The following is a 144,179-nucleotide window of genomic DNA, read 5'->3' as shown; positions in this document are numbered from 1 at the left end:
GCAGGGGATGCAGACAATGGAAATGTGGAGCTGGTTTAAGGAACAGATATTGCGGGTCCTTGATAGGTATGTCCCTGTCAGGCAGGCAGGAAGTGATTAGGTAAGGGAACCGTGGTTTACAATGAAAATTGCATCTCTTGTTATGAAGAAGAAGGAGGCTTATGTGTTGATGAGGCAAGATGGTTCAGATGAGGCGATGGAGAATTACAGATTAGCTAGGAAGGATTTAAAGAGAGAGTTAAGAAGAGCAAAGAGAGGACAGGAGCAGTCTTTAGCAAATAGAATAATGGAGAACCCTAAAGCTTTCTATGGGTATGTGAGGTGTAAAAGGATGATTAGGGTAGGAATAGGGCCAATCAAAGACAGAAGTGTAGACCCTGTGGAGATTGGGGAGGTGCTAAACGAACATTTCTCATCGGTTTTCACTCAGGAAAAGGAGAATATTGTAGAGGAGAAGAATGGGTACGAGATATTAGACTAGAAAGGATCGAGGTTAGTTATGAACAGGTGTTATCAATTCTAGAAGAAATGAAAGTAGACAAGTCCCCTGGGCCAGATGGGATTTATCTGAGGATTCTCTGGGAAGCTAGGGAGGAGATAGCAGAATCTTTGGCTTTGATATTTGAGTCGTCATTGTCTACAGTTTTGGTACCAGAGGACTGGAGGATCGCACATGTTGTGCCCTTGTTCAGAAAGGGCAGTAGAGATGACCCAGGTAATTATAGACCAGTGAGCTTTACTTCTGTTGTAGGAAAGGTTTTGGAAGAGATAAGATTTATAAACATCTAGCAAGCAACAATTTGATTTCAGATAGTCAACATGGTTTCGTCAAGGGCAGGTCGTGTCTCACAAACTTCAATGAGTTTTTTGAGGAGGTGAGCAAGCATGTAGATGAGGGTAGGGCAGTTGATGTGGTGTACATAGACTTCTGTAAAGCCTTTGATAAGGTTCCACATGGTAAGCTGTTGGAGAAAATGCAGAGGCATGGAATTGAGGGTGGTTTAGCAGTTTGGATTAGAAACTGGCTTTCTGAAAGAAGGCAGCAAGTGGTGGTTGATGGAAAATATTCAGCCTGGAGTCCGGTTACTAGTGGTGTGCCACAAAGATCTGTTTTGGGACCACTGCTGTTTGTCATTCTTATAAATGACTTAGACGCAGGCATAGTTGGATGGATTAGTAAATTTGCAGACGACACTAAAGTTGGTGGAGTAGTGGACAGTGTGGAAGCATATTACAGGTTGCAGGGGAACTTGGATAAACTGCAGAATTGGGCTGAGAGGTGGCAAATGGAGTTCAATGCAGCTAAATGTGAGGTGATGCACTTTCGGAAGAATAACAGGAAGGCGGAGTACTGGGTCAATGGAAAGATTCTTGGTAGTGTGGATGTGCAGCGGGATCTTGGAGTCCATGTACATAGACCCCTAAAAGTTGCCACCCAGGTGGATAGTGCTGTTAAGAAGGCATACGGTATGTTAGGTTTCATTCATAGGGGGATTGAGTTCCGGAGCCGCAATATCATGCTGCAACTATCCAAGTGTGGCCACACTTGGAATATTGTGTACAGTTCTAGTCCTCATATTTCAGGAAGGATGTGGAAACATTGGAAAAGGTGCAAAGGAGTTTTACCAGGATGTTGCCTGGTCTGGAGGGAAGGTCTTATGAGGAAAGCCTGAGAGACTTGAACCTGTGAGGAGAGGATTTGATAGAGACGTACAAGATGATCAAAGGATTAGATAGGGTAGACAGTGAAAGTCTTTTTCCTAGGATGATGGTGTCAGTATGTATGAGGGGGCATAACTACAAATTGAGGGGTGATAGATTTAAGACAGATATCAGAGGCAGAGAGTGATAAGGGCGTGGAATGCCCTACCTGCTAATGTCGTCAACTCAGCCACATTAGGGAGATTTAAGCAATCCTTAGATAACACATGGATGATTTTGGGATAGTGTAGGGGGACAAGCTAAGAATAGTTCACAGGTCGGCGCAACATTGAAGGCCGAAGGGCCTGATCTGCACTGTATTGTTCTATGTTCTATGTTCTACTCTTGAACTGAATGGCTTGCTAGACCATTTCAGAGGAGGGTCATCAGTGAGCCACACCACAGCCATACCCAAGGGTCAGTCACATGCCATCCAACCCCATTTGGATTTAACCCTCTCCCTCTCTTTCTACCTTGCCCTCTCCTTTGTTGCTATTTCTTTGCCCTTAATGGATTCTGTAGGTAAATTAAACAATTGGAAACATGGATGATTGACTGGTCGTGGTTAATAGATGAAAAACACCATGGGTGATTTGATGATAGAGAAAACCATTTGGTATGTGAAAGCAATTCCGGATACAAAAAAAACTAAAATAAGAATTTAAAAGAAAAGAGTCAGCCACATTGCTGTGGATCTGGTGTCACATATAGGTCAGACCAGATGAGAATTATAGATCTTTCTTCCCTAAAGGACATTAGTGAACCAGATGAGTTTTTATAATTGTCAACAATTATTATTTAATCTCTATTCAACTAGCTTTTTTAATTTCAGATTTTTATTTGATTTCATGTTCATCATTTGCTAGTATGGAACACAAAACTAGATATTCAGAACTATAGTTTGGGACTCTGGGTCACTAGTCCAGTGATATTTATGCCATCACCTTCCCTCTTCCAAACCATAGAGTTTGAGCCAATCTAATCTCACTTCATAGCTACCTTCAACTACAGTTTGGATCAACAGTATTGTTCTTCCCTCTAATATGAGTTATTAGGTTGTTTGTTCATTCTGTCACCTGAGCACATAATCTTGGCTGACACTCCAGTGGAGTACCGACAGTGCATTGCATTGGCAGAAATGCTATTGTTCAGGAAAGATATTAAGCTGAGGCCCTACTTGCTCTGCCAGGTGGAAGTAAAAGAGCCAATGGCACCATTCAAAGGACAACAGTAGAGTTTTCCCAGTGTTTTTTCCAATGTCTCTCTTTCCACTGACATGACTGATGTAAATTATCTCATTTGTATCATGTGTAACCGTACACTATGCAAATTGCTGAATGAATTTTCAACATTGCAACTGAACACAGTTCAAAAAATGCTTCATTAGCTTTATAGTGCTTTGGAATGTCCTGAGTGGAATGAAAAAGTGGCATAAATGTAAACTTTCTTTAATCTTAACTTTCAACATTTTAATTCTTTTAGCAAAACAAATGTTGTGATATACTTTTGGTTCAAGTTCCAAACAAGGCATGATATTCTCGAAGTTTGGCTTGCAAAGTCAATTATTTTTCATCAATGGTATCTTTCATCAGTGTTCCACTTCACAGAAGAGAACTCAGGTGATTTTAGCATGGTGATGATACAATAATTTCGCAACGTGTATTTTGTCCAGGGTTTTTTATGAAGAAAGATTGAGACAGAGATGTGGAACAGTCTGCTCCAAAACCAATAAAGGAAACAGCTTGTGGGGCCTTGGGTTTTTTTTTTAAGTTGAAGAGAAGCAGCATTAATAGGTTGGCTCCGGCTCCCATAGAATCAGAATTTTTAGTTTTAGCTTTCTGCAGTTGCTGGAGTCTTGAAGCTGGATATGGAAATCTTATTCCGTCTCTCTCTCTCTCTCTTACAGCTAAAAGCCGTGGTTCTCATCCTGCTGCTTGAATTGCATGTGATACAATCTATTTTATTGATTTTGCCTTTGCCAAGGGTGTGTTTATGGGGTGTTGTTATATTGGAACAGTTAATTAATAGTAACTAATACATATGTTTGTTAAGTATTTTGTTGGAGTTACAGTTAAGGCTTTTTTTTTGTTTTTAATTTATCTCTATTTTAACTGTAGTGTAAAAATAAAGTGTATTTTACTTAAAGTTGACAGTTTGACCAATTGAATTACACCTGGAATGCAATGCCTTACACTTAACCTTAAAATAAGAAAAGGTTAAGGACTAGACTATATTCTTAATATAATTTGAGGGGGTCTGGTCTGCTCCATATTGAAGATCGCTACTGCAATGTTATCAAGGAGTTTAAATCCAAAAGGATTTGAAATTCATACCTTTGCCCAAAGGGGTTTCAAAGCACAACCCAAACTGTTTTCCAGGTCATTGTTGAAGCCAATATCAAACTGCAGAATTCAGATCTCATAAAACAAACCTTGAAACGGTGAAACAAATGCAAAGAAAATTCTAGATTATGATTGGAAAAAAAATGTCATAGATACCAAAATGATGCTTGAATAATTGATTACCTGCTAGCTCCAAATAAACATTAAATAAGGAGATAAGCAATAATGCTATCAACACCTTTAGTTCATTCAGCATTTGTCAAAACATGTCTGAAAACCCAAGCTTTTGTATCCACTTCAGAATAATACTTAGACCCTTCAAAGTACAAATGAACTCCATACAACATTTGATCAACAGATTAAGTCTAATCCTACAGCTTCCACAAACTACTTTGGGCTGGTAGAATCATTACAGTGAAAAGAATAGAAGTATAGGTTTAAGCATAAATGCAGAGACTGGTGTTTTATGACTGTACATTAGTGGGAATTTTTTTTCCTTAAATGACACAAGGACTCTGGACATTGTGAGCGTGAGTAGGTGGGACTGTAATAATAATTCCAGAGGCATTTGAAAATGAAAGGAATTGTAAGGTGATAAATCATGAGGGATGAAATATTCCAGAGGCAAGTTGACTAAATATAACATTATATAAATCAAGGGTAAAAATCAAAATCATGCTGGAATGATAACTCCTTGCAGTTTAAAATGTGAAACAGATTTAAATAATTAAATTGCATGTTAGATTGTTATTCTAGAGGCCTATTGAAAGTATGAATTAAACTGTAAGTAAGTGAAACCTTAAGGGCTATAATAAAGTTGATATTACCATAAGACCATAACATGGAGGAGCAATAGACCACTTAGCCCATTGAGTCTGCTCCATCATGAAAGGAGATTATGGTTAATTTGATAATGCTCAACTCCACTTTCCTGCCTTTCCTTCATAATGTTCAATATCGCAAACAAAAACAGAAAGTGCTGGAAAACCTCAGCAGATCTGGCAGTGTTTGTGGGAAGCAAAACAGAGTTAATGTTTCAAGTCCAGTGACCATTCATCAGATCTGGACTCAAAATGTAAACTATTCGAGGAGAAAGTGAGGACTGCAGATGCTGGAGATCAGAGCTGAAAATGTGTTGCTGGAAAAGCGCAGCAGGTCAGGCAGCATCCAAGGAACAGGAGAATCGACGTTTCGGGCTTAAGCCCTTCTTCAGGAATGAGGAAAGTGTGTCCAGAGATAGAAATGGAAAGGTCTAGGAAGGGGAGGGAGGAGTCTGAGACAGTCCAGGTGAATTTGAAGACAGGGTGGAAGGTGTTGGTAAAGTGGATTTCCAACGCCCCTCTCCCAAGTCCCTCCTCCCTACCTTTTATCTTAGCCTGCATCATAAAGGACTTAAAGCCCTCCACTTCTTCCTTTCCCGCCGAACCAACCAGTACCCTTCCACTGACACCCTCCTTCGACGGACTGAACAGGTCCTCACCCTGAACAACCTCTCTTTCCAATCCTCCCACTTCCTCCAAACCAAAGGAGTAGCCATGGGCACCCGCATGGGCCCCAGCTATGCCTGCCTCTTCGTAGGATATGTGGAACAGTCCACCTTCCGCAGCTACACTGGCCCCACCCCCTACCTTTCCCTCCGCTACATCGATGACTGTATCGGCACTGCCTCGTGCTCCCACGAGGAGGTTGAACAGTTCATCCACTTTACCAACACCTTCCACCCCGACCTCAAATTCACCTGGACCATCTCAGATTCCTCCTCCCCTTCCTAGACCTTTCCATTTCTATCTCTGGACACACTTTCCTCATTCCTGAAGAAGGGCTTATGCCCAAAACGTCGATTCTCCTGCTCCTTGGATGCTGCCTGACCTGCTGCGCTTTTCCAGCAACACATTTTCAGCTCTGATATCCAGCATCTGCAGTCCTCACTTTCTCTTCGAAGATTTTAACCTACTGCGAATCCTCTTACAAGGATGCCTTCCTTGAAGAAGCTCTCTTCCTCCCTCTACAAGGATTTCAGTGAGTCCCTCTCTCACTGCACACCCCAGGTCATCTCCTCTGCACAGAAGCTCTTCAGCCACGTTCTCAAACAGACTCGCTACCACAGCCACATCTCCTTCCTCAGCACCTGCCTACGGAACCGACTGATCCCGCACGGACTCCGGACTACGTTCCGACCAACAAAATTTGGACCCAACCAGGACAACCAGTACCTACAACAAATCCGAAGCCTCCAGAAACAGACCTCCCTCCGGATCCTCCGCTCCACGCTTGCAGCCATGCGCAGCTACCTACATTCCCTGCAATTAGCCCAACTCTGCCCCCACACCGATCTCCGTCCCCGCCCCCACGCCCAACCCCGCCCCCCCCACTCCCAGCTCAGGACAACACTCTCACAGACCTGCAAAGGTCCTCTACTGTTCTTCATCCACAGAATAATCCATACACTAAACAAACATTTCTTCCTAGCCATATCGGAAAATAAAGACAGTAAGTACCAAAAACTTTCATGTACTTACCCCCACACTCTGGGTTCCTCAAATATTCCAGAATCTTCCATCAGCCTCCGAAATCAGTCCGGCGCCATTAACCACACGGCCGCTCCAGCGCCCGCGGCAACAACCGCTGCCACAGACCATGACGTCACTTCCGCCCCCACCGACCTCGCAGCCTCCGCGATCGCCGTCCAGACAACCGCCTCCACGATCGCCAGGAAGACCATCGCCGAAAGATTCACGGCCTCCATGGCTATTGGGAATAACACTGTCTCTGTCGTCGCCGCAGCCACTTCCGTCCCCAGTGACGTCACTAACCTGCACGACCACAACAGCGCATGTGTCTCCACCCCCACACCGATCTCCGTTACCACACTTAACTCCACCCCCACGCCGATCTCTGTCACCATGCTTAACCCCGCCCCCACGCCGATCTCCGTCACCACGCCTAAACCCGCCCCCACGCCGATCTCCGATACCACACCCAACTCCGCCCCCACACCGATTTCCGTCCCTGCCCCCACACCCAATCCCGCCCCCACTCCCAGCTCCAGCCCCACACCAGGTCCTAGCTCCCAGCCCTGCCGTTTTTTCACCATCCCTCCAGAACTATCCCTCTCTGAGGATGAAAGATCAGTCCTCAGCAGAGGCCTCACCCTCATTCCCTTACGCTCTTGGATTAACAAGTTCAACACGCGGCGTGACACCGAACAATTCTTTCGCCGCCTTCGCCTCCGCGCCTACTTCTTCAACCAAGACTCTCGCCCACCCTATGACGACCCCTTCTCCCGCCTCCAACACACCCCATTCCACCTGGACACCCCATGCTGGCCTCTTACCTGCCCTCGATCTCTTCATAGCCAACTGCCGCCGCGACATTAACCGCCTCAACTTCTCCACCCCTCTCACCCACTCCAACCTGTCACCTTCGGAACGTGCAGCCCTCCACTCCCTCCGTTTCAACCCCAACCTCACTATCAAACCAGCAGACAAGGGAGGCGCAGTAGTAGTTTGGTGCACCGACCTTTACACCGCTAAGGCTAAACGCCAATTTGCGGACACCTCCTCCTACTGCCCCCTTTACCATGACCCCACCTCCCACCACCAAACCATCATCTCCCAGACCATCCATAACTTCATCACCTCAGGGGATCTCCCATCCACCGCCTCCAACCTCATAGTCCCACAACCCCGCACCGCCCGTTTCTACCTCTTGCCCAAAATCCACAAACCTAACTGCCCCGGCTGACCCATTGTCTCACCTGCTCCTGCCCCACCGAACTCATCTCTGCATACCTCCACACGGTCCTGTCCCCCTTCGTCCAAGAACTTCCCACCTACGTTCGGGACACCACCCAGTCCCTCCACCTCCTCCATGATTTCCGCTTCCCCGGTCCCCAACGCCTTATCTTCACCATGGATTTCCAGTCCCTGTACACCTCCATCCTCCATCACGAAGGACTCAAAGCCCTCCGCTTCTTCCTTTCCCGCTGTACCAACCAGTACCTTTCCACTGACACCGTCCTTCGACTGACTGAACTGGTCCTCACTCTGAACAACTTCTCTTTCCAATCCTCCCACTTCCTCCAAACCAAAGGAGTAGCCATGGGCACCTGCATGGGCCCCAGCTATGCCTGCCTCTTCGTAGGATATGTGGAACAGTCCATCTTCCACAGCTATACTGGCACCACCCCCCCACCTTTTCCTCTGCTACATCGATGACTGTATCGGCACTGCCTTGTGCTCCCACAAGGAGGTTGAACAGTTCATCCACTTTACCAACACCTTCCACCCTGACCTCAAATTCATCTGGACCGTCTCAGACTCCTCTCTCCCCTTCCTAGACCTTTCCATTTCTATCTCGGGCGACCGAATCAACACGGACATTTACTATAAACCGACCAACTCCCACAGCTACCTAGACTACACCTCCTCCCACCCTGCCCCCTGTAAAAACGCCATCCCATATTCCCAATTCCTTCGTCTCTGCCGCACCTGCTCCCAGGAGGACCAGTTCCAAAACCGTACCACCCAGATGGCCTCCTTCTTCAAGGACCGCAATTTCCTCCCAGACGTGGTCGACGATGCCCTCTACCGCATCTCTTCCACTTCCCGCTCCTCCGCCCTTGATCCCCGCCCCTCCAACCGCCACCAGGACAGAACCCCACTCCCACCCCACCTCCCACCCCACCAACCTCCATGTACAGCGTATCATCCGCCGTCATTTCCGCCACCTCCAAACGGACCCCACCACCAGGGATATATTTCCCTCCCCTCCCCTATCAGCATTCCGAAAAGACCACTCCCTCCGTGACTCCCTTGTCAGGTCCACACCCCCCACTACCCAACCTCCACTCCCGGCACCTTCCCCTGCAACCGCAAGAAATGCAAAACTTGAGCCCACACCTCCCCCCTTACTTCCCTCCAAGGCCCCAAGGGATACTTCCACATCCACCACAAATTCACCTGCACCTCCACGCACATCATCTGTTGCATTCACTGCACCCGATGCAGGCTCCTCTATATTGGGGAGACAGGCCGCCTACTTGCAGAACGTTTCAGAGAATACCTCTGGGACACCCGGACCAACCAACCCAACCACCCCGTGGCTCAACACTTCAACTCCCCCTCCCACTCCACCAAGGACATGCAAGTCCTTGGACTCCTCCATCGCTAGACCATAGCAACACGACGGTTGGAGGAAGAGCGCCTCATCTTCCGCCTAGGCACCCTCCAACCACAAGGGATGAACTCAGATTTCTCCAGTTTCCTCATTTCCCCTCCCCCACCTTGTCTCAGTCAAATCCCTCAAACTCAGCACTGCCTTCCTAACCTGCAATCTTCTTCCTGACCTCTCCGCCCCCACCCCACTCCGGCCTATCACCCTCACCTTGACCTCCTTCCACCTATCGCATTTCCAACGCCCCTCCCCCAAGTCCCTCCTCCCTACCTTTTATCTTAGCCTGCTGGACACACTTTCCTCATTCCTGAAGAAGGGCTTATGCCCGAAACATCGATTCTTCTACTCCTTGGATGCTGCCTGACCTGCTGCGCTTTTCCAGCAACACATTTTCAGCTCAAAATGTAAACTATGTCTTGTTCTCCACAGAAGCTACCAGATCTGCTGAGTTTCTCCAGCACTTTGTTTTTGTTTTCGATCTCTATAGTATCCACAGTTCTTTGTTTTATTATGTACCCTCAATCTCCTTACTGATAAAATAGCTGTCAATTTCAACCTTAAATATACTTGAAGACCCATCCTTTGTGGTCCTGTGCAGTAAAGAATTCCAGTGATTTGTCACCGTCTGATAGAAGAAATTCCTCCTTATCTCTGTCCTAACTGGATGACCCCCTTGCTCTGAAATTATGCACTCTGGTCTTATATTCCCCCACAAGAGGAAACAACTTCTTTGTCTCTGATGAACCTTATATGTTTCAATAAGGTCATCTCTCATTCTTCTATACTTCAATGAGTACAGGCCAAACCTACTCAACTTCTCCTCATAAGACAATCTCGCCATACCTAAGATCAATCATGAGAACTTCCTCTGTCAGCCTCCAATGGCAGTATATTTTTCCTTCGGTAAAGGGCCCAAACCTCTTCACAGTATTCCAGTTGTGGCCTGACTAGCACTTTTTATGGCTTTAGCAATGTTTTTATACTTCATACTCTTTGAAATAAAGTCTAACATTCCATTTGTCTTCCCTATTATCCGCTGAACTTGGGATGACAGCTTTTTGTGATGTATGAATGAGTTCTCCCAAAACTCTCTGTGTTGCAGTTTTCTACAATTTTTCTCCAAATCAATAATATTTAGTTCCTCTAAACTTCTGCCAAAGTCCATAACTGCAGATTTTCTGACATCATATTTTTCATTGTTATATTTTTTTGCCCTATCACTTAACCTGTCTACATCCCTTTGTAGTCTGTTCTGTCTGTATCCTTTTGCAGAGTTATCTTCTCACTTGTCGTCCCACCTAATTTTGTGTCATCCGCAGCATGGCTAGAGTACATTCACTTTCCTCACCCAAATCATGAATATTATATTGTAAATAACTGTGGCCCTCGCACTGATCCCCTTGACACTTCATTGCTTAGAGATTGCCATCCTGAAAGAGCCTCTGTTATCCAACTCTCTGTCATATCAGTTAGTCTATCCTCTATTCATGCTACCTCTAATGGGTTGTCATCCAGAATATGAACCCAGTACCTCTAACATAGCATTGTATGATACATCCCAGAGGGGACATTATAGCCCTATTACCAATGAGCCAACATATTGGGATAAATACACTGGCGAGTGAACTTTTAGAAGAGTAAATGTTAAGGCATGTGTGTAACATCATATAGAATCCAATTTGTTTCTGAGGACGTCTGCATTAATTCCTAAAAGTCAGTGTCAATTGCCTAGAGAACAACAATCCCATCACTCATGAAAACAGACATTATTAGAATAATAAAGCAACTGGAATAGTCCACTGGTGTGGTCATAAATACAGACGATCACAGAAAGCAATCTTCTTATCTGGGTCAGACCCTACAATCACCTTGTGTGCTCTCCGATATTAGAACCCCAGTTTAAAAGCTGATGCTCAAGAGCTATGAAAATAGTATAAATAGGAAGAAGAGCTAAATAATACAAAACCAGTTGAAGAAGTTATTATTTATTCAGATACGATATAATGGAAAATGCACCTAGTAGCAACCTGAAGAAAGAGAAACTCTCGCTTGCAGTTTACTTGCAATTTGTTGAAATAATTGCATATAACCCAACATGCAAACCAATGTGAAAATCTATGTTGCACTCTGTGAAAGTCAAAAAATTACCACTAAAATTTCATAACTGAAGGAGCAGAACTTAGACAAAATCAGTGCTTGAAAATAGGACGGTGTAGGGGATTGCTTGATCATGTGGCCTTTTGAGAAAATGAATAGAACCAAGGTTACTATGGATGAAAAAGTAAGTTGAAAATGACCTAAGGGTTTAATAAAGTTACTTTAGAAAATGTAAGGAAGCAAAACTTAATGAGAATAGGGACTAAAACAAAAGTCAGATGCAAATTTAAGTGAACGTTAACTGTCTGGATGGTGGCTGGTGAAATGTTTTCAGTATTTGATGAATAAATATTGAAGAACTGGAGAAGAAGATGGACAGAAGTCAATCCTGTTGTTGAACGCATGGCTGTACATAACTTTGAGCTCCCTGCTGGTAAGGTCATTGAAGTCATCCCTCATGGACTGCTTGAGGAATATCCATAAAAATGTAATCAAGGTGCCAACAGGACAGAACTGGAAAATCATTGTGGAACTCCATTGTGCAAATGTGGGGAGCCAGAAGCCCTTAAAAGAAACAAAACCAGATATTGGATAATAGTGATAATAGTATTTATAGGAATGATATGAAATAAAATTTGGCACAAACCCACATAAGGAGGTATTCAGGCCAATGTGGGTTTTAAAGCATGTATTAAAAGACCAAACAAGGTAGAGAAGTCCAAAACTTGACAATTGAAGACACTGCTGCCAAAGGTGAAGTGATTAAAATCAGGATTGCTCACCCAGAATTGGAGAAATACAGATATCTCCATATGACTGGAGATGAGAAATAACAAGTGTCAAAAAACTTTGGTGGGAGTGATTCATAGACACCGGATGGAGCATGAAACTAAAAATCTTTGTAACTTATAACAAATGTAATGTGACAGTTTTAGAGGTTTATTTAGACTGGAACAATCAAATTCACAAAAGTATTCTGAAAGATAAGTTTGTAGAATGCTTTTGTGACAAAATGTGGAAAAATATGTTATAGAACCAACTAGAGATAAAGCAATTTCAGATAAAACGGTGAGGTCACCATAGTCTTACCAGTGCGTAGAGCTGCACTCTCATCAGAGAGGGATAATTGGTAGTGATTTAATCTGAAGGTCACCATGCCACAGGTGAGGGGTAAGATTGAGAAGGAGAGACCTTCATTGTAATCTCAGCCAGTAAAGGAATCAAACCCACACTACTGGTATCACCCTGCATTGGGATCCAGCTGTCCAACTAACTGAGCTACATATTCAGATCCGCTATTGTACAACATGTCACTTAGTAATGCCATTCTAAGAGATCCTCGTAAAAATAGAATTTAATTCCACGTTAAGTTTGTAAATGGCATAGTTCCATCAGAGGAAAACAGTTCTATTAAAAATCAGTGGTTGCTGTTAATGAAACACCCTCCCGATGCATAACATTACTGCTGATCCCTGGCCACAGGTTAGTGTTGCTGCTGGGGCTCATGGGGGAAAATGGGAAAGGTGTTGACAACTAAGGCAGATTGCATGATATTGACCCTTCCTGATGCCGAGATCCACAATTAGCATGCGAGTACTATTGAATTAGAGAAACTCCTGCCAACCTCGCATCCATTGCCCCACCAGAATACAGTCAATCCCACCCATGTTCCCTTGTCATGCTCCCTGCATGCCAAGCCCCTGCCTGCTCCTATGTTAATACCAGTGGCAGTGGGGATGACATCCTTATCCAGGCATCAATGGCCCAATTAAGAGTCGTAATTGCCAGCAATGTAGGAAAGGCACCCAAAAGCCTCCCTGCTATGGACTTAATTGAGGAGGAGGCAGCAACGTGGCAGAGTCCTCACACATAATCCCAACCTGATTAAACATCCCGACATCATCAAACTTGCCATGAGGAGAGTATTACATTGTGCCCAATATTTGCAGTTGATTACTTAAAATACCTGAGTGCTAAAATTCCTGGAGTGGAGAAGGGCATGCAATGACTAGTTGCCTACCAAAATGTTATCTTCTCCCCTGAGCACTCTTAAATACTGTCTAGTTATGTTTGGGGTTAAGGTTAAAAACTTAAGTATACATCTGCAGGCTCCTCATTATCTACCTTTCTTGTTACTTCCTCAAAGAACTCTAATAATTTAGTGAAACACAATTTCCCTGTAATAAACCACAATGACTCAGCCTGATCCCATTATGATGTTCTAAGTATCTTGCATAACCACCTTCATATCGGTTCTTGAACTTACTCTATGATAGATGTTGGGGAACTGGTTATATAATTTCTTGCTTTCTCTCTTCTTTATTTCTTGAACAAAGGTGTTACATTTGCTATATTGGAATCTGTTGGGGTCCTTTGAGAATCTGAAAAGTTTTATTTAGGTAATAACGAATGCCTCCAATATGTCAAACATGGAAATAAAAATTGAATGAGGAACAGAAGTAAACCACACAGCCCCTCAAACCAGCTCTGCCATATACTATGAACATGGCTGAACTGAATACACCACATTCATAGAGTCATAGAGATGTACAGGATGGAAACAGACCCTTCGGTTCAACCCGTCCATGCCGACCTGATATCCCAATCCAATCTAGTCCCACCTGGCCCATATCCCTCCAAACCCTTCTTATTCATGTACCCATCCAAATGCCTCATAAATGTTGCAATTGTACCAGCCTCCACCACATCCTCTGGCAGCTCATTCCATACACGTACCACCCTCTGCGTGAAAAGGTTGCCCATAGGTCTCTTTTATATCTTTCCCCTCTCACCCTAAACCTATGCCCTCTAGTTCTGGACTCCCCAATCCCAGGGAAAAGACTTTGTCTATTTATCCTTTCCATACCCCTCATAATTTTGTAAACCTCTATAAGGTCACCCCTCAGCTTCCGACGCTCCAGGGAAAACAGCCCCAGCCTGTTCAGCCTCTCCCTGTAGCTCAGATCCTCCAACCCTGGCAACATCCTTGTACATATTTTCTGAACCCTTTCAAGTTTCACAACATCCTTCTGATAGGAAGGAGACCAGAATTGCACGCAATATTCCAATGTCCTGTACAGCCGCAACATGACCTCCCAACTCCTAAACTCAATACTCTGACCAGTTAAGGAAAGCATACCAAACGCCTTCTTCACTATCCTATCTACCTGTGACTCCACTTTCAAGGAGCTATGAACCTGCACTCCAAGGTCTCTTTGTCCTGCTTACCCTGATCACCTTTAACATTTCACGATCAAGAATATATCTTCCTCGGCCTTAAAATTATTCAAAGGGTCTACTACAGCCCATGTTTTTGAGGAAGAGACTTCCAAAGACTCTCACTGACTGATTAAAAAAAAACTTTGTATCTCATCCTTTATTAAATATCTCCTAATTTTGCACCCTAGATCAAGATTCACCAACAAGTAGAAACATCCTCTCCTCACCCACTGTCAAGGTCCCTCGGGAGTACTCATGTTTTAATCAGGTTGCCTCTTACTCTTCTAAAGCATGGTCAATACAAGCCAAGCCTGCCCAACTATTCTTCACAAGACAACCCAGCTATTCCATATATTAGTCTGGTAAACTTTCTTTGAATTGCTTTTAAAATATTAGCATCCTTCCTTAGACAAGATGACAAATACCGTGTACAACATCCCAAGTGCAGCCTCAGCAGTGCCTTATATAACTGAAGCATACCCTCACTACTTTAGATTCAATCTTCCTTACAATAAGTAACAGCATTCTATTAGCTTTCCTGATTACTTGCTGTACTGAATGCCTTTGTGATACATACATCAGTGCCACACATTGGACAGCACTGTGGCTCAATGGTTAGTATTGTTGCCTCACAGTGCCAGGGACCTGGGTTCAATTCCATCCTTGGACGACTGTCTCTGTGGAAGTAGCACACTCTGCCTGGGTTTCCTCTGGGTGCTCTATCTTCCTCCCACAGTCCAAAAATGTGCAGTTTAGGTGGATTAGACAAGCTAAATTGCCCATAGTGTGCAGGCTAGATGAATTATCAATTGGAAATGCAGGGTTATAAGGATAGGGTAGGGCGGGGGATGGTTGTCAGAGGGTTGAAGTGGACTTGATGGGCCAAATAGCCTGCTTCCACACTGTAGAAAATCTACAATTCTATGATACACAAGAACACTCGAGATCTTGGGCGGCACCAATCAACCCGACCGCCTTGTGGCCCAACATTTCAACTCCCCCTCCCACTCTGCCAAGGACATGCAGGTCCTGGGCCTCCTCCACCATCGCTCCCTTACCACCCGATGCCTGGAGGAAGAATGCCTCATCTTCCTCCTCGGAACACTTCAACCCCATGGCATCAATGTGGATTTCACCAGTTTCCTCATTTCTCCTTCCCCCACTTCACTCCAGTTCCAACCTTCCAACTCAGCACCACCCTCATGACTTGTCCTACCTGCCTATCTTCCTTTCCACCTATCCACTCCACCCTCCTCTCTGACCTATCACCTTCATCCCCACCCCATTCACCCATTTTACTCTTTGCTACCTCCCCTCACCCTCCTCTCTGACCTATCACCTCTATCCTCACCCCATTCACCTATTGTACTCTATGCTACTTTCTCCCCACACCCACCCCCCTCTCATTTATCTCTCCACTCTGCAGGCACCCTGCCTCTATTCCTGATGAAGGGCTTTTGCCCGAAACATCGATTTTCCTGCTCCTAGGATGCTGCCTGACCTGCTGTGCTTTTCCAGCACCACTCTAATCCATACATATTTATTTGTCTGTGCTAACAATCAATTGATTTTTTTTTTATAAATGCTGTGTAAATTCAGGTACAAAGAATGTAATTCTGAGTTTTTACCATTTTTGCAATCCCTGGCGTTTTCTTATTGTGCATTTCTCAGTTTACGTCTGCTGTCACTTTCTGGATATCATTACCTATTTCACTACCCTGGTCTATTGCTTGTCTGTTTACTTTAACTTTCCAAATCCCTCCTCGTGGGAACCCTTCCCCTCACAATGTAGTTTTAAAGCCCACTCTGTTGCCCTAGTTATACAACATCTGTTTCAATGCTGTTCAACAGAACTTAATCGGACAATATTGAGCCCTCAGTGATACTTTCTCTAGCTTAGCTGGTAAATCACGAAGACTGAGGGAGGGTATTGTGGACAGATGTTAATACTTCAACTCAGCAATTACAGCTTCCCAGTGTAGATTTTTTTCTTTAATCATGCATAGAGAGGAAAATCAGATAAGAATTTTATGCTTGTATTAGAACCTACCCAAGTTTCTTTCTATTCATCAAAATCTACCACCATGATTCCTCAATCATCCATGCTCACTGCTTTAATTTAAACTAGGTCCTGGAGATTACAATCTGAAACAGTTGATATAATTTAATGATTTATCAATTGAAATTTACTTGTGTAGTTGCATTGGACTTGCTCAACAGAAATTACACATTGCTTGGTTCTGTATATGCCCATGTGATGTCTAATTCCATTGCCATTTTTGAATTGCCTCCTAGGAGTAATGTAAAATGTTCAGCTGTACTTTCTCTCTCATGTTACTCTCTTGATTCCACACAAGTAACTACAGAAATGAATTGCCAGACTGCTGCAGAAAATACAAAAGAGCTAACATGATACTTGAATTTTCATATTCTGAAATTGCATAACACAATTTTATTGTTCATTCAACAACTTAATTTGTTTGTTCATTAATATTCAAAAATAATGTCCATGAAATAATGTTGAATTTGTGTGAGACAGTGATTAAGTTTGAGATATAGCAAAATGTATAGCTTTTGGTACTTTATCAGAGGACATTGTGGCATTTTGCTATTATTTTTTACTCATGTTAAAATCTATGGAAACATAGAAACTTGCTGTTTGAAAAAAAACTAAACTTCATCTTCTACCATTCTGATAGTCACATGGTACAATGACAATGGAGTAGTTGACAAACCATAACTGTTAACTTTGATCCATTAGTCCACAACAGAAGACTTGATATGAGAAACATTCTAGTTCTTGAGTACTTTGAGAACCATAGCTCTACAATTACCTGCTTCTTCAAAGCATTCTACACTTAGCACATGCCATGTCAGAAATTCCTTGTTTGCCTATGTTACTTTTGTTCATTACTTTTTTTTCTGTCTGTTCTGAAGGTGATAAGGCATACATGTGTACAGATTGATAGATGGTGGCAACAGCTATTTGACTCCTAGATTAAGTAATATTTGGTAATCAGGATATTTGACCATACTAAATGTAGGGCATTCAACCCCTCAAGCCTGCTGTGACATTTGATAAAATCATGGCTGATCTGTTTGTTTTAAATTTCATATTCCCATCTACCACAATAACCTTTGATCCCCTTGCCTAACAAGAACCTATCTACCTCTGGCTTAAAGGTATTCAATGACCCCCTTCCATTGCCTTCTGAGGCATAGAGTTCCAAAGTCACACAATCCTTTCGAGAAAAGGATGTTGAGTGCGCGTATACTATATGTCTGTCAAAGATGAATGATGAATGGTTTTATTGCACAAGATAGCACAAAGCTATCGAATACAGTGTTCACTCCCAGGGTAGTATTTGAAAATGTGTGTGAATTTTTTTGATATCCTGTTGAGCATTTATCCTTACTGCAAAAAAGATTAACTGCTTACTCATGCTGTTTTTTTCCTTCTGGGAGCTTTTGCTGCCTAACACTGACTCTTGTACTTGCCTGCATAACAACAGTAGCTACACTTCCAAAATACATCACTGGATCAGAATGATTTTGATACATCCAGAGTACATGAGAGGTAGTAAATTAATACAACTTCTTCTTGCATAACTTTTACATAATTTTGAAACCTCCACTAGAATCATCTTTTAATCTACTTGGTTATGGCATTACAATAATCTTTCATTCCTGCTATTATGTTACAGAACCTTTACAGCACAATTTCCAATATCTGGCCAACAATGATTCCTGAACTGCACCCAACTGTGGGCTAAGAGACCTAACATTGACACCAGCTTTTTATTGTGACATTAATGAACTAAAACATTCATTTATAGTATCAAAGAATACGATTTTGAAATCAAGAAAATGGATTGTTTTAAAAAATCAAAAACATTGAGAGTAGTTATTAATTTTCTAAAAATATGTGATGTTAATTGTTGAAAGGCTTTAAAAGACACTTTTCAGATTGGGTGTGGCTAGTAAATTGCTGGTTATAGATTGGCTGATTGCTGTACTCAATGTTTCTATCCATTGTCTGAACTATCCATTAATCACAGCTAAGCAGATACTAATTTCACAAAACATTATACAATTTATTTTCATATATGCTGATTCTCTAACAATTGTTCTACTTCAAGTGCTCTATAACATTAAGCAAGGTCAAAAGATGTTGAAAATATATCTTTTGATAGCTTCTATGTATATTACATATCACATAATTGAACTGAAATGTTTCTCTTGTTGTTGAAGGCTACATATCCAAATTTTATACCTCGTCTTTTCTCTTCATAGGTGAAGACTGAACTGCTGTGTATATCCAAAGCTTCTTATTTCTACATACGTATTGCATTTATCTGGTGGTTTGAAAGTTTCATTCTAATTACTCACTGATACCGCTATGAAATAATTCCAAAAAGTGTGCAAGATTGTATTAGGAGCATTTATCATTGATTTTGTACTGCATACTGCCTGGGTCCCACTAAAGATGCCCCCACATGTAGCTCCTGGTAGCTGGAACTCAGTCACGTGGATGATGGATTGCCTTTGATTGAGCCATGCTTAACTTGCTTTTCATCATCATATACTCTGATCCTGTAAACTGAGAGGATGGCACCTTGATGGAAAGTACTTACAGCTAATAGGTGGAAGTCAATAACACAGATTTTAAAAAGAAATTCTGTTCATTAACTTAACTATTCAGATTCATAACAGATGTGTAATGTGTGACACTGCTTTGATTCCAAAATATTTTGAAATATGTATTAGAGACAAGCTAGCTGAAAGGAAATCTGGGCTGTTTAAGCCTAAACAGATAAGCGTTACCATATGAGTCAACTATAAAAGGCACACAGTCCCACAGCAAAAGAAGTACAAGCAAACCTTGATTAAATTCCCACTGATGATGACAAATTGTTCAAGTAGTTTATTTTGGGTAAGAATGAAAAAAAATCCAAAAGAAAAAATTATGTGGCAGCCACATGTGCCCAAGGTAGAGCAGAACATGCAATTATGGGATGGATGATGGTTTATGCAGTGTGCCGCCCACTGGCAGCAGATTATTAGTTTCCTTAATAGCCTGAGGCAAAATGCTAGCTTCTTACGCAGTACTTAAGAGCTCTGAGGATATAAATGACAAACGTTCGATTCAGTCATTTCAAAAGCCATGCATTGTGTTATTGTGTGCTGTAGGACCATTTCAAATTTGAAAAGATTTCAAAAGATTTTAACTCTTCACTCTCTAACAGTCGAATGAGCAAAGAATTACTGAAAAGAGTCAGTAGCTATAACACGCTTGACACAAAAATCACCCAATCTGGAGACATTTTTCACACTCTGTAAAACCTCTGAATGCTGGATATCTGTAACATATATTTTTCTTCTTATATCTTTTGATCAATTATCCCAAAAGGGTAGTGAAACATTTGCTTGTGCAATGCAGACCACTGGCAAGCTTTCATCGCCTCCTTCATGATGAAATAGCGTGGCAAGACCCAAGACAACAATCCCCCATCTCCCCGCCTCAAAACACAACTCCAAAAGCATAGGACTTCCATGTACTATGTCATCTGTTCTCTAATGAGTTCTCTGTGTGAGACTGCATGGTACTTTTGCATGATGGACAGTTTGAAAACTGGAGATTCAATTGAAATGACTTTGAACTTATTTCACACAGGAATTTTAAAGAAGAACTCAGTGTGACCCCATTGTTAATCAGATTAATCTGCCCCTTCTAAATTATGCATCTCTACCACTTCTCTTCTGATTCTCTCACTGTGAAATTAGTTACAAAATTCCCAGCACATCAGCTGCTGTTTCATGACATCTCATCAACTTTACACAATGCATCTCTTGTAATTATTTTTTTCTCTCACTATTCTCTCAGTTTTCTGTTGCTCATTAGCTTCCTCACTGGCTGGGTATTGGTATCTCATTGCAATTCAATGCCCATGCTGTTATCTTCTCTGGAGTGTCACTTTTTAGATAACCAGGAGGAGACAGAATCACAAATCCAGTAGATGGTCATTGTATTCTGCTCAAAAGCAAATGGACAGCTGATGCCCTTTCACTTAAAATATTGGGAATTCTAAGATCTCGAGACAATGCAAAAATGGCGAGGGAAATATGTGTGGTATTTTCCAGGATGCTCAGTGCTTGACACCACATGGTATTTGCCATGTCTACCAGTATATGGCACCAGCAAAGGGCTGTTTGAGGTAATTTGCTCCTATGGCTTCAGGCTTTGTCTTGGTCATATTTAATGATTAGTGGTAGATGATACCTCTTTGCACAGAATCCACAGGAGAGGCAAAGTTCTGAGAGAATAAGAGGCTTATTGCATGGATCGCAATAAGCACAACCATATTTGGTACAATTACTAAGACATTAGGGAGTTAGTGCAGATGCTCCCTCTGAAAGCTATTCTAGAACTTCCTGTCCCCACCCAAAATCTTAGTAATTGTGTGAAGTCAATAAACATAAACATCAACACTCTTCAGAACAATTACCTTATACAACAGCACAAATCCAGAAGCACCAGTTCTCAACCCAGCCCCCACCATTTTTGGGGCAGGTTTGAATAAGCTCTTATTTCCTCATCTGTAAATAGCAAAGGGTTGATCTAATTTGTGCTAGTGGGATGTTCAAACTACAAATAGTAAGCTTTAACCCTGCTAGATGAAGGTCTAAATTGACCAGAGTTCTTTGGAAAGGCTTGGAAGGAGGAGAGGAATATGTAGTAAAATAAGAGGGAGTAAGGGAAAAGGGCCTGATGGCTCTTTGTTGCTTCATTTTCCAGTGTGTTGACAGGCACTTCCAGTTAGCCCACCTCCAAACCTGGCAACCTCTAAACTCCTTCTGGAGTTGCTTGCCATGACTCCCATTATTACCCATTTCTCTCACTACTGTGAGCTCCTTCCAATGTACTATGTACTTCCTTAAATAAGTAGTAATAACAGTACTCCAGATGTGGTTTCAGTTGTGCCCTGTATAACTGAACCATAAATTCACTACTTCTGTATTAATTTCTCCTTGCAGGAAATGATAACATTCGATGAGATTTCCTAATTGCTTTCTCTACCCGCATAACAATCTTTTGTGATTCATGAACTACATTACCCAGACCCCTCTACAGCTTAGAGTTTTGAAATCACTACTATTTACACAATATGCATTCAGTGCCACACATAACATAAACGGAAGGGTTTTAATGTGAAAGATGAGTGAAGCTTTGAGAAGCAGAGTTTTAGGCATTTCTTGAATAAGCCTCAATGATAAATCAACCACTGATTTCAGCTACTTTCTTTGCTGAACCTTCCTTCACCACAGTGTCACTGATTTTTTCCCATTCCTCCTGCAGCATATCTAATTCAATGTCTTTGCGGATTTTAAAGTTATACAGGACAGAATAGTCTATCACAATCACAAAAAAAAATTGAAATACACGAACCTCAGTTAGTTATGTAGCTGAATCTATTTTTCCATATTCATTCATGTGATGGGAGTTTAGCTGGCTGGGCCAACATTTATTAGAACCCCCAAATTACCCTGAAGAAGGTAATGGTGAGCTATCTTCTTGAATTGCTGCAATTACTTGGGTGACCATAGATCCAAAAACTTGGACATTCTAAATTGACCCACAGCTGGAGAAATTGAGCCTGATAGAAAATTAAATAAACTGAATTAAACAGCACCCATCAGTAAAGAGGACAGTGAAAACCAAGATCAAAGTGATTGCACAGCTTCAAGGAGAGCCACTTGTGACCAGCCTGAGTTTTGTGCATTAGAGTATCAATCAGATGTTTTTTCACCTTGATTGCCTGAGTAGCAGTACTTTATACCTCCCTGGCATGATTAAAGTGAATACTGTTAGTGTGATCCCATTGGATGATTTGAACGCAGCTCATTGTCCCATTGGCCAAGAGCCTCAGACATTCTGGAAGAGGGAGTTGAGGTAGGATAAAAAAAGCTCACACCTAAAAGCAAAGACTTGCCGCGAAGATTTGATGTGGTCCAGCACTAGAGCTCTGACCACGCAAGGGAGCAAAAATGAGAGTGAGAAAGCGAGAGAAAGAAAATCTTATCTGACCTGCCAGACCCACCTTTGTGAAAGAGAGCTAGTCTGATGTCAGAGACGAAGGAGATGCTAACAGCCCAGCTCAAACACCTGGATTGTTGTGAATAATATCCTTTCACAGACAGATGGAGCTCGATGTAGAGAAAATATTGTGGGGGGTTAGAAAATGTTCACATGGTGTTTTTAATCAGGAATATTTTGTTAATAAAAGTGAGTTGAAACACAGATCATATTGTGTCCTTTCATCCAGCTCCCAAGCAAGAACACTTGAGAAAAGTGTTTTTAATACATAAACTGGTTGGAGTGTACAAAGCATGGATAACAAGGGACACCCACAGTGATGTTAGAAAGAGAGTTCAGGATTTTGATCTAGCAACAGGGAAGAAATGACAACATAGTTCCAAGTCATGATGATCTATGGTGGTCATGGTGAGGTCAGGAGGTTGGTGCATTTCAATGTAGCTACTATCCTTGTCCTTCCAGATGTTATGGGTCACAGATTTTGAAGGTGCTGTTGGTAGAGTCTTGGTGAGTTACTGCAATGTATATTGTAAATGATACACATTGCTGCTACTGTACATCTGTGATGAATTGAGTGAATATTGAAGATGGGCTTCCAATTAAGGAGAGCTGGGTGGTGTCAAGCTTCTTATTGGAGTTGCACTCATCCAGGCAAGTGGGGAGTGTTCCATGACATTCCAGACTTGAGCCTTTTAGATGGTGGACAAGCTTTGAGGAACCAGGAGGTAATCTACGTGCTGCAAAATTCCTAACCTCTGACCCGCTCTTATAGCCACAGTATTTATAAGATTTTTCCTTTATGACTGTTATTGCGTTCTCATACAAAATCAACTGTTGTGAAGTTCTATTTGGTAGTGCCCTACTTCACACCCATATCTCAAAACTTAACTAGAAATCCATGACAGACACATTAACCAAACACATTGCATCACATCACAGACACACTTCCCTCTTCTCTCCAGGACAAGATGCCTAATAATTGGAACCAATACTATCTAATTGACAGGGGATCACACTAGGCTACATTTTCTTAATCCTATGGAGGAAACAATGCACATTATCACTGGCACAGCCAAGACTGAGACTGTGTCCAAATTAGAATGGAATAACTATATCCTCATCTCACAATCTCTTCAGTTTTACAAAGTTGCTGATATTTTAAGTAGGTTACTCTTGCTTTCCACCATCCCTGTCACAGTGAATTTCTCCTTTCTGCAATCTGGCAAGATAATGTTGAAAGACAAAGAGGGGTAAAGACTTGAAAGTAATGAAGAAGTATATTTTCACCACTTTTGCACCAGCAGCCATCAAAACAGGTACTGATAAGGGAAGTAATTTAAAGGATAGTGTAGAAGTGTGATCTGTTCTGCCAACAAACTGGGTACAAAGGTCTATGGAAAGGATAGAGCTGGTGCCAAATTGCCTGAAGGAGAGGGGGCACAGAGTTCTATTTCAGAAGAAACAGATGTAAATTCTTTTGGTTGCCTAGAAAAAGGCATAATAAAAATGCTTTGGGCATTAGGAAGCTTGCCAGTAAACCTGCATGCAATGTCCAGGAAGGAGGAATCCAATAACAGTTAGACACAGAGCTTTGAAAGGAACTTAGTGCCCCCAAACTCCAGCATTGTAACTAGACGTAAACTCCATCAACAATCTTACGAATTCAACCATGATGAGAATATCTCAACTTCTTTTGCAGCGCAAGCAGCTCCCATTAGACATCGACTGTTATACCAAAGACTTTGAAGGTCAGCCTGAAACCATCCAGACTTCTATCGTCGTGTCTATGTTCTCAGAGTCTTTCAGCATTTCACAGTGGTCAAGCAATCTTTCCTGCAACATGTTGTTAGCATTGCCCTGGGGATTGTCTGTGGCTCCACAAAACTGACACTTTTGTCCTTGTTGAGGAATACAGCATTCACCCTCTTATCCCTGTCAGTTTGTCAATGCAATTGCTCTTGCCTAACAGCCTGTCAACCCAGATTGCTGCTGCCATGTCAAAGTGGTGCAGTCTATAGCTGAGTTAAGGCTGAACACCACAAGGTTATCCTTCGAAGCCATCCACAGTCTGCTGTATTGAAAATCAACATCATTCCACTAACTACACTACAGTCACTGAGATCAACTTGGGTAGCCAAATTAAAACAGGAAAAGGCACAAAGAGGCTGGACATTAAGGGAATGGACAAGGGTGATTAACTCGTATTCTACTCAATCGTTTGGCTTCTCAATTTAGTTTAGCATGTATATTTTAGCAGACTTTTATTTTTTCATTGTGACCAAGTGAAGATTGTGCTAGGTAGAAAGCGATTCACAGATTCTTGTTAGGCAGGGGTATGAGAGTTTACTCAGAGTAGATAAACATGTGGAATTCAAAATACTAACAGATCAGTTGTGATCTTATTGAATGACATGGCAGGCTCAAGAGGCCAAATGACCTATTCCTGAACCTAATTCAAATCTTTGTATGATTTATGATGAAAATGTAATTAGAGTTGCAGTTATTGGTGCTACAGTTAGAGGTTCTTTCTCAGGAAACCCAGTCAGAAACCAGTGCCTAAGCAGCCTCTTCTCTTCATCCTCATTTTTCTCTTTTTTTAGTCCTGCTCCTGAGTTGCCCCCATAACTTTGTCATGGATCGTCATGCAAATGAACTCATCGTTCACTCTGCTGAGTACTGCAGCACTCCTCCACAACAGCCCAAGTAGTGGGCGAAATAACTTCACACAGACTGGCGTCCTGTCACAAAGTCACCCATTATTCACACATGGAAAGTCCTTGACACTGATCTGGCTTCCTCAGAGTGAACAGAATCTCCGATACTCCTGTTTATGTCTGTCAGCCAGGCCTTCCTGACTGGACCAGATTAACAGTCCCAATGAGGAAACTCATATTCTATGCAGTCCTCACTTTCTCCCCATATTCTATGAGGTCCACTTGGCTGACATTGTTACAATCACTGCAGTGGGCCCATTATTTCAGCATGTCATGTTATCATACTTTACATGACAAAATAGTTTTCATTGCACGTGTCCTGTATATGCATCAATGGATGCTGCTTTGGGACTCATAAGCAGTGTTGTCACAAAGGTAAAGGCAGCCGAACTGCTGCAGAGTCTGTCAGACTGACTGAAGGATGTCAGGGAATTAGATCCACCACTGCATGTTGCGGCTGTACAGGACATTGGTTGGGCCACTGTTGGAATATTGCGTGCAATTCTGGTCTCCTTCCTATCAGAAAGATGGTGTGAAACTTGAAAGGGTTCAGTAAAGATTTACAAGAATGTTGCCAGGATTGGAGCAGTTGAGCTATAGGGAGAGGCTGAACAGGCTGGGGCTGTTTTCCCTGGAGCATCGGAGGCTGAGGGATGACCTTACAGAGGTTTATAAAATCATGAGGGGCATGGATAGGATAAATAGACAAAGTCTATGGGGTGTGGGAGTCCAGAACTAGAGGGCATAAGTTTAGGGTGAGAGGGGAAAGATATAAAAAGAGACCTAAGGGGGATCGTTTCATGCAGAGGGTGGTATGTATGTGGAATGAGCTGCCAGAGAAAGCAGTGGAGTACAATAGCAATATTTAAAAGGCATTTGGATGGGTATGTGAATAGGAGGGGTTTGGAGGCAGATGAGCCGGGTGCTGGAAGGTGGGACTAGGTTGGATTGGGATATCTGGTTGGCATGAGTGGGTTGGACTGAAGGGTTAGGTTGAATCAGGGAAAAGGGGTGTCATACAGGTTGGGTGGGCAGTTAAGTAAGATACAGTGAGAGATCTTGCAAAGCCTCAGAGCAGGAAACTCTTCATGAAACTCAAGAAAACACTCAAAATATGTAAACTTCAGGCCTAGATATTGTAACTTTTGATTGTCACTGCCTTTTCAGATCTTTTTAGGTAACCAGTTGTCACACTAACTACAAAATACAATGCAAATAATGGGAGTTTCATTAGTAAGTCCATTTTACATTCTTCAATGAGATGTTAAATTATCCATGATCTTCACAAGGACCAAGGAGTTAAATTTCAGATGAAAAAGGCAAAGAACATCTTTTGCAAATGGGCAAGTAAAGTAATTATTACCCCAGAACTGTGCAGTGCTCTTTGAAAAAGTTGATTAGTAATTTATCACTTGGTCCCAGGTGACAAGCCTTCTTTCAACGACTTTTCTTAAAAGAGGAGAGGACATGACAAAATATCAGACATTTGAAGTTTTTCACTTCCATGTTTGCAGTTCTTATTAGTCAAAGTTCCTCCTCTTGTCTTCTTATTGTGGCCAATTTGGGACAAAGTTTACATGGAAAATTCACACCCTGTCATCCTGTCACACACAAAAAGTCCTGAAATCACTGACCCTCAAAGAGTCCAATTAAAAGCATTTTTAAAAACTTATTCATTCATGGAATGTGGGCATCGGTGACTGGCCAGCCTCTACTGACTGTCTGTATTTGCCTCTGAGAAGGTAGTGATGGTGAACTGCCTTCATGAACTGCTGTGGGTTGACCCAACATGCACTTGGGCATGAAATTCCAAGATTTTGACCAAGCGATAGTGAAGGAATAGAGAGGATATTTCTAAGACTGGATGGTGATTGGCTTGGAGGGGAACTTGAAGGTGATGGTGTTCCTGTATATCTGCTGCCCCGTCCTTCTAAGATGGAAGCGGTCGTGGGTTTGGAAAGTGCTGCCTGAGGATCTTTGGTGAATTTCTGCTGTGCATCTTGTAGATAGTACACACTGCTGCTACTGAACATCAGTGGTGGAGGGAGTGGATGCTTGTGGATGTGGTGCCAATTAAGAGGTCTGCTTTGTCCTGGATTGTGTTAAGCTTCTTGAGTGTTCATGAAGCTGCAGCTGCCCAAGCAAATGGGGGTATTCCATCATACTCTTGACTTATGCCTTGTCAAGCTTTACTGAATCAGGAAGTGAGTTACTTGTTGTAATTTTCCTAGCCTCTGGCCTGCTCTTGTAGTCTGTTTTTATGTGGTGAGTCTAGTTGAGTTTCTGCTCAATTGTAACCCCCAGAAAGTTGATAGTGGGGGATTCAGTCATAGTAATGCATTGAATGTCAAGGGACAGTGGTTAGACTGTATGTTATTGGTGTTGGTCATAGCTTGGCATTTGTGTGGCATGAATGTTAGTTGCCACTGGTCAGCCTAAGCCTGGGATATTGTCCAAATCTTATTGCATTTGAACATGGATTGTTTCAGTATCTGAGGAATCATGAATGGTGCTGAACATTGTGCAATCATTGGTGACCCCACTCCTGATCTTATGATGGAGGAAACATTATTGATGAAGCAGCTGAAGATGATTGGGCCTAGGACACTATCCTGAGGAAAGCATGGAGCTGAAATGACTGACCTCCATCAACCACAACCATCTTCCTCTGTTCCAGGTATGACTCCAACCATCAAAGAGTTTGCCCCCGATACCCATTGATTCCAGTTTTGCTAGGACTCCTTGATGCCACACTTGGTTGAATGTAACCTTGATGTCAAGGGCTATTACTCCCACCTTTTTCCCACCTGCTGCTTGATAGCATTGTCCTTGACACCTTCCATTACTTTACTGATGAGTGGCATATTTATGACTCATTTCGTAAAATAGTTCAAGTTTCTGAGAGTAATTCTCTCAGCTTTTCTATTACTGGTAGGAAATCTTGTGGTGAATTCAGTCAATTTAGGGGACATTTGCCCAGCACTTTCTCTCTCACACTTTGGTATCAAAATTCAACTTTGTGTTCAATTATATTGTATAACGTACAAAACATGTATTGTACTTAATGGGGTGAGATTTTGTATTCATAAAACAGTGACAAGTTGCAGCTAAGCAGTTACAAAATAAACCAATCAGCACATAGAAATTGAAAATGAAGAATATTCCAACAATAATTTCAAACAGTTTCCAGTCAAAAATCAGCAGTAAGTAGCTATATATAGCAAATAGCTAGAAAGGGAAAAGAATCCAATCATTCTAAATAGTTCAGAACCATTGTCTGTCTCCCAGCAAACTGAGTACAGAAATTAATGACTTTAAGACAGGCAGCACATTAAAAAAAACAAAAATCCATGTCACCAATAAATTTACTTATACAAAGCAATTTTCTGAGCTTATAATGCCAGTGGGGAGTCTTGCCTGGCAGCCATGCAAAACTGGAAACTGTAGCACACTGCTCATGGCTTCATATCCATTAATTTTAATGATGAATAATCGAGAATATTGTACTCCAAATTTCGTCATCTGTGCAGTCAGAGTGCAAGGCTTCCTACCGGTAATAGAAACACTGAGCAAATTAGTCACAAAACCTTGTAATATTTAATGAAATGTACCATAAATGCTTTTTATTTGGAAGCCTATGTCCATTTGAGAGAGTTGAAGCCTAGTTTAGTAGTATCTGCAGAATTGTCCTAGACATTTCTAAATCTGATATAGCTACTCTGCGTGCAAGGTCATTATTAGTGAATAAGTGGTCACATCATACCTTTCATATGTCCTTTCTCTTTCTCATGTAACTTTCTCATTGGTCTTTTAAGGATCATTGAAACCATTCCTGTTTTGAACTGCAGGCTGCCATTATGTGTGATACAAAATCATTCTTCGCATTTTTGAGTACTTTTTAAAGTTTTTTTTAAACAGGTTTTTAATTTTCTTTCTATTTTTAACTTTTGAAGTGGAATCTTCCCAGGACTGAAAGATGTGGGCATTGGCAGAAAAATTAGGAAAATCACATGAGATTGGTGATGAGCCATTTTTCTACATTGGGAGCAATAAGTCCTATTTTCCAACAAGTGTTGAATCGAGAGACAAGATGCTTCCTAGCGAGTGCAGCAGACCTATTTGCAGGCATTAGCATGTATTAATGTCTTACAATTAGTTAATCCCACCTCATCTACATGCAGTTTTTCATTTGCTTATAATGGCAAAAGTTCCCGTCTTGAATGTCAGAGTAGTAACCTCCAGCTTGCCACTTCCTCATTCAGCTGTCCATTTGGAAACCACTCACCAATATCTCAGGGCATAAGCTATGAGCAGTGATCATCCACAGACCTGTCCACAGATGTTGGCATTGAACTCATAGTAGCCGCACCATACACTCACATCTCTGATCCACACTCAACACAGTTCTCCCCTTTAACAAAACATTTTGGAGCACACTAGGACCTTTCGTTGCAATGCTGCTGTCAGGACACATTTTGAGCAAGGAAAAAGGATTTCTGATGAAGGGCTTTTACCTGAAACATCAACTGTCCTGCCTGATCTGCTGTGCTTTTCCAGCACCACACTCTTGACTCCACTCATAGAACTATCCTGGGTGCATCTCAGAGCTCTTCGCTTCTTCTCTTCACATTTACTCACTCTGGGCCTACCTGGATGCACACTGAATCTATTCCTTATTTTGCTTTGCCTTTTTGTGCTCTTCAACCAGAACTTCTAGGTTCACAGTACTTCTTGTATTTCAACAAAGAGACAGAGCCAGGCGGCTTGTCACCATTATCAACAGCCATCGGTCATGAGGCAGGAAGTGTTCCTTTCCAGCACTGTGCTATATCAATCTCACATCAGCACCATGTGCTAACCTTGTATGTGCCTCAAGCAAATGGCCGTGTTTCAAAGTTTAAAGACAGTACTTCTTAGTCAGCAGGACCTGGCACAGTAATTTACAGGCAGCCTCCAGTATCAGTCCAGGGCCTAGGACATGGTCAGTCAGACATTTCGTGTGGTCAGGGCCAGAATCAGAATCTTCTCCTCCTGGGGGGCAAGGAGGTGAATGTCAGGCACCCCACCACCTCTTTCTGTCCTATTGTGGGCTATTATGTCCTGGAAAGAGACAAAGGGAGGGATTTAGTGAGTTGAAAGTAGTTGGCAGAGTTGTTAGTGCTGGTTCCAGTGGGGGGAAAATGGTGAGGTGTTCTGGGTGAGGGGATAGGCAGCCCAGAGGTTGTGCAGGGAGGATTTGGTGAATGAGAATGAATGAGGGAAGACATTCTCTGAGATAGTGAGAGTGGTAGGGCCAGGACTTTGGTGGGAGATGGGTGCAGAAGACAGAGAAACCATGGGAGTGAGCAGAAAAACAATGGTATCACTTTCCTTATGGATTGGATAAGTTCATCAACCTTCTTTCTGCATTACTTGGCATTCCTCTGTTCCATGGAAACAGCAGTGAGCTGTGTGGCGACCTCAGACCAGGCTGGCAGCATCTGGTGGCATGGTCTCCTCTGCTAGTCCTTAGGAGAGAAGACGTGCCACTCACCATAATATATCATCCACCATAACTGTCAGCCAGAGTGAGTACCAATATCTCTTTGTCCAACATGGTCTGGGGAAATTGACTGTAACTAAACAGAGCAGCTCCAAAATGACTGCAGTTTATACTGTTAGTTTTTAAAGCTGGTGCCGAACCCAGGAGTCCTGGATGATGCCAGCAGTGTGGTGTAGTTCCACATGTGGAGTTTGGAGAGCTGCAATGTGCAGGGCACTGTAGGTGTGTTTTGTTCGAACATAGTGCAAGAAAACTTGCCAGACCTCACCTCCATGCACAGACAGGATGGAGAGTTTGTATTTTGGGGTTTGAATGGTCGAGATCCACAACAGGAAGGTACTGCATTCATCTTGGGAAACCATGAGCTTTGCTGGGAAGTCAGGGTTGCAGTTGCACGGTTACATGAGGTAGCAGAGAGAAGATAGTGGCCCCTTCCCTTATGGATTTCAGAATCATCTTCCAGCATTCCTGTATGTTCCTCTAGACCATGGGCACTACACTGATCTGGGTGCCTACCTGCCAGTGTTTGAGACAATACTCAGCTGAGGTTTAAATCTGGCATACCCAGTACAAACGCCAAAGGTCCCATCACTGATGAGCATTTTGTTGGTGGTGTGGTGCGTATTTAATGAAGTGAGCAGCGGACAACTGTAAGCTAACTCACTAGAGCTCACTGACAGAAAAACTTCAGCAAACTCTCTGAAATTGACCCTTATATTGATTTTTTTGGTAAAATTCAGCCCCACTGTGTCAGTATAGCAATCAACAATGCATTGCGTGTCACACGGCAGAATCATCCATTTCGTATAAAGCAGCATAACCTCTAAATCATTGGGAACAAAGCCTGAGAGATCTACTAATGTTAAATTAAAAATGTGGACTTACATCAAGGGGAAAGTTTTGATGCATTTTCCATTTTCTGTTTCTCTCTGCAGTATGAGGAGTCACAATGTGAAAACATATATGTTATTCAGTTACTTTGATAATACATCCCACCTCATTATAACATACCCTGTAGGAGTCAAACGTTGTGCATGTTGCAAAAGTTAGATGCAGTATTAGAAGTACTAAAATACACCATAACAAGAAAAAGATTGCTGGAAGCCAAGGTTTGACAGCCTTATAATAGAGATAGTGAAAGATTTATAATGGGAATGAAATACATATGAACAGCCTTCCCAGGCACACAGAATAAAATGCTAATTATAATAAACACAAAATAAATAACAATAAGAATGAAAGATGCATTATCATTACCTCTGAAAAAGTTACAACATCTTATGGTCCTCTTAAACAGATTAAAAAGTCATGAATAAAGTATACAATGAATCTTATGCATATAAATGATAAATGCAAACAATTAACCTGTAAAAATGCAAGAAAGAGTTGATAACTTTTCAAATGAGGAAAGCAGCTACAGTCAAATGTATTGAATATAATTCAAACCAAAGAATTCAGGTTGAATATTGAATATTGACCATTCATAAATCATCAAAGTAACGTCAAAATGTAAATGCCGTATAGCATCGGGTTTTGTCATTATCGGGAAAATGATTTCACGAAAAGACAAAGGAATGTCATAGCCTCTTTATTTGCTTAGCAAGACTTGGAGAATACAGTCCCATCCAACCTAAGATCTGCTGCTGGTCAGAAGAATAATGGAACACTTTAGCAGACAATGTCAAGTTCAACATTATTACAGAAATTCACTACACTAATTGATAGATATTGAATTCCCCATCCATCAGTGCACAGTAATCTGTGTACTCATTCGGAGTTTGCACCTTGGTCTCATCAGCATGCACAAATATCTGAATGCAGAAAACAACCTCAGATAAACAACCTGTGGAATAGTTCTATTTACATCAATGTTTATCCGAGTCTCAGCAAATAAAGTATTCTAAAATAACTTGGATGCAGAATGCTATTTAATTATAGCTTTTGATTAATTAGTTTTACATTTTACATTCCTTGGAGAACAACAGTCATATATTATTGTTATAACCTTTTTCATCAATTGATTAATTATAACCTTCTTCACACTTACTGTCAGTAATTAGACTGGGAAAGAAGGTTGTTCTTTTATCTCAAGAGACTTGCTGACTGAATCCTTGGAGACAGAAGGCCTTTGGCTCTGACATCATTAAGATCTTGCACATTTACAACATTTACATAGTCAGCGCTCAGCAAGGTCTGTGTGTTTCGATGTGTGAAATGCAAAGATATTACATGCACAAAGACATGCCACACCAACAATGATGTCACCTCCAGCCTGAAGTGTTGACAATGAGCTATGAAGGGCAACATTCCTTTGGGATACTATCAGGAGAAGAAATTTGTTTGCACCCTGGTTTTAAGACCATTTTTAAAAAATTGCACAATTACATTTGTCTAGACAAATCCAAAGCTATGGAAAGATATTAACTTGTGGCTAATGGGGTCTACTTCATTAACACTAACAGCTTAAATAATGCACCATATCCTTTATGCTCATTTCAATTATGAAGGAATATTGCTTCCATTAATATTTGAGTCATGAACCATTTTCCACAAACAAAATGTTCCTTAAGCATGCCTGATTTATTTACACTCTGGATCATTAAAATGCAAAATGTATTCAAATTTGATTCCAACACATTAATGTGGAAATGTACAACATTAATTTATGACTTTTTTTTCTCCTCTATGCTGCATTTGTTGTGCTGGCCCTAAGGCTGTTTATATTATGCAGGCTGAAACTGAACATCCTAACACACAGCAAAGGAAGAACAGAGATGTATTAAGATGTTGGCCTCGAAATTAGTCCAAATCCACTTTTGTGCACTTTAAATCAGTAAACTGAGAATTGAATGGAAGGAGGAAGCTGGCCTCATCAGTATGCTCAGTGAGAGTTTGCAATGGTCATACCTTCACAAGTGAAGATATCAATGGTTTGAGGGGAAAGCTTTGGAATGGGTAGACTCCATCATGACTGTTACTTCTCCTGGCTCCTTAGGATTACAGTGTAGCACAAGCATTTGTTAAATTTACCTGGAGTTGGGGCCACAGAGTGATTAAACAAGCCTGAGTGGGGCAGACATCTATCTGAGAAGTATATGAAAAGCTATGTGACCGAAACTTAATTTACTTTGAATAGTGGCCATCTCACTGCTAAGTTCAGTATACAGTGCACTTACTTTGCACTTGGAGAAACAGGCACAGCACTTACTAGTTTCTACTCCAATGTGTTCAAATCAACAGAGTCAATCATTTTCAATCCTTTTCATCATCAATCACCAGCAGCACACTCCAACTATTCTGGTTGCATCAATTAACTCTCTTGAGGCCTTTGCAATCAGGAGAAACATTAAAGAATTTCCCTGATGTGAGACGCAACAATAGATCAATTTTCCTTACAATTCTCAGCAAGAAAATGACTCTGTCGTTGGAATGTTAAATGGAGGCACTAGGCTCACAGAGTCCCATTCCAACTCTGCAGGGCAGAACAAAAACGTGGGCATCAATTTTGGTGAGCTCTCCTTTGAGAACAGGGTGCTTAACTGGGGCGGGGGGGTGGTGAATCCACTGTCAGCCCTCAAATAAGCAGCTAGGTTTTATTAGACAATCTTACAACGTGGTGTACACAGCTCCCACAGTGGATGAAATCCATGTGGCAGCAGAAAGGGAACTTTAAGGTCTCCTATCATGGGTAAAATGTCAGAAGCAGATAGGCAACAGGCCCAATGTCATCACTATGGCATTCAATTTTACAATCCAGCTCCTTATCCTTTCTGCCAGGGGTGGATTGTAAAATGTTACTCCATCTGAAAAATCTTAGAAGATTATAACTTCTAGCTGATTTCAACATACGGAAGAAAATACTCAAAATATCAGAGCAGTTTCCATGAACCTTTCCATTAAGTGATAGTAACACAAAATAACAATTGATGTGTGGAATAATTTATCCCTGGTAGGACAAGATCTTCCCAATTTAGGATCAAGTAACATTATAAGCTTTCGATCATAGCATTATCTGACCATAAATTCTGTTGCATGGTTTGTCTCCATTTTATTCAGTAATTATTTTGAGCTGTAGTAAAAATCTACTGCAATAGACTTTATTATTGTATGATAAAGCTTTTTTTATATAATTTAAAGTTATAAAACCTTATCAGACACCTTTCAAAATGTTTTTCTCAGAATGAAATTTCAGGCATTGCAAATGTTGTCTTTGCAGTCTTATATTTACAATAGATTCTATCATCACTGATTGAACTGGAGTCTGCTGGTTCAATTGTTCTATTATAAAATATGTCAGATGTTCATTTTGACTGAAATCAATTTAATCAAAGTCAGGAACCTTCCATAATGGAAGGATAATCTGCTCTGACAGATTACTAGCCCAGGGGTGAAAGCCAAAATAAAGGTTCCAACAAAGCATTTTTATGAAGAGCACATGTGAAGTTTCCAATATATATGCAATGAGTCCAGACTTCTCTAATAGTGCTTGCAATGGTCAGTTTACTTTTTGAGGAAGTGCAATTTATATGCTACTGGTGTGGTTGTTACCAAACCATTCAACAATTCTTCAACAATTTTGATTTTGCTTTAAAGTGTAATGAGAACACACTTCCCATAAAAGTATTAAATGAGCCTGAAAACTGATGAAAGCAACTTTAAGACTCTAACTTATGGTTTAGCAGTTAGTGTTGGTAGCGACCCACACTGCATCGCATTGTCTGTTACTCAGATTATGGGTATTTTATATAATGAAGAAAGCGCAGAGAAATACTTAAGATTTATATAAAACTTCCTGTAACTTTAGAACATTTTAAATTACTAATACGTCAAACTGAACCATTCAACCTTCACATGCACTATAAATTTCCTGAATAACAGCTTATGTTGTGGGTTGATTATAAGTGTATTCAGTTTTGTAAAATCTCAAGGAAGCCAATGAGAAATAAGCATCCCTTATGAAACTGCATATTTTCTCATTTACTGTAAGATATTATAGTCAATCTTGTGATTACTGAAATCTACACCAGAAGAAATACAGAACTGAAGATTGTTCACAGAAGGATACAAGTTCAGAAAAATGCAACATTTTTTTGTTCTTTTAAAGCTATAAGCCAATTTAATAACTGCCAATAAAAATAATTTATTTTCCATCAGGAATAGCTGTTTGAGATTTTTGTCTCACAGAAAAGGATTGTGAAGTGATATCAACTCCAAAGAAAGCATAAATCCTAAAGGAAAGATGTCTTCATGACACTTTCATAAACAATTCCAAAAATAATGGAAAATTGTTTCATAGTTTATGACAGATTATTTATATTGTTGTTATAAATTTGATGCACATTTCTCTATTGTCAACAATGCCATAGAAAGGTTGAGACATAAGTTCACATGATTTACTCTTAGATTAGAATTTAAGAGCAGTTGCCTTGAAAAGGTACGTTCCCTGATTGACAATGTATGCCCTGGCATTTCTTTAAACATCAGTGCTTATGTACAGGAGGCATTACAACATTTTTAACAGAAGAAACCCATTCAAAACTGGATAACATTTGTATATTTTATAGGACAAGGAATTAGAGTATCATTTCCCCAAGCTTTTATTTAGAGCTTCACTCTCATTAATACAATATGTAATTCTAGTTCGGTATCAGTATCATTGGAGGGCACTGACATCTTACTTTTAATTCAGTGATTTGCAGTGTATGTTGAAGTACATAGTCCCATATCATCTTCACTGCCTTATCAATGACATTTTCTCCACCGCAAATTCAGAAGTTAGGACGTTTGTTGATGATGGTATAGTTTTCAGTACATCATCTGATACTGAAGCAGTTCATATCCATATGCAGCAAAACAAGGACAAGATTTAGGCTTGGACTGATAACTGACAAGTAGCATTTGCAAATGCCAGGCAATAACCATCTCTAAGAACAAAGTATCTAACTGTCTTTTTTGAAGTTCAATGGGATCACCATTGACAACCAATGAAATCCTAGTATTTAACATTGATCAGAAACTTGACTAGCCAAGGGTCATTCAAGGGAACATTCAAAGTCATAACTTCTAGCACGTAAAGGACAATAAGCACTTGATTCATGGGGACCATTTGCAAGTTCCCTCCCACATCACACACTATCTGAACAAGGAAGTATTGTTGTATTCTTTCATTGTCTCTGGGTCAAAGCCTTGGAACTCCCACATAACAGCACTTTTTTTTTGTTTTTTTTAAAATGTAACCTATTTTTCTAATCAACCTGTTCAGATCGTTACGACACACTTCTGGAGTAGGTGGGACTTGAATCTGATTCTCTCAGTTCAGGGGTCTACCACACTACCACTCCTTCACAAGAGGGTCCCAAATAAAGAGCATGGCAAGAATGGAAGGAGTGCTGTGTATTGGTCAGGAATCAAACCTAATCCTTCTGCATAGCAGGCAAGAATTCGACTACTGAGCCATCAATACAAGTACAGTCAGCACCTCCATCAGATGGATTGCGGATGTTCAATAAGGAAGCTTACCACTACTTTCTCAAGGACTGTTAGGGATAGATAATAAATGTCAACCGGAAGCGGCAGAGACAGGCCACTATAAATGCCGGAGGAAACAGCACAGAAGCGCTTCACAGGAGGCTCCCAAGCACTGAGGATGTCACCTAGACAGGGGATGAAACATTTGCAAGACAAATTCCCAGCTCGGCGAACAGAACCACAACAATAAATGTCAGTCTATCATGCTTACGTTCCAAGAATGGTTTTTTTTCAGAAAAGTGGACGTTACTCTGACTCCTGAATGCTTAAATATTAGAACTATGAAATTTCACCAAAACATTATCTTGCACTGCTTTCCTAACTTTCTTCAATTCTGATGAAATTTCACTTGACCTGAAACATTAACTCTGGTTCTATCCACAGATATTGTCAGACCTGCTGCGTATTTTTAACATTCTCATTTCTTTTTTTATTATCTTATACTATTTGAATTTCATTCCACGCTATAATGGGAAGTTGGAAATTAGGTTGTTTGCTAGACCTCTCATGCCCTCATACACTTATTGTTATTCGATGTTGTGAGAAAGTAAATACTTCCTACCATCTCTGTAAACATTGTGAAACAGACACCAGGGAAGCAGAACCATTGCACATGTATGTGAGCATGTCTGTGTTGACATTTTTCCTGAAAAACAATTGTGATGTACAATCAGTACAGCCTACAACATAATTCACATGTTAATAGATGTATTTCACACTCCACAGTTAGTAATTTCAAATCAGTAACACAGTATAACTGTAACTTTAATTAATGGTAGAATGAGATTTGTTATACTCAGTGGATTCTAAAGTACAATAATTTCATATTTTATATCATTGCTATGGCACATAATCTGTTGAATTAAAGTGGTAACCTCTGAATTGATTTTTCCACATGGGACAATTGTAATTTGGAGCAAGAATTTCATTGACGTTTCATACAGCTAAAAAACCATGTTCACTTGGTAACTGAAAGTTCAATCAAGTTATTGTTGACGATTATTGATACAAATCACCTTCACTGAAGAGATTTTCCATTTGGAGCAATGGGACATTCATCTACTTTGCTATCTTTTTTATATTGAAAGATTATTTTGAAAGCACTGAAAATTCTTGTTGCAGTGGTATAAATGTGCTATTCTGAAATCTGGAACTTAAAGTACACCTCAAATATATCAGTTACATAGAACATAGAACAATACAGCACAGAACAGGCCCTTTGATCCTCGATGTTGCACCAACCTGTGAACTATTCTAAGCTCATCCCCCTACACTATCCCAGCATCATCCATGTGCATATCCAAGGATAGGTAGGGCATTCCCCTTACCCCTCTCTGAATGAAGAACCTGCCTCTGACATCTGTCTTAAATCTATTACCCTTCAATTTGCAGTTATGCCCCCTCATACAAGCTGACATCATCATCCGAGAAAAAAGACTTTCACTGTTGCATGTTTTTACCCCCTGCAGTTTGGGAATCAGAAAAAATTGTGATATAAGGTGAAGTGGGATGTGTGAAGGTGGATTAGATCGAAACATTTAGTCAACTTTGGATCTTTTCAACTCTACTTTAGGCCTACATTATGACTACATCAATCATGGTGAGCGCATCAGACGGTGAGATGTGTCAGTTTGTCCTGCAACAGAAATGAAACTACGACTGTTGTGTGATACAATGTATCACCTAATCTAAATTTCCAAAGGAATTGACTGTGAGCTAAAGCCTTAAAATGGTACACATTGTGCAAAAGTAGTTTTGTTTCTGAGATTCAAACAAATTCAAACAGGAAGGGTAATTTACCACATAACTTGTCAAACTGGAAGTTACAAAGGATTATTTTGAATATACATTCAATCCAAACAATCTGCATGCCAAAATTTATGTTCTGCTTCAGCCTCTTCTCTGTGCATCTTCAACAAACTCAAGCACCATAACTTTCTAATCTCCTTTATGCCCAGCTTCCCTTTTAATGCAAATAAATCTATTTAACTTGTTTGTTCTCTACATAAAAGAAGTGTCTTCTGCCTACCCTATTTGATTTCTTGGTAACTAACCTTGCCTTGATGGTCTCTAGTTTTGTTTTTTTTTTCTGTGGAAGTAGCAACAGTACTCAGTTAAAACCTTTTATTATTTAAAATTTGTATGAGGCTACACTTCACCGTTCACTTTCTAAGAGGAAACAGACCCAACCTATTCCTACTTCATGACAAGTATAACCTTGCAATTTAGATATCACACATTTCAATCTTTTTTGCTAATACCCATTTTATAAAATGTACGGGGTAGTCCAAGTGTGGTTTCCCTGAGGCTTGACATGGTAGCTATATTTTCTCTACTTCTTAGTTCTATTCCTCAGGAAAAAACCCTGTTTGGTCAACCTTAGTCATGTTTTAGTGATCAGAATCTTTTAGCAACTTGTGTATTTGTATTCCCAACTTCCTTGGCTACTTATCCTCACTTAGATTCTTAATTTCTAAGTAATATATGCTCTCCTTCATTTTGAATCAACAGGCAATATCTATCAAACGTAGCAACTGAAGCTCGCAGACATATTCATTTGACTTGCACATTGTAGCCATACTGCCACAAAAATGGTAGAAGTTCAGCGAGAACTCTATTCCTATACCAAAGTAAGGTTTCTGCTACATATTTGTGAAAAATACAAATGTCAAGCAGTAGTAGGCCCAAGAAATGTCCCATTGACTGTCAAAAATTTAAGAAGAGGTTTGATAGTGATGGTGGGGTTGCAGAGCTGGGGGAGGGACTGTAAGTAATGTGAAGAAATAGGAATGGAAATTGAATGGCACATTTCGTAGAGGTTGCATAAAAAATACAACATGAGTGGTTTAGACCTCAAAAATGGATCAGGTGAGTTAAATTTCAAAAGTGAATTCCAAGCTTGAAAGGTATTCGCCTCAAACCTACCTACTTTTGGGAGGTGGGCCATGGAAAGGATATCCACCTCACTTCCACGTTATCTAATTAAATATTAAAGTGAGGTGGAAAAGCTCAAATCTACCTTCATTTTACAGCACTACTTGCGAGCCAAGAGAAACAGGCACACTTCCATCTAGTTCTCCAAGCTAATGTTTTCCTGCTTTCATATCTGCCAATGTGAACTGCTGGTGCCAGTCCTATCAATAGACACCAGAGTATTGCACATTCTACAGGGGTGAAACCAACTCAGGATTTGTTAAAGAGGAAAAAGAATCTGTTATTTATTAGGAGCTTAAGAATTAGAAGTAGTTACAGTTCAGTAGCTTGCAGATAGTTATTACTATTATTTTGAGCCATTTAGAAGCTATCTTGTCAGTGCAGAATGGTAGCTAACCATTGCAGCTCTGATCCCTAACAATCCATAAACAATGTCATAGGGTTGCAATACACCACTGTGGAGGTTTGAAAGAAAGCAGAATTTGAGGGGCTTGGGAACAAATTGCTGTGATTCTCTACAGAGAAATATTCTAAATCGAACACTGTCTCATACTATCAAAACCTGATTCATCTCTCAAAACAATTCTCAGCAGTCTTCCATTCTCAATGATCATCTACTTCTCCAGTTTGCATTAATCCATTCAGCCATGAAGTTGCCATTTAGATCAGTACTCTATCAATGGTCCCAATTGATGTGCAGTAGTACAGGAAGAAGATTAATGATCTATTGAATTCTACAAGAATAAATGCCATTATCATCACATTCACTTGAACATCATACTGCGTCAACTTGCCACCAAGACTTATTGACTACCATTCTCAGAACTTTTTTTTTAAAAGAAGATCACTTAAAGGATTTAGGCATTGCTGGTGAGGTCAGCATTTATCGCCAGAGGGCAATTAAGAGTCAATCACATTTCTCTAGGTCTGGAGTCACATGTAGGCCAGACTAGGTGAGGATGGCAGTTTCCTTCCCTAAAGGCCATTAAAGAACCAGATGGGGTTTTCCAACAATCAACAACAATCTCGTGGTCATCATTAGGCTTTAAATTTCAGACTTGTTTTTATTGAAATCAAATTCCAGTCTCTAGCATGACAGGATTCCTAGAACCTTAGCTGGGTCTCTGGATTTACATGCTATCACCTCCCAAGAAGGCAGGCAGCACCCTCCTCAATGACAGTCACTCTATCTGCCACACTGCCAACACTTCCTGCTGTCTGTTTCCAACTTACTCACTTAGAGACCTCACCACCTTTCACCCAGCAGCGATAACATCTGTGACGGCCACTTTCATCAAACTCAATCCCTGCTTTTTTTTTTAGATTACTTACAGTGTGGAAACAGGCCCTTCGGCCCAACAAATCCACACCGACCTGCCGAAGTGCAACCCACCCATACCCCTACATTTACCCCTTCACTTAACACTACGGGCAATTTAGCATGGCCAATTCATCTGACCTGCACATCTTTAGACTGTGGGAGGAAACCAGAGCACCAGGAGGAAACCCACGAAGACACGGGAAGAAGGTGAAAACTCCACACAGTCAGTTGCCTGAGGAGGGAATTGAACCCCGGTCTCTGGTGCTGTGAGGCAGCAGTGCTAACCACTGTGCCACCGTGCCGCCCACTGCTTTCATCTCATTGCAGGAAAAAATGGCTCACAATTGGACTGAAAGAGCCAATATTGGTGGTGGGTGTCTGACATATGTCTTACTACCCTCACAAGGAGAGAATTATTTCATTGATGATAGAGACTGCTCATGTGATGATAGCTCCTTATCCCAGCAAACAATAAGGATTCATTGAGATGTGCTACTCACCTTGTCACTGTGAATGCATTCCTAACATCCTGAAACTACCACACCAATCACAAAACTCATTCCATCTCTTCACTTCTGCTGGGACAAACAGCCTCCAAGGAACTAGGCCCTCAGTCACAAACACATCTTCTACCTTGGATGAAAAAGCCACAGACCCCTCAAAGAAAGCATTCGCAAATATTTCTCCTACACCCTCCATCAGTTCAAATACCAACACCTCGGAAAATACTTTAAATAGGTTAAGGTCAGGAGGACATTCTGGTGAGCACATTAATGGCACAGCTCTGCAGATAGCCAGAAAGAAATTTCTCAGGTCGCAATCACTCAGGGCAGGCAGGCACTTGGCCAGGCCCAAGCAAGAAAGGACCCCATGGTGTTCAGTCTTTATGCCAATACATAACAGACAGAAGAGTAGGAGGTTGTTTCATTAGATACTTGGAAAAATGGTTGGAGGAGTCCACCAATGCTATCAGAACTGAGTTGTCTCAGTGTGAATCAGCATGCATCTGATGTGCATCTGGCTGTTTTGCTGGGCAGGTTGAAGGATGCCAAGGAGAGCCAGGACCAGCAGAATACCCAGCAGCCACCAAAGATGCATGCTCTTGTTCGAACCTCTTCCACCTCCTTGGTCACTGAGAATCTATCAACCGCTGACTTAAAAATATTTAAAGATTCTGCATCGACTGCCATTTGAGGAAGGTAATTCCAAAGACTCACAACTTTGAGAGCAAAAATGTTCTCTGCTTTAAATAGAAAATGCCTGATTTTTAAACTATGACTCCTAGTTCTAGACTTTCTGATAAGAGGATACATGCTTTCACGATCCAGCTGGCCAAGTCTCCTCAAGACCTTATGTGTTTCAATTAATTCATGTCCAAGCTTCCAAACCACAGAGGATACAGGCCTAGCTTGTCGAGCTTTTCCTTACAAGGTACAGTGCTACAATCTACTATAGTCCTCCATCGCTGTAGTCAAAGTTGCTCAGCACGAAATAAATCAAAAGGGGGAAAAGAAGGGAAAAATTGCCCTTGACTTCACTCCAGGTGACTCCTCTTCTCAAGGAGTCAAGGGTGATGCCATCAAGTACCCAGCTTAAGGAAAAAAAAACAGCTTCAAGAAGTCTCCTCTCAGGGCATTGCCTTTCCCATTCTGCCTGCAACCCACAATCCTTTGGAAGTTCAAGCCAGTAAAGGTGACCGTTGATCTGGGCAGGACACTGTCAGCATATTTGGGCCATTTGGTTGAAACAAATGTAATGTGTTTGCCACGTAGGCTTCTTGCACACGGTGTAGGGTGTGACACTGATATAGCATAGTGCCAGAAAACATTATATCCACACCTCAACTGTTCATTACTGATGATTATGAACAAGCTGCCTGGTTTCCTGCCTGGTCTAAAAGGAAATGCAAGACTGAAGTACTGTAAGGCTGTAAATTGTGAATGAAGTGGCAACGTGCAGAAAGGTAAGGCAAGGCAGAGATGCTGTGAACATCCAAATAGGCACAAGTTCAGTGAGCACACAGGAAATGAGTCAAAGCCTTCTAATGCATGAGATGGATCTATATTCCTGCATCCAAAGCATCCTTGCAGCAGCATCATGATGCAAGAGGTCAGTCAGACCTAAAGTGCAGTAATGAAGTGTTGAACTGTATTATAAGTAAATATTATAAGTGAGGTGTGCTTTGATGATCTGGTGAGACTGGTGTTTTGCTATTGATAATCTGTATCAATGGAAAATACAAGCCATTACTGCCTATGAAAAACGTCTTGAGAAGTTAAGGAATGCTGGCCAAGATGGAGGTCTGAAGAGGATACCAGTGAGCTGTAGCCATCAGGTACCTGCTCAGACTTCCACATAGAGAATTGTCACTGGCTAGTTTCTCACCACTACCTGTGAATGTAACAACCTGCATATAAATGAGGTAAGATTACCCAAATTGAAATATTAATGTATCCGAATAGGTCCCTTTCTGTTCACTGGCAAGATTCTCATCTAGCCATTATAACCTGGTGCAGAAATTGGACATTTCTGTCAAAGTTGAGAATCTAATTTTTTTCATTCTCATCATATTTTCTCACTTGTCTTGCCTTTATCCACGTCATTCAAGTTCTGCTCATCAAGTCTATGGAGCTTAACATGTTAACATGCTTAACAGAACTGCAAGAATGTATTCAAATTCAACCAAACTATGGCAGTGTTGTTCAAGTTCTGAAGTTAGTAACAGTGGTGAATATAGTGAAGCAGAAGAAAGTACATTCAATTCTTCTTTTCAGGAGAAGTTTGAGCAGAGAATTAGAAATAGTTAGATGGAGATAAGGGAAAGATGTGGTGTTGAATGGCTTTACTTGGAATAAGGGATGTTACAAAGACTCTTACCTTAGTGATCCTGATACGACCATTAAAAGTTTCCACAGCTCTACAATTAGGATATTGGAATAATGCAACTGACACTACCCTCTCCATTACTATTGATACTTTTTAATACAGCACTGGTCTTCTGTCTAAGGAAAATATCGACCTTCTATCTGGCCCTGATTTTCAGTAAGTCAGCTCCATGGTAGCACCTGAAAGACAAAGTAACTTCACCATCCACATTATGCCCCCCTCATCTGAAAAGCATTAATGGTGCAACTCTTTATCCAAAAGAACAGTTTGGTTTTAAGAAATAGACACTTTCCAATTAACCCGCTTAGAGATATTACACGCCTCTGGAGTAGGTGGAACTTGAACCTGAGCCTCCTGGATCAGAGGTAGGAGCACCACCACGGCACCACATGAGACCTTGGCTTTAAGAAATAATAGACCTCCCCAAGTTTCCTCTCTTCCAAAATCCAATAAATAACTCAACCCTTTAATTTAATTCAACTAATAATCTCACCAGCAGCCCAGTATCCCATGTGGGAGGGGTAATGTTGTCTTCTATTCTGCTGTAAGGGGAATTTATTATTGATTGGTTACTATTATGTTATATCTCATGGTCCATTTGTCAGTGTAGCTTTAAGTATCATGATCATGATATTATCCTGTAACAGGATGTGGGAAGAAAGGCCCCTGTCCTACCTCAGGTTCACTTAACGTTTGACATGTTACCAAAAGCACGCTCATCTGTTGTAACCTAATAGTTTAATGATAGCCCATACACAAATATTCCTGAAGAATGCATATAACTGGAATAATAAACATGTGTTGAACACATCAGTTTCTGTGCCTAGTTTCTTCTGTTATGAAAGAATGATCACATTTGATAAAACATCCTGCAGAAGGCAAACATACACCAGTCACTGGCATTGTATGCAGTTGCAGAGAAAGCCAAGGTTCAAACTTTTAGCCTGTCAAGGAGAACAGGAAAAAGACTGCTTAGAAATAGTCACATTGGTTACAACCAAACGCATTATGCCCTGCAGTCCTGCTGGGGTTAATTTCTTGGCTTCTTAGTGCTCTCCTGCTGTGGAGCTACTTGCCCCGCACACTGGAGCAGGCACTGCTCAAACGAACAGAACAAATTGTTAGATAATGCATCTTATTCTGTTGGAGAGGCAGGTGCGTTTTGGGATAAGTGGTGTAATGACACTGATGCGCTCTGACAGGCAAGCTGATATAAAATTACTGAGTTAGTAGGCAGTGATTGGGAGTGCATCTCAAAGGAACCTCTGCAAAACCTTCTGGTCCCCAGGGTACTAATTAAAATTTTGTGGATACTATTTGCAATACTCAATGGTCCTACTTACAGCAATTATCAGTTACTAAATGTTAGAGGCAGCAATGGCACCTAATGATTGGCTCATTTACATAGATTTTCAAGTAGCTGAATTGCCTGAATGTCTCTATTGGATTTAGCTCGAAATTACTTTGGTCGAGGTCCAATTATCTTATTGAGACCCCTTGCCAAAAAAATAGAAGTATTTATATCGCCATCCACCTGCTCTTTTTCAATGAAAGCACTGGAAGGGAACAGGCTGCCCATTCATTTGCTTTGGAATATAGATCAGCATAGTGTTTACATTCTGTTAGTGAACTAGGTTAATGTTCATGATTAGCTCTTTACAAATCACTCATTAATTTGGTTAGCAAATATGCAATTTATCAAAACATGAGCTTTGGTGCATGAAGATGTGACGTGGGCTAAGTCATGCTTAAACATTAGAGGTAAATTCTTTTAAAATCCGGCATTTTGTTCTCATGTATTATCAACTTCAATTTCATTTCAAACACTGTCAGTAAACAGACTTTGTTTTTGTACATCAATGTTGGGAGAAAAATGCAAATGCTGGAACCCAGAATTAAAAATAAACAAAACATTTGTGTTGTCTCTCTGCTTCAAGAAGTGTGTTAGGAGGTTTTCTCTATGCTAATAGCTTTATATGGATAAATCAGTCTTGTTGACATCTATGATGCCTCTGATTTTTCACTGGAATTGCATCAGCTTTTCAGACAGGAAACAGAGTAGAAGCCAATCACTGGCCCTGTCCAAACATCACCACTTACAGGGCACATCAATACAAGTGGCAAGTAAACGTGTAACAATCAAATCTATACCAGCAGCATAGAACTGACAGGTAGGTCATAACTTAGTGCACTTAATCTGAGACAGAAATATGGGAATCTGTCCCAAGTATTAAAGATTAAAGATATATCTCATCTGGGAGGATAAAGCTGAACTGTGAGGTGGATATCAGTAAAACTACGTTCAACCGATGGAGCCACAGGACAACTGAGAGCATGAACGAGTTATGGGTATGTCTTCCTTGTGGTCACAGATACCACCATGTCAAAGATACTTTGCAGGTTAATAGGTCAGCATTGGTAAAGAGACAGATTACTGACATGTCAGTGTGAACATATGAAATGTTTTTGTGTAGACTGCTAAAGCCACAGCATTGACCATGGTAGATTACAGGGCTGGATCTGAAAAGCATGTAAAATTTTGCTGACTGGGTCTTTCCTCGAAGTTGTTCCTGCCCTACCACCATTATCAATGTCAATCAGAGAGAGGTTAAGAAATTAACAGTTTCCCCAGTCCGGCCTTTAATTAACTGCAGCATGTGCCTGAGATCCCTGCGATTGGACAATGGAATGTTTATGCCAATTTATAACAGCTGGAATTGGGTAGTAGACCTTTTCCCACCTCAAATCAGTTAGTGTAACTGTGGAAAACACAGGTATACAATTCTAAAGACGAAGACAACCTATTGTAATTCATTTTACATTTGCAATAATTGGGGTTTGTGGAGACATAGGATTCTAACCTATGTTGGGCAGAAGAGAGTCAATGGCTTAAAAATCAAATTAAGAACTGAGTAAATTAAATGGAGATGCAGGGCTAGGTGATAATTGGGAATGGTATAAACACTGTTCTCTGTGCCTGGGTCAAGAGTCCGAAAGGCTGTGTTGCCTACGTGGTGCCCGGGTTCAGGATATCTCATCTGGGCTGCAGAGGAACTTGAAGTAGGAGGGCAAAGGTCCTGTTGTGGTCCACATAGGTGCCAATGAAATAGATAGAAAGAGGAAAAAGGTTCTGCTGAGGAAATATGAGCAATGAGGGGCTAAATTAAAAAGCAGAACCAAGTCTCGCGCAAACTGGCACAGGATTAACAAGACAAAAGAAGTAAATGTATGCCTCAAAGACTGATGTGGGAGAAACAGGTTTAAGTTCATGGGAGGGTTCACCAGTATTTATGCCAGTTTCCAGAGCAAGTAAGAGGACAGACAGTATGGAAAGTATCAGGAATCTCAATTCAGCCTCAGCAAATAAGAAGGGGTCAGTCAATGCAGGACTGAGGGTGTTGTACTTACATGCGTTCTGTATATGAAACAAGGTACATGAGTATGTAGTGCAGAGTGAAATTGACAAGTACAGGTGGTTCTTCGATATTGCAATGGTCGCATTCTTCTGCAATCCCATATTATAGAAAAATTGCGCTTTAGAAACAGCGCTTAAAGTATTGGTGATGTAATCGCACTACAGCCAACACACATTTTAAAAGTTCACATTTTAGAAACGATGTTCCCAATTTGTCAATCAAGTTACAGCAAATTCACTTTAATGAAATGTGCGTTATAGCAGAATGACCTGTACGATTGTTTTGGGTATTCCAGAGACGTGGCTGGAAGGGGTTCAGGGCTAGGAACTAAATATTCAAGGATGCACATTCTATCAACATGACAGGTAGATGTACAGAGGAGGTGGGGTTGCCTTGTTAGTAAGAAATGAAATGAAATGGAGTGATTTAGAGTCAGAAGGCTTAGAATCTGTGTGGGTAGAGTTGAGGAACCAGAATGGAAAAAAGACCCTGAGGGGACTTAGGTCCAGGCCTCCAAGCAGTGGTCAGAATGTGGGGAGGAAATTAATCAGGAGAGAAAAAAGGTACATAAGAAAGTTACTTTTACATTAATCATGGTGGACTTTAGTATGCAAGTGGATTGGCAAAATCAGGTTGGTAGTAGATCCCAAGAAAAGGGATTTTAGAGTGTGTACAAAATGTTTTTTTTGGAGCAGCTTGTGGTAGAGCCCATTAGGGAACAGACAATTCTAGGTTTGGTGATGTGTAATGAGGTTCACTTAATTAGGGAACTTAAAGTGAAGGAACTCCTTAGGAAGAAGTGACCACAATATGATAGAATTCAATTTGAGAGGGAGTAGCTGGAATCAGATGTAATGACATTACAATTGAGTCAACAAAGACATGAGCGGGGAGCTGACCAGAGTTGATAGGAAGGCCAGCTTAGCAGGGAAGTTGGTGGAGCAACAATGATAGGAGTTTCTGGGGGTAATTCAGAGACACAGCAGAAATTTGTCTCGAGGAAGAAGAAGTTTACTAAGAGGTGCGCAAGGCAACCATGACTGACAATAGAAGTCAGGACAACATAAAAGCAAAAGAAAAAGCATGCAACGTGGTGAAGATTAATGGGAAACTAGAGAATCGGGAAGACTTTAAAAACCAGCAGACAATAACTAAAAAAAACAGTAAGGGGAGAGAAGATGAAGTGTGAAAGTAAGCGAGCTAGTAAATAAAGGAAGATTGCAAGAGTTTTTTTGATATATAAAAGAGAGGCAAAAGTAAACATTGGACTGCTGGAAAATGAAGGCTGGAGAAGTAGTAATGAGGAACAAAGAAATGGCAGAGAAATTGAATACGTATTTTGCATCCATTTTCGCAGTGAAAAAAACCAGCAACATATCAGGACTTCAAGAGAGTCAGGGGTCAGAGGTGAGCGTAGTAGTCACCACTAAGGAGAAGGTGTTGGGAAGCTCAAAAGTCTAAAGGTGTATAAATCATCTGGACCAAATGGACTACACTCAGGAGTTCTGAAAGAGACAGCTGAGGAGATTGTAGACGCATTGGTGGTGATCTTTCAGGAATCACTGGAGTCAGGGAGGGTCCCAGAGAACTGGAAAATGGCTAATGTAACCCCTGTTTAAAAAGGAAAAGAGACAGAAGACAGGAAACTAAAGAGGTTAGCCCAATCTTAGTTGTTTCTAAAATTTTAGAGTCCATTATTAATGACGAGATTGCAGAGTAATTGGAGGTGCATGGTAAAATTGGACTGAGTCAGCAAGGCTTCATCAGGGGAGGACATGCCTGGCAAACCTGTTAAAATTCTTTGAAGAGGTACCAAGCAGGTTGGTCAAGGGAGATCCAGTGGATGTGATCTATTTGGATTTCCAGCAGGCCTTTGACGAAATGCCCGTGTAGGAGGCTATTAAATATGATTAGAGACTGTAAGGTCTAGGTACTGGCATGGGGAGAGAATTGGCTGACTGGCAGAAGGCAGAGGATAGGGATAAAAAGGTCTTTCTCAAGATGGCAGCTGGTGACTAGAGGGTTCCACAGGGGTCAGTGTCAGGACAACAACTATTCACATTATACATGAACGATCTAGATGATGGAACTGAGGACATTGTTGTGAAGTTTGCAGATGACACAAAGATAGGGAAAGGGACATGTAGTGTCAAGGAAACAGGAAAGCTGCAGAAGAATGTGAACAGGCTAGGAGAGCGAGCAATGGATTGGCAAATGGAAAATAATGTGGAAAACTGTGAAGTAATGCACTTTGTTAGGAAGAATAGAAGCATATGCTATTTTCTAAATAGGGAAAGACTGGAAATCTGAAGCATCAAGGTACTTGAGAGTAATGTTCAGAATTCTCTTCAGGTTCACATGTAGGATCAGTAGCAGTTAGGAAGGCAAATGTAAGGTTTGCCTTCATTTCAAGAGGGCTATAATTTAAGAGTAGAAATGTACTGTTGAGGCTGTGTAAGTCTCTGGTCAAACTGCATTTGGAATATTGTGAACAGTTTTGGGCACCGTATGACATGCTGTATTGGAGGGGGTCCACAGAAGGTTTATAAGAATGATTCTTGGAATAAAGGGCTTGTCAAATAAGGAGTGGCTGAGGTCTCTGGGTCTGTACCTGTAGAGCTTAGAAAGACAAGGGGGTATCTGATTGAAACTTACCGAATAGAGAGAAGCCTGAATATAGTGGACGTGGGGAAGATGTTTCCACTGGTAGGAGAGATGAGAACGAGAGGGCACAGCCTCAGAGTCTGTTTTTAATATTTCAACAGTTAATAATGATATACCTGTGTAATCTATTCTGGACAGTAGGGTCTAGACCTTTAATATTTAAATAGGTATGATTGTGCTCCCAGAAGTGGTGGAGGCTGGTACAAATACAGCATTTAAAAGGCACCTGGATGGGTATATGAGTAGGAAGGGTTTAGAGGGATGTATGCCAAGTGCTGGCAAATGGGACTAGATTAGACTAGGATATCTGATCATTATGAACAAGTTGGACTGAAGGGTCTGTTTCCGTGCTATATACCTCTATGGTTCTATAGTCTCTGAACCTGAGATTTTTCACAGAGATTTTAAATGAACACTTCTTGTACAGCTTTCCAAGATTGCAGAAAACACAATAAAATAGAGGCACGCCTGAATGGCAAAGTCTGTGCATCTGAGTATCAACTTGCATCTGCTTTACAACAGATTGACAAGAGTAAAACTAAGGCTGTTTCAGTTTGGATCTGAAGTTAGGAGCATGGTCACCAACAACATTAAGAGCAGGTGCAGTAGTTGTAAGAGATGTACACTCTTGTGGACAATCAGCAACAGGTATATGAACATAAACAGATACGGAAGATAAGCGAGGATATCCTATTTGAAGCTGTACAGGTCCAGGCTTCAGGTTCTATGTGATCTGACATCACTAAGACAGTGCTCCTTTCACTCATGCTCAGTAAGGGTTTCTCTCTTGGCATGTCTTCATGCACAAAGATTTTGGAAGGTTATACGCATCAATTGCAGGCCTGTTAATGGTTAATCAGGTCTAGCTATAACCTGCAGATTTTCCCACATTGGTTGCTTGTGAAGATGTAGTTGTTGTTTGGGATACTTGGGACTATCCTTCTCCTCCATTTCTCTTTCGTGCTGATTCTTTGGGCAGTCTGAAAAGGTGTTTGTAGTGATAGTACTATCAGTCATCCTGGTGTAGGGCCTGCACTTGCAACTGAGATATTGAATAGACAATGCTAATATTTCTCAGGTTTGGAGAATTGAGTAATGATCTCATTAAAATGATAAGAGGGACATGACAGGCGAATCTAGTACACGGTGCTCAGAAGGATGAGGGGGGATCTATTACAAGGCATTACAGTATCAGAATTAGGAAATTTAGGCCTGAGATGAAGAGAATTTTCAAAATAATGACCAGAATTTCCTATCCCAGTGCTGAAAGTACTATGCAGGAATGCTGAAGAGTTGAGATTATTCAATATGGATATAAATAGTTCATTGGCTATAAAGGGAAGCAAAAGACATTGGAATATATGAGTAGGTAGAGTAAGAATAGAAGTTTTGCTCTGATCTTATCAAACAGTGCAGCAGGCTGGAGGGGTTGTATAGAGTGCTGGAAATGCACAGGAGGTCAGGCAGCATCTGAGGAACAGGAAAATCAACGTTTCAGGCAGGAGCCCTTCATCAGGAATGAGGTGGACAGACCCTCCGAGAACCCCTTCACCTGCCTCCAACACACTCCATCCACCTGGACACTCTGTGCTGGTCTATTACCCGCCCTCTATCTCTTCATTTCAAACTGCCGCCTCAAACTGTTTGCCGCCCTCCCCCACTCCAACCTCTCACCCTCACAACATGCAGCCCTCTGCTCCAATCCCGAACTCACCATCAAACCAGAGGAAAAAGGGGGTGCAGTGGTAGTTTGGCACACCAACTTCTAGACTGCTGATGCCAAGCGCCAACTCGAAGACACCTCCTCATACTGCCCCCTCAACCATGACCTCAACCCCCATCACCAAATCATCATCTCCAAGACCATACACAACCTCATCACCTCAGGGGATTTCCCACCCAGAGCTTCCAACCTCATAATTCGGGAACCCTGCACCGCCCGATTTCACTTCCTTCCCAAGATCCACAAGACTAACTACCCCGGCCGACCCATTGTCTCAGCATGCTCCTGCCCCACCGAATTCACCTCCACCTACCTCGATACTGTCCTATTGCCCCCCCCCGGTCCAAGAACCCCACACATATGTTCGGGACATCACCAAGCCCTCCACCTCCTCCAAGACTTCCGTTTCCCCGGCCCCCAATGCTTCATCTTCACCCTGGATATCCAGTCCCTCTACACCTCCATCCATCATGACCAGGGCCTCCAAGCCCTCCGTTTCTTCCTCTCCCGACGTCCCACCAGTACCCTTCCACTGACACTCTCATTCGTTTGGCTGAACTGGTCCTCAAACTTAACAATTTCTCCTTCGAATCGTCCTACTTCCTCCAGACAAAAGGGCACCCGTATGGGCTCCAGATATGCCTGGCTCTTCGTTGGCTACGTAGAACAGTCCAGCTTCCATAGTTACACCGACACCACTCCCCATCTTTTCCTCCGCTACACTGATGACTGCATCAGCGCCACCTTGTGCTGCCACGAGGAGGTTGAGCGGTTCATCAGTTTCACCAACATATTCTACCCTGACCTTAAATTCACATGACCATCTTTGACACCTCCTTCCCCTTCCTAGACCTCTCCATCTCCATCAATGATGACTGACTCAACACCGACATTTTTTTTAACAAACCCACCTCCTCCCACAGCTATCTGGATTACACCTCCTCCCACCCTACCTCCTGTAAAAATGCTATCCCCTATTCCCAATTCCTCTGCCTCTGCCATATCTGCTCTCAATTCCACCACAGAACACACCAGATGGCCTCCTTCTTTAAAGACCATAATTTCCTTTCCCACGTGGTTGAAGATGCCCTCCAACACATCTCATCCACATCCCGCACCTCTGTCCTCAAACTCCACCCCTCCAACCGCAACAAGGACAGAACCCCCCCAAGTCCTCACCTTCCGCCCTACCAATCTCTGCATAAACCGCATCATCTGCCGACATTTTCACTACCTACAAACAGATTCCACCACCAGGGATATTTTTCCCGCCCCACTCCTGTCCGCTTTCCACAAAGACCGTTCCCTCCGTCACTACCTGGTCAGGTCCACGACCCCAACAACCCACCTTCCCCTCCTGGCACCTTTCCCTGCCATGGCAGGAATTGCAAAACCTGCGCCCACACCTCCCTGCTCACCTCCACCCAAGGCCCCAAAGGAGCCTTCCACATCCATCAAAGTTTCACCTATACTTCCACAAATGTCATTTATCACACCCGTTGTTCCCGATGCAGTCTCCTTTATACTGGGGAGACTGGACGCCTTCTCGCAGAATGCTTCAGGGAATACCTCAGTGACACTTGCACCAAACAACCCCACCGCCCCGTGGCCGAACATTTCAACTCCCCCTCCCACTCTGCCGAGGATATGCAGGTCCTGGGCGTCCTCCATCACCAGTCCCTTACCACCCGATGCCTGGAGGGAGAATGCCTCATCTTCTGCCTCAGAACCCTTCAACCCCAGGGCATCAATGTGGACTTCACCAGTTTCCTCATTTCCCCTCCCCCTACCTTACCCCAGTTCCAAAATTCCAGCTCAGCACCATCCTCATGACCTGTTCCCCCCTGTCAATCTTCCTTCCCACCTATCCGCTCCACCCTCCTTTCCGACCTATCACCTTTACCCCTTCCTCCATCCTTCTATTGCACTCCCAGCTACCTTCTCTCCAGCCCCACCCCCTCCCATTTCTCTCTCCACTCCAGAGGCTTCCAGCCTAATTTCTGATGAAGGACTCCTGCCCGAAACGTCGATTTTCTTGCTCCTCGGATGCTGTCTGACCTGCTGTGCTTTTCCAGCACCACTCTAATCTTGACTCTAATCTCCAGCATATGCAGTCCTCACTTTCACCTGGAGGAGTTGTATAGCCGACTCCACTTTTTTTTTATGTTCTTAATGCACGGACATTTTTTCAAGGTGGTTTCAACTGCTCTGGGTGTAGAAGTGGAATGAAGAAATCATCAGAATGATTGTCATTTAGCAGAGCCCTCAGTGACTGCAACAAGGAGCATCAGAGAACAATTGATCACTCAAGACGACCCTTACCACGAGTGTCTTAATGCCACCTTCTGGACCTTCTAGTGAAGAAGTAATCCTTGAATTCTTGAGGGCAGTGATATCCTAGTGAGTATCTCAATAATGTGATACAAATGCCTCATGGAGGCAGCTATAATTTGCTAAATCTCTGCAATTTGTGGTAAAACAATTTAATATTACTTTCTGTATGGCAGTGGTGACATGCTGAGGGGGAAGGCTGGAGGTCTGGTGTATTGTTAAATGTCAGCCTCAGACACGTTCACTCCAACTGTCATAATTATATTGAGCTGTTGTAATCATTATTAAACTTGTCTCTTTAAATGCAGAGCTTTAATTTCCAAGCATTCCAGCACGATGTTCTGATCCACTAAGGGATTTGGTCTGCATGATTGTTGGTGAACGTTTAAATGAGCCAACCCAATGAATTTGACAAATCAGAACTGCCTCATAAAATGCAATTCCAGACTCCACTCTGCAAATTCTGATTATCTTAGACTGGAATACTGGGGTGAGCTGCATCCAGGTCTAATAAGTTACCTATTAAGTTAATCTTCTTGGTGATACAATTGTCTTAAATGAACTGCAATTCTGACTTAATTGACAAGATTTTTGGAAAAGCTGAGTTCAATCTTCCCATACTTAAGCTGTGATATTTCATCAGGTTTCACTGAGGGTTTGTCTTCACTGGTCTAAACATGTTTTCTCATGCGATCATCCCAAATGTGCCTCATTCTTGACCTGTCCAGTGCATTGCCTTTTAGTTTCAGACCAATGCTTCACTGATTCTCCTGCTCACCATAGCTGGAAGTATTCCAACTATTGCTGCATTATCCCAAGATCCCTGGTATCAGTACCATCTTTCATCCCCACCAAACATGCACCCAGTTAATTACTGGCTGTCCAGATTTGCCTATCACCATCTTCACAGTAGTACACAAACCAATGTATGTGGCACAGCTGACACTTCCTAAGCACCAGGTAACATAGCTTTAGCTGTCCTTAGCCATAATCCCTCTTTATAATCTTGGCATCATAGAGTTTGACAGGAAATAGACATTTCGGTCCAATTCGTCCATGCCAACCAGATATCCTAAATTTGTTTTGTCCCATTTGCTAGCATTTGGCCCATATTTTTCTAAAACCTTCCTATTCATGTACCCATTCAAATACCATTTAAGTGTTGTAAATGTACCAGCCTCCAATATATCCTCTGGCAGCTCATTCCATACACATACCACGTTCTTCGTAAAAGTATTGCCCCTTAGGTCCCTTTAAATCTTTCTCCTCTCACCTTAAACCTTTGTTGTCCAGTTTTGGACTCCCCCACCCTGGGAAAAAAAACCTTGGCTATTCATCCTACCTATGCCCCACATGACTTTATAGGCCTCTAAAAGGTCACCCCTCAGCCTTCAATGCTCCAGGGAAAACAGCCCTAGCCTTTTCAGCCTTGCCCTATAGCTCAAACCCTCCAGCCCTGGCAACGTCCTTGTAAATCTTTTCCAAATCACTGCTACGTTTTCTCCCAATGTCTATTGTAGTCTAGTATCTTGTCATTATTCAATATAGTACCATTAGAAATAGGGAGACTTGAAAGAGTTCAAAACATTCACCTTTTATCAATAACACCAAAAGCAAGCACCAAAAGCAAGCAATGAATGATCAATGAGCCAAGGTCACATTTTGGGGCAGCACGGTAGCTCAGTGGTTAGCACTGCTGCCTCACAGCTCCAGGGACCCAGGTCAGTTCCAGCCTCAGGCGATTGACTGTGTGGAGTTTGCACATTCTGCCTGTGTCTGCATGGGTTTCCTATAAGTGCTCTGGTTTCCTCCCACAGTCCAAAGATGTGCCGGTTAGGTGAACTGGCTGTGCTAAATTGCCCATAGTGTTCAGGGATGTGTAGGTTAGGTGCATTAGTCAAGGGTAAATATAGGATGGGTTACTCTTTGGAGGGTCGGTGTGGACTTTGTTGGGCCGAAGGGCCTGTTTCCACACTGTAGGGATTCTATGATTCACATCTACTGGAACTGGGTGCCCTTTAAATCCTGTCTGACATGCAGCACCCGATGAAGCTGCACTTTACAATGCAGAAGATGATATTTCTCCTGCTCAGTTTCGTCTTCACCTCTTTCCTCCTGCTTGACCAATTCTACCACCTCCCCCCCACCCCTCCTTACCTGCTCCAATTGTGCAGATCCCAACATGTTAGAATTATATGACACGTCCTGTCCAGTGAGTAGTGTAAGCAGCCCCACCCCTGGACTGACCCAGATAGTGGAATTCTAATCTTATTGACTGCTTCACCATGACCCTTGTGAAAAAATGGGTGGCATTGTTCTCTCTAATCTGTGAAACAGTATGGTCACTTGAAGGGTCGGTACACACCAATTGAAGTGCAGGTGCATTGACTTTTAGTTTCAGAGCCCACTGCTGAGCATAGATCTCAGAGGTATGCACAGTGGCAGGAGAAAAGAGAGGAAATGTAACCCAGGGTTACATCCTCAGTCTGTGCTGACAGTATGCCTTGCTCATCTGGGGAGAAATGTCATTGTGGATGATTGTCTCTCACCCTCATATGCACCCTGAAGGAACCTTGAGTTAAGGCAGCTTCATGTGCAAGCTGTTTGGCATCCGCAATAGTTTTCTGTTGGTCTTGGGATTGCTGTCACATCCTTTCCTCTTCCATTTCTCTGCACAGTAACCATGATAATAATCTCTGCTGTGGCTGGATCCATTTATCATGTCTGCAATGAATCTGTGTGAGGAATATAAGAAACAGAACAGCTCCCCTAGTAATATGAGCAGTCAGCATTCACATCACTCCAGAATGATATGGATTGCCATAAATATCCATACAGTGGGACATGGAGCACTCTGACCAGGATGGTCTTAAAATTACTTCACACAAAACCTTGACATTGGACCTTATTCCAATGAAAACACCACCACTCATGTCACAAAGAGACAGTAGGCCTTTACAAGTGTTTTGTACTGAACTGCAACTTCACCCCTTTTCTATCCAGCCTCTTCATTAGCTGTTTGACCTGCAAATGCCATTTTTTAAGGTCACCTGTGTCACAAAGCTGGTCTCTTTTTTCCTAAAAGCTGTTCCTTTTCCCAAGGATACTGTTTCCTTCTTTTTTTTCAGAGGGGTCATAAAACTCTCCCAGTTCCAATTAGACTGATTTGGTACAAAGATTAAAGGGTATTGAGAGGCCTTTTTGTTTATATGTAGACAGATGAGACTTCAGGCCAAAGTGGTCATGTTTTAGAAGTGACCTGTATAATGGAAGGGGAGTAATCAGCTCTCTAGCTGAACAGTTCAGTATAGAACTAGTTAGAAGTTCAGCTGTGTGGAAACAGGGTCTCTCTCTCTCTCTCTCTTTACCCTTCTAACTTCGACCCGTAAGTATCTGTTCCATTTATACTGTTTTTTAAGAGGGTTTGTTTATTGGGAACTTTAAGTCTAGTTTGGATAGAATAATTTGGAGTTCTGTTGGGGTTCTTTATTCTGTTCTTTGTGTTTCATTGCGTAATTTTGTGAATAAATTTCTGTCTGTTTTAAAAACTAGCAGTCAACCTAGCTAACTTATTCCAGGCAAATTGTCACTGTACACTTACTGAAACAATTTGCAAAGTTATGGTCTGGGTTGCCTACTCAAGAATGTTTGGAGTGGTTGGGCCTAGTTCATAACACCTGGGATTACTCTTGCTGCACAAAGACGTATATCTTTAATCTGCAAGGACCAAGGATATGGTCAAAATTGCTGTAACCAGTATTTATATTACACAGCTATACACTGTGTATTTCACAGGTGCAGAGGTATGGTTGCAAAACATTTTAACTCGCACTCTGGAAGTGCATTATGATGAAGGGCCACCCATCATCCAAATGTGGAGTTCACATTGTGGCCCAGAGAAATAAGACCACTCTGGCTGTGTTCACTGCCATTTTCCTTTCATAGGGATCATTTAGAAATCGAGAGATCATGGAAGGCAATGTAGGTTGCAGTTGACACGTGAGTCCCACATTCAGCCCGGCCATCAGCAACTTGCCCTCTCCAAAATCTCACATCCCATATCTACTTAGGACTCCCTGGAAGGCCCATTTAATGATCCCACATACCACTTAGAGTTCCAACTGCAACCCTCATCTTTACCCCCAAACTCTATCATGACAGATTAGCTCTGCCTACCACGGTGATGCATCCTCCCACATTGAAGCTAATGTAGTAATGAGTATCGTAATACCTTTTCCACAGCATCCCATTTTCCCCCAAGGCACTATTGGCTCCCCCCTTTTAGATGTTAAGTCCCTCCTCCACCCCCCACCCTCCTTCACCATTCTTGTCCTCTTGGCATCCCAGGATGCAATGTCCAATCAGCACCATTGATGGCACTTTCCCTGTTCCTAATATTGACACCTCCCTTGACGCTCATTGAACAGACACTGAAAACTGACCATGGTCCAGTCCCCTGACAGATGTGGATGTTACCTATCCAGACCCCAACACTGAGGATCTGTGAATCCTCTGACTGCTTTCACTGGACATGCTGGACTGACTGTGGTCCATTCCCTGACGGTAGTGAAATAGAGCTCTTGCCCTTATTGCCTGAGTAGATGACTGACTGTGCCCACGCCCCTGGTCTGTTGGAGAACACTGGCCTTGACTGGCTGTTCTGGCACCTTCTGATACACAGCAGACTTCCTTGTCTCGATTACTCCCCTTCAACTTTAAGACATGGACAGTTGGTAGATACACACACAGGGTGTTTGTTGCATGGGCGGCTAGAACATGCTTTGGTGTGACATTGACTTACAGTTATCATACAACAAAATGTTCAACCCCACTGATTGATAAACTCTGAGAATCATGACAAGCTTCCTGACTCTACTTCTCTGCTAAAACACAAGTGAAGATAGAAGTACTGTGAGTCTTTAAAGGTCTGACAAAGGGGTCAAAGACAAAAAGGCAAGGAAAGGTAGGGATACTGAGAACACCCAGGGAATTGCAAAGTGAATGTGCACCAACAGAATGGATACACAGCCCTGAGATGGAGTCATAGCCAAGCTATCAGTTGGGTGCCTGCCCCTCTGTGCTAAGTGTCCTGGCAACATCATTGCATTGAGAGGTACCGATGGACTCCAAACTGCATCATTAAACTGCAGAAGAATTCTTTTAAGTGGCCTTGTGATGAGCCATGATGATGCAGTGAGACTGATACAAATCAGGTTCCAACATCCATGGGCATGAGACACAGGCAGTTATTATCCATGGCATGTGCCCTGGGATATTGGCATCCGGTATCCAAGAAGGAGGTCCAGAGGAGCAAGTGGTGCTGGCAGGTGGGACATGTTTGGGTTGGGATACCTGGTCAGCATGGATGAGTTGGACTGAAGGGTCTGTTTCTCTGCTTTACATCTCTGTGACTCTATGGTGAGCTGGAGTTGCTACACACCCGTTCTGACTTTCAAGTCAGGAAATCTAGGTGTCTAGTTTCTTTTGAGCAGGTGAGAGAATGGGAGTTTGCATCTTATTGAGACAGAACCAGGCAGTAAGGTGGGCAATAATGAGCAATAACCCTGTTGAATAGACTTCTCTCTGCTCACTGGCAAGTATCTCATCTCGGCATCAGGGACTTGGTTGAGGAAAAGGATTTGTCTTGCTCTTGACATTGAGTAAAGCCTTGCTCGCCATCTCACATGATTTTCCCAGATCTTTGCCATAATCTACATTGTTCAGAGCCTGAAAAGACTCCTCCCATTGCATTTAGTTACAAAAGGTGGAACTATGATATAAGCTTATATTTCATTGATGGGCTGACCACAAAACAATCACTAAATTTCCACCCTCGTTTGTTTAAATGAGTTTGCAAGCTACCTATTACTAATCGTAAACTTGCACCCAATATTTCCATAGTATTAACAGCCCAGTTAACTATGGTTTATTTAAGCATACCAGGTACAATTTAAATTTTTCAAAGTGGAAACATCATCACAAATTATGCATTTGAGCTTCAAATTGAATTTTTGTATAAAATCATTCACAAAATGATTTAAGACTGATGTTTCTCTGATCCTATAGCCTACAATTGAATTTTCATACCAAGCAATTTAGAACCTCTCAAAAGCTTCAGAATATGGAAACTTTATTATTTTGCTATATAGTTGGTCCATTTTATCGTACCAAAGAATAGAGTTAATGTAAGAAGGTGTCGAATGATAACACTCCATCATCATTTTCCAGCAATGATGTCATTGTGGCATATGTCTGAAATCATAGACAATATTTTGTATGGATACACAAAACAAAGTGCAAAAATTTAGATATGCAAAGAAAGGTGAGGTCTATATATATAAAAGGAACTTACTAATAACCATAAAAATTTTGTTTTTATAATTCTCTGAATATCAGGCTGCAAGGTTGCTGCTAGCATTTAAGATAAGATTAGTTGGTGTTCCACTATCATCAGCTCCACATTTTCCCTGCAGGGAATCCTTTTGACAGGCTTTAGCCAGAGGCTTGTCTGCGGATTAACACTAGATAAAAATTATACACTAAATCTTTGGAACTGGGTGACTAATAGGATTAAACAACACCAGCTGCAGGCTCCTGCACAGGTTAAAAATGAAAATTTTACATTACAAAGTCACAGGATCCCTTTGAATATGCAATGAATATGGATGATTTCAATTATCACAGTCTGCCAGGGGTATATGATATATCAAATTAATCATTTTAGAACATCCACTACAGCAAAGAAAAACACTTTTTTTTATTTTGAAATATTTAGTTCACATTTATTTTTTTTAAAACATGTAGGTGTTTGGAAACATAGTGTGAGTGTGAAGTGGGCAAAATAGCCTTTATATCAAGAAATGATTGGAAATAATCTTAAAATGCTGAGTTAAGTTAGGAGAGTGGAAAAAGGCTATTAAGATTATAAAATGTTGGAGAGACCTGCCTCTCCTCCATCACCCAAGCCACCCAGTTTGGTTAACAGTTCAAGAAAGACCAACTTTGACATAACTTGTAAATTATTTAACAAGTTTAATTGAATAACCACAATTCTTGTGCTACCTTTTTATCTTTTGTGTACATTTTGAGAAAACTTGTCCTTATGATAATAATGAAGATTGATTATAACTTAGATGGTAGCAATTCTGTAGCCAATTCCACATCACACTCAATATTTTTTCCACTGACATACACAAAGCACAGAATCAGGAGAGTGAGCGAATCTCTCTTTCCCCTTTCATCATCGTTCGTGCCTATTCCTTCAGATACCTGTAACGCAACTTTAGAACTGCCTCCAATTCTGCAGATTTCTATCCTGCTTAGAAAATTTCTTTAAGATGCTTTTATCACCCCTTCTATTAGTAGTTTGTGCACTTTTGTAAACATTTTTACGTTATGCCTCTGAAAAGTGGATCCCTAATCCTTTAAATGTGGTGTTCTTAGATTCCAAAGCATGTTTAAAAAAGGTACCACATCAAAGGTTACTACATCTGATAAGAACACACTGGTAGAGGGTTAGCATATTCTCACAGATAAAGGATTGTTTAGTTAACAGAAAACGGAAAGCAAATTGTCACAAGTGGAGTGCTTAGGAATCAGGTGCTGACTCCTTGATTATGTACCATCAATAGGAATGATTTGCATGAAGGGACCAAATTCTTGGTAGCTAAATTTGCCAATGACATCAGGATAGGCAGGAAAGTAAGAAGAGGCAGAGAATGTACAAAAAAAAAGACCTGTTAATTAATTGGGTGAATGTTTGGCTGATGGAGGCTTATATAAAAAAATGAACTTGTCTATTTTGGCAGGAAAACCAGAAAATCTGTATATTCCTTAAGTGGAGAGAGTTTGCAAAGCTAGACAAAGAATGCCACATCCCTGCCCTTGCCTCCAATAACCTTGTCTTCCAGTGACCCCCAACCCAGCAGTGCCCTGAAAGGAATCACTGACTTTTCCAAGGGTCTTCAGTGCCACTGAGCAGTCAGCAATCTTGGCCTTTGAAACAGCAATGGCTGTACATTGAGGCTACTGGCTTCTGACTGGCTGGTAGCCTCAAGCAAGGCAAGACATTGCCATATCCTGAGGTGATCCATTGAAAAGCCTGGTGAGTGACCAATTCAATTTTCGATTACGCAGGCTTGTACCCTGAAATCATTCAGATAAGAAGGCAGCACAAAGTTAATGTGTTTTCTGCCCTGACTCAATGGGCTAGGGCAAATGGCAATCCTTGTGCCTAAAAATGGGCTTCATTCATTCATGCTTGCTGTTATAGAATTAGAGATGTTGCAGCACAGAAATAACCCTTCAGTCCCATCAGCCAGATGTAAAAAAATTAATCTAGTCCCATTTGCCATTATTTGGCCCATATCCCTCTCAACCCTTCCTATTCATATAACCATCCAGATGCCTGTTAAATGTTGTATTTGGACCAGCCTCCACCACTTCCTCTGGCAGCTCATTCCATACATGCACCACCCTCTGCATGGAAAAAGTTGCTCTTAGTACTCTTTTTTATCTTTCCCCTCTCAACTTAAACCTACACCCTCTAGTTTTGGACTCCCCCACCCCAGGGAAAAGGCCTCATTTATTTATCCTATCCATACCCTGCATGATTTTATAAACCTCTATAAGGTCACCCCTCAGCCTCTGAGGCTCCAGGGAAAACAGCCCCAGCCTATTCAGCCTTTTCCAATAGCTCAAATCCTCCAACCCTGGCAACATCCTTGTAAATCTTTTCTGAACCGTTTCAAGTTTCACAACATCCTTACTATAGGAGGGAGACCAGAATTGCACACAATATTCCAAAAGTGGCTTTAACATTTGTGGGTTTCCTCCGGGTGCTCCGGTTTCCTCCCACAGTCCAAAGATGTGCAGGGTCAGGTGAATTGGCCACGCTAAATTGCCCATAGTGTTAGGTAAGGGGTAAATGTAGGGGTATGGTTGGGTTGCGCTTCGGCGGGGCGGTGTGGACTTGTTGGGCCGAAGGGCCTGTTTCCACACTGTAAATAATCTAATCTAATGTCCTGTACAGCTGCAACATGACCTTCTAACTCCCATACTCAATGCTCTGACAATAAAGGAAAGCATACCAAACACCTTCTTCACTATCCTATCTACCCTGCAACTTCACTTTCAAGGGACTGTGACCCTACACGCCAAGGTCTCTTTGCTCAGCAGCACATTAAGTGTATAAGTCCTGCTCTGATTTTTTTCCAAAATGCAACATATCACATTTATTTAAATTAAACTCTATCTACCACCCCTTGGCTGATCGGTCCTTCTGATCAAGATCCTGTTGTACGCTGAGGTAACCTTCTTTGCTGACCACTATTCCTCTAATTTTGGTGCAATCTGCAAACTTACTGTCTGTATCTCCTATGTTCACATCCAAATCATTCATATAAATGAAAATAAATGGACTCAGCATCAATCCTTGTGGCACTTCACTGGTCACAGGCCTCCAGTGTGAAAAGCAACCCTCCACCACCACCCTCTGTCTTTTACCTTTGAGCAAGTTCTATATCTAAATGGCTAGTTCTCCCTGTATTCCATGTTATCTACCCTTGTTAACCAGCCTACTATGAGGAACCTTGTCGAATGCCTTACTGAAGTTCATATAGATCATGTCTACCACTCTGCCTTCATCAATCCTGTTCATTACTTCTTCAAAAAACTTTATCAAGTTCGTGAGACATGATTTCCTACGCACAAAGCCATGTTGACTATCCCTAATCAGTCCTTGCCTTTCCAAATACATGTACATCCAGTCCCTCAGGATTCCCTCCAACAACCTGCCCACCACCGATGTTAGGCTCACTGATCTATAGTTCACTGGCTTTTCCTTACCACCCCTCTTAAATAGTGGCACCACATTAGCCAACACCCCCCCTGCCTCCCCCACTCCCCCCCCCCCCTTCCGGAGTACGCCTGATCATTTTCTGGGGATTTATCATTTATGTGTTTTAAGACAACCAACACTTCCTCCTCTGTAATATGGACATTTTTCAAGATGTCACCATCTTTTTCCCCACATTCTATATCTTCTATGTCCTTCTCCACAGTAAACACTGATGCAAAGTACTCATTTAGCATCTCCCCCATCCTGTTCTTTGTTCCTTTAACAGCTCCAGTAATTGTGAGAGTTTGAATTTATCCAAAAGTGATAACAAGATTACTCTTGTATTAATTTTCTCAGAATCAAACTAAAGATTCTGACTGGAGGAATTTCACATTTCTTTGAAACATTCTTCCTTTTTTTTATCTGACCAGTTTCCTCCATTTTTTATACCAGTTTTAGCTGATAACTGTTTAGTAATTTTATATACACTAACAGTTAATCCTTCTGTCAAGGCAAGCACATTAGGCAGTATTTGTGTAGAATAGACTGTAGGATGAAGAATTGCCTGTGCAGATTCTGGTTGTCTTCTGGTCACCATTCATATTCGAGTGAATCACTATGAATGTCACTTTTGCAAGCTTTATATTCCAATTACCGGTGCTCAGTAGTACAGAAGAATAACTGGAAATCTGATAGTAATAAGGACGTAACAATTAGGAGCAGGGGAAGGCAATTCAGCCCCTAAAGCCTGCTCCACCATTTGATATGATGGCTGATCTCATCTCGGCTATCTCCACTTTCCTGCCCACTCTCCATAACCCTTCAACCCATTACTCATTAAAAATCTGTTTATCACCTTCTTAAATTTACTTAATGTCCCTCCATCCACCGCACTTTGGGGCAATGAGTTCCACAGATTCACAACCTTTTGAGAGAAGCATTTTTTTCTCATCTCCAATTTTAAATCTGCTACCTCTTATCCTAAACTATAACCTCTCATCTAGACTGCTTTTCTACATCTGCTTTGTCTCTCCCCTTTATTATCATGTGTACCTCAATTTGATCTTCTCTCATTCTTCAAAGCTTCGGACAGAGTAGGCCTAAACTGCTAAATCTCTCCTTATAATAAAACCTCTCTTCTGTGGAATCAATTAGTCAACATCCTCTGAACTGCTCCCATGTAAGGGGATAAACTTAGTAATACTTCAGGTGTGGTCTTATTAGTACCTTGTATAGTTGCAACAATGCTTTCCTACTTTTTAATACTCTATTCCTCCAGCAATAAATACTAAGGATTTCCTATCACTTCATGGTGAAAACTGCTGCAAGCACACCACAAATTATTACTAAAGGAAAAATCATTCCTTTGAGTCCTTCAGTGCAGATATGGATGTAATCAATTCAAAGAACCTGGTAACTTGAAGTGACTACAATATAATTCCTTGGTATTAGCAGTCCCTTGATTATTGGTGATGACATGGAGGCATTGTCTTTTTCTATTGCCACAGTCAAATAAATAATAACTTTTATCATCAATTGAAGATGAGATTTCATCTGATATATCTAAATTCAACCTCCAAGAGTCACAGTGAACACCGCACCACCTAGCTTAAGCAAAAAGATTTCACTTTGTGGTCAATTTACTGGCCGTATAATACAAATTCTATCCAATCTCAAGAAAACCTTTACTTGGTTTAGTACTCTGAATGGGAGACAGTGAAGTCTGCACTTGCTGGAGATCAGAGTTGAGAGTGTGTTGCTGGAAAGGCACAGCAGGTCAGGCAATATCCGAGAAGCAGGAAAATCGACATTTTGGGGCGGAGCCCTTCATCATCAATTTTCCTGCTCCTTGGATGCTGCCTGACCTGCTGTGCTTTTCCAGCAACACACTCTCAACCCAGGACTCTGAAAGGCTTTTATTTTTCAGACTTCATTATTCTAGCCTTTAATATTGCTATCATTAACACCTCCCTCACAAAGCATATCCTTGACCCTCTGCTTGTTTTGTACAAGTTCCATTTATTCTCTCCAAGGCGCTCAATGAATCAATATTAATCAACTCAGTACTCTCTGTTTAATCACTTCAAATCCCTTCAGTGCAAATGCTACTCTTCTCTCAGTTCTAAGTGTGACATGGCCAAAGTCACCTGCTATTACCATGGTATGCCATACCTCTTTCTGTTTAAATTCTCTGCAACTTTCATCATTGTCAACTATTCCGTCTTCCTGCTTCATATAAATCTGAGGATGCTGGAACTCTGAAATAAAAAGAAAAAAATACTCAGCAATTCTGACTGCCTGTGGAGATAGAAACTGAGCTGACATTTTGAATCTGTTATGACTTTTCTTCAGACTTCTTCCTCCTTCATATTTGTGGTTTATATCTGTGTCCCTGTGCTTTCTTGGTTTGACTGATTTGGCAAAATCAACTATGCTAACTTTTTTTTTAACACTAAGGCAATGTTGAAATATTTGCCAAACCAAAATATTTTCAGTTACATTAGTTCGAGTCCAGTTGTGGAATATTTAAACCAACACATAAAATAGGGACATTTGTTCACATGCAGCTTTTATTTACATCGGTAGGAAGATAATCTCTATCAGTAAACCAGGAAACTTCTCCACCAATTCAGAATTTCAAGCAGTTTCTATACTAATTGTATTATAATCATTGTTCTCTCTGCAACAGGACTAATACTTCTCAGAATCATAGAATCTCTGCAGTGCAGAAAAAGGCCATTCAATCCATTGTGTCTGCACCAATCATCTGAAGAGCCTCCCACCTAAACCTAGATTCCTATCCTATCCCCGTAACTCTGCATTTCATGTGGCTGATTCCTCTGACCTGCATGTGTTTGGACTATGGGGGGAAACCAAAGCACCCAGCAAACAGGTGAAAATGTGTAAAGTCCACACAAACAGCCAGCCGAGTGCTGGAATCGAACCAGAGTTCCTGTGAGACAGCAGTGCTAACCACTGAGCAACCATGCTGGAGAACTGGAGAAAAAGGACTGGAATTTAGGACATTGCCACACAGGATAACTACCATCATGTAGGTAAAAACAATGACTGCAGATGCTCGAAACCAGATTCTGGATTAGTGGTGCTGGAAGAGCACAGCAGTTCAGGCAGCATCCAAGGAGCTTCGAAATCGACGTTTCGGGCAAAAGCCCTTCATCAGGATTACCATCATGTAATCTAACTGAAAAATTGAGGAGGCCATTTTCACAACCAAATGGCCCCAGACAATATCAATTTATCTCTGCCACAGAAGGAGAGAAAATAGTTTAAGATCAGCTTGGGAACCCAGGATACATCGCCTTGATGGAATGTGTTGTTTTCAGTTGTAGAAATAATATCATACCATCGAATGACTGCCCAGGACAGGCCAGCAGGGTCAAAATGGGCCCTAAGCACCAATTATTCAGCAGAATGTCCACAGGGAATGTGTTTGTGACATTGTTTACTGGTAAAAACTGTGTGACTCACATGTTTGCAATGAAGTCACTTTGTTGCTTTTGCACTTTGTGAACTTAGCATCCAAGAATCATGTTAACCACATAATAGCTGTTCAGCTCCAAAAGTCCCACTTCAGTCCTGCCTCAACAATTTAATTAAATCTGGCTTTTTTGGGCAGTCTTGGCCTCCTCTTTCACATCTACATGATGTTCATTGATGACATCTTTTGTAAGTATGGGGTCAAATTATACTACAGAGCACCATTAACAAACAAATCTCTGTTCTACCATCCCCTGTTCCATGTAGCTACTCTATATTACCCACAACAAAATAGATTACGAAGAATCTTATTCAATCTAACATTTGTGGGAATGGAAGAAAAATTGAAATTGTTGGAGAAATTCAGCAGGTCTGGCAGCATCTGTGGAGAGAAAACAGAGTAAATGTTCGGATCCTGTGACTTTTCTTCAGAATTGATGGTAGATAGGAAGAGATGGTACATATAATGAAGACCGTGGGTGGGCAGGGAGGGGGGAGGGGGAGGGAGTGAATGATAGGAGGAGATGGACCCCAGAAAGCGAGAACAGCAGTTGGGCAGACAACATAATGGATGATGGTGAGCCAGGGAGAAAGAAAAGTTGATCATGGGAATCCTCACTTGGTGAAAATAGCTTAAAAATCACATAACACCAGATTATAATCCAACAGGTTTATTTGGAAGTATTAGCTTTCTGAGCACTGTTTCTTCATTAGGTAATTAGTGGGGCAGGATCATACACGCACTCTTACATACTCACACACTCACGCAGACCCTTTCTCATACACATACAATTTCTCTCAGATACATTCACCCCCACACTCACATTCACACACACGCACTTTATCAAGCATGCACACATGCAAACTCATTCTCTCTCACATTCACTCACACACGCCCACTCACATGCACACACCCATACTTTCTCTCTCTCCCTCACACGTACACACACACATATGGGGTGAATTTGCATTTTCAGATTTGCATTTGCAAATTCTGTTTTTGCTCAAAGAGCACACAATCTGCAGGCAGCCAATGCAGACAGTCAATCGATATCAGATTTTATAAATTACTTTGGAAATAGAACCAGTCTGACTCTTGATTGGGATACAGACAGACTCTAACCTCACACGTTTAATAAATTGCCTGAGCTGAGATGTCCCTTTTTTTAATATAAAACCTTAAGTTATCTCAATAATGTGACTTAAAAGAAGTTCTGGGATTTATATATTAATGAATGAAAACCTGCAACCCATTCTAAAAGATGAAAGATGTAGCAGCAATCTAGGCTTGTTCAATATATAATTTTAGTTGAATGACTCTGTGATCTTTTGCTATAAATTCTGTGTCTTATGATCCTGCCGCACTAGTTACCTGATGAAAAAGGAGCTGTCTGAAAGCTAGTACTTCTAAATAAACCTGTTGGACTATAACCTGGTGTTGTGTGATTTTTAACTTTGTCCACCCCAGTCCGACACCAGCACCTCCATATCATGAAAATAGGAACTCATGTGATGACAGGTTCTACCTGCTCCCTAAAATCCACAAACCTAACTACCCTAGCTGACCCATCATCTCCACATGCTCCTGCCCCACCGAACTCATCTCGTCCTATCTCAACTCTATCGACTTCCCCTTAGTTCAGGCACTTCCCATCTACATCTGCGACACCAACCACACCCTCCCCCTCTTCAGTAACTTCCAGTTCCCCGGGCCCCAGTGCTTTATCTTCACTACGGTCGTACAGTCCTTATACATGTCCACACCCCTTCAGGCTCTCAGCTTCTTCCTCTCCAACAGACTCATCCAGTCCCCCTCCACCAATACCCTCCTCCACCTCACCAAACTAGTCCTCACCCTTAATAACTTTTCATTTAACTCCTCCCATTTCTTCCAATTTCAGGGGGTGGCCATGAGCATTTGGTTGGGCCCCAGCTACTTGTGCCTCTTTGTCGGCTGACCTCTCCACCTCCTGATGATGCCTGGCTTGCTGTGTTCTTCAAAGTTTGTGAGAAGATTTGTAGCTCGGGTGCTCGTTGTTGTGGTTCTGTTCGCCGAGCTGGGAATTTGTGTTGCAGACATTTCATCCCCTGTCTAGATGACATCCTCAGTGCTTGGGAGTCTCCTGTGATCTTTCCTCCGGCATTTGTAGTGGTTTGAATCTGCCACTTCCGGTTGTCAGTTCCAGCTGTCTGTTGCAGTGGTCGGTATATTGGGTCCAGGTCCAGGATGTGCTAATTGATTGAATCTGTGGATGAGTACCATGCCTCTGGGAATTCCCTGGCTGTTCTGTTTGGCTTGTCCTATAATGGTAGTGTTGTCCCAGTCGAACTCATGTTGCTTGACATCTGCGTGTGCGGCTACTAAGGATAGTTGGTCGTGTCGTTTCGTGGCTAGTTGGTGTTCATGGATGCGGATCGTTAGCTGTCTTCCTGTTTGTTCTATGTAGTGTTTTGTGCAGTCCTTGCATGGGTATTTTTAACTTTTTTTTGCATGCAAAATCCCATGCAAGGACTGCACAAAACACTACATAGGACAAACAGGAAGACAGCTAACGATCCGCATCCATGAACATCAACTAACCACGAAACGACACTACCAGCTATCCTTAGTAGCCGCACACGTAGATAGCAAGCAACATGAATTCGACTGGGACAACACTACTATCATAGGACAAGCCAAACAGAACAGCCAGGGAATTCCTAGAGGCATGGCACTCATCCACAGATTCAATCAATAAGCACATCGACCTGGACCCAATATACCGACCACTGCAGCGGACAGCTGGAACTGACAACTGGAAGCGGCAGATTCAAACCACTACAAATGCCGGAGGAAACATCACAGAAGCGCTTCACAGGAGGCTCCCAAGCACTGAGGATGTCACCTAGACAGGGGACGAAACGTCTGCAACACAAATTCCCTTGCTGTGTTCTTCCAGCCTCCTGCTTGTCTACATGTGATAACAAAGCTTGGGATGTAGGGTTGGGATAAGGACATGGGAAAAGGTGGTCAGGCCTTAAAATTAGTCAACTCAATATTGAGTCCAGAAGGATGCAGGGTCCCAAATGGACAATGAGCTATTGTTCTTCCAGGTTCCGCTGAACCTCATTGGAGAACCGCAGCAATCCCAAGATTCCATGAAGTGCAGGTAAATCACTGCTTCACCTGGAACGTGTATCTGAGGCCTTTTATGGTGAATAGGAAGGAGGTAAACATGTAGTTGGTACACCTTCTGCATGGGAATGTGCCTTAAGGGTGTGGGGAGATGTTGGGAGTGGAGGAGTCGTCAGCATTGGCGTACCAGAGGGAATGATCCATGCAAAAGACTGACAAGGGAGGGGAGGAGAATATGGGTCTGGTGATGGAGTCCCATTGGACATGTTGGAAATGTTGGCTAATGACCCTTTGGATGTGGATGTTGGTGGGGAGATAAGTGAGGACTGGGGTACCCTATTGCTGTTGTGGGAGGTGAGGGTTGAGGGGAAATGGGTTGAACATGGCTGAAGACCCTGTCAGCCACGGTGGTGGGGAATCCTGCATTGAGGAAAAAGGTGGCTATTCTGAGGCCCCCTGTGGAAGGTGGCATCATTAGAACAAATGTGGCAGAGACAGACAAACTGTGATTCGTTAAAATGTGGAGCTGGTCAAGGAGCAGGTCAGAGGAGCAGGAGAGTCAATGCTTCAAGGAGGACCCTTCATCAGGACTTCACAGACAAACTAGGAGAATGGATTCAAGTCTTTACAGGAGGCAGGGTATGAGAATATATAGTCAAGGTAACTGTGGTAGCCAGTGAGTTTGTACTGGATATTGATGGCCAGCCTATTTCTGGAAATGGAAGCAAAGATGTCGAGGAAGGAAAGGGAGGAGTCAGAGGTGGACTAGCTGAAGGTGGAAATTGGAAGCAAACAGGTCAACTTTTCCAATCAAGATCAGAGAGAATCAGCACTAATGGTGTTATTGATGCACTAGAGAATGGGGGCCAGAACAGGACAGGATCAAGGAATATACCTCACAAAGAGACAGGAATAACTGGGCCTTGCAGGCACTCACGGCCTCACCTTTGATCTGAAGAAAGCAAGCAGAGTTAGAGTAGAATTCGGTCAAAGTGAGGATGAGTTTGGCTAAGCAGATGAGGATGGTGCTAGATGGGGACCTTTCAGGCATTTTGTTCCAGGAAGTAGCAGAGAGCCCTGAGACCATCCTGATGGGGGATGGATGTGTAAATGGATTGCATGTCCATGGTGAAGAGGAGACAGCTGAAGCCCGCAAACTGGAAATCCTGAAACTGACATAAAGCATCTGAAGAATCACTGATGGAAGTGGGAAGGGACTGGACAAGGGGAGAGAAAAATACACTTGAGATAGGAAGAAATGAGTTCCATATGACAGGAGCAGGAAGAAACAATGCATCTACCTGGACAGTCCTGTGTGGAGCTTGGGAAGGAGGTAGAAGCAAGCTGCACAGGGCTGGGGTCTACGAGCCTGGAAGTTTATGGAGATGACCAAATAAAATGAGATTAGTGAGTGTTGTGGACACGCTAAACCTGATGTTCAATGGGGGGGGTCATGGTCTGGAAGAGATAAGAGGAGGTATCTAAGAACCTGTGGTCACCGTCCGCAATGTTGAATTCAGTCCACCAGACAACAACAGCAGGCTTGATTACAAAGTCAGGCTGGGATATGAGAGCACATTGTCAGGTAGATGTCAGTGTTGTCGCTGTACCAGAATGTCTAAGCAAGGGATGCAGCAAGTTCTGGAGGACTATTATTGAGTACTATTGCCAGAGTGTTGTATCTGGCCCATAGCCTTTATAGTATCCAGTGCCACCAACCATTTCTTGCTATCACTTGGAGTGGATTGAATTGGCTGAAGACTGGTATTCGTGATGCAAGGTATCTCTGGAGGAGGCCAAGATGGATCACCCATTCAGCACTTTTGACTAAAGATTGTTGCAAATGCTATCTTTTGCAATGATGGGGCTCCCCCATCATTGGGGATGAAGATATTTGTGGAGCTTCATCCACCAATGACTATTCATGAACAGATGTGGCAGGACTGCAGAGATTCGATATGATCTGTTTGTTGTGGAATCACTTCACATGAAGGCCAGACCAGGTAAGGACAGCAGTTCGCCTCCCTAAACGACATTAGTAAACCAATTGGAATTTTCCAGACAATCAACAATGGTTCACGGTCATCAGTAGACTTTTAAATTCCAGACATACTCTCAATTCAAATTCCAACAACCACTAAAGTGGGTTTCAAATCCAGATCCCCAGAACATTGTCTGAGAGTCTGGATTACTAGTCCAGTGATAATCCTACTGCAGGTAGTTCCTCAATAATGCAATAGTTGCTTTCTTGTGCAACCTCGCATCATAGAAAAATTGCACTTTAGAAACAGTGCTTTAAGGATAGGCAACACAATCACGTTACAGCCAACACACGATTTAAAAATTCATGCTTTAGAAACAGAATCCCCAATCTGTCAATCGCATTACAGCAATTTTGCGTTCACGAAATGCATGTAATAGCAGACCAACTGTATACCAATGCCTCCACCCAAAACTTTGCTCTCCTATTAATTATATTGTCACACATCTTTACTGACTATGCACCTGCCAGAAGACTAATTTCAGAATCCAAAGTCACATCCAAAAGCTCCTACATCACCTGCCTTTCTCCAAGATTAATATGCAAGTTAAGGGCATATATGCAGTTGTGGAATGAGATAATAACATGGATAATGACAGTTGCCAAGCCTCAGGGGATGACAGGTTGCTCTCTCTCATTGGAGAAATGACAATTGATGGTGAGTTTAATCTTGGTCACCATGTCTTCAATTGACAAAATATGACCTGCATGGTGACAGCAATCATTACAGGAATTAAAACTGTGTTATTGGCATCACTGTCACAAATCAGCTGTCCAGCCAACTAAACCAACAAACATCCATTATGCCAAAGTAATCAATGAACAAAGGCTATCGCCCTTCCCTCATTTGACATAGGCCTTAGTTGTATCCGTTATATCACAGAGCTTTCAGCTTTGGCTACTCCAGAATGCCTTCCCTAAAATCTCTGTGTCTTGCTACTCCATCATCAAAAGCCTACTCGTTCTCTGATCATGACTTCAGCTATCTCCTCTAGCTCATCGCGTTTTACTGCTGAATATAACTTCTAAGCTTATATATTGTATTCCCTGAAAAAGAGGAGGAAGGAGGTTTTTAAAATAGCACTGACCCCAGGAGTAGTAACATGATAGTGGAGATCATGGTTATGTATGAATATGACAAGATATAATGCACTACGAGATACTACAGTCAAGTCATATTAGGACTATCCATTAAATCACTTCTAAAAAGCAGAATCATCATTCATCTGACATTTTCTCTTCCTGAAGGGAATTATTCAAGTTCCCTTCACCTGTCTGAATAGTACAGTGTTTGGAAATGATAATTGTTGCAACTCTCTGTACTTTTTGGAATGCACCAATGACTTTACGTCCCCTGAAGGGAAAAGAAGAAATCATTGAATATTTCTCTTTTCTAGTTAATGCTTAGGTTCCTTTCTGCAGATTTATGATGTATTTGTATCAATATACCTGAATGTTAACCTATCCTTGTCATTGAAATACTAGCTAACCTGCTGGACAATTCTATTTCTTACTTTTTCATTTACAATTCTTATTTATCCCACATTTTCTTTTTCATCTGAACACCATTAGACTGATCTGAATGATGCATTTTAAGTACTTTCTATTTTGTTTTGTTTACATATTCACAAGATATCACTGTTTAGTCAGTAAATATAGATGCTTTGGAGTGAATCTAAGAAAGGAACAGGACCATGATGCAAATGACAAGGATCAATTTGTTTTTAAAATACAAGAATGGTTATGACCAAAGGATTAAATAAGTCTATGAATGCACATTTTTCAATGATGAGTTCGTAATGTGGCTCATTGATATTTGCTAGAAGTGGCATCCATTTGCACACTGGGACACATTCCCTGCAACAACACGGTGGTTCAGTGGTTAGCACTGCTGCCTCAGAGTGCCTAGGACCTGGGTTTGATTTCGCCCTTGGATGATGGCCTGCGTGGAGTTTGTACATTCTCCACATGCCTAAGGGGGTTTCCTCCCACAGTCCAAAAATGCGCAGGCTCGGTGGATTGGCCATACTAAATTACCCATAGTGTCCAGAGATGTGCAGGCTAGGTGGATTAGCCATGTGAACTACAGGGTTACACAGATATGGTGGGTTTGCGTAGGATGCTCTTCGCTGGAATTTATGTGGACTCAATGGGCTGAATGACCTGCTACAATAGCACAGAAATTCTGTGAAAAATAAAATGTTCATGTTTTGTGTCCTTTTTGAATTATCAAGGAGCTTTTGGAGCATATAGGGTTCCCTGTTGCTATCTCCAAGGAAGTGCCTAGGCCAGTCAAAGCCAACTTGCTAAGCATTCAGCACCCATTTCTTCTGTCATATAAATTGTTCAGGTTGTTGAAACTGGTATTCTTGCATTTGCCCTGATTAGTGCAAAAACATCATGTCTACCTTTTCAGCAATATTCAAGTTCTTCACTATCAAATGATATATAATAGTTTCTTTATAGTGGGGGATTCTTAACTTATGAAGAAGTATAGATGAAATTATATAACATCAGTGAAAACGTATTCAGTTTTATCAGTAAAGTAAATGCAATTAACATCTTCTGTGGCAAATGTCAGTATTCGGCAAAATGTTCTTCACTCCTCATTCAAAGTGTTGGAAAAGAGCTTTTATGCTCTTTGAAGTGTGACTGCTACAGAAATTCAGCCTGCATTTTTCATGTAAATTTTTATTGAAAAGGAAATTACCAGGAACCTATTCAAACCTTTCATCTTGTCACAGTCTACCCTAAGGACTTGTTGTCATCCTTCTGCAAAGCCTGTTGTTGTAACCTGTCTTAACTCCTCGAACACTTCTGCACTGTCTAATTATAGCCTGTAACACTTTCAGACATTGACAGTACTCAACCCCTACTTCTTTCGTCTTTCTAAGTGCTTTATTATCTTCTCCTACAAGTGCCTATTCCAGATCTGTCAACTTGCCTGCATTATGCATGAGAGAGTTACATATTCATACTCTAAATATTTATATGTATTGTAGTCTGCCCTGTGCTCTCAAGACAAAGGATCAGTATATCTAAAAAGACTCAGAAGTGCTCTCAGTTGTATTTCACAGCTAATGTTGCAAAATTGAAAGACATGTACCCAAAGATTCTATAGGTGGCAAGTCAATTTGTGAGAAATTGTTTAAAATTTAGGGATTTTAAATTATGAAGAAGCATCCAATTGTACTTAATAAAAACCTATACAGTAAGTAATTGTACTGGAAAGTGTGTATGTGAAATATGTAGCAGAAATACAGCTCGTAGAAAGCTCAAATAAAAATAATTTCTCTTGATTTGGATACAAAGAATGAAGCAAAGAAACGCTTGCATTTATATAGCATCAATCACAGTACCAGGCTCTTCCAAACATACAGCTAATGAGGTAGTTTTGAAGTGCAGTCACTGTTGTGTTGTAGGAGACATGACAGTCAATTTGCACACAGCAAAATTTCCAGTTTTTGTGTTGTCAATTCAAGGAGAGGTATTGGTCAGAACACCAGGGTTGAAACCACTGTTCCTTTTCAAGAGAAAGGACTTTTATAGCTATTTGACAAGGCTTTGTTTTGACATGCTAATCAGAGATGATACATCAGAAAATGCAGCACTCCCTCAGGAAAGCATTGGAATATCAGCCTGGAGTTTTGTGCTCAAGTCTTGGAAAGGGATTTAAATGCTCAACCTTCTGATTCAGAATTTGTGTTGCAGACATTTCGTCCCCTGTCTAGGTGACATCCTCAGTGCTTGGGAGCCTCCTGTGAAGCGCTTCTGTGATGTTTCCTCCGGCATTTATAGTGATTTGTATCTGCCGCTTCCAGTTGTCAGTTCCAGCTGTCCACTGCAGTGGCCGGTATATTAGGTCCAGGTCAATGTGCTTATTGATTGAATCTCTGGATGAGTGCCATGCCTCTAGGAATTCCCTGGCTGTTCTGTTTGGCTTGTCCTATAATAGTAGTGTTGACCCAGTCGAATTCATGTTGCTTGTAATTTGAGTGTGTGGCTACTAAGGATAGATGGTCATGTCATTGCATGGCTAGTTGGTGTTCATGGATGCGGATCGTTAGCTGTCTTCCTGTTTGTCCTACATAGTGTTTTGTGCAGTCCTTGCATGGGATTTTGTACACTACATTGGTTTTGCTCATGCTGGGTATCGGGTCCTTCGTCCTGGTGAGTTGTTGTCTGAGAGTGGTTGTTGGTTTGTGTGCTGTTATGAGTCCTAGTGGTCACAGTAGTCTGGCTGTCAATTCAGAAATGTTTTTGATGTATGGTGGTGTGGCACTCATCCACAGATTCAATCAATAAGCACATCGACCTGGACCCAATATACCGACCACTGCAGCGGACAGCTGGAACTGACAACCGGAAGTGGCAGATACAAATCACTATAAATGCTGGAGGAAACATCACAGAAGCGCTTCACAGGAGGCTCCCAAGCACTGAGGATATCAGACAGGGGACAAAATGTCTGCAACACAAATTCCCAGCTCGGCGATCAGAACCACAACAACGAGCACCTGAGCTACAAATCTTCTCCCAAACTTTGAACTTCTGATTCAGAATCAAGAAATGTTACCAACTGAACCACAACTGAAACACAAAAAAAAAGGATGGTGTCTGCTTAGTAGCAGCAACCCACTGAACAAGCAGGCAAAGATTCATAATTAGGAGGATTTGTTACCAATATTAAGTTACTATGAACTTACCAGCTAACAAATCTATTTCATCACATTGGACCATATTCATGCCAGTCCACAAAACCTGACAAATGTTTAATTATATGATATAAACCATTGTTACTACTGTAGTCAAATAGAGACAGCTCTGTGGCTTGGATTCAACTTACTTTATCTATGTCATGCATCTTTTATACATGATCAATTTTCTTCACCTTTCATGGTGGTCATGCCTTCAGCTGCTTAATAATAACATTCAGAATTCCATTCCTTAGCCTTTTTGCCTTATAATATTGCTCTCTGTCTTTCATACACCCTTTTGAAATCTCCCACTTTGAGCAAACATTTGGGCATCTGTCTTAAAATTTGTATGGCTCACTGTCAAATTTGTTTATAGTGGTCTTGTGTGAAGCACCTTGGGAAATTGTACGTGTAGATTGTTATTGTGGGACAGAATAAACCTTTTTGATATTTAGTCGAACTGTGTCAATCCTTACGTTTGGACAATTTTTACTTGAAATTTATAATTTAAAGTAGTCATGTGACCAAATAAGCTGGAACCAAACAAACTGATGGAGTAAAGTAGTTCCCCCCCAACTCCGTACCTGTGGGGGATATGTTCCAAGGCCTACCGTGGAAGCCTGAAACCACGGATAGTCGTTAACCCATTCATTTAAATGGGAAATTTACTTTCCTGGCAGCCCCCGGTCCCTGGCTCTGGAACATTCCTTGTAATCCACAGGTAACCAAAACTGCAGAAAATGGACCTGCGGATACGGTGTTCAGCCTATACAAAAAAAAAGTCAATTTCTGAAAAAAAACTCTGCCTTGAATATTTCAGAGAAAATTGTGAATGGTGTCCTGATAGCATTAGGAGGCATCAGCCACAAAAATAGTTGAGCCTAGTTTTCCTGCTGTTGACTGGGAATGGGACCTGAGACTTTGTTCATTAACCCAATAGACAAAATGTCTTTGTAGACTTTCTTCTAAACGAGACGAAAATAATGGCTGACTGCTACAGATTCTTTTGAAGTAGATATTGACAGGTTAGATCTGGTGCAGCTGTGAAATATTTTCATAAAGGTGTTTCTGCATGACAGTAGGCTTTACAAATTGCTATTGACATCCTACTTAAAATAACCATATGTTTTGTGATAATAGGAAACAATGCAACAGAGAATATTGTATTACATATTGAATAAGCAATGTGATGCTGGATTTGGGGATTCTTTCTTGACAGCTAACTTGTATATAGCTTAGCTATCATTTTCCCTAATCATATGATTTAATGCAATGTTTGCAGTTCTGAGAGATTCATTGCTTCTTAAATATTTGATTAATCTTTGGCTGTTAAGCTTTGGAAACTGAACATATTTATTAGCGATGAGGCTAAAGGAAAATATTCACTGCCTTATGACTGACTTCTGACTTTATCCTACACAAATAAAAATTACATGCTCCTTTAGAATGGATCTGTAAATTGAAGTCTTGCATAATTTGCTTAACAGTATTGATAAACATCCTTAGGAGATACTGTTACAGTTGCCTTGCACTTTACATCAAGATATATAGGAGAGGATGCTAGCCAAAATGAAGGTTTGAACAACTTTTCCAATTTTCTTTCCTTGACTGTTCAAACAATTGTGTCTAACTTTCATTCAAAGTTTCTGATGAAAAGGCATCTAGCTCGACTGAAAATCTTCAAGAGTGCAATACCAGAATATCTGAAACTAGAAATTTCCATTAAGATCCTATTATTTTGTTTGATTTTCAAAAGCATGCTCAATTACATAAAAGCCCATTGAGTCATTTTGATTCATTATATCATTTATTTTGATATCAGAAACTCTCATTGGTTTAAATTTACACAGACATTTGGGTAAAATTAAAAATTTGTGTTTGTCATCTATATATATGGCAATATTTAAGCTAACAATGATAAATATTACAAATCATACTCAGGATACCAGGAAATTAAACTCTTCTGAAATCTGGCAATATAAGTCAATTTAATTTTTGAGAATTTGTTACTGAAATGTAAACATTTATGGCTCATGATTAATCAATCATTTGTTACATCTTTGTGATTGAGCAGTTAATTGCTGAATTCTAATAAGATTTCAGTAGTTCATTTGTAGTTAATTTTACAAGTTTTTCATGCGATTGATTGCAAACAACATTACTATGCTAAAGCAATGTTACATAAGTCTTCAAAATTTTTATGTTCCTATTTAATTTGTATACAACATTGATGAAATGTAGTAATTTAGTCAGAAAAGAGAGGTTTGGTAATGTTAATATGTTCTAATCTTTTCTCTCACTTGTACAAATATGGAAAACACATTTTGTTTTTATCCAATAACCTTCAGATCATTGTGTTTTGAATCACATAGAGTCATAGTCATAAAGATATACAGCACGGAAACAGACCCTTCAGTCCAACTCATCCATGCTGACCAGATATCCTAACCTAATTGAGTCCCATTTGCCAGCACTTGGCCCATATCCCTCTGAACCCTTCCTATTCATATACCATTCCAGATGCTTTTTAAATGTTGTAAGTGTGCCAGCCTCCACCACTTCATCTGGCAGCTCATTGTGTACACGTACCAATAAAAGTTCACTGAAACCTCCACCCTGTTGGCTTTAGTTGTTCAAATGTCCAGGGTGTGTTAAATTGCAAAGGAAAGTCAGGCAAAGCAAACTATAAACTTATAAGCAGTTTCAAATTAAAATGATTTACAGAAGATTTGTCGTAAAGTAATATAAAAAGCTGAAAGTTGGCATCCAGAGCAAGACTTACTGTGTTGCCAATTTACTTCGTTTTTTAAATATAGTGTCGCACTCTGAAATTAGCAGTTAAGACGCAGAAGCACAAAGTGATAGGTATTTAGGAATATCAATTTGAACATTTAGCTACTACTACTGAAAATCATACCATCCAACTAAATAAGAATATTTTTGTGAGTTGGGTGATTGGCACTGACAGTAATTACAGGTTCCCCCCACCTCCCCACCCCCCCCCCCCCCCCCCCCCCGCCCCCCCACACTGGCTTTGCTGTTCTCCTGTACTTCTCAATGTCAGCCACTAGATGGTGATGATTGACATGCTAATGACATTAGTGGCAGTAATTAAACAATACAATAATTACCATGAAGATTAAATATTAAGTCAAGTCTTAATTCAAATCAGTTACCTAAAATTTTGGAACTTTGTACCATTAACTGGAGGTGTTACATATGCATCCATACTTAACTGTGCCATCATCAAGATGATTGATTGCCATATCCCAACAATGCCTGACTCTGCTCCTGTCACAGTTCATCTGTTCTTCTAACATTTATTCATGTCTTTGATGTCTTTAGATTTTATTATTTTAATTGTCAGCTTGTTGGTCTTTCATGTTCTTCCTTCCATAAATTTGAGTTTTCCCAAAATCCTGCTGCCCAAGTTCCATTCACCCATATGATGGCTAATCTATATTGACACCCAGCTAAGTGAAGCTTCCATTTAAATAATTTCATGCTAGTTTTTAAAACCTCTTATGGCCTTGTGCTTCCTATGCCTGCAAACTCCTCCAGCCTCACCATTTTCTCAAATTATCTATACTCACCTAATTTTGGCCACTTGTTCATTCCCCATTTTACTAGCTGTGTCTTCAGCTGCCATGGCCCTGGAATCTTGCATTTCCTTCTTACACCTCTCTATGCATCAACTTTACTTACTTCCTTTAAGATGATACTTTTTGATCAAGTTTTCTTGTGTCGGTTCGAATATTACTTTGAATAACACTTTCTAATGTCAATTGTTGTTTCATAATTAATCCTCCTATAAAGTCACTTGGATCACCTTATTACGTTAAAGCAGTGACTCTTAAAGTATGGTCTGGGAGAATGATTCATGGAGGTTGGCTGGTCCAAGATGCAAGTCACTGAGACACAACAACATTACTGATGCCATGTGAAGGACAAGGCCACACCTCACAATGTAGATTGTGTTCGCTGGTGTGTCAACACAAGCTCAGACAGCAGGAATGTGCTATTTTCAGTGTAATTAATGTCACTGTTACAACACACAAATGTCAGATTGTTTTCAACCGTATGGACTTTGGAGATCCAAAGAGAAGAAATCACTTGAAGTTGAACCTTGACAAGAGACTGAAGCTCACCAGCCTGGAGCCAGAGATCACCTCACCAAAAGCTGTGTTTCCTCCTCCACACCAACCACCATTCCCCCCACCCCGGCATTAATTGTGATAAGAATCTTTTGCATTGGCAAGTTAAAGCAATGCAGTAGGCCTCATAAGTGGGCTGTGGCATCTTTTGTTGCACCCAGGTAGTCCAGGGATGAAAATTATTGCACCACAATGCAGATGTTTCTTTTCACCAGGCTCCCCACCAATCTGCAAGTTACCTCTTTGTCCAGCAGGAAATCCAACAAGGAAGGCTCCAGGAAAGGCCTCAGCTGAGGATCCAATAAGATTCATGGAGGTAGAGAAGAGTGATTAGAGGTGAGGGAGTCGGGGAAATGAGTGGGGTGTGGCTGGGGGTGCTGGGAAAAATCACAGGGTAGTCGTGGAAGCTGACAGAGTGCAGTGGTAGAGATTGTGGTACAGAGTGCAGATCTAAGTGAGGTGGTTAGCAGGGTTAGATTTGTAGGCCTGAAGAGAACTGATCCTTGGTCCACAGGCAGTGCTGCAGAAGAAAAACACTTTGCTGATGGATCCAGCACCTCTCACCTCCCATATGTACATTTTTTTTATATAATAGGCTTTTTCCACCATGCGATTAGTACAAAGTAAACTACTTCTTTCTAATTTTCACCCTTTCTATCACTTTCTCTTCAAGGTAAGAATCATCATGGATTATTGTTCCACAGGTAATAGCAATTGTAACACCTCACCTTGGAGATTATTCCTTAAGTGTGAACTTTGACAATTAAAAATGAGGAAGTCTAAAGCCATTCCCATTGGAACCCTTCACAAATTCAGTCTCTAGACACTGATTACATCCCTGTCACTCTGGTAACTGTCCAATGTTGAACCAGATAATTTGTAAAATTATTTGATGTTGTAATTAATGAAAATAAATACTTCAATCACATACTTACATCTACCTCCTTAACATTGCTGAACTGCACTTCTGACATCGCTCATTTGCTGTGGAAACCCTTACCCCTGCCTTTCTAGCTTCTAAACTCTTTGTATTCTCAAAACTGTGCTGCATCCTGAATGTCCCCACACAGAATGCACACAACTCAGCTCTTGTAAATTAGTTTATGTGTGTTGCCTTGAAAAAAAATTAAAGGGGCAAAGCATTCCTTAAAAAAAAGGAAGGCATGTAACTCTACACTTAATTATTCCAACACAATGATGGCTAGCCTTCCCTCTTCCCTCTTCACAAACTTAACAAACTAAGTTTTGGTTGAACTTGCACCAAATTATGGTCAGTTAGCTCAGTTGACTGAACGGCTGGTGATTGATGCTAACAGTGCGGGTTCAATTCCTGCACCAGCTGAGGTGACCATGAAGGCCCCATCTTCTCAACTGACCCCTCATCTGAGATATGGTGACTCTCAGGTTAAACTCAGCAATAATCTTCTCCATCTGATTAGGCATGGAACAATGGAAAATGTAATTAATAACTTGCTCCAGGTCTCATGCACTCATCATCCTCCTGCCTGCTATCTAGATCCCTTTTAAATGTTGCAATTGTACCAGCCTCCACCACTTCCTCTGGCAGCTCATTCCATACCCGTACCACCCTCTGCGTGAAAACGTTGCACCTTAGGTATCTTCTATATCTTTCCCCTCTCACCCTAAACCTTTGCCCTCTAGTTTTGGACTCCCCGACCCCAGTGAAAAGACTTTGCCTATCCATGCCCCTCATAATTTTGTAAACCTCTATAAGGTCACCCCTCAGTCTTTGGCTCCAGGGAAAACAGCCCCAGTCTGTTCAGCCTCTCCCTGTAGCTCATATCCTCCAACCCTGGCAACTTTCTTGTAAATCTTTTCTGAACCCTTTCAAGTTTCACAACATCTTTCCGATAGGAAGGAGACCAGAATTGCACGCAATATTCAAACAGTGGCCTAACCAATATACAAATATACAGACATACAAATTGAACATTTAGTTAGACAAAAATTATCTTCAGCCTTTCTGATGTTTGTACCTTTTGCATTGCATGACTTCATTTGTTCCTTGGGGTCATTAGTACAAAGGCGTCTCTAGGTTTGTGCTTTAAATTAATTGAAGAGTATTAGATTTTAGTGAAAACTTCGCTTCTCAGCAATAAATAAAAATCAATTAGTTTGTTTGATACATCACCACTGGGGTTTCCAAATAAACATATTCAAATTCTTTCCGAATATATCTTTCATCATATTTTTCATATGACCAGTTCTTGGTGGTACATCTTCTTTCGCCCTGCAGGTAGCTATGTTCTACAGAAGGACAGTAAATTGTTATTAGACTGTTTACTATGCATGATTTACAGCCAGGAGATGGGAGTCCAATTAGTTCCCATCTTAGTAGCTGAACAGAGCTTGACATACAGTGGAAAGGAACCAGGAAATATGGAAGATTTTTTTAAAAATCTGAACCACTGGATTTTATGAACATCAAAATTCCAAGAGTGTAAATATAACTGAAGCTGCAGCCCAAATCATTGATGAACCATCCTATAGCATTGCTACTCGATGGATGTTGCATGGTGGGAGGGTGTGCAGAAACACAATGGAAAGTTGGCAAGGCAGGAATATAGAGATCAGGACAAACCGAATGGCAAGGTTTCAATGTAAATCTTTCCTTCTGTTTTTTACTCATTGACCAGTTGAATTGGTGTGAGAGAAGGAAGGGACTGGAAACAACTGCTGAAAGACTGTTGTAAACAGTTCCTGGTGATCTTGATCATAGACCAATCTATAACTCAGGAATTGGGGATTAGAGGTGCTCACTGTCACAACCTGGGAAAGAGAGGTCAGGATCCACAGTGGGGAGCCCACAGGCTTGCTGGGGAAACACTCCTACATCTAATGTAAAAGGTATGCTTAAAATAGAAAAGGAGTCAATAGCTCCCATCTCCATTTTCCTGCCAGTTTCTTGAACCACAAGGAACCAATTCAGTGAAGACAACATATTTAAAAGATTTATAAGGATGCTATCAGGGTTGGAGAGCTTGATTGACAGGGAGAGGCTGAATAGACTGGGCTGCTTTCCCTTCAGAGGCTGAAGGGTGACCTTACAGAGGCTTATAAAATCATGAGGGACATGGGTAGGGTAAATAGACAAGGTATTTTCCCTGGATTGGGGAAGTCCAGAACTAGTGAGCATAGGTTTAGGGTCAGAGGGGAAGAATTTAAAAGAGACCAAAGGGGCAACCTTTCCTTGCAGAGGGTAGAATGAGATGCCATAGGAAGTGGTGGACATTGGTACAATTACAACATTCAAAAGGCATTCGGATGGGTATATGAATAGGAAGGATTTAGAGGGACATGAGCCAAGTGTTGGAAAATGGGACTAGACTAATTTAGGATATCTGGTCAGTCTGGACGAGTTGGACCGAAGGGTCTGTTTCCATGCTGTACATCTATACGACTCTAAATCAGGCCTCCATCTCCACTGAAAATGGCTACCTGCATATGTGCAATGGGTCAAAGAGTCACAGAACCATACAATGTTGAAACAGGTCCTTTGGCCTACCATGTTTATGCTGTCCAACAAACACCTAACTTCATTAACCCCATTTATCTGCGTTTGGTCTATTGCCTACTGCACCCTGGTATTTAAAGTGTTTATCCAGGTGCTTCTGAATAGTTGCAAGATTTGCTCTATCACCCTCTCAGGCAGTCTTCACCCTTGAGGTGAAAAGGTTTTGCTCAGATCTCTTCTAAATCATTTATCTCTGATCTTAACTTTATGGTCTCTGGTCTTAGATACGTCTGCCATGGGGAAGATATTCTCATAAACCACCCTGTCTATGCATCTCAATTTTGTGTACCTCAATCAGATCCCTCCACTGCTCAAAGGAATACAAACCCAGCTTATTTAGCGTCTCCTCATGACTGAAACATTTCAGCTCAAGCAACACCCTGATGAATCTCTTCTGCGCCATTTACAGTGTAATCTTGTCCTTTCGATAGTGTGGTGACCAGAACTGCACATGGTATTCTATCTGTGGCCGAATCAAAGTTATATAATGTTGCAATAAGACATCCTTGCACGTATTTACTACACTTCAACTAATGAAAGCAAGCTTGGTGTTTGCCTTCTTTACTACCCTGTCAACCCATGCTGACACCTTTAGGAATCTATGGACTCGTACATTAACATCACTTTATTCCTCAGTAAGGGACCTATCATTCATTGTGTATATCCTTCTCTGCAAAATGCATCACCTCCTGCTCATCAGAATTAAATTCCATCTGCCATTGCTCTGCCCAATTTACCAGCTGATCAATACTAGACTGTAGCCTGTGATCATCCTCCTCACTATCAACAAAACTCCCAATATACATGTTGTCTGAATACTTACTAATTAAACTTCTCCATTCGCATCCAAGTCATTAATGACCAGCAAGGATTTCAGCATCAAACTTTGTAGCACATTGTCAGTAACAGGCTTCCAATCACGAAAACATCCCTCCACCATCATCCTTTGCCTCCTGTTTTAAGTCAATATTGGATCCAATTTGCCAACTTACCTTTTGGACCAGCCTTTCATGCTGGATTTTGTCAAAGGTCTTACCAAATTCCATGTAAACCACATCAACTGCACTATCCTCAATGTATTTAATCACCTTTTCAAAAAACTCATTAAATTGATCAGACAGGATCTCCCTCTCACAAATTCATGATGACTATCCCTGATCAATCCCAGACCTCTTCAAATGTTGACTAATCTTGTCCCTCAGAATTTTTTCCCATAGTTTCACTACCATTGATGTCAGATTAACTGGTCTGTAATTTCCTAGCCTATCCTTGTTGCCCTTCTTGAACAAAGGGATCACATTAGCTATCCTCCAGTCATATGGCACTTCACCTGTGGCAGCAACTATTAAATATCTCCACCTGGGCACCAGCAATCTCTTCTCTTGTCTTCCATCACAGCCTGGGATATATCTCATCAGATTCTAGAGATTTATGCACCTTTAATTTCTCTGAAGTATCTAATACCTCCTCCTTACTAATCTTAACATGTTCTTGAATGTCACCATCAATGGAAGATCAATATACTGAACCTTGTTTTGGCTATTTTGTGCTGTTCATTGTCATCTCTATATAATCACATGTCTTTTCCTTGCTTCACTGTCACTAATGCGGAACTCTTAACCTAGCCTTTACATTGACCAGGTTTCAAAATCCAACACTTTCCTCATTGGCTTCAAAGTATCACCTTCATCCATAACAATCCGGGTCTAGGCTTTATTTCCTAATTATTTTTCCTCTCTTTCCCAATCTTCACTATTGCTCTCATAGAACAGTAACCTTGTCATCTATTCTTCTCTCATTCAATTTTTATTCTTATGCAAAAAATCCATTGTTCCCTCATATCTCTCTGCTGTCACCTCTCCCCATCCTCCATGCAATAGGCTCTCTGTTCCTTTTGCCTCTGGCTCTCATTTCTTCACCATCTCTGCTCAATCATCAGTTACAGATCCGACAACATCTAACCCTATACTATAGATCATTTGATAAAAAAATCTATTCTTCATGTTACTTCTGCTCCTAAAATCAAAGCACTCATCAAAATCCACTCTTGTGCAAACATCCTCAAGTCCTCCTTTTAACATTTTTCCGTTACTGCTGGATGTCTATTCAGCTTCTGTGAAGTCTGCTAAGATGTTTATGACATGAATAGTGCTTGTTGTCTCAAGCTGTGTTATCCTGTGGCATATGTGTCCTATTATTTTGAAAATGTGTGAAGCACTAATACTTTGTGGGTCCACAATCTCATATAGTCTCAAATACAGTTAGTGAAGTATATCTAACATGGTATTGAAAGTAAAACTTCCCTGCTGTACCATAAAAAATGTAAGCAATTATACAGATTATTCTGAACATTTTTAAGACCACATGCACAATAATATAATGCATACCTCTGGAGGTATAAAACAAAAGAATATAAAACTGTAAGAAATAGGAGCAGGAGTGAGTCACGTGAGTCTCTTCAGTTTTAATTAAGCATGAGCCAGGGACCCCATAAGACTCTGGGCATCTTCAAGGAGACTTTTTGTTGTGTTTTTTGATGTGAGCATCTCTGTCTAGGTCAGCATTTATTGCCCATCCCTAATTACTTAAGTAGTTAACCAAACACGTTGTTCTGGGTCTGGAGTCACATGTAGGCCAGACCAAATATGGATGCCAGTTTCCTTCCCTAAAGGGCATTAGCGAACCAGATAGGTTTTTCCCGACAATCAGCAATGAATTCATGGTCATCAAAGTCTTAATTCAACCTTTTTATTGGATATCAATTCCACCATCTGCCACAGTGGATTTGGAACCTGGGTCCCCGGAGCGTTCCCTAGGTCTCGAGATTAACAGTCCAGTGATAATACCACTAAGCTATGGCCTGCCCTTGAGTCTGGCGATTCTTCATCAGAACTGGACTCAAACCATTAACTCTGCTTTCTCCCTACAGGTGCTGCCAGGCCTGCAGAGTTTTTGCAAGCAATTTCTGTTTTTGTTTGATCTCCTTGATCCGTGGGTTTCAGGATTCCAAACATCTTGTATTTTATTCCAGCCTCTGATATTTTGATTTTGGAGAAATACCCTAAAGCTGATTGAAAGATCTGCCCTGTCAGCCTCATGATCAGTAAACATCCTTCTCCTCAGTGCCTCTCTCTCAGTTCTCTTGGATGCCATCTCAAACAAATGGCTTACCTTTGTGTGATGCTCAGTAATCCATGCATTAGCTTGGTGACCCCCTCCAATGGTATGATGAGCCCAAGGGAAGTACTTGGGGTCTCATCCAAAGAAGAGATGTAATAGAGAATAGCCCATGAATAATTGTGGGGTGTTATTATAAACATAAACTGGCTCCTGAAGGTAAATCACTTTTGTGTACTCTCAGGAGGGAAGGTGCACAGTCATGCAGAGTTAGAAGAATTAGTCACAGTATCCATTCATCTCTGGATTGTAGGAGGTGATGCAACCCTTGGTAATGTCATCGACCTTAGAAAACTCCTGTAGGATTTTGCTGTTAAATGTTGCACAGACTCCTAGGACACCTGGATATCTCTTCAATCCTCACTTTCTCCTCTCTCTTAAGATGGTCAACCACAATGCCATGAATATTTGCAACTTTCTTATTTCCTATGGAACATTAGGTCACAAACTACTAGACATCCCTGTCTATGTAAAATGTGACTGAGGACAGGTAGGAGGAGCTTTTCTTTGCCATGACAGGGGATGTCCAACTCCTGTGGAGCAGTGAACTGAATGAGAGAAGAGACATCAATCGACTCATACCACTAAGCCGAAAGGAAACACTGGTGAGGAATGATTGCCACCTCTCGTCCCGTGAAAATTAGGCATGATACTTCTACCTTGTCAATTCCATGCTCTCTGTAGGCATATCCCTATCACTCTAAGATTGCATTCCTTCCTGATGGAACTTGCCCCCTGCTCCTCTCAGTGGGAGGCTCAACTAATTTCACATTGGTGAGAAAAGAAGACTATTTCACCAGACTGGGTATCTGTTTGTGATGGCAGTGGTGGCTGTGGCATACAGGACAGTCTCTTATGAGATGCTTAGTTCAGTCATAATTCTAATATCTCTTTGGAGCATCATTGGGCACAATCAGCTGTGAGGTTTACTATGGAGATAGGACAGCAATGACTAGATCTGTGTATGCTGTGAGCAATGTGTTCTAGCTTCTTCTTCTACCTTATGTCTACGTCCCCCATCTGCAATGGCACTGACCTACCTCATTGTAGTCTGTTTCCTGGTTTTAGGAGTCTAATCTTACCCCATCATCTAGATGATGTGATCCCACACTCCAAAGGAGAGATAATTGAGATTTATCATTATTAAATCCCTTCAGCTCATCTGGATGTTCCCACCCATCACTGCTTCTACTGGACAGATCTTCAGAGTGCTCTCCCTGGTCAACCAGAAGGAGGAATTCAGGTGAATCTTGTACCAGCTCCAGAGACCTGGTCCTCCCCTTCAGCTTGCATGTATTCTTGAGATCTCTGCAGCCCTGCTGTCCACAAAATGTCTCAAACCCTCAAAGATTTGCTGTAGATGTCTATAGACATCTGTACCTCTTACTAGTATTTTCCCATGAGCTTTCCCACATAGAGGTTCCATCACAAATGCAGCCTGTTGACTTGCATTGGGGCGCCAGATGCCAGTACCAGCTGTTCATCCTGAAGCAGTCTTCACTCATTGAGTTATTGGATGTTTCTAATCATCCCCCAAATCTGTCCAACGTCCTATGTATTGGGAAATGGAATATCTGACCACTTCTTTCTTCCATAACGTTATGGGGAGCCTCTACCTGGGACTAGCCTGAAGGTCCAATTCCCTCTGCCAATACCTGAGCCTCCAATGATCCTGGAACAGCTTCATCCCCCCATGCAGACATCACCAGTTTCAGCTCCTCCATCACTAACTCCATTTCAGATGGACATATTTCAAGCTTGTCCACCATGATTTGATGCCAGTGCTCTGGAATCGCATTGACTGAGCAAGAAATGTAATGTGATGTGGGAGCATACAGATTACTCAAAGATTATGAAGCAGGGATCAGGATGATAGGAAATTAACAATAAACAAGATGTTATTGACAATACATATATGAAACAAAGTCTACTGATTAGAATGACTGAAGGAATCTTTTGTCTGTCTTTTCCCTTTTCCTGTTAGCCCTCCTTCCACCAAAACTCCTTTCCAGTCAGAGTCCACTTGACTGCTCCAGCTGCCCTCCCTCACCACCACCACCTGCTGGTGGAGGTCTCAACAAACTGATCTTTTCAGTATGCTCCCCCACCATGAGTATCTATTGTTGGAGGTCCCATTACAGAAGGATATTCTTCACTGCTACTTGATAAATCATGACCTTGGCCTCTTGTTTGAGAACCTGGTCCTCAAATACTCTTTCCCTCAATTGGCTGAAGACCAAGTTGGCACATTGGAGGTAATGATGCATTTTGTCATCTATGCCTGCCTTTGTCTGGAGGAGGCTTCCAAGATGTGGAAAATGGCCAATATTTTCTTCAATCTCACCACAAAAATTAATCGACTGAGGAGGACTTTTGCTGTGGGAGCTCATTGCAAGACAACCTTTGTTTTCTGGGTGTTTCATAAAAGGCCCATCTTTTCAAATGTTTTAAAGGAAAAATCAACAATTTAGTTTCTGAGTAAGAACACAAGTGTTATCTGTATATGGAAGCTCTATGAGTTGAAGGTTTTTGAATTGAGAACAGTGCACATTGAGTACTTCCCTGTCTACTTTGTAGATTATCTCCATGCTTGTGGTTAACTTTCTGGAGGTAAGATGTAATATAGCAGCAAAGAAAATAAAGAAGCAAACTGATAAATGTGAGGTATAACTGACAGACTCATGAGAAAACAACAACAAAAAATTGCTTTTCTAACCTGCCCTGAATAATGAACTATGCTTCAATTCAGTTGAATGTGGCACAATCTGGGTGAAAAATAAAGGGACAGATTTAAGGGTTAAAGCTAATTCTACAGATCAAGATGCACAGAATAAGGAACAGTACAAGTGTGCAGTAAAATGTGAGTTATGGAGTAGTAAGACAGGGGAATAATGAACATCTGGTAGGCAATCAATCTCAGGCAATACTATTAGCGTATCCAAAGGAAGGTATTAAACCTGAAAGAACCAAGATAAGAATGAGTCTGAATAATCATAAGGTCTGATATATAGAAGCTGTCATATTCATGCTTCGATTCTGATGCCAAAGTAAGTTACAAGTGGCCACAGAGTTTGCTTGAGTATCTCATTATGCTTAACTCGAACAGATCTAGTAACTTGCTGCAATTGCAACACAAAGGAAAGTAATGATCCTGATTGAGAACCAGCACAGTAGATCAAAGAGAGCAGAACCTAGATGATGCAGCTGAGAAAGATTGAAGACTGATTAGAATTATTCACAAATGCAGCTGAAAATTACAGTGCACTCATCCAGGGCTCAAACATTCTCCAAGGCTTTCTGAAGGTAAGGCACTTTATATTCAGATGCATGAAGACATAAATACTCAGTGGAACATTTTTGTTCATCCGATGCATCTTTAACAACTCTTCACAGAAGAAGGCCACTTTCAATTCAATGGAGCAGATCATGAACTGATGGTGGGACTCGGGGCACCAGTCTTCCACCTCCCTCAAAAGTGATATCATGTGGTCTTTGTCTGTAAAGGTATGCTGCTATGAAGATGGATGGAAATATATCCATAAGCTTTGTAATTGTAAATTGTAAAACATATATGTATAAACATATATTTCAATAAGTGTAAAATCAAATACCATCAGTATGAGTCCAAATAGTGAGATACCATGAGTTATTTTCTGGTGACAAATATGTTAAAACTGTGGGAGCAGTAACATGCCTTTTTGCAGTGCTCAGTATTAACACTAATTGGGATATATAAGAGCCCAGATGCACTCTCTAGAAGGTTTAAGTGATTTTGAAGAGGAGCGATAGGGTGAGACACTTATCGGCATGAAATAAGTAGAACTCATGGCAGAAGGTTGGCTACATGAGGTTATGATGCAGCTCAAGAGCTAATTCCTTCAGGGTACTGCCAGCATGAAAGTCACCCTTGAAAGGAACATGTCAGGGATAGGATTAGAACAACAAAACTCAATTTCAATTCATATTCCTATTGAGCACAGCTTCCTGCTGGCATTGCATAATAATGGAATCATTCAACAGCGTTACCACTGATCCTACGGAGTTGTTTTCAAGTTTAATCCCAGAAAATTGTGGAATGAAGAATATGTCTACAGTGCAAATATGTAGGATGTCTGGTCATTACAAAGCAACTGTGAATTTGATTTATTCTTAAACAATTGTACATTGTCATAAAGCATAACTTACCTGTTCTGTAGATTATCATTAGGCAGCATGTTAGATCAATGGAAAGCCAAGAATAACTTCAGGGACAACAGCCTGAGCTCAGTATTCTGCCACTCATGGCATGGAGGACCACGTTCCATAACGCAATTACCCAGTGAAACAAGAATGAGTGCTTCAAAGGCATCATGGCGGTGCCTCACCTGGTTCTTAAACAAAGCAGGAACCAATATGGAACAGCTTCTGAGAGGAAGAGGTGCCCCAAAGTAAAGGCATGTGTCACTCATGGCCCCTTGACTGCAACCTGTCTTTGAACAAGTTCCAGGAAGCAAGTAAGTTCCCGCAGCTGTCATAATACATGGATAGAAAGGGTTTGGAGGGATATGGGCCGGATGCTGGCAGGTGGGACTAGGTTAGGTTGGGATATCTGGTCAGCATGGACGGGTTGGACCAAGGGTCTGTTTCCATGCTGTACATCTCTATGACTCTATAACACAGGCAGTTATAGAGTGATAGAGTGATAGAGGAGATTTACCAGGATGTTGCCTGGAATGGAGAATAGGTCATACGAGGATAGGTTGAGTGTGCTAGGCCTTTTCTCATTGGAACGGCGAAGGATGAGGGGTGACTTGATAGAGGTTTATAAGATGATCAGGGGAATAGATAGAGTAGACAGAGACTTTTTCCCCAGGTACAACAGAGTGTTTCAAGGGCACATAAATTTAAGGTGAAGGGTGGAAGGTATAGGGGGGATGTCAGGGGCAGGTTCTTTACCCAGAGAGTGGTGGGGGCATGGAATGCGCTGCCTGTGGAAGTGGCAGAGTCAGAATCATTGGTGACCTTTAAGCAGCAATTGGATAGGTACATGGATATGTGTTTAAGCTAGGACAAATGTTCGGCACAACATCGTGGGCCGAAGGGCCTGTGCTGTGCTGTATTGTTCTATGTTCTATGTTCTCTATGTTCTATTTACCAGCACTTGGCTAATATCTCTCTAAACCCTTCCTATTCAGATGCCCATCCAGATGACTTTTAAATGCTGTAATTGTACTGGCCTCCATCACTTCCTATGGCAGCTCATTTCATACATGCACCACCCTCTACATGAAAAAGTTGCCCCTTAGGTCCCTTTTATATTTTTCTCCATTCACCCTAAACCAATGCCCTCCAGTTCTGGACTCCCCCATCCCAGGGAAAAGACCCATCCATTCCCCTTGTGATTTTATAAACCTCTATAAGGTCACCCCTCAAGCCTCGTAGGCTCCAGGGAAAACAGCCCCAGCCTGTTCAGCCTCTCCCTATAGCTCAAATCCTCCAACCCTGGCAACATCCTTGTAAATCTTTTCTGAACCCTTTCAAGTTTCATAACATCCTTCTGATAGGAAGGAGACCAGAATTGCACACAATATTCCAAAAGTGGCCTTATCAATGTCCTGTACAGCTGCAACATGACCACCCAACTCCTATACTCAATGGTCTGACCAATAAAAGAAAGCATACCAAATGCGTTCTTCACTATTCTATCTACGTGCAACTCTACTTTCAAAGAACTATCAACCTGCACTTCAAGGTGTCCTTGTTCAGCATTGCTCCCTGGGACCTTACCATTAAGTGCATAAGTCCTCCTAAGATTTGCTTTTCCAAAATGCAGCACTTCGCATTTATCTAAATTAAACTCCATCTGCCACTCAGCCCATTGGCACATCTGATCAAGATCCCGTTGTACTCTGAGGTAACCTTCTTTGCTGTCCACTACACCTCCAATTTTTGTATCATCTGTAAACTGACTAACTATGCCTTCTATGTTCACATCAAAATCTGGCACATTGACAGTACTTTTTAGATCTCGTACATCACCATTAAGTTTGAATGTCACTCATGAAATCTTTACACTTACTCTTTCCATTCGGGTGAGAAACTAAATGATGTGGACATTAATAAGACAAAAAAAAAGAACTGCGGGTGTAGGAAATCTGAAACAAAAGCAGATTTTGCTGGAGAAACTCATTGATTAAAATTTGACTCTTTCAGTCTTGAAAATTTTTAATGACCCAACATCTTCCTTCCAATATGGTAAAGAATTACACAGATTCACCATTCTCTGGGAGAAGCAATTCTTCTTCATCTCTGTCCTAAATTGGCAACCAGCTTTTCTGAGATCAGGGTCTCTGTTTCTACAAGGGGAGCAACTTCTCAACATCTCCTCTCAAGACCAAGAAGAATCTTGTATCATTCAGTAATGTCACCTCTCATTCTTCTAAACTCCAATGACAAGAATCTCAACCTACACAACCTCTCCTCGTAAGCAAATCTCTCCATATCTGAGATTAACGTAATAAACCTTCTCTGGACTGTATCCAATATTACCATACCTTTCCTTACATAAGGGGATCAAAACTGTTCACATTATTCCAGCTGTAATTTAATTAGCGCTTTTATAGATTTTGCAAGGTTTCCCTGTTTTTATACATCCACATCAGTTCTTTGGTGGTCACTGGACTGCTGGCCATCTCCTCAGGATTTTCTTAATTACTTATCAATGTTTCCTGGGTCTACTCACAACCTGTTTGTTGCCTGTGGAAATATTGTTAGCAGTTTATAGGACCTTGAAATATATGAGAACTGAGTGCAAAGCTAGTAGAAACTAGAACACTTGTTAATTATTGAACATATAAAGAAGCAAGGTAGAACCAGTATATTTTTCCATCAGGTGTCAGTCCCATGCAATCTGACATCATCTAAATGTAGCTCCTTACACATATGCTCAGTAGCTACTGTTAAAGCATTGGCACAGTTAACCCTTTACACCACAGTGTTCCCTTCAATGATCTTCAACTAAATTCCCCAAACTACTGTATTTTCCACATCAATCCATTAGTGTCCTTGAAACAAAGCAATGGTATGTTTATTAGCTTGCTCTCCATGTTAGTACACACTAATTCAATCAATCAATATACAGGAAACATAGCAGAAGTATCACCAGGAGAAAGAGCAATTGTCAGCAAATTCTTTCAACCTAATTGCTTTTAGAGTGAATAAAGAAAATTATATCACTCCACAAGCTTGCCAATTTATTTTTATTTAAAAAGAAAGCACAGCTTCAAGTACAGTGTATGTCCTTGACAATAAATACAAGATATTATTGTCTGAAAAGAAAAGCTAGCTGCTTTTGACCCGCTCTGTGAAAAGCTTTGTGTATGCAGCAAAGGCTCGAGAAGCAACATTTTTCATCAGTCTAACCTTTAGGAGGAATCCTGTAACGTCGGGTGATGGCCTGAACATAGATCCTGTATGAGCCAGAACTTGTCATCAGCTTTCTCAAATTATTTCCTCAGTTGAAAGACCTGATCAAAATCTCAGCAGTCTCTTAGATGCCTCAAATACATTGTTGCTATGGTAACAGGTGTTACCACCTTATGAATTCCAGGTCATATAGATATTCTACACATCATATTCTGCATTGATGGCCCACTCCGCTGGCACCAGCAAATGATTAACAGCAAACCTTCATGTAGGACCCTATTTCCTACTAATGGAGTTCTTCCCCACAATTTGAGCCATTTGAATTCATTTGTATGTGTACTTCATAACTGTGGAAATGTATTTGAAACGTAACTCCTGTTCCAGACAAGGCAGCTAAAAATATAATTAAAGTAAATTGAACACCATGTGATTAAAGAAACATCAGCGGTCAGTGAAATTATGTCACAATTAAGCTAGTTTAGTAAAATAAAGTAGATTCTGAAAGAAATGCCTGAGTCAAAATTAGAATGCATATTGCAATTCTAAAAATATAGGTAGAGCAACCTATTAGCCCAGAGACTCCCTGTTAGGTTCACAAATAAAACGACAATTCTTAATTAATAGTAGGGAGTAAACCAATTTTATATATTTATCCCTATTATAGATTCATGGTCCAGCATATTATTGGCTCACACTATACGTGTACTGGATATGAAGGTTCACAAGCTTCTAAATGTTAGGCTGAATCTTAATCATCATTATCACCTTTCAAACATGTGACTTTGGAGGTCAGGTGCCAGGTTAAGAAGATAAATTTCACAGTAGCTGGACAAAGGATCAAGAGGTTGGATTGATCATTTAAATATTTTAATGCATTGGCAGTCTTTGATTTAACTGTTTCACACTGTATATCCTCGCCATTCCAAATCCAACAGAGATGTATTTCTATATCCTCAAACCTCATTTACTGCATCTGTTGCTCTAGATATGATCTCCTCTACACTGGAGAGACCGAGCGCAAACTCGTGGTATGGTTCAGGGAACATCTCTGGTCCATATGCACCAACCAACCCCAACTTATTGTAGCCATCCATTTCAATTCTCTGCCCTACTCCCCCGATGACATGCCCATCCTGGGCGTCCTCCACCACCTACACAAGGCGACCTGCAAATGGGAGGAAGAACATCTTACCTTCTGCCTCGGGAGCCTACAACCACACAGTTTCAACACTAAATTCACCAATTTCCAACTCTCCCCTCCCCATACCACATCCAAGATCCAACCCTCTGACTCGTTACTGCCCTCTTGACCTGACCTACCTGTCCATTCTCCTTCCCAGCTTTCTGCTCCACACTTCCAACAATCTATCACCATCACCTCTTACCTTCATCCACCTATTACCATCCCCCCTACCTTTCCCTAGACCCATCCCGCCATTTATTCCTCAGCCCCCATTTCCCTCCCCAGTCCTGAAGAAAGGTTATGCCCAAAAGGTCGACTCTCTTGCTCCTCAGATGCTGCCTGACCTGCTGTGCTTTTTCCAGCACCACACTTTATCAACTCTGTCTCTGCAATCTTTACTTTCTCCTAGTTCCACCAGCACCAGAAAACTTTCCATAACAGATCACATCTCCACCCATCTCTCCCCCACCTTGCCACCAGGTTAGGATTAGAATCCACCCCAACCTGTGTTAAGGATCAGACACACCCTAACCCTATCCCCACTCTGGTGTCGAGGATCAGATGCTATCCCCCGTTCTTGATCCCACTAGCACCAATGCATATCCCACTTCAGCTTCTACATAGTAAGGCATGACACACAATGAAAAGATTTGCCTGTCGATGAAGTTGGTTTCCACAGCACGTCTCAAATAAAAACAATGCCCTCTTAGGAATCTGTAATGGATACAGGAGAGATGGCAGGATTTTCCCAGTTTTAGCACCTTCCAACTGAAGTGGTGCTTTAACTTGCTTGAGTGTTGTGACTCATAAGTAAAGGCACAACACGGGTTTGCTTATAAATTTAAATTACAATAAATGTTTGTTTCTCAACACGCAAAATCTGCATAATTGCACCAACTCACTTATTCAGACAAGAAACACATCCAAAAAAAGGTGATTTGGAATTCCATTTTTGTTCATTGAAGAATAATGGGGGTGGGGTTGATGTTTTTGGCAATGAATTCACAGTGACATGCTTCTTGTTTCTGGCTTTGTTTTAGTTAAAGTTTCATTAAATGTCAGTAGCTGTGATATAACTCTGTTCTGAAAAACTGCCGGTAAAAGGATGACTCCATTTTCTTACCTGATAGGTTTTATACAATGGGGCTATTTTCCCTGGAGCTTTGGAGGCTGAGGGGTGACCTTGTGGAGGTTTATAAAATCATGAGGTGCATGGATAGAGTAAATAGCCTCAGTCTTTTCCCCAGGGCAGGGGAGTTCAAAACTAGAGGACATAGGTTTAAGGTGAGGGGGAAGATTTACAAGGGACCTAAAGGTCAATTTCTTTAGGCAGAGGGTGGTGCGTGTATGAAATGAGCTGCCAGAGGAAGCAGTGGAAGCAGACACAATAGTAGAATTAAAGAAACGCTTTGATGAATACATGGAAGGAAATAGAGGGACACAGATCCTTTAAATGAAGACAGTTTTAGCATACAAGGGCAAAATGGATTGGCACAGAGTTGGGGGAGGGGGTGTGGCAAAAGGGCATATTGTTGTGCTATATTGTTCTTGTTCCTTGTATAACATTTAAAAGGTGTCTGGATAGGTATATGAATAGGAAGGGTTTTGAGGGATACGGGCCAAATGCTGGCAAATGGGACTAGATTAATCTAGTATATGTGGTTGACATGGCCGAGTTGAAGCAAAGGGTCTGTTTCCATGCTGTACATCTCTATGACTGTATCACTATGATTCAAGGCAGGGAGCTCTCCTTTGTCGGGTAAGATTGCCTCTTACTAGAAATATAGAAAATAGCAACAGGCGTTGCCATTCAGCCCTCGAGCCTGCTTCACCATTGGATATGATCATGGCAGATTATCCTATCGCTTTTATCACATAACCTTTGATCCTTCTGGCCTTAGAGCTATTTCTATACCTTCCTTGAAAATATTTAAATGTATTGGCCTCAAACCATTTCCTGTGACAAAGAATTCTGCAGACTTACCACTTTCTGGGTGAAGAAATTTCTCCTTTCTCTGTCCTAAATTGCCTGGCCTGTATCCTTAGATTATGACCCCCAGTTCTGAAGTCACTGGTCATCAAGACCATCTTACCCACATTTACCATATTTAGTCCTGTTAGAACTTTTCTCCTGAAAAGGAGGTTCAAGAGCACCATGGTTGACAGGACCCTTAGCTGTGTCCAACCCATCTCCCACACTTCCGCACTCACCCCTTACCTCCCCTACAATGAGTCACCCAGTACTCACTTACCACCCCACCAACTTCCATATCCAAAGGCTCATTAGCCACCATTCCCTTCACCTCGAACAGGATGCCACCACCACACATACCTCCCCTCCCTTGTCAGCCTTCTGCAGGGATTGTTCTCTCTGGGACACCCTGGTCCACTCCTCCTCCATTCCCAAACCCTTCCCACATCCACACAGCATCTTCCCATGCAATTGCAGAAGATACAACACTGCCTGTTTGCTTCCTCTCTCCTCACTATCCAAGGCCCCAGTCACACCTGTCAGGTGATTTACCTGCACTTCATTCAATCTATTCACTCCTCACAATGTGGACCACTCTACATTGTGGAGATGAAACGTAGACTGGGTGACCATTTTGCTGAACACTCATGGTCTGTCTGTAAAAGTGACACTGAGTTTCCAATTGTCGACCACTTCCACACACCATGTGATTCCACACCAACATTTCTACCTCAGGCTTTATGCAGATCTCCAGCCATGTTCAGCACAAGCTGGAAGAACAACATGTCATCTTCTGCCTAGGTACCTTACAACCCTCAGGACTCAATAACAATTCAGAACATGAACACCCACTCCCCCCACCTGCCCCACTCTGTCATCAGTGTAAATACCACCCTTTCCCAGCAATTTTGCTATTTTCACTTCTGACCAAGCATCATGGGACTCGAAACATTAACTTTGTTTTTCATCTGCAAATGCTGCCAGACCTGAGTTTCTCCAGCACTTTATGTTTTCATTTTGTAAGAACCAACTCAATGACTCTTTCATTAACTTGATAGAAAAGCAGAAGTTGCTGGAAAAACTCAACAGGTCTGCCAGCAAATGTGGGATGAAAGCAGAGTTACCTTCTGAGTCCAGTGACTCTTCATGCTCTACAGCTTCTGCAGTTTTTTGGTCTCTTCTATTTGGTGCTTATTTTCTTTCCCTTACATTCTACGGCGCAACCTGAAATATTTATCCACTCTGAAGACACTATATAAATGATGGTTGTTTTCTTTGATCACATAGATCTGCTTTCTTTAGAAAAATAAACCTCTCTTAGCTCTTATTTCACAGCAGCTTGTTCAACAGAGCAAGACTGTAATGCTGCTGACCTCTATTTTCCAACAGGCTTCATATGAGAAGATTAAAGGAATCTAGAAACACAAGTAGAGAGAAACCTTTTAATATGTGGTCATAGCCACACTGCCTAAATTTACAGATAGCTATATCTTTTTTCCTAAACTAACACAAATGACTAATATATATTTAAATTAGCACATCCTTATATCACAGTGTGAGTAGACAATTGGTGCACAAAGTGTTAATAGTATCTGAAGTGTTAACCTTTCGTCCTTCCATTTTTCTTTCCTGTTCAAGGATGAAAAAGCCGTTGCTAAGCACCTCTAGATGACAGCACTGAGGTTCATTAAAAAATATGGCAAACATTTGCTAAGCTCATTAAATGCAATTTTGTGTATCAAATTCCTTCTCCACATGCTATGCGTGACAACACATCTATTAACCTTAATCCCATTGTCAAGTGTAATACATTAAAACTAACAATTAGACAAAGCAAATGGGATCTGACGAAGTCACAAATGGGTTTTGCAATGCTATTAGATTTGAAAGAATCGTGAAAAGATTATTAAATTATTGGAACATTAAACCTTGTTCCTGGTGATTGCAATTAAATAAATAATCAGAAAATTAATTTATTGGATTTCTTTTAAAACACTTTTTGGTTATAATATAGAGTTTATATATTATTGATATTATCTTGCCAATATCAACTGCAAGAGAAAGATATCTTACTGACATGTTATTGAATAATACTTTGGAATACTTGGGAAGCAAATTGCACTTGACTATAGGTTATGTTTTTGTATTAAAGTATTCATCACTTTCCTTATTAGGATGATATGTGCTTTTAGTGCTTGAGACAATTTCAATAGCGTTGAGTAATGGCCTGATCTTCAGGAAAGTAGTCCACACTCTAGGTTGCTGTTGTTGGTCTCCCTTGCTTGGGGGTGCATGTCATCGGCATTTGGTTTCCGTATATACGTGTATGCACAATCTAAAAATCTACCTCTTGCCAGTCAACCATAACAGAATGTGAAGTATGTGTGAAGAATTTTAAAGCTTCAAAGATTTCCTACCTGAAACATGGCATATAATTCTGAAATACTTTAAAGGAGACATAAGGAGATTAAAAAGGTACACAGCTATCAGTGACAAAAGAAAAGATTTGGATTTGACTTTCCCTTTTCAACTATTTTGTGATAATTGTTGCCTATTTTTCAAATAATGGAAATAATATAAGCATTGAAATGTAAAAATATTTACAATATATTAATGTGCTTCAATTTTAAATGATGATTGTATATTAGTGGAATCTTATAGCTGATAAATGATCACATCAATGTTAACCATATTCATATGACACACCATGCAATGGCACCATCTTAGAGGTGGTAACCTATTTAAAATAATCTGGATAAAGCCCACAGTAAAAATGGCAATCAGAAAAAAATAATGTGGAAAATAAACATTTCCCCCGTAATGAAATATCAATATTTATACACATCAATTTTTACTGAAAGAAAAGGATTCCTTCAGTCCCTTAATCTTCTCAAATTTTGTCCTTTTGTTATGTTGAAAATCCTTTACTAAAATCCTCCCAGTTTTGTTCATATTATCAAATGTTTCTGTTATCTCAAATGCATCCAAGTTGTGCACACACAATGGCTTTATGGTTTTTATAAATGGGATACTAAAAATGCCAACAGTATCCCAAATTGTAAGTGAGCTAATGTTTTGTATAAGTTCATCATCACCTCTTTATTCTTTTGCTCGATGTCCCAATTTCCAAAGCCCCAAACTCAACAGAACTCCTTTATGGGTTTTTCCATCTACAGTTCACAGATCGAGGATTCTTTTCTTTTGCATTCCTTGTTCTTTGTTGATCTCATCCGACCTTACTCACCCAATCAGCGGTTTCATTTCATCCCACTTCACCATTTGACACACTTCCCAGACTGCTTCACAGCACTGCTGTCTGCAGGACACTCTTTAATTTGATAGTCCAAGTCATCATTCTGCAAGCCTTCCATGTTTCTGTCATCAGTAAATATAGAGGTTACATACCCCTTAATGCAATTATAAAGATTTATATACTTTAAACTAAAATTGATCCAGTCCTAGCATTGATATTCAGGGAATACAATTTCCAAACCTCTCCAGGTGACACTCTTATCCCAGAAACCTTCCTTCCCTCTCAATCAATCAATGAAATGTGTAGCATGTGACCCCAACACGATATCCACTGTTGTTTCCACACGGTTGATATCAATGTATACATATTCTGGTTACCCAGTCTATCTTTCTCTGCCTTCTGAATAATTATATTGGTCTTGCTCAGTGTCATGGGATATTTTGCATTTTTAAAGAAGAAAATTAAAATGATGCAAAGGCTCTGCTACCTTCTCTCTGACTTCTTTCATTGTGTTGCATTGTGATACAAGACATGCAAATTCAGATTTGCTATCTTTCAGAAGGAATTATTTTTCCACAACTAACTCCAACAAATTAGAGTCATAGATTCTGAACAATGTGGAAACAGGCCATTTGGCCTCTTGAGTCTGTACCAACCCCCAGGTCCCTGGCACTGTAAGGCAGCAGTGCTAACCACTGACCCATCATATTGCCCTGTTGTTCCACAACCTCATTTCCACCATCATTTGTAAAACTAAGCAATATTTCACCCTCCTCAATTAACTGTCAAATCTTTCATGCACCAGTGGGCCTACAATTCAACCTTTTTCTTAACCGTTTATACTTTATATAAGCCGTTACTATTTATTTTCATATTGTCAGCTTCTTTTTTGTTATATTCCCAGCAGGTTGCTCTAATTTTCATTTTCTCTTGTATCAAGTAAGAATAATCTTGAAGAATATAGAAGTGTAAAGCTCAATATTATCAGGTTGCCATGACATCTGTGCCTAAATAGGTCACACTCCCAGCTTTGGTTCAGAAGGTTGTGACCTCAGGTTCCATGGCAAGTCTAAGACAGAAAATCAAGGCTGACACTCGAGTAAGCACTGACGGAGTGCTCTGCTGTCTCTCAGATGGGGATTTAAATCAAGACCCTGTCGGATCTATAGAATGCACATATATGATCCCATGTCACTATTTTGAAAAAAAAGAACAATGTTCTCCCTGGCTTCCTAGCCAATATTTATCCCTCAATCAACAACAGAAACAAATTACACAGTCATTATTACATTACAGTTTGTGGGTACTTGCTCTGTGCAAGCTGTGTTTTCTACCTTATAGTACGATCCAAAATTACTTCATTAGCTGTAATGTGTTTCAACATAATCTATGGTTGTGAGTCAGACATTATAAATGCAAGTTATTGTTGATTTCTTAAAAGTTTAGTTTTTAATCTCTTCATTTATCCATTGAGCTCCATATTTTGATGTACATTGATTTGATTTTCCACATTCTATTGTCTTATTTACTAGCTTTTACACACAGATTCACTTTCAATCGACTCAATTTTAAGTTTCTGGTACAGCACTCTTATCACTGACTTCTCATTTCTTTTTCCTATTCTTATTGTTTCCCTATTCTCAGATGGAACATTGGTCCCAACTAAATTTACCATGATAATCATCTATTCCCTTCTCCCCAAACAATTATCTTACTTTACCTTAGAAGGGGGAGGCAATGACTGAGTGGTATTATCGCTGGCTGTTAATCTAGAGATCCGGGTCACGCTCTAAGGACCTGGGTTCGAATCCCACCATGGCAGATGGTGGAATTTGTATTCAGTAAAATTCTGGAATTAAGAATTTAATGATGATTAAGAGTCATTTTTCAATTGTTGGGGAAAAACCCATCAGTTCACAGTCTTTGGGGCGACACGGTGGCTCAGTGGTTAGTACTGCTGCCTCACAGTGCCAGGGAGCTAGGTTCGATTCCAGCCTCGGGCAACTGTCTGTGTGGATGTTGCATGTTCTCTCCGTGTCTATGTGGGTTTCCTTTGGGTGCTCCGGTTTCCTCCCACAATCCAAAGATGCGCAAGTCAGGTGAGTTGGCCATGCTAAATTGCCAATACTGTTAGGTCCATTAGTCAGAGGGAAATGGGTCTGGGTGGGTTAGGAGGGTCAGTGTGGACTGGTTGGGCCAAAGGGCCTGTTTCCACACTGTAGGGAATCTAGTCAAATCCAAATGCATCCACAATACTCACTTCAACCATCCCTGCACCAGTAAAATTACAGAGTTTTACAGCATGGAAATAGACCCTTTGGTTCAACTCATCTATGCCAACTGATCTAGATTCATTTGCAAGCATGTGGCCATATCCTTCTAAACCCCTCCTATTCATGTATCTATCCAGATACTTTTGAACTGTTGTAAATTACATTTACTACTCTGGGTAAAGAGCTTTTTTCTGACCTTGCTGGCTATCTGATATTGATGGCCTCTGGTTAGGCTTTTCCCAACAAGAGGATGTATCCTCTCTGTATTCGCTCGATCAAAACATTTCATAATTTTTAAGACCTTTATAAGGTTACTTTTCAGCCATCCTTTTTCAAGAGGAAAGCGAGCCAGTCTGTCAAATCTTTTTTGATACGTTTTTCCAAAATATTTCAGATATCAACCTTGTAAGTCTTCTCTGCACTCTCTCTAATACCACTATATCCTCTTTATCATACAGAAATCTGAACTGCAAAGAATACTCCAGGCTGTGTTCGAACTAAGGTTCAATTCAATCTTAGTATGACTTCACTATTACTTAGGTCTTTCTCTAGAAGTAAAGTCAAATGTTTTATTTGTTATTTTTTATGGCCTGTCTCACCTATCACACAACACTTAGTGACCTGTCTCTGAAATCCCTTTGCTTCTTTCTCCACCGGGACTGACATTATCCAGATAATATATTGCCTTTCGATTCTTCCTACAAAAGTGCATCACGATCAAGAATTTTGGTGAGTACGTATCCAAACTTATCGATGAAACAAAGCCAAGTGGAAAAGTAAGTAGTGAGGATGATGCAGAGAGGCTACATAGCTAGATAGGAAAGTAAGGTCATTTATGGAAGGAAACATGTAGGAGGTGCAAAAAAGGTTCTGTAGACCAGTACATCTGGCAGCATCTGTGCAGAGAAAACAGACTTAATGTTTCAAGTCCAGTGACCCTTCTTGAGAACATTAGAACATAGATCATAGAAAAATACAGCGCAGTACAGGCCCTTTGGCCCTTGATGTTGCGCCGATCCAAGCCCACCTAACCTACACTAGCCGACTATCCTCCATATGCCTATCCAATGCCCATTTAAATGCCCATAAAGAGGGAGAGTCCACCACTGCTACTGGCAGGGCATTCCATGAACTCACAACTCGCTGAGTAAAGAATCTACCCCTAACATCTGTCCTATACCTACCACCCCTTAATTTAAAACTATGCCCCCTCGTAATAGCTGACTCCGTACGTGGAAAAAGGTTCTCACGGTCAACCCTATCTAAACCCCTAATCATCTTGTACACCTCTATCAAGTCACCCCTAAACTTTCTTTTCTCCAATGAAAACAGCCCCAAGTGCCTCAGCCTTTCCTCATATGATCTTCCTACCATACCAGGCAACATCCTGGTAAACATCCTCTGCACCCGTTCCAGTGCCTCCACATCCTTCCTATAATATGGCGACCAAAACTGCACACAATACTCCAGATGCGGCCGCACCAGAGTCTTAAACAACTGCAACATGACCTCAGGACTCCGGAACTCAATTCCTCTACCAATAAAAGCCAGTATGCCATATGCCTTCTTCACTGCACTATTTACCTGGGTGGCAATTTTCAGAGATCTGTGTACATGGACACCAAGATCCCTCTGCTCATCCACACTACCAAGTATCTGACCATTAGCCCAGTATCCCATCTTCTTGTTACTCTTACCAAAGTGAATCACTTCACACTTACCTACATTGAACTCCATTTGCCACCTTTCTGCCCAGCTCTGCAGCTTATCTATATCCTGCTGTAACCTGCCACATCCTTCCTCACTGTCAACAACTCCACCGACTTTTGTATCATCCGCAAACTTGCTCACCCAACCTTCTAGCCCCTCCTCCAGGTCATTTATAAAAATGACGAACAACAATGGTCCCAAAACAGATCCTTGTGGAACACCGCTGGTAACTGCACTCCAAGATGAACCTTTACCATCAACTACTACCCTCTGTCTTCTTCCAGCCAGCCAATTCCTAATCCAAACCTCCAACTCACCCTCAATGCCATACCTCCGTATTTTTTACAGTAGCCTACCATGGGGAACCTTATCAAACGCCTTACTAAAATCCATATACACCACATCTACCGCTTTACCCTCGTCCACCTCCTTAGTCACCTTCTCAAAGAATTCAATCAGGTTTGTGAGGCACGACCTGCCCTTCACAAAACCATGCTGACTATCCTTGATCACATTATTCCTATCCAGATGTTCATAAATCCTATCCCTTACAATTCTCTCTAAGACTTTGCCCACAACAAAGGTGAGACTCACCGGCCTATAGTTACTAGGGTTATCCCTACTCCCCTTCTTGAACAAGGGAACCACATTTGCTATCCTCCAGTCTTCTGGCACTATTCTGGCATTGTTCAGAAGGGTCTCTGGACTCAACATTAAATCTATTTTATCTCCACATGTGCTTCCAGAGTTGCTGAGTTTCTCCAGACATTTCTGTTTTTGTATTTTTCAGATGTCCAGGATCCTCAGTTCTTTGTTGTATTCTGTAGATAATCCTTAGGAAGAAGTGATTGTTCTCTGAGTAGAGATCTTATTATGGTCTTGATGGACAAAGAGCTGAGCTCCAGAGGTGAGATGAGTGTAAAAGCCCTTGACATCAAGGCAGCATTTGACTGAGTGTAGCATCAAGGAACTCTAGCAAACTTGGAGACAATTGGAACTTGGGGTAAACTGTCTAACGATTGGAGTCAAACTAAACAAAACGGAAATTAGTGGTGATTTTGGAAATCAATACTTTCAGTTCCTGAGCATCACGACAGAAGGAAATCAGGGTATTGTCCTTCCGCTGCTTCATTCGATCCTGCATCATAAGATCCAATGTAGGAATGTTCACTGATGACTGTGTGGTGATCAAGACCACGTATAACTCCTTGGATGATGAGACCATCCATGCCAGAATGCAGCAAGACCTCAAACTTCACCAGTTTCCTCATTTCCCCTTCCCCAACCTCACCCCGGCTCCAAACCTCCAACTCAGCACTGTCCTCATGACCTGTCTTATCTGCCTATCTTCCTTTCCACCTATCCACTCCACCCTCCTCTTTGACCTATCACCTCCATCCCCACCCCCACTCACCTATTGTACTCTATGCTACTTTCTCCCCACTCCCACCCTCCTCTCATTTATTTCTCCACCCTTCAGGCACTCTGCCTCTATTCCTGATGAAGGGCTTTTGCCCAAAACGTCTATTTTCCTGCTCCTTGGATCCTGCCTGAACTGCTGTGCTTTTCCAGCACCACTCTAATCTAGAATCTAGTTTCCATCATCTGCAGCCCTTGTTTTTACCTCAATAAGATTAAGGCTTGACTACCAAATGGTAGATATTTAACAACACATAAGGGCCAGGCAATCACCATCTCCAACAAGACATGGCTTAACAATTTCCCCTTATCGTTCAATGATAGCATCTTTACTAAAATACTCTGCCATCAATAACTTGGGGATTACTATTAACCAGACACTAAATTGGACCAGCATATAAAGATTGTGGCTACAAGAGCAAGTCAGACACTGGAAATTCTCTTGTGAGTAATGGGTTTTTGGACTCTCCAATACCTGTGCACCTTCTATCAGGAAGAAGTCAGCAATGTAATGGAATACTCTCCACTTGCTTGGATGACTGCAGTTCCAACACTCAAGAAGCCAACATCTTCCAGGACGAAGCGCCAGTTACTGGCGCCTCATTTCAGACCTTAAAAATACCTCAGATGAATTTTGGACTTGCCAGCAATGTCAAAATCCCATGAATTAACAGAAAATCCTAAATTCATATTCCCTAACATTTTAAATAATTATATCAAATTTCTTGCAACATAAAATATTCTGAAGAAACCAAATAGAGCAGATGCTGAGAATATGTTATGAATCTTGATTACTAAGGGATTTAGCTAAGGACAACATCTGTCCTGATCTTGATGAATTTTAAAGCAGGCTTCAAAAAGGGTGAATGGTCCAGTCCAGCTTTTATTTCTGTAGGCTTTTATTCCATTTTCCCTGGTCCATTGGGTTTACTCTGGATATCAAGAACTTAAGGAAGTTCTAAGAATGGAACATGCCAAATGCTCTTTGTTAAAGTAAAGCACACTCCAAAAAGTATTACATAAATCTTACTCATACAATTCTTACAATCACAAGTGAAAAGTTTCACACGGGTTTGTCTGAAGAACAGACCAGATCAAGTGATCCTAACTTCTCACTATTGATCAGCCAATGCCCCAGAGCTAGCTAAATGTTACTATGAGACAAACTGCTTTATATGCTTTCCTTACAAAGAAGCTATTTATTTTACACTTAACACTATCCAGAGTCCAGAAAATTATCAGTTTGACCACGAGCAACACCGCAAACATGTGTTCCACATCAATTTAATCAATTAACTCATTAAGACTTGCCTGTGTCTCCTTGGAAAAACACTTATCTTTTGCCCTTAATGAACTTTGACATAAAACTTCAGCTTGAACTCACTGTTCACCACTTGTATGTCATCTAATATTTACATAATACAACTCCATGATAATCACAATTTCAGCTGATAAACAGTCCACATTATCAGATCTGATTCACTGCTTTAAACACAACTTCAGCTATTCCAGTGCAACTGTGATCATCCTGTCTATGACTGTTGACTTACAAGGCTTGATGTAAACAAATGCTCACATTTCTGTAACCTAAACAGAAACACTTTAAAAACCTGTTGTTATCATTCTAATTACCAAGTCATCACCAAATTTCACATATTTTCTCCTTCACCTCTCATTCTCACCCTGCTCTCCAACGAGCAGATGGGGAACGTATGCTTTCTCAAACAATGTCATCACATTCACTTAATGCTTCAAAAGTGTTGGAGAGTCAGAAGATGCATTACTCACAACATAATTTCCAGTATCTGACCTATTGGAGACTGTGTGGAGTTTTCACATTCTCCCAGTGTCTGCGTGGGTTTCCTCGGAGTGCTCCAGTTTCCTCGCACAGTCCAAAGATGTGCAGGTCAGGTGGATTGGCCGTGCTAAATTACTCATAGTGTTAGGTGCATTAGTCAGAGGGAAGTGGGTTACTCTTCGAAGGGTCGGTGTGGACATGTTGGGCGAAGGGCCTGTTTCCACACTGTAGGGAATCTAATCTAATCTAAACGTCCTGCTCTTCACTCGGATAGACATCCCATCTCAAAGATCTTCCCACTAATCTGATTGGATGACAACTAGTCATCACAGCAACACCAGAGATAAAGTGGCCAGGTATAGAATTACAAGCAGACCCCATCTTTTATGTTAAAAATCACACAACACCAAGTTATAGTCCAACAGGTTTAATTGGAAGCACTAGCTTTCAGAGCGCCGCTCCATTATCAGGTAGTCACCGAAAGCTAGTGCTTCCTATTAAACCTGTTGGACTATAACCTGGTGTTATGTGATTTTTAACTTTATACACCCCAGTGCAACACTGGCATCTCTAAATCATGCCCATCTTTTAAATCCCAGTAAAACTCAACAGGTCAACAGCATCTGTGGAGTGAAAGAAAGCTTAAGTTTCATCTGAACTGAAGAGAAACACAGAGTTACGAAGCTTTCTTTCTTAAGCCAGTGCAAGAAGAACAAGAACATATTGAAAGGGAGATTAAGTAACATAAGATTGTATGATGTAACTGTCAAAAAAGTGCAAATGGATAGAGTAAATAACCAAAGGTTGTGTCTAATTGATGCAAAAATGCAACATAAAAATAATCTGACTGCAACATGAAGGAGTAAAGAAAAATACAAATCAAAGACCAACACAACAAATCAAAGGGGAAGAAGAAATGGCTAATTTAACATGAGGTAAAGGTTATGATCTAAAGATGTTGAATTCAATGTTGAGTCCAGAGGACTGTAGAATTTTGAGTCAAAAGGTAAGTTTTATTCCTCAAGAGCAAATGCAAAGCCAACATGGCTGCCTATTGTTCCTTATTTTCACCTTTTCAAAATATGATGCTCAGCTGATTGGATAAAATTTAAATCATTGTTTGTAAATAATCCTGCAGGTTTGAGACAATCACTATTACTTTCAGAATGATCCATTCAAAATCAGGAAATATCCTTTTTGATGGTTTTTATAAGTGGATATTAACAGTTCTAGTCTGGAGTGCATGTCTTACTGTCCTTTTGAGGTAGTGGGACAACTTCTGAATCCTCACAGATGTTCAGGTGATGTTCAGCAGCCATCCTGTGTAGCATTTTAGTGTCAATTGTAAATGGAAAGGTCAGTGCCAGAAGATTCCACTTTGGTACAGTTTTTGTTTCAAAATTTATGAATATGTGATATGCCTTTATTGGTTTGAGTGTACTTTTAATTAAGCTATCATCTCAATTCATGTATTGATCCTTCTTTTTAATAGTGTACCCAAACAAAAAAAACTTAACTCATTTTGTTAGACACAGTCAACAAACTCTCACACAAACCAAATAAACACAGAATAAATGACTTCCTAACATGTTTGTTCTTCTTTGAGTCAGACTGATTGATTAATTACCACAACCATCAAGTCAGACTCAATTATATTGAAATGAGTTCAAATTTATGAGCTAAGATTGTTAACTGAGCTATTGGAGTCTCGTTCACTTCAACGCTAATAATTAAACAAAGCAAATGAGATCTTTAACAGCATTTGTAATAGTTTGAGGTAGTAAAAAAAGGCAACTATTAGTAACCTAATGTAATAAATAAGAGAGTAAGGACTGAGATGGAGATCAAAGTCGAAAATGCGGCACAAGATTAGTTGCAAGAATAGGTCATTTCACCAATTGAGCCTGGCTGAGTTTATTCTGGGGAATTTGACGGTTCTCAGTAGTTACTCTGCGTCTATTAGTTATTGTTACAACTTCCATGAGTGACTATTAGATACTGTCAAATGAAAGTTGCTCCCAACACTGCTTGTGCCTTTATGAATCACTCCCTCACTCTCAGTTACTTTGCATAGGATGGACTCCTGGTTCGTGTCTCATCCAGCTGTTGGCATAAAACCACAAGCAAAGACGTGCAATAACTGGAATACAGTACTGTATTGAAGGTAAATTTTGTAACATTTGCAGACATTGTAACATCGTCTAGGAAAACCTCCAGGCAAACGTATCTAAAGTTAACAACTTGATATAAATTGACTTAACGGGGAAACTATAATCAATTCTCAATTCAGTCCCCCAGCTAAAATAGTTTTCTGATGAATGGGCAGGGTTAAAAATGCCTTCAAAACTTCTGGATTTTCACAAACTCTTGATGCAAGATAGCAATGTACGAACAAGTGCGGCAAAAAAAATGTACGTTTGGGATACTGAATATATTTTTAATATTGTGCAATTGAAATTCAAGAAGCATTGCTTTTATGCATTGCATTGTGTGAGATCATTGAGCAATGGTTCATTCTTTCATCTACCTGATGACTACACATAGCTCAGAACTGTCATGAGTTGGATCTAAGTGGAGCCTTCTGACAAACAGTATAGTAAAGAAGTCTTTCTCACTCTCTCTATGGGCTACTAACTTCAGAATGTCCCATTGTGCACACTGTTGGCTCTATACAGAGACTATCTTCTATTGCTACTGTATTATCAAAAATGAATTAGCGTTTAACTATCTCTCCTTACATAATTTTTAAAATGTTCCAAAGATATTTCCCCACTTCCTTCAATCCATCAAAATGGTGGCAACTTCAAAACAAAATATTAAAAAGTGTGAAACAAAAACAGGAATTACTGGATAAGCTGTTCAGAGGGTTGGTATAAACTCGATAAGCCAACTGGCCTGCTTTCACACTGTAGGGTTGCTATGATTCTACAAAACTCAGCATATTTGGAAACATTTGTTGGAAGAGAGCAGAGTTAACATTTTCTGTCCGGTGACTCCTCCTTGGAACTGATCAGTATGTAATATATGTGTTGGCTTATATATATTTCAGTATTTACACTGGTTATATGTGTTTATATTCAGACTCGATAGTAACATTTATTCACACGGGGTAGTAACAAGTTCTGGTAAAACTCACAGTTACTCAAATCTCATGAGAGATTATGAAAGCCTTGAAACTCCATATTTATTAAAAGTAATTAATTTTGGTTGTATAAGGTACTGTTCCAGAGAAACTCAGTAAAGAACAAAATAAAATTGATTAGTTTAACCTTTTGCCAAGTTTTATTTTCTGCTGTTTACTTCTGAAATCCCATACTCCAAAAGCAGTTAAGATAAAGAACAGACATCACATCACAACACTTGCACACAGAACTATGTTTACTTAAGTTTAATATGCACAATTTAATCAGAAAAGTACAAATCCAATTAGTGAGATTAGTAGTGGGCACTATTTCCGCTCATATGTTGGGAGCTGTAACAAAGACAAAGTGGAAAAAGTTTGTAGAATCCTTACAGCATCCATTTAGCCCATACAATGAAAGCATCCACTCAGCCCATCAAGTCTGCACCAATCCTCCAAAAAGCATCCTGTCTAGACCCTATCTCTGAAACCTAACATTTCCTATGGCTAATCCACCTAGCCTGCACATCCATGGACACTATAGGGCAATTTAGCTTGGCCAATCCATCTAAGCTGCATGTTTGGATTGAGGGAGGAAACTGGAGCAGACAAAGGAAACCCATGCAGACACAGGGTGAATGTCCAAACTCCACATAGACAGTCATCAAGGTTTGAATTGAACCTGGGTCCCTGGCACTGTGAAGCAGCAATGCTGACCACTAAGCCACCATGCCACCTGACCCTGTAGATCATAAGTGCATGGAGTGAGCATGTGCATCATCTGTAATCATGCAAAAGAGGCAGAAAGGAAGCATTTATCCACCATTTCCTGACTCAATTTAGTTTAGAAGTGGGCTATAAAAAGGCCTGCCTCTGCAAACTTTCAAGTTCTGCAGGTAGGCAGAATTTAGAAGAATAGAATTTGCATCATATTGGACTCAAAATGTTAACTTTGTTTCTATTGCCACAGAGAATGGCAGACCAGCTGAGTTTTTTCCAGCACTTCCAGTTGTTTTATTTCACATTTCCAATATCTGTGCTTTTATCTGAGACTGTATAAAAAGTCAAAAACAAAATATTCTGGTTGACGGGCCAGTGCACGAACCTCTATTTTTCTGAACCATTGCTCCTTTCCCCCTTGACAGACTTCACTTTCCCTCTGTTTGGGAGTTCTTCTGCACAGTAATTCTGGGAAAAGATCCATGGATCCCTCAGAAAAATTGTATAACTGTTGTTCTGTGGGATCTAGCACACAGATTCATATCTATATTTCCCACCCCAAGTAACAATCCTTGTAGATATACAATATGTCTGTTTTATGATTTTTGTATTTTTTTCTAAATTGGTTGCCCAAAACTACAGAGTACCCTTAACTGCTGACTAACTATTTTCTACAAATTTATCAAAGGTTTTGTTTGCAAAGCTGGAACTGGGAGAAATGCATTCATATTTAAAATGAATTACACCTCTACATTAAAATTGAGGGTCATTTTCATTCTTTGTAGGGATGTATCATTCAAACATGCTCTGTCTGTATCTGTTTGCTAACAAATTCTGCAGCTTATATTAAGATGATCCAATGACCAGACATGCCTGAACTCTTTTACAAGTGATGCAAAATGCCAATCATCTCTCAATGGGTACGTTTGTGATATCATCTTCTGCGAATTGGAACGCACGATTCAACAAGATGAAATATACAAGGGGCACATTTCTGGAGAATGTAGCAAAGTAAGCAATTTGAAGAAATGAAGTAGACTTGACAAAGGTCAGCTTTCCATTTATAAATATAATTAATTCATGATAATTAATTTGTGAGCATCACATTTACTTTTCAATCTCAAACACCACTGAGATTTTGTTGTAGATAATTTAGATAACTTGCAATTATGTAAATCACTGTTTCTTTTTATATACAAGAAGTTAAAAGATAGATTAAGGACTATGGTTTTCCACAAATTGAGATATATACTTAATTAGATTTGTTTTGTTGAGATGTGATCCCAATATTAATTTTAAAAGATTATACAACATGTATGACTATATCTGACCTATTAATGACACTTTGGTTACAACAGCAATAATATTGCATATGAAAAGAGTAGAGTGCTCAGCTGGAGCCAGAGAATACACTTGAGTAAATATGGCTTTTAAAATTACAGCCATTTCTTTGCACAGTCTCCTTGGTTTAAAGCAATATCCTTCTTTTCAGTCTACCATCGAAGATAAAGAAAATGAAAAAGTGTGGTTTTTCACAATTACTTGGCAAAACACTTTAAAGTTAAAGCAGCGATACGTTAAAATTTTTAAAAAATCTTTATGAAAGGGAGCCAGCTCCCCTTATCTCCCAGTGTAAAATCACATTTAACACACTCCAGGATCCAGATCACATCTTTGTTAAAAACTATTCACTTCTTCCTTAAACCATATCCCATGTATCATGTTTCATTGAAATCTGGCAACCCTTTCAAAATTTAGCAACCATCTTTTTTCCAAGGTCGATGTTATAAAATTTTGAAAATGCAAATAGTCTCACAGTGATTCTTTAATGTTATTTAACTCCTAAGTCTTCTGTGAATCTCCAGTCAACTTGCTTTAAAACATATCAAAATTAAAATATTTATTTCTTGTACTTTAAAATAAAATCAGCAGTTTAGCCCAGTGACACCTCTGATAGTTGGAAAGTTGAAATAAAAAAATACGTTCAGCAGCAAATAAAGCAAAAGAAGTCGCAACAAGTCACCCACCTATGGAAATTCTCAAAACAGTTCACACCAATCTGTGCAATATTCTATCCACGCCAAAGCAGCCCTCTTGACTGATAATCCATCCATGACCTTCAGCATTCAGTCCCTTCACCACTGATGCGCAGTGACAGCATTGTGTAGCATCTACACGATGAACTATAGTAATTCATCAAGGCTTCTTTCACTGCATCTTCCAATACCTGCTTGAAAGAGAAGGGCAGCAGATATATTGGAAGACAATTATCTGCAAGTTCCCTTCCAGTAAAACATAATCGTGTTGGAACTGTATGGCCTTTCCTCCACTGTCACTGTGTCAGAATTCTGGAAATCCCACTTCACAGCACTGTGGGCTGAGGATTGGCAAATACAGTTTAATTTAGATCAATATGAGATGTTGAATTTTGGTAAAGTAAACCAGGGTAGGACTTATAAGTTATTGGTCTGGCCCTGGGGAGTGTTGCAGAGCAAAGAGACCAAGTAGTGCAGGTGCACATTTCCTTGAAAGTGGAGACAGGATGGTGAAGAAGGCATGTGGCATGCTTGCTGTCATTGGAATCCTATACAGGATATTGGTGAGGCTACTTTTAGAATATTGCTTACAATTCTGGTTGCCCATCTGTAGAAACTTGAGAGAATGCAGAAAAGATTTACAAGGAAGTTGCCAGGACTGGAGGGCTTTCGCTATAGGGAGGGGCTGATAGGCTGGGGCATTTTTCCCTGGAGCATTGGAGGCTGAGAGGTGACCTTGTGGAGGTTTATAAAATCATAAGGGGCATGGATAAGATGGATAGCCAATGTCTTTTTCCTAGGGTGGGGGAATCCAAAACTAGAGGACATAGGTTTAAGGTGAGAGGGGTAAATTTTGCACAGATGCAGATGCATGTATGGAGTGAGCTACCAGAGGAAGTGGTGAAGGCAGGTGCGATTACAACATTTAAAAGACATTTGGATGGGCACATGAATAGGAAAGGTTTAGAGAGCTAAGGGCCAAATGCTGGTCAATGGGACTAAGTCAGATTGGGATGTCTGGTCGATGCGGATGAGTTGGAATGAAGAATTCATTTACTTACTGTATGACTCTATGACACTGTATGTGTTCCTTTACCCTAAGGTTCATAAAGCCAGCTCATGACCAGTTTCGCCTGGACAATTAAGAATGAGTAAGGAAACAAATGGTGTCCACATCCATGAATTAATAAATAAAACCATATTCAAACAGCCCAGGTTGAGTGTATTATTTTCATTACTTTCATTATTTTCATTTTGTGGAAGTATGTAAATTTTATCATGGGGTGGAGGGAATGACATTCTAGAAATAAAAATGTAGTTTTTTTTATCTATAGTGTTCAGTAATTATCATAACTGGGCAACTCAATTGAAAACATATCTGTCATCAAAATGCAGCTTTTTAAAATAGTTTTCACAGTGAGAATGGTGCCAGCTTTTCCTGTGAATATCTGGAAAATGTGCAATGGTTTAGTTTGTCATCTCTATCCACTGTTTTTAAAAGCTGCATTCAGGATCCTCCAATAAGTTGGCAATTCTGATTTACATTGTTAAACAGCCTCTTGTTTTCTTTGGGCATTGTGCTGTTTTAATGAGCAGCCTAAAAATTGACTCAAAGATCCTCCATGGACTTTCAATCAACGAACTTTCCATTAACATACAAATATATGATCGTCAAGTTTGCTTCACCCTAACAGTGTTTGGAACATCATGCATATATACCTCTTACAGCATATGACAATGAAAACTATAAGAGGAAAAATATCTCAAGGTTTCTCTTTAACCCCCTCAGGTGATATAACAGAGAAAAACAGATGGCCAGCTTGTGAAGATCTCCTCTGAGATATTTTGAATAAAGCTTTTTAATCAAGGGGCTAGCTAGCTTTTAACTGGACCATGAAAATTCTGCAATTACACAAAAATAGAAACAACTCATAGACCACCATTTGGTAACGCAGCATCTTCATGACTGGCCTTTACTGCTACCACTTCCCGTGGATTCACGGAACCGGGCCATTCAGTCCCAAATGGTCTGAGGCAGTTGAATGTGAATAGTACTGTATCTGACTGCATTTTTACAGTTAGATAAATCAATGCTTGTAGTGATTGAATATTGCTTGATATGATTTGTGCTGCCACTTACCAAAGCGTTAAATAGTTTTCTTACACCGTTCATCATTTCACAGTTGTATCTGAAAATGAGAAAATATATTCTGAAGTTCACCCAAGTGTTTATTATGCTGCAGATAACCACAGTGTTTAATCCATGTCAACCAGACATGGTACTGTGGCAAAGAAAGTCAACAAGGAGTGTTGGATAGACTTATATTGCAGTAAGGATACCTTAGAGTATCCTGTGAAACACAATAAGAGAAGTTGAACCTTTGAACTCCTCAGCATTGAAGTTTCTTATATTACATCCTACAATAGAATGCAATCAGTGGAAGGGTGGAAGCGCTATCTAAGACAGAATGTTCTCCAAATAACTTAAATAATTCTGGTTAAAATGTTGGAAATCTGAAACAAACTCCAAAAATGCAGGAGATACTTCGAAGCCCCACCTGAAATGTTCATCATTTATTAAGAAACCATATCTTTCTGTTTCAGATGATGTCTAACCTGCTTTCATTTCCAACATTTTCTGCTTTAATATGGTCAACTATTTAGATCAATTCTTAAAGAGTTAATCAAAAAATATAAATGCTTATGTATGCTCAAAAATATTTCATTGCAGCCGACAGAATGATTTAAAATGCATAATTCATTCCTACAATACACCTTTCTCGTTTAGTAATGTTTGAGTGTTTAATGGCACACCAGACCTCACATTTATTAACTTACATGAAAAATGCTGCCATTAGGACCAATGCCATTTGTAATGACTGGCTGCTTAATTATCCGTATCTCTGAAGCTGATTGCTTCTCCCGCTGGTCCATAATTCCCAGTCTTTTCACACAGTGCAGCCTTAACAGACTACGTGGACTACAGGTTATTAAGTAACCACTGAAAGATTGTTTTAAGAATACCTAAAGGACACATTTAGTTCTGGAGAAATATGCATCTTGACACCTCATGTGTTTAACAGGTGTTTGGCATTATAGTCCATAACAAAGGATTAGCTTGCAGAGGTTTCAAATCCTTCCTCATTATGACTGAGTGCTGATGTGAACCATTGTAATTTTATTCCACTTACACTGATACCACTATGACATTACACAATAAATTTGTACATTTTTGCATAATTCTTTCCAGTTGCATTGATGGCTTTTAAAACACTGAGTGATTGTAGACCACTTCAGCATAAAATTATTCTAACCACACTGCCTTCATGAGCACTTCAATGAGTGTTATTCTTCTTCTGTCGTGAAGCAGGATTTGCAAATGAGCTAATTTCTCTGCAGTAAAGTAATTGTTCTCCCCTCTTTTTATGCAAAAGCTTTCAGCTGGATAAAAGATCCTATGCCCGTCAAAGTGTTTTTTGTCTGCCTTGTCATGATCCCTTAAAAGAGAAGATCTCATTTGCCGAATGGATGCATAATTACATAAATGAGAATGTAACAAGCAAAGAGCTAATTAGATAAATGGTGATTGAGCAGAGTTGTAGAGAGAAGATAATGGGGAGAGCAATAATTCCAATTTAATAACTGGATATCATGTTGTCTGTTCTTCTATGTTAAAAAACAGATTTTTTCAAAGTCTACTCATACTCTATCAAACAGTCTAGCACAGAAACTGTTTCATTGTAATAGCAACACTCACACAAATCAGCCAAGAAGATTGAAGTTTGGTGGCACAAATAGTGTTCTCTGATCGATTTTCTAAAAAAAAGACAAAAGGTGTCATTTATAATAGATAGTTATGTAGGTGTTTTAAAATGTTTCAAATTTCTATGTGGGATAAGAAGAGTTAATGAAGAGTCAATGAGGCATTTGCAGAGGCTAGCTGGGTAAAATGAGGAAATATTGGGAATACTCTGCAAGTCAGGCCCTGCATCCATTTTAATGTTATCATAATTTCTGCATCTCAAAATTCGACTTTTGTGTTCTGTAATCAGTGGAGTTGGAATCTTGCAATCTTGGAACCTGCCAAATCTCCCTTGAAGAGTTCTTCCTGCCCTTCTGTACCTTCTGACTGCTTGGATACCAATTGACTACTGTGGTCAGTATTTAGTTTTCTGTACTGCTGCTGTAGCTCTGACATAGTCTCTATTTTGGCAATGGAGATTCCCTACAAATTTGGTTAATTATATTCTTCCAGGAAGGACTCATTAATAGCATTGAACATACCTTGCTTCTTCATGTATTTGCTGTTGGTGAATTTTCTAAGTGCTTGTTTCTTCCTCATCACTGGAAGTACATTCAAAATTATTGGAACTGTTTTGGATTCATTTCTGTTTGTTACTTGTCACATACCCTTTTGTGAGATGTTAGCCACACTTCCAGTTTTTCCATGTTGCAGAACCACAGTGAGCTTTGAAATTCATCACTCACTAGTTCTTATCAAATTAGATTAGATTCCCTACAGTATGGAAACAGGCTCTTCAGCCCAACCAGTCTACACTGACCCTCCGAAGAGCAACCCATCCAGATCCACTCCCCCACATTTACCCCTGATTAATGCACCTAATGCTACAGGCAATTTACCATGGCCAATTCACCTGACTTGCACATCTTTGGATTGAGGGAGGAAACCAGACCACCCGGAGGAAACCCACCCAGACACAGGGAGAATGTGCAAATTCCACGCAGACAGTTGCCCGAGGTGGGAATAGAACCCAGGTCTCTGGCAGCAGTGCTAACCACTCAGCCACCGTGCAGCCTGTGTCACTTTCTTCAGGGACTTTCCCCACTTATGAGGTTAGATTACTGAGTTGACCTTGTGGCTTTCTTCGTAACAATATACTGTGATTGGGCTTCACTTAATGCCGCTTGCTCCTGGTTACATGGGTCTGATCACTCCTGCTGCCATATAGAAATGTGATGTCAACACTTAAGACTATAAGACATTGGAGCAGAAATTAGGGCATTAGGCCCATCGAGACTGCTCCACCATTCAATCAAGTTTCTCAACCTTACTCTCCCGCTTTCTCACCATAACCTTTGATGCCCTTGACAATCAAGCACCTATCTATCTCTGTCTTAAATATAGTCAATGACCAGGCCTCCACAGCCTTGTGTGGCAACAAACTCCATAGATTCATGACTTGCTGGTTGAACAAGTTTCTCCTTATTCCATTCTAAAGGGTCTTTCCTTTATTCTAATTCTGTGGCCTCACATTCAGACTGTCCTGCCAATGGAAACATCTTGGCAGGATGTTTCCTGCCAGTCCTCACTGGACTGCAGTTGCTGGAGTACCAGAGTTGAAAAATGTGGTTCTGGAAAAACACAGCAGGCCAGGCAGCATCCGAGGAGCAGGAGAATTGACGTTTCAGGCATAAGCCCTTCTTCATGGAAACATCTTCCCAACATCCATTCTGTCCAGGTCAATCAGTATTCTATAAGTTGCAATTAGATACCCCCTCATCCTTCTAAGCTCCATCAAGTATAGACCCAAATTCCTCAAACACCCCTCATATGTTAAGCCTTTCATTCCTGGGATCATTCTTGTGAACCTCCTCTGGACCTGCTCCAGGGTCAGTCCATTCTTCCTGAGATATGGTGCCCAAAATTGCTCACAATTCTCTAAATGTTTTCTGACCAGAACCTTATAAAGCCTCAGAAGTGCATCCCTGCTTTTACACTCTGGTCCTCTCAAAATAAATGCCAACTTTGTACTTGCCTTCCTAACTACTGACTCAAACTATAAGTTTACCTTGACAGAATCCTGGACTAGGTCACAGAAGGCGTTAGCACTTCAGACTTCTGAATTTTCTCCCCATCTAGAAAATATCATTTTTTCCTACCAAAGTGCATGACCTGATAATTTCTCACATTCTATTCCATTTACCACTTCTTTGCCCACTCTCCTAAACTGTCTAAATCCTTTTGCATCTTCCCCGCCTCCTCAACACTACCTGTCTCTCTACCTATCATTAGGTCATCTGCAAACTTAGCCAGAATGCCCTCAATTCCTTCTTCTAGATCGCTAATGTATAAAGTGACAAGTTGAAGTCCCAACAATGATCCTTGTGGAAGAACACTAGTCATCAGCTGCCTTCCTGAAAAGGATCCTTTTATCCCCATTCCCTGCCTTCTGCCAGACAGCAAATATTCTATTCGTGTTAGTGAGACCATGGGCCCTTATCTTACTCAGCAGCCTCTTTGCAGCACCTTGTCAAAGGCCTTTTTGAAGTCCAGGTAGATAACATCCATTGGCTCTCCATGGTCTTAAATGCTCATTACCTCCTCAAAGAATTCTAACAGATTTGTCAAGCATGACTTCCATTGAGAAAACCATGCTGACTTTGCCGTATTTTACCATGCATTTCCAAGTTTTCAAAAATGTAATCTTTCACAGTGGACTGCAAAATCTTACAAACAACCGAGGTCAGGCTAATTAGCCTGTAATTTCCTGTCTTTAGCCTTATTCCATTCTTAATTGGCGGCAGGGGGGTTACTTTAGTGATTTTCCAGTCCTCAGGGACCCTCCCTGATTCCATTGATTCCTCAAAGATCACCACCATCAACTCCGTTATGTCTTCAGCTATCTCCTTCAGAACTCTGGGGTGTTGTTCATCTGGTCCAGGTGATTCATGCACCTTCAGACCTTTCAGTTTTTCAAGCACCTTTTCCTTGGCGATGGCCATCATACTCAAGTCTGCCCCCTCACTCCCTTGAATTTTTAGGATATTACCCATGTCTTCCTCAATGAAGACTAACACAAAATTCTTAATCAGTTCCTTAGCCATTTCGTTGTTCCCCACTATTACTTCTCCAGGGTCATTTTCCAGTGGCCCAATGTCCACTTTTGCCTCTCTCTTGCTATTTATATATCTAAAGAAATTCTTGTATTCTTCCTTTATGTTATTGGTTAGCTTACCCTCATATTTAATCTTCCCTCTTTTTATTTCTTTATTTCGTTGTCATCTAATGGTATTTGCAAGCTTCCCAATTCCCTGGCTTCCCACTGCCATTCTCCACATTATATGCATTCTCTCTTGGTTTTTTGCTGTTTCTGCCTTCCCTTGTCTGCCACGCTGACCTCATCTTCCCTTACATGTGCTTCTTTTGCCTAAGGATGAATTTTGTTGTGCCTTCTGTAAGGTATAAGGCAAGAGGGGAAAGATTTAAAAGGGACCTGAAAGCTATGGGCCAAACACATGCAAATGGGGAAACAGCATTGGCATGGATGAGTGTGCCTCCATGACTCACAGCTTCTGTCATAGGTATTGATTGTGTCTTAATTGTATGTGCACAGGAACCTCTATTATCCGAAGGACACAGGTAGGGAATATTTTGTCTGGTTAATCGAATGCCTGGTAATCAGTGCCAGATAACATAGTTAGCCATGCAGTGGGACTGTGTGATCTTGTTCGGATCATCTGAAATTCGGTTAATTGATTGCTGGATAATCGAGGTTCCTCTGTTGTTGTATTCAGGTGTTGAATATTAATTATGGATACACAGAATGGGAGTCGGCTGAAGCTGTGGTAATTGGGTTAGGCCATGCATGATAATAAAATGTATGTCCCTAAAAAAATTTTAAGAATGTGCAAAGGTTACTTTCGGTTCTATCTTTCACCTAGTTTTCCAGAGGAAAATGTAGTTGATCAGGGAACTGAAGCTTACAACTGATGTCATAAAACTGATGTTGTCTCTTTTATCATAGATATCCTGCTCATTCCAATTCTCCAGTTCATTAAAGATTATCCATTATTGCTGAAGTACATATCATGTTGATCACTTGAATGTTGTTGTTAATTTGTCAATCCTGCCATTAAAAGCATTTCCTTCCTGTTTTTGTTGCAGATTCATGTCTACTGATGATGTATAAACACCAACCTATAAATTCTGCACCTGCTACAATAACATTGTTTTTAAGTGACTAAGAAATAAACAATCTTAATGCCAGAGCATAGATGGCAAAACTTACACAATAAATGAGAAGGATAACAATATGCACATTTAGAACACCATCATGCAAACACCAATCATAGAAGGATCAATAACAGACCATTTATCCCCTCAAGTCTGATCCAACATTTATTAAAATCACAACAAACGTGAGACTCAACTCCATTTAACCACCTTTGATTACTATCCTTTAACAATGTTAATGAAGATATGTTAATGATCTTTATGGTCCAAATTCTGGGAATAGAGTCTTAGATTTCCATTATGCTTTATGTGAAAAAATGATTCTTGATTTAATTTCTGAATGGTTTAGCTCCAATTTCAAGGTATCTTCCCTTTTTCTGGTTTCTTCCACCAGAGGAATTAACTTCTCTTTATCTATTCTATCAAATAACTTTAACATCTAATTGCAAATTAAAATTATTCCTCAACCTTCTCAACACAGCGAAATACTTCTCAACTTTTTGCAAGTTGTCCTCATACTTTAATCCTTTAAGCCGTGGTGTCATTCTAACCAATGAGCTCTATCTCTCCTTTAAGACCGACATATTCCCCCTGTGAGGCAGTATCCAAAATTGATTACAATACTCCACTTTGAATTTGACCATGGCATCTAAAGCACAACTCTCTCTCTGGAAGCTAGAGAAGTGATTGCTGGGCCTCTTGCTGAGATATTTGTATCGTCAATAGTCACAGGTGAGGTATCAGAAGACTGGAGGTTGGCAAACGTAATGCCATTGTTTAAGAAGGGCAGTAAAGATAAGCCAGAGAACTATAGACCGGTGAGCCTGACCTCGATGGTGGGCAAGTTGTTGGAGGGAATCCTGAGGGACAGGATGTACATGTATTTGGAAAGGCAAGGACTGATTCGGGATAGTCAACATGGCTTTGTCAGTGGAAAATCATGTCTCACAAACTTGACTGAGTTTTTTGAAGAAGTAACAAAGAAGATTGATGAGGGCAGCGCAGTAGATGTGATCTATATGGACTTCAGTAAGGCTTTCGACAAGGTTCCCCATGGGAGACTGATTAGCAAGGTTAGATCTCATGGAATACAGGGAGAACTAGCCATTTGGATACAGAACTGGTTCAAAGGTAGAAGACAGAGGGTGGTGGTGGAGGGTTGTTTTTCAGACTGGAGGCCTGTGACCAGTGAAGTGCCACAAGGATCGGTGCTGGGTCCTCTACTTTTTGTCATTTACACAAATGATTTGAGTGCAAGCATAAGAGGTACAGTTAGTAAGTTTGCAGATGACACCAAAATTGGAAGTGTAGTGGACAGTGAAGAGGGTTACCTCAGATTATAACAGGATCTGGACCAGATGGGCCAATGGGCTGCGAAGTGGCAGATGGAGTTTAATTCAAATAAATGTGAGGTGCTGCATTTTGGGAAAGCAAATCTTAGCAGGACTTATACACTTAATAGTAAGGCCCTAGGGAGTGTTGCTGAACAAAGAGACATTGGAGTGCAGGTTCATAGCTCCTTGAAAGTGGAGTCGCAGGTAGATAGGATAGTGAAGAAGGCGTTTTGTATGCTTTCCTTTATTGGTCAGAGTATTGAGTACAGGAGTTGGGAGGTCATGTTGCGGCTGTACGGGACATTGGTTAGGCCACCGTTGGAATATTTTGTGCAATTCTGGTCTCCTTCCTATCGGAAAGATGTTGAGAAACTTGAAAGGGTTCAGAAAAGATTTACAAGGATGTTGCCAGGGTTGGAGGATCTGAGCTACAGGGAGAGGCTGAACAGGCTGGGGCTGTTTTCCCTGGAGTGTCGAGGCTGAGGGGTGACCTTAGAGAGGTTTACAAAATTATGAGGGGCATGGATAGGATAAATAGACAAAGTCTTTTCCCTGGGGTTGAGGAGTCCAGAACGAGAGTGCATAGGTTTAGGGTGAGAGGGGCAAGATATAAAAGAGACCTAAGGGGCAACCTTTTCACACAGAGTTTGGTACGTGTATGGAATGAGCTGCCAGAGGATGTGGTGAAGGCTGGTACAATTGCAACATTTAAGAGGCATTTGGATGGATATATGAATAGGAAGAGTTTGGAGGGATATGGGGTGGGTGCTGGCAGGTGGGACTAGATTGGGTTGGGATATCTGGTCGGCATGGTCAAGTTGGACCGACGGGTCTGTTTCCATGCTGTACGTCTCCATGACTCTATGACTCTTTGTATCCTCTTGAGATGCAGGCCAATATTACTGGTGCTTTTTGTTTTCATTACTTTCTCTACCTGTGCACTAGCTTTTAGGGACATGTGTGCTTGAACACTATAATGTTTTTGTTCCTCTACAGTTTCTAGTCTCTCACCATTAAGAAAATATTAGTCCAAATCTTCTAGTGTCAGAACTGTTGTCAGAAAGATTCCCACTTCACTGGTTGTGTTTAAACGCCTCTGATGTGCAATGCAGCATCCCTCTCAGCACTGAAATCCTACTAAGAGGATAAGCGCAAATGGCACATTTCATTATTATGGCACTGGCTGCAACATGGGAAGTTTAAATGTCCATTGTGAATGTTAGTGAATGGGTGAGTGCATATATGAGAAAATAAATTGGGTGAGTAGGTAATTGAGATAATCAGGTAAGATGGGTGAGAAAAGTGGGTCGGGTAAGAACTGGGTGAGTGTTTAAGTGAGTCAGGAGTTGGATCTGAAGTGCGAATCAGATCAGGGACTGGTCAGGTTGGATGGGCGTGTATTCAGGGAGGCAAAGGATAAGTTCAGGTATGGTTGGTGCTCATCAGCTTTGGTCAGAATGGACAGTTAAGAGGGAGATTCCTAAGTCAGTTTGAGGGGCATTTGGTTAGTGAGGGTAGTCAAATACTGTTGGAATGTAGCTGTGAGTTCATATTGGGAGGGGAGGTAATTAGTTCAAGTCAAGGACAGTTAGAAGCTCAATTAGAGGTTGAAGGGAATTAGGGGGTGGGTGAATGTGAGTGGTGGAGGGGGAAGAAGTTTTGTAGTCAACCAGCAGTTAGATGAGAATTTTTCTGTCCAAAGTTCCTGTGTATGTATAAGTGTAACAAAGCTGTTTGATATTCCCAACCCTGTGATAGTGTTGGAGACTTTTGCAGCAGGTCACAGGAAGCATGGAAATCGCTCATAGGAAGCTCAAACTTCCCAGGCTATTCCCATGGAGATTAGGGCATCACCACAAGTGGGCGGCACGGTGGCACAGTGATTAGCACTGCTCCCTCACAGCGCCAGAGACCCAGGTTCAATTCCCGCCTCGGGCAACTGTCTGTGTGGAGTTTGCACATTCTCCCCGTGTCTGCATGGGTTTCCTCCGTGTGCTCCGGTTTCCTCCCACATCACCAAAAATGTGCAAGTCAGGTGAATTGGCCATGCTAAATTGCCCGTAGTGTTAAGTGAAGGGGTAAATGTAGGGGAATGGGTGGGTTGCGCTTCAGTGAGTTGGTGTGGACTTGTGGAAACAGGCCCTTCGGCCCAACACTGTAAGTAATCTAATCTAATCTAAAAAAAACTTCCACAGACTGAAAACAAAAGTGCTGTAGATCACAGTGGGTCAGGCAGCATCCATGGAGAGAAAGCAAGCTCACTTTTCACTCCATTGGCTTCTGCATTCAAAGGATCATTCTCCTCCATTTCAGGCAACTCCAGCAGAATTTCACTATATCTTCCCCTCACTTCCCCATCTGAATTTTGGAGGGATTCCTTCTGAGATACCCTAGTCCATTCCTCGACTACCTACACAACTCCCCCTTCCCATAACACCTTCCCATTTAACCACAGAAGATGCAACAGCTGACCTTTCACCATCTCCTTATTCACCGTCCAAGCAGTCTCTCCAGGTGCAGCACTTCACCTTTACCCCCTCCAGTCTTGTGTAATGTATTCACTGCGCCCAATGTGGCCAACTCTACATCCTGCTCGCATGTCCACCATTATATCCTCGGCAGGCTGCAATGCTCCAGTGAATCACAATGGAAACTGCAGGAGCAACATCTCACCTTCAAACTAGACAGTTTACATCCTTCTGTGCTCAACACCTTCCAATTGTTTTAGCTTTGCTTGTTACATTCACTGCTACCATCTTCTCCCACCCCAGTGGGACTGTCTGTTCTTTCCAGTCTGGAAGTTTGACACACCATTGTTCTGCCATTCTTACATTCCATTCATTTAATCTAAACTATCAAGTATTCTGCACGTATGGAGTGAAGTCAGAGTGACTGCCATTGACATCAAGGCATTATTTGACGAAATGTAACTTCAGTAGCCCTAGCAAAACTGACATGAATGTGAATCAGGGCCAAAATTCCCAACTGGTTGGAATTATACCAGTTACATTGGAAAATGATTATGGTTGTTGGACATCAATCATCTCAACCATAGGTCATCACTGCGGGAGTTCCTCAAGACAGTGACTTTGATCCAATCATCTTCAGCTGCTTCATCAATGACCTTTCCTCCTCCATTAATTCAGAAGTGGGGATAATGATTGCATAATGATCAAAAGTATTCACAATTCCTCAAGTACTGAAGCAGTTGCTGTCCAAATGCAGCATTGCCTGGACAATATCCAGGTTTGGACAATTGGCAAGTAATATTCATGCCACACAAGTACCAGGCAATGGCTATCTCCTACAAGAGAGAATCTAATCATCAACCCTTGACACTCAATGACATTATCATCATTGAATTCCCCAATATCAACATCCTGGGTTTACCAATGAACTGGACCAGCCATTTAAGAGCCATATATGTGGCTATAAGAGTATGTCAGATGCTAGGGATCCTGTTATGAGTAATCCATGTCATATCTCTCCATTTTGTGTTAACTGTCTACTGTTAGGAAACACTTGCTTAGGTGGGTCCAGGAATAATGAGAACAGAGCAGTCAGCTTTAGACACATCCCAAACATTACAGTTAACTAGCGCTCACAGCAGGCATGGAAGCTAACCAAAGATTAGTACAAGTGTCTGGGTGGGTTACTCTTCGGAGGGTTGGTGTGGAATTGTTTGATCATAGGGCCTGTTGCCACACTGTAGGGAATCTAATGTAATCTGTACACCAATAAAAAAAATTGTCACCAATTTCTTTTGCTGTTTCCACTACTAACGTACTTAATTTAGGGAAGATTAGTAGAGGAAAAAAAAGTCCCAAAGTGTGGCATTTAAAAAATGTAATTGTGAAAGGTTGTATTTACAGCACTAATGAGAACATTTTGGTGCAACTGCAAATTGGAAAAGTTCCCGCCTCAGGCGACTCTCTGTGTGGAGTTTGCACGTTCTCCCCGTGTCTGCGTGAGTTTCCTCTGGATGCTCTGGTTTCCTCCCACAGTCCAAAAATGTGCAGGTTAGGTGAATTGGCCATCCTAAATTGCCCGTAGGGTTAGGTGAAGGGGTAAATGTAGGGGAATGTGTCTGGATGGGTTGTGCTTCGGCAGGTCGGTGTGAACTTATTGGGCCGAAGGGCCTGTTTCCACACTGTAAATAATCTAATCTACAAATTGATAAAACGTCCTCAAAAAAAGACTGAGAAAATGGAGAACTAAGTCATTCAAACACTGAAGTAATGAGAAATCTGTGAAACTGCACAGCCAGAATTTAGCCATGGTGAAGAGCAACACAGTGGCTCAGTGTTTAGCATAGCTGCCCCTCAGCACCAGGGAACTTTGGGTATATTCCCACCTCATACGTTCATTTTATTTTCTCTAAGTGCAATTGTGATATTCTTTCTTTTTGCACATCTGTTCTTTCTTGAACAGCAATAGCACAATAGATATAAAACAAAGAATTGCATTTGCTGGAGACGTGAAACAAGCAAAAACAAACTGGAGAATCTCATCAGGCCCGGCAGTATCTGTGAAGAGAAACAGAATTAATGTTTCAAATTCAGTGTCTAGATATGCTGTATTTCACAATTAATACATGCTAAATGAAGTTTAGGGCCATCAATTAAGGCTGTTCCAAATGAATACACAATAGTTGTTTTTTTCTCTCAAACTGTAAAGCACTAATAAACAAAAGAGAAACAATATAATGTTATGGACTATTATTCATGATAGCATTGTGCAGAAAGAGATCAGGTTCTTTTGATGCTCTTGACGTCACCTATATCTTCTGCCTTTAAAGTAGAGGTGCACTGTCTCTCAGATTTATGTTGTTCAGCTGTACAGCTATCTTTATTGTATCTGTCTTCCAGTCTGCAAAATATCATGAACTTGATTGACTGGGTACCTTTGCTGAGTGACTATCTTGTGTTAAGATTGCAAATGTAAGCTTCTTTTTTTCCCCTCAATCTCCAGCTTCCTGAGCATGGCATCAATCTAAAAATAACCTTTGAACTGTAATCACAATAAAGCTACAGATTTGACTTCCACTTTCCTCTTCCGTTTCAAAGCCACCAATTTAATGAAATGGATCTACTGTTCTCTGCGTAAAGGCTTAGTGCTGAAGCTCATTATTGAGATCTGATACCGTCTGATGGATGAAAGGTTCGTTTTTTTCTTGCAAGATCTATAGAACCTTAGCCTCAGAACAAATAACCTAAGTTTCTAAAACTCTCACAGCCCTTTGGCCCTTGAATTCTTTAAGACTAGCAAGAGTTAGTGTTGAGTTTAATAGATTGTCTGATTTATCCTTTTCATGTGGGGGTTACATTTCTTTAACTACATCTGAGAAAGAATGCAGAAGAATAAAATGATTCTGTCGAAGTCAACTGTCATTGGAATACAATTCCTTAACTTCACTTGACTTCAGCATTTCACAAGGAATCCAGAATTCACAGCTTCTCCTCCTCTGCTGCCGTAACATCAATGCAGGATCAGTGATATGTCCATTTGATGCATAAATAGGGCTTCTGCCAAAGTGATGGTGGCTGAGCTGAAGCTCTAAGGAGGGCTGAAAAGACATTCCATTTCTTCAGTACAGATAGGTTTCAAGCTATTTGAACAGGAATTAAGCAATTAGAATGATCACAAATCATTACGTTCTGCCAAAAGACCATTTGTGATAATTTTCAAGACAGACACATGACAAAATTATCTGATCAAAGTTCAGTGTCCACTGGATTAGGAAAAACTTGATCTACAGACTTCAAGTTAAAAAAAGCCTTGGTTAGATTATAACATGCATTTTTTCTACCATTCAGTTATCAACTGTTTTCAGATTATGTTTCATGTTTATTTCAAAATAATATTTGACATTTACACAATAGACTATTCATGACTATTTGTTTCAGCAATAATCCTTGCAGAGCTATCCGCCAAGGATTAGTATTATCCAGAAGTAGGAGCTCAGGACAGGCTTCTTGTTATTGCATACAATATGCAAGCTTAGTCAAGAGTGTGGTGCTAGAAAAGCACAACAAGTCAAGCAGCATCCGAGGAGCAAGGAGGATCAACATTTTGGGCATAAGCTCTTCATCAGGAAAAACAAACGGCAGTCTTCCCTTTCTCCCTAATAAGCAAGCTTACAAATACTTACTGTTTTAAACTCTGAGCACAATATTAATTCAAGTGCTTTTTGTTAAAGGGACTTGAACCCACTTTGGTTCACGACTGAAAATACTGAAGGGTATCAAAGCAGAAACAAAATATCCCAATCAGGTAAATCTCTCATGACTCATTAATTACTCTCTCAGCTTCTATGTATTGCTCGTTTGTTATTTTTTCCTATTTTCCTTCATAAATGCAGTCAGCAGCATGATTATTATCTTTTTGTATTATAAATAGAGCGCATGGTTCAGACTCCTTGACATATGCATAGATAACAATTATACTCTTCAGTGATTGACCTGTTTTAGCTGTGCAGGAAAGGACGACTGATGTAAAATTCATACCGATGAACAGGTTGTTAACTTTGCTATTCAGGTAGCACAATAATGAGTGAACCATTTAGAAACATATGATTTTATAACCATTCGAGTGAATTAACTTAATGTTAAGAAATCAAATATCTTTCTCTGTTATGATCATGCTGAATGATCATGCTGAATGCTTGATCACCCTGATTTCAGGTGTGGGTTCACTCTAAACTAACACATGTCAGTCTGGATTTTTAAAATGGGGTGGGGAGGGAGGATGCCGGGGAGGTGTATTGACACTAGCAACCTGAATGACCTCAAATGAATTACTATTCAGCTTGTTGAAGAGCTTGGAAACAAGTTACATGGCAGGGTCAAATTTTCAAAGTTAATTATGGTAAGAGTGAATGGCCTGGGATATGTTAATGAACATTAAGTTATTGGGAGAACAGCTGAGAGGTATTAGTTAATGATTGTGGCTGACGAAAAAGCTTGTAGAATAAAGAAATAGTCAAACTGTTTGCCTGCCTTGACACATAACTGTAGTAAAAATGTCACAGATATTTGTGAATATTCAAAAAGGATCTGCCTTCACTCAGAACTGAAGAAGAAGACAAATTGAGATGTTCATTCAGAGGCATAAAGTTAGCATCACAGAACACTGAGTTTTGGAGGAGTGAGTGTTACAACAGTTTTGTGGACTGCAAATTGGTCTGCAGTTTCATCTGCTCTATTCCTTCAGGCACTGGCAAACCCAGTAATGGCAGCCAGTTACCTTTTAAAATGACAGTAACAGGTTCTGCATTCTATGGAATGGACAACAATTGCACACCAGTCGACTTAGCGCCTTAAAAGAAATTTTGATGTCAAGATACAGGTTCAATTCTGACCTTGGGTGACTGCCTGTGCAAATTTTGCACGTTAACCCCATATCTGCATGGGTTTCCACCGGGTGCTCCAGTCTCCTCACACAGTCCAACGATGTGCAGGTTAGGTGGATTGGATGTACTAACTTGCCCCATAGTGTCCAGGAATGTGCAAGCTAGTTGGATTATCCATATGAAATGCTAAATTACAGGGATTGGGTAGGGGGTTATGTCTGGGTGGGATACTCTTCAGAGGGTCAGTGTGGTCTTGATCAACAGAATTTGTGCACTGTAAGATTCTCTGATTCTATAGTGCTATGACTGAGAAATGATTCAGCCATAAATTCCCAATTTCAGATTGGAAATAAAATCCATGGTGTCACCAATCACTCAAAGAAAGGGAAAAGGTTATCCAAATGCACTATAATCTAAAACCCCAAAATTACCAAAGCATATCCTATGGGGGAGACTATATAGGATGGGAATTCTGCGGTGTATAACTTATTTCCTTATTCAACAAAGCCTATCCACCCTATTCTGGTTACAAGTCAGAAGTGTAATAGAATACTCCTCATGTGACTGGATAAGTGCCATTCCAATGACATTTGAAAGGTTAACACAATTTAGCATAAAGCAGGATAGGCACCCCATGTGCCATCTTAAATAGTTACTTCATCCATCGATAATGTCCGGTGGCAGCATTGTATACCGTATACAAGATTTGTTTGAATTATTCCAAACATGTCTATCTTTTTTCAAGACTAGAGCAACAAAATATGGGAACACCACCACGTGCAACTTCCCCTCTAAGTCATATACCATTCTGACATGCAAACATGTCACTGTTCTTTGTCTACTATTGGGTCAAAATCCTAGAGTTCCTTTCCTGTGTATTACCAACACTGCACAACTACAGTAGATCAAGAAAATGGCAAACCAAAATCTTCTCAAGTGCAATTAGTGTAAGGAATAAATTCTGATCAAGCTAGTAATGTTCACAATCGATAACTGAGTACTTTTTTCCCTTTATTTTCAGGATGTGGGCATCACTGACTAGGCTAGTATTTATTGTCCATCACTAATTGCCCATAGGCCCTTAAGAGTCACACACATTGCTATGGATCTGGAGTCATGTGTAGGCCAGACTAGATAAGGATAGCAGTTTCCTTCCTTAAAGGACAGTAGCGAACCAGAATGGGTTTTTCCATCAATGGCTTAATGGTATTCATTAGATTATTAAATGCCGAAGAAACAAACAAACATTTATTTCTGCCTGTCATAAGATTTATGCATAAGAAAAGAATGGACGTACATTTGGTGACTTGTGCCTTTCACAACCTCAGGACCTCAATTGAAACCATAGGACATAGGAGCAGAGGTTAGCCATTCAGCCCCACTGAATCTGTTCTGCCCTTTAATGAGCTCATGGTTGATCTGATAATCCTCATCTCCTTTTCTCTATAACCTTTGATTCCCTTACTAATTAAAAATCTATCTCCGTCTTGAATGTACTTGATAGCCTTTAGTAGTAAAACAAAATCCATAGGATTACTACTTCTGAGAGAAGAGATTCCTTATTGATGTCTTAAATGATTGGCCCTTCATTCTCAGATTACAACACTTTTGGATAAGGGGAAATCCCCTTTCCGCATCTACCAAATCAAGTGTACTAAGACTCTTGTATGCTTCAATTATTCTGAATTCTATTGAGTTCAGTGAAAAATACTCGACCTTTCCTCATTAGATAACCCTTCCATACCCAGGTATCAGCCAAGTGAACCTTCTCTGGGCTGCCTTCAATGTCACCTTGTCGTTCCTTAGATAAGGGGCACAAACCTCTTCATGTGATTCATGGATGAAGACCCCCAAATCCCTCTATTCTGCAGATTTTTGGAGTCCTTCCCCATTTAAATAATATTCAGCTCTTCTATTCTTCTTGCGAAAGTGTATAATTCACTTTTTCCCTGGTATCTAGGCAGTTTTATCCTATACACCCAGTTTTTGCCCAGTCACCATAATCTGACTATATCCCTCTGTAGACTGTTTGAGACGTCCTTACCACTTGCCTTCCCACCTGTTTTTACATCATCCACAAATTTGGCTATAGTACATTTACGTTCATCATTTATGCTATTATATTATAAATAATTGTGGCCTCAGAACTGATCCCTGTGGCAGTCTAATAGTTGCAGATTGCAATCCGGAAAAAGCCCTTCTCACCCCAATCCATGCTAATACGCTATATCCATCACTGCCTTGATTATCCATTATCTCTGGTGCTACTTCCTGTAGTATCCTAGGATGAATCATGTCAAGGAAATTTATTGATCCTACTCTCAATTAGTTGCGCTTGCACTTTTTTCTTGTGGTAGTCATTGTATATATTTCTCTTCTTCTTTTGAACCTTGATTATTTAGTAATTTTGGAATACTATGAGTGTCTTTGACCATGAAGACTGATGTCAAGTATTTACTCAACTCCTTTGCCATTTACTGATTTCCCCATTATTATTTCACCAGACTCATTGTCAAGATTCCTGATGAAGGGCTTTTACGCGAAATGTCGATTTTCCTGTTCCTTAGATGCTGCTTGACCTGCTGTGCTTTTCCAGCACCACTCTAATCTTGACTCTGATCTCCAGCATCTGCAGTCCTCACTTTTGCCTCATTGTCTAAGGGGCCAATGTTCACTTTAATGTCTCCATTCCTTTTTATACATTTATACAGAAGTTGTACTATTGTAATGTAAGAAACAGAACAACCAATTTTTACATGGCAAGGTTGCACAAATAGCAAAATGACAATGACTAGATAACCTGTTCTAGTGATTCTTGTTGAAGGGTAAATAACCAGCTGACTCTCCATTTCAGATTGACATCTGTACGCTGTTGGGGGCTTCTGCCATGGATCTTCATGTAACTGACCTGGCAGAGTTTTGACCCATATATCTTGTGGGACAGGACTTGTCACAACAGAGTTGGATTCAGTATGCAGGATTTATTTCCTTTTCTTTCCTCTCTGCCATTCACTCTATCCCATCACTATAATATTGGGAGTTGAAGTATGACACAAATTAATCAATAAGTTATCACATTCTAAGCCATTGTAGCCAGTTCCTCCTGTCATGAAGGTCATTGCTGCCAGGTATATTAGCGAATTGAGTTTGAAGAAAACAGAACTTGGTGAAGGAAGAGCTTTTTGGCCAACCAATAGGACAGTATTATGGCCATGAAAGTTGCTTTTACAGGTGCTTTTGCTGAATGCTTGAGGAGCTGACTTCAAGATAGCAGCTGGCAGCGGCAATGTGACTAGAGAGAGAAACACCAGCATTGTGGCTGACAAGCCTAGGCAGGACTTCACCCAGCATGGGGGGAGAGCGTGTTCAGCGTAAGGGAAGAGCATGCCTGGCACAGTGGGGGGAGGGGAGCATGCCCAGTGCGGGAGGAAGAGCGTGACCCATGGGGAAAGACCAGCATAGAGCGATTGCAGGCCCAAGGTTTAAGAAAGGACATTAATGTTTAACTTATAGTTTTATTTGTTTACATTTCTACTTTACACTAAAATGAACTATGGTGACGTACTTTTTAACTTGTTTCTTTACTTTTTCAATTTTGTACCTAAGATTTTTTTACCTCAGTACCCTTGTACCTCAGATAGCGTTGGGAATGGTGAGGCTGTACACTTGCACTGTACTCCCATACCCGAATACACGTGAAAATAAAACCTAAATCATCTGAATCCATGTAAAATTATTGGTTTCATTTGAATTGATCAAATTCAGAATTATTCAAGTTGTCACATTGGTTAAAATCCATTCCAACAGTGGATCTCCATATTTTCTTTCTACAGTGCATTCCAAATATGATAACTTGTTGTTCACAAGTCTGGCCAACACTTTCACATAAGTATGGTATTTTTATTCACAAAGCAAAATGTGATCATACTTAAACCTAAATGTTCTACGAGTTAGCAATTTACAAATGCAGAATAGATTTTCAATGTGAAAGACAGTTTCTTTCATTATTTTCTTTTTCTCCTGAGCACTGAATGGAGCATTCTGCTACCTACAGTTACTTGTTTTTTATAGCCAGTTTATTCAGGAAACCAGCATCAAATTGTCAGCTCTCAGCAAAGTCAAGTAAGGTGGAATATGGGTAGTTTGTGCAAGTGTAAAATGAAGCCCCGTTTCGTAGTGCTGTCAATGATAAATAGGAGCTTTTACTTTGAAGTCTGATTCATTGGAGCAGCCAACTGCATAGGCTGTGTTACACTTCAATAATTAATAATAATGTAGCTGTAGTACAAAATGGGGTTACAATAAGAGATTTTTTAAAATTCACATGAAGTGACAATTATGTGTGAGTGTCATAATTGTATGCAGTATCTCCTACATTACAACCTACATGAACTTCTCCTTCACTGTTCGATCACTCTCCGACTATATAAATATGAAAAAGTCAGCTGTTATTGAAAGATGATGTTGATTTGATGAAATCCATCCAACCGAAATAAAATAATAAACACTAACTTTAGACATTTACAAGCCAAAGTATTTATAGGACCTTTATTGTACATTTGATACTTTAGTAAATCATAGATAAAGAAATCAAAACTGGTTGGCTAACACAACAATGAAACTACAACTCTTAAATGCATATGGGTATTATTTGAGTCCACTTATTTTACAGGTAACATTTTCACATGGTGCCAATGTGTGTAACCTAATGCAGTTTATGAAAAACAGTCTTAGTTTGAAGAATTCTAACAGGACTTTTGGCTTGTTCTGCAATACTTTGAAAAATACAATGAAAGTTTGAAATACAAGGATTCTAGGTGATCCAAGATTGAGATGGAAAAAGGTTGTGGCTGAAAGATGCTCCTTTATTGTGATATGTTCCGTGTTGGAGCTGATCTCCTCAAATTCCAGGAGCAGTAATTACTGTTTTATAAAGCTATTATATTGTTTTGGAACTTCAGGGGGAAAAGAATCAAAACAATGTCACTTTAAAAAAGAGGAAGAGAGAACAAAACAATGACTGTGTGGGAGGTGAATCAAATGGAAAAGTAAACCTGCACAGATGTCTGACTCAGCAGTAAACCTGCACAGCTGTCCGACTCAGCAGTAAATCTGCACAGCTGTCTGACTCAGCAGTAAACCTGCACAGCTGTCCGACTCAGCAGCAAACCTGCACAGCTGTCCGACTCAGCAGTAAATCTGCACAGCTATTTGACTCAGCAGTAAACCTGCACAGCTGTCTGACTCAGCAGTAAACCTGCACAGCTGTGCGACTCAGCAGCAAACCTGCACAGCTGTCTGACTCAGCAGTAAACCTGCACAGCTGTCCGACTCAGCAGCAAACCTGCACAGCTGTCCGACTCAGCAGTAAATCTGCACAGCTATTTGACTCAGCAGTAAACCTGCACAGCTGTCTGACTCAGCAGTAAACCTGCACAGCTGTGCGACTCAGCAGCAAACCTGCACAGCTGTTTGACTCAGCAGTAAACCTGCACAGCTGTTTGACTCAGCAGTAAATCTGCACAGCTGTCTGACTCAGTAGCAAACCTGCACAGCTCTCTGCCTCTGCTGTTTGGTTTCAACTATCTTTGGACATCATAGTTTATCAACAAAAAAAAAGTGAAATTCACCACTGACCTTGGAGAAACCAATGTGGGGGAGTTCATAGTAGGGGAACAGCTAAGTGGATGGCTTTTGAGTGTAACCTTACTTCTCTTTTTGTAAGTCTACAATTGTGTGCAGAGTGCAGTTTTTTTATTTTTTATGAGATCTGTCTCTTGATCAAACTTTAAAAATATGAAACATAGGTACTAAGTTAGTATGGAGCAGTGTTTTTAGATCAATAAGACTGTGCTATATTCTAGGTCTGTAGATACTGAAGGTTCAGAGACAGCCTTTAGTAGAGGGATGAGCTCTTCCTGTCAGATTGGGATACTTATCGCATCGCTTGGCTCTGTTTGAGCAGCAGCTAGAGGCAATGAGGAATTTACAGGAACTAGGGACGGTGATGGATGGCAGTTGCAGGAAGGGAGAAAACTGCAGATACAGTCAGGTAGATGGGTTACCTCCAGGAAAGGTAGGAGGGGTCGGCAGGTCATGCAGGAGTCTCTTGGAGCTATCCCCATCTCAAGCAGTTATGCTGTTTTGAAAATTGTAGGAGGGCAATGTATTCTTGGGGGAATGTAGCACTGGTTTCTGGTACTGAGACTGGCTCTAATGTAACAAGTGGTACGTCAGGTTCCAAGAGATCAGTTGTGATAGGGCTCTCTCAAATCAGAGGCACAGACAGACGCTTCTGTGGCTGACAATCTTACATCAGAATGGTGTGTTACTGTCCTGTTGTCAGGATCAAAGATATCTCCAAGAGGGTGCAGAACATTCTTAAATGGGAGAAAGACCAGCAGGAGGCCATTGTACATATTGGAACTAACAACATAGAAAGAGAAAAGGATGAGATTCTGAGGAGAAAATATAATAGGTCCTCAAAGGGAGTCATTTCTGGATTATTTCCAGTGCCATGATCTAGTGAGGTTAGGAATAAGAGAATAGAGCAGATGAATGTATGGCTGAGGAACTGGTGCAGGGGGGAAGGATTCACGTTTTTAGATAATTGGAATCTCTTCTGGGGAAGAAGTGACCTGTACAAGAAGGACGGATTGCACCTGAATTGGAAGGGAACGAATATACTGGCAGGGAGATTTGCTAAAGCTGCTCAGGAGGATTTAAACTAGTAAGGGGGCAGGGTGAGGACCCAGGGAGACAGTGAGAAAAATGATCAGTCTGACACTGGTGCAGTTAGGAAAAGGAGCTGATCAAACAGGAACAAAGCAAAGAATGAGGTCCGACTGATCAATTAAATTGTATTTATTTTAATGCAAGAGACTGAACAGGGAAAGTAGGTGCTTGGAAACATGGACCTGGGATATCATAGTGATTACAGAGACTTAGCTCCTGGATGGACAAGACTGGCAGCTTAATGTTCCAGGGTATAGGTGCTACAGGAGGGATAGAAAGGGGCAAGAGAGGAGGAATAGTAGTGTTTTTGATTAAGGATAACATTCAGCTGTATTTAGGGAGGATATTCCTGGGAATACATCCAATGAAGTTATTTGGGTGGAACTGAGAAATAGGAAAGGGATGATCACCTTATTGGGATTATACTATAGACAACCCCCTCCTGCCGCCCCAATAATCAGCAGGAATTTGAGAAATTAATTTGTAAGGAGATTTCAGTTATCTGAAAGAATAATAGGGTGGTTAATCTAGGTGATATTAACTTTCCAAGCATCAACTGGGACTGCCATAGTGTTAAGGGTTTAGATGGAAAGAAATTTGTTAAGCATGTACAAGAAAAACTTGTGATTCAGTATGTCGGCGTACCCTCCAGAGAAGGTGCAAAACTTGGCCTACTCTTTGGAAATAAGGCAGGGCAGGGGACTGAGGAGTTAGTAGGGGAACACTTTGGGGATAGTGATGATTAGTTTTAAAATAGTGATTGAAAAGGATAGACTAGATTTAGAACTTAAAATTCTAAATTGAAGGAAGGCCAATTTTGATGGCATTAGGCAAGAGCTTTCAAAAGATGATTGGATACAGATATTTGCAGGTAAATAGATGACTGAAAAATAGGAAGCCTTCAAAAATGAGATGACAAGATTCCAGCAACAGTATATTCCCGTTAGGGTGAAGGCCAAGACTTGTAGGTATAGGGAATGCTGGATGACGAGAGAAATTGAGGTTTTGGTCAAGAAAAAGAAGTAAGCATATGTCAAGTATAGACAACAATGATCGAGTGAATCCTTAGAGTATAAAGGCAGTAGGAGTATACATAGGAGAGAAATCCGGAGGGCAAAAAGGGGACATGACCTAGCTTTGGCAAATAGGGTTAAGGAGCATCCAAACAAATTTAACAAATATATTAAGGACAAAAAAGTAATAAGGGGGAGAATAGGGTCAACTAAAGATCAGCAAGGCCTATGTATGAAACCACAGGAGATGGGGGAGATACTAAACAAGTATTTTGTATCAGTGTTTACTGTGGAGAAGGATATGGAAACTAGAGAATTTGGGGAAATAAATAGCGACATCTTGAAAAACATTCATATTACAGAGGAGGTGGTGCTGGACTTCTTAAAACACATAAAGGTGGATAATTCCTTGGGACCTGATCAGGTGTACCCTACAACTCTGTGGGAATCTAAGAAGCGATTGCTGGGCCCCCAGCTGAGATATTTGCATTGTCAATAACCATAGGCGAGGTGCTGGAAGACTAGAGGTTCACTAAGGTGGTGACTCTGTTTAAGAAACATGATAATGAAAAACCAAGGAATTATAAACAACTATAGAGCTTAATATTGGTGGTGGGCAAGTTACTGGGGGGAATCTTGAAGGACAGGATTTACGTGTGTTTGGAAAGGCAGGGACTGATAAGGAGAGTCTTTGAAGAAGTAACAAAGAGGATTGATGAAGGCAGAGTGTGGACTTTAGCAAGGCGTTCAATAAGGTTCTTCATGGTAGAACTGGTTAGTGAGCTAAGGTCACATAGAATACAGGGAGAACTAACCATTTGGATATAGACTGGCTCAAAGTTAGAAGACACATGATGGTGATGGAGCGTTGATTTTCAGACTGGAGGCCTGTAACCAGTGGTGTGCCTCAAAGATCAGTGCCATAGCCACTGATTTTCATCATTTATATAAATGATTTAGATGTGAACACAGGAATTATGGTTGGTGTGGTTGCAGATGGCACCAAAATTGGTCAGCGAAGAAGATTACCTCCGAGTACAATGGGTACTCGATCAGATGGGCCAATAGGATAAGGAATAGCAGATGGAGTTTAATTTAAATAAATGTGAGGTTCTGCATTTTGGAAGGGCAAATCAGGGCAGGACTTATACACTTAATGATAAGGTCATGGGGAGTGTTGCTGAACAAAGCGATCTTGGAATGCAGGTTCACATTTCCTTGAAAGTGGAGTCCCAGTTAGACAGGATTTTGAAGAAGGCATTTAGTACACTTGCCTTTACTGGTTAGTGCATTGAATCTAGGAGTTGGGAGGTGATGTTGTGGCTGTACAGGACATGGGATGGGCCAATTTTTGAACATTGTGTTCAATTCTTGTCTCCCTTCTATAGGAAAGATGTTGTGAAACTTGAAAAGGTTCAGAAAATATTTACAAGGATGTTGCCAGGATTGGAGTATTTGAGCTATCGGGAGAGGCTGAATAGGCTGGGGCTGTTTTCCCTGGAGCGTTGGAGGCTGACGGGTGAATTATAGAGGTTTATAAAATCACGAAGGGCATGGATAGGAGAAATAGACAAGGTATTTTCCCTGGGGTTGGGGAGTCCAGAACTAGAGGGCATACGTTTAGGGTGAGAGGGCAAAGATTTAAAAGGTACCTAAGGGGCAACTTTTTCATGCAGAGGGTGGTGCATGTATGGAATGAGCTGCCAGGGGAAGTGGCAGAGGCTAGTGCAATTACAATATTTAAAAGACGTCTGGATGAGTACATGAATGGAAAGGTTGCGCCAAATGCTAGTAAATGGGACTAGATGAATTTAGGATATCTGATCAGCATGGGCAAGTTAGACTGAAGGGTCTGCTTCCATGCTGTACATCTCTACGAGTCTATAATTGGGTTACATGTCATGTGTGAAACTTTCTGTAGTGATTGGATTAAAGCAAAGGCACTCTATCCTTTTGTTTACTTGTTCTAAATTGTATCATGGTCAATTCTTAATTACAGGATATGATATTATTGTCTCTGTATAAACTCTTCTTCACTACTGTCATCTCAGAGTCATTTTAACTATAACCTATTTACCAGGAAAATGATAGCCTGTCATATAAAATGACAATGTTACCACCCACCATGATCAGTGGCCTTGTAATGATTGAACTGTTGAAGAAGAGACTGGAATAGATTTCCTCTTTGACCACAACTGAGGGAGAAAAAGCAACACTGTCCTCAAGCTTCAGTTCATGGCTGAAAATTAGCTGCCAGACTTGTTTAAGCAGATACTTGTTTATGTTTTAATCCAGGAAGAGGAATGGTTTGTAAAGAAAAAAATTGATTATCAGTATACGTATATAAGTAAATATTTAGAGGTCAGATACTTTACAAATTATTCAAACATTATTTTGGACTAATTCACTCTTGATTCAGCTTATAGCCTTCTGATCCAAGATGAATATTGTAAGATAATTATACAATGTCTCCAAATTTGATTTTGCAGTGCATGGGAGAAGGATGAGGCAGCTGGGGGGGAAGGGAGATTCTCGTCAGTGAATATAAAACTCGGGCATACGTACAGCATTATAAACATTTTAACTCTCTATTATTCCACATTCAGATACACTTACCAAACAATGGCAGCGGCTGTGACTTGGATGATGCAAAGTCAATTCCAGTATTGAAAACATCAATCCAAAAATGCAGTTTGAAGGAGTTTGGATTCAGGAAGGAAAAAGAAGCAAAATGGAGTTTTGAACTAAACATCCAAATTTTAGATACGTTTTTCCAATTTAGAGGATATTTAACAAGTAGAGAATACAGACACAGTTTTCCCAATTTTTTTTTTCAGAGGACAGTCTCACCATCCCAGGAACAAGTCTGGTGAACAGTTGCTGAACTCCCTTTATGGCAAATATATCCTTTTGAATACAGGGAGACCGAGGCTGAACACAGTACTCTAGGTGTAGTCTAGTTAAGCTTCCACATAACTGAAGCAAGGCTTCACTAATGCTGTACTTGAATTTTCTTACAATAAGGGCAAACATTCTATTCATCTTCCCAATAGCTTTCTGTACCAGTTTATTCAGTGACTTATTGGCAAAGACATTCATGTCCCTTTATACATCTACAATTTCTAACCTCTTACTATTTTGAAATACTTTGCACATCTGTTCTTCGACTGTTATGGACTAGACTAGACCACTCAAAACATTCTTGAGCAGGCAACCCAGATAATAACTTTGCAATTTGTTTTGGTAAGTGTACTGTGAAAATAACCCAGAGTAAGTTAGTCACGTTGACCACTAGGTTTGAAAACAGACAGACAGAAATTTATTCACAAAATTACACTGTGAAACACAATGAACAGACTAAAGAACCTGTACAGAACTCAGTCTATCCAAACTAGCCTTAATTATGCTGTTCTGAATATACACAACAGTCACAATAAGCAAACACCTTTAAAAAAACAGTACAAATGGAACAGATGCTTACAGGTTTAAGCTAGGGGAGAGACACCAAGAGACAGACTGTTTCCACACAGCTGAACCTCTAACTAGTTCTGTACTGAACTGCTCAGCTACAGAGCTGATCAATCCCCTTTCACTACATAAAACATGACCACCTTTGTCTGAAGTCTCATCCTTTTACATATAAACAAAAAGGTCTCTCAATACCCTTTAATCTCTATACCAAACCAGTCTAATTGAAACCGGGAGAGAATTATGACCCCTCTGGAAAAAAATCAAGGTCACAGTATTCTTGAGAAAAGGAACAGCTTTCAGAAAAATGGGACCAGCTTTGTGACATCTCACCCCTTAAAAAAAAAACCATCAACAGCAAAAGATGGCTTCATTTTTAAAACCCTTCAAAAACAAATTGGTTAGTAGTCTAAAACACACATATACACTATACTAACTATCCACATGCAAACATGCACACCCACATGCAAATTCAGGCCGTGGCACATCTGCCATCGAACACCTCCATATCTCATTTGAGTCTCGTTAACACGTTTTCGCGACCTGCCACATACACAATTGTCAAATTGAATGGCTGCAACAACAAGCTCCATCTAAACAATCTGGCATTTTTGTCCTTAAATTTTTCCACAAATATCAATGGGTTGTGATCAGTGTATACGATTGTCTCA

Source organism: Chiloscyllium punctatum, chromosome 2 (genome assembly GCF_047496795.1).
Source record: "Chiloscyllium punctatum isolate Juve2018m chromosome 2, sChiPun1.3, whole genome shotgun sequence".
Classification (NCBI taxonomy): domain Eukaryota; kingdom Metazoa; phylum Chordata; class Chondrichthyes; order Orectolobiformes; family Hemiscylliidae; genus Chiloscyllium; species Chiloscyllium punctatum.
The sequence above is the reverse complement of the archived record's forward strand: the minus strand, read 5'-3'. Positions refer to the sequence as shown.